General features: G+C 32.5%; 2 protein-coding genes and 1 long non-coding RNA gene across 6 annotated transcripts; 2 read left to right on the top strand and 1 right to left on the bottom strand.

Moving 5' to 3' along the window:
• The first annotated feature begins 7,505 nt into the window (after positions 1-7,505).
• Positions 7,506-36,446, top strand: LOC124372112. 2 transcript variants are annotated; one of them, XR_006923311.1, is made up of 3 exons: positions 7,506-7,885; positions 16,281-16,367; positions 35,210-36,446. It is a non-coding gene; the product is annotated as an uncharacterized LOC124372112 (long non-coding RNA). The 2 variants fall into 2 exon arrangements; XR_006923314.1 differs by lacking the exon at positions 7,506-7,885 and adding an exon at positions 7,993-8,217.
• Positions 13,795-87,614, bottom strand: LOC124372091 (synaptonemal complex protein 2-like). Of its 3 annotated transcripts, none has more exons than XM_046830461.1 (16): positions 87,499-87,614; positions 80,980-81,155; positions 80,563-80,631; positions 74,129-74,251; positions 72,347-72,540; positions 64,278-64,455; positions 60,514-60,627; positions 59,068-59,213; positions 56,622-56,799; positions 47,151-47,208; positions 42,066-42,127; positions 40,085-41,603; positions 35,412-35,503; positions 31,437-31,555; positions 19,535-19,702; positions 13,795-14,791 (listed from the first exon to the last, which is right to left on the bottom strand). In XM_046830461.1, exons 2-16 carry the CDS (start codon positions 81,151-81,153, stop codon positions 14,632-14,634), a joined length of 3,354 nt encoding a protein of 1,117 aa, XP_046686417.1. In that variant the 5' UTR covers positions 81,154-81,155; positions 87,499-87,614; the 3' UTR covers positions 13,795-14,631. The 3 variants fall into 3 exon arrangements, with proteins under 3 accessions (XP_046686417.1, XP_046686423.1, XP_046686429.1); XM_046830467.1 differs by having other exon boundaries at positions 35,412-35,488; XM_046830473.1 differs by lacking the exon at positions 80,563-80,631.
• Positions 87,615-91,443: 3,829 nt separating this feature from the next.
• On the top strand, positions 91,444-105,599 carry LOC124372081 (ADP-ribosylation factor-like protein 16). Its single transcript, XM_046830451.1, has 4 exons — positions 91,444-91,652; positions 95,830-95,993; positions 103,549-103,716; positions 105,122-105,599. Exons 1-4 carry the CDS (start codon positions 91,643-91,645, stop codon positions 105,299-105,301), a joined length of 522 nt encoding a protein of 173 aa, XP_046686407.1. The 5' UTR covers positions 91,444-91,642; the 3' UTR covers positions 105,302-105,599.
• The last annotated feature ends 4,864 nt before the right edge of the window (positions 105,600-110,463 follow it).

Raw genomic sequence — 110,463 nt, 5'->3', positions numbered from 1 at the left:
TTTAATATATCTCTCGATTAAACTAATTATTATTAGTTTTATTATTTTTGCGAGTATGCAGGTAATGCCCACGTAACGTTTAAAACCCTTACTAAACGCTCGATATCACTGAGATCTTAAAAGTGATTTTAAAATGTCTAAATTGTGTTATTCAGTCATTCAGGAGGCATACATTTTGAAAATGAACAACCCTTGTAATTTTGATTTCGGATTTGGTTTTTCAGGTTTGCGCCTATGAACCTGCGTAAAGTGTTAGTGATAGCTTTCATCTAAAAAGAAATTGGGATGTCATGAATATGAATGATCACGTTGTTGATGGCGGCATTCGTCGTAGAGATCACTCATTTTGGTGTGTTCACAAACCAATTTAAATTAAGGAGTTGAGAACATCGCAAATCTGTCGAGTATGGGGGTCGGCGTTGTCCATCACATTAATTGTAATGTCTCCAATTATTACATCGTTATTATAGGTTTTCAAGCAGATAGACAGAATAATTAAGAAAAGAATAATTCAAAATTCGTTAGTTTGAATGTAAAACATATTAGAGTAAAACTGAATGGTTCTTATTATCCAGATAAATTACAAAATTTAAACATATCCGGAGGGTTTTTCAGAATTATATATCAGATGTACCAAGATTTTAAAAAAGTTTACTGCAAAAATATCGAAATTTAATACAATCCCAAAGAATTAATAGAAAATAGGCCAATTTATGTTATTGATACAACAAAAAGTTTAACCAATATTTCTGATCCAAAAATGACATAATTATTAATATGGATTTTCAAAATGCTATTGCAAATGCGATTTGTATGTTGTTGTTTGTGAGAAATGTTTATCATATGATGTAATTAAGAATGATGTTAGAGAATATTTCATATTGTACTCTATATTCTCAAACATCCTGAACCTCTGAAGACATATAGTGACAGACATATGTAAAACACTAGAAATATATCAAATGTGTCCATAGATTTTTATAGACTAAATAAAACTATTAATAGTGACATAGTAATCGCTTTGAAAATCTACAACTTTCTAAGACCACTTATCTCCAAATATGGTTAATTTAAACAAAAGTTTTATTTCTGGCGTTTAGTAAATCCATTTTATTCTTCATAATAGTTTTTGACTGTGAACTGTTAGTTTTTAGACATAACCTACTTAGTTTAGTGATTCTATTTTAAATATTAATGTCAACACACACACACACACACACACACGCGCGCGCACACACACACACACACACACACACACACACACACATATATGTATATATATATATGTATATATATATATATATATATATATATATATATATATATATATATATATATATATATATATATATGTATATACATTATATGTTTAAACGTACAAAATATGTTAATAATTCTGTTAAAGATTTTTAATTTTCCAGACTGTGTTTTAACAACAATAAATGCTGCGGTTATAAACTAAAGAATTATATATATATATATATATATATTATATATATATATATATATATATATATATATATATATATATATATATATATGAATGTTTGTGTGTTTGTCCTTTATAGACTCAGAAACTATTTGACCGATCTTTATGAAAATTTGTATGTATATTATGTATTTTTCCACGTAGAAGGTTTATATGCTATGCCCATTGATGTCCACCAGGAGGCGCTGCAAAATATATAAGTTATCAAAGCGCCTGCACATTGTAAATGTAAACTACAATTACGAGATAGTTGTGTATAATAACCACACACTGTGTGAAGGCGCTAAGTTTTTATGGATATTTGTCTTTCAAATGAATTTCTGTTTGGCCTTATAGCATGAATGTTAGACCACTATTTTTATTATTATTAAGTACATGTACGTGTACAATGGCTATAAACATACACTTTTGGCAGATTTTCTTGATAGTGTCAACAAGATAAACTCTACTTCGGCGTTGACAATATAATTCACTTGAACCAGAAGTGCTCATACACGAGCAAAGCTTACATAAAGCGTGCGAAGCCGCGGGGAACAGCTACTTTGTTATGTACCTCTTTTAATTTGCGGTATTCCTATTATTAAAATAATATTCAACTTGTGGAGTGTTTGCTTTAGCAACTTCATGTTTTGGGTACCAAATTTATCTTAGTCTATCTAGACTTCTCCTAGATTTTATACATGTCTTGTGTAATCTTTTTTACAATAAACATATCCTTACTCTTATTGTAGTTCTCCATGTAGCGATATACTGTGTGTTACATAACTCATCGGCTGCTGAGTCATTGGTGCCGGCAATCAGCACCTGATGTTCAACATCACAACCTCGAGCAGCCGGGCACCGGTTACTCATATGCCGCTGAGTGTTCCGTCCGGTTAGCTTTACAATACCCGTGATATGGCGGGTGTGACGGTCACCTCTAATAATCACAGTTTGTGGAATACAGGTGTTTGAGTTAATAGGTTTTACAGTTATTTTTTATAAATATTGGATCTAATTTTTATTTCTGTATTTGATATTTATTTAGGAGTCTATATTGGAAACTTGTCTTTTATTACTATATGAGTATTTTACTTTTACCCATGGTTGTGCACAACTTACTCAACTCAGCAGATGAGCAAGTCAGCTGAAGCTTCAAACATTGATTTTCGGCCTTAAGAATTTCAATGGTAGTTTTAAGCAACTAATAGTTCAGCATATGGTCCTTCCAGCAAACTGAAGTAGCTATGCTAAATCTAGAGCGTGTTCTCTAATGGGCTAAGAGGATGCTTGCACTGGATACCCACACAGTATACTCTAATTTAAGGCTTTCAATTTTAAGGTGAAAGTTATCCATTGCCATGCCTTTTGAAGTAGCGGGGGTGGTATTGCTTTCAGCAGCATGGAGCAGTCCGAGCACATTATGAAGCAACTAACTAGTGTGGTGGGTGCAGATGATATGAGCAACACAGTCGATATGCCAGGTGCAGATGACAGCGCAAGCTAGGCAGCAGTCGGAGGCTGAGAGGGCGTCAAGAGGAAGTGCATAGCGACTGACACAATATTGTCCAACACTAAATTTTAGATTGCACACAGTTACTGTTGTAATTTTTCAATCGGTTTTTAACTGAAGCTCCACAATTTTTCCCTAATAACGAACATGATATTTCACAGTTTTTAAAACCCTTTGTTACCTGTACTTATCATATTTAAATAGTATGCAGGGTCACTAGTCTTTGTTTTTCAATTGACAAAATTCTTTAATAAATCATTTAGATATCAAAGATGTGTTTAACTATAAAAACTATAAATAATAAATTTAACAACAATAAATATAACAAAATACGGATAGTAAACATAGCAATAAACTAAAGAAGTTAAAATATAGGTATTAGAATATGTTAGATATGTTTTGTCAATGATAAAAAGTAGTCACGTTACTGAGAATTTAACTAATGTACTTGAGATTCACTGCTCGAGGCTACCAAATCTTGAATTAAGCTCAATTGACAAAGTTCACCGCTTCGGAGTTACGCCAAGGGATTTGGTGTGTTTGCAAGGCTGTAGACACCCCAAACACCTTTTTAGTTGGATGGTCAGCTCATACAGTAAATATTTTTCTTATAGAGAAAGTAGCTTTGTCCACATTCACTTCAATTTTGCATAATCTATTTCGAACTTCTTATATAAAAACTGTATTTTATGTTTTAAATACTCTTTTAAAATCAAATTAATTTACAGAGCATCACTTATAACTTCTTAAAAGTAAGTGCCAGGCCTACCAAAGCCAATATTTGAGGAGGTAACATTCAAAACCTCACATGTCCATCAAATTCAAAATTTACACGATAAGAGAAAAACTCTACTCCAGCACCCTTGTTAATTGAAACAAAAAATAAGCTGCCCTAGACACCTTTTCCTTATCCCCAAAACACATTTTCTTAAGCTTTTCGAGCCTAAAATGTGCTAGGTTCACTAAATATTAGGTTAAAATTTTTGGACATGTGAAGGATTTTTGTTTGAATCTTTGGGACATGAGAGCTTTTTGTTCAGAACTGAGGTTCATTTTTGTGTTTTTTGACTGGATCATTTGCAGTAATTAGGAATGATAAATTAAACTTAAGTAAGCACAAATTTATGTCTAGGTAAAGGTTAATAAGAACATTATTACAGATTACAATATTATATTATTTAAAAACACCACAAAGTTAAAATACCCAAAAGATAAATTACTTAAAGAAATATTAAAGAGTTTGAATTTATATCTAGTGAATTAAAAAATCATGTATAAAGTGAAATGAAAATCTTCTCATGTGTTTTAATAAGTCTTTACACTATGTGAAGCGCACAATCGTTACTTCTAAGGGCAGTCACACTTGAGGGCACCTCATTCTCGGGGGGGGGGGGCGGTTGGGGGGGGGGGGGGGGGGGGGGGGGGGGGGGGGGGGGGGGGGGGGGGGGGGGGGGGGGGGGGGGGGGGGGGGGGGGGGGTGGGGTGGGGGGGGGGGGGGGGGGGGGGGGGGGGCGGCGCACTCAAGTGGGGGGGGGGGGTTGGGGGTGGTTTTGGACACAGGATCGGGGGGGGGGGGGGGGGGGGGGGGGGGGGGGGCGGGGTGGGGGGGGGGGGGGGGGGGGGGGGTGATGTGGGGGGGGGGTGATGTTTGGGTTTGGTGGTGGGGGGGTTGGGTGGGGGTTTTTATGGGGTTGTATGTTAATCAGGGTCAGATTTTAATTTAGGCTGTGGGATGGAATTATTGAAAATCCTGTTGGTGACCACATTGGGGTTAGGGGATGAAAGCGCGCTCTATCAGCGCTCTGGTATCAATCAATTGATATTATCCACACGGTAGAAACATACAACCAACCATTGGAGAAGAAGTATCGAAGGTGCCCCAGTGATGACTGAGCCTAAAGACCGATCAGTCGCTTCAAATAGGTATCGTGATAGACTTATTGATAAACTACATATTATGGCAAGTCTTGTATGCATTTGCACTTACAACAGGATTTTTTAATTCCTAAATATAAATTCAACTCTTTAATATTTCTTTAAGTACATCTCTATCATCTCTTTTGTATGATATTTTAACCTTTAGTCGAGTATGTTAAAGAGCGCGTATAGATATGTAATCATGGTTATTAATGAGTATCCTTATCTTAACTTACCTAGACATAAAATTGGTGTGCACTTCTCCTACGATTAAGTCTTATGCGATATGCAATTACCGCAACATGAATCCAGTCAATTCAACACACACAATATGAAGCCTCATATTCATGACACAAAGATCACATGTCCACAAAGTATTCAAGTCATGTACAAACACATCATCATGTCGTCTAATAATGATTTAAACAGCGGGTTAATATAATTAGTGAACTGACCTATTGACATGTCTGTATGGGACCACCCTACATTTTACTTTATGGCTGCGCGAAAGCACTTATAAACCTTACTATCCGTAGAGATATATCTGTATGGGTTAGTCTATATATAACCCACGGGGGGGCCGGATCGATTGTTTGCCCTTTAGAGGATACTTTCGTTGTCATAAATATATCTCTTTTTTTCAATGAACAAAGCTAATGGGGTTTGGTAGAAAACCTTCTTTCCCTCCCCAAAACACTTCAAATCCTTTAGTATTCCCAGTCAGTGCCTAAAACTTGTGACAGGACCCCTTTCCTAATACTCTTCCAAATATTCCTCTTTATTTATTATTGTTGGGTTTTTTCTTCAATAATACTTTCTACATCAGCCAAACACTCTGGTCTGCGGGTAAAAAAGAATTGACGACGCGTGACAGGTAAAATATAATTGAAAAAGTCTCCAAGTAGTCCCTTACCTTTTTAGCCAAAAAGTACAGTCAACAAGGCAAAATATGGTTATTCTTATTTTGGCCCGTGTCACCCATCACAGAAAATAAAGTCCAAAGGAATGGGTGATAGATTCAATCGAATATTGTAGGAGCACAAAAAATATATTCAGAGCAGACCCAACTACTATTAGATCCACGTCCCGCCTGCTCTTCAGACCACATAAAAAAATTCAGGCTTCTTTGTTAATCACATACCGTAATACGAACACATTGTATAAGGCTCAAGCTGCCATGCCATAGAATGCTTGATGTACAGTGTTTCGTGGAAGACACAGAACCTGTAGCATGACAAAACATAATGTTACTTCATTGCCTTTAACTTCTTTCAAGGGGCGAGTTCATAAAATGCTTTTAGCGCGTTTTTTTGTGAAATAGTCTTTTGGACAAAAAGTCCTTGCTTCTCATGAGGTGTTGCGCTTTTTATTTTATTATATCCATCATTGCACCAAAAACTGCAGATTGTCGCGATGCTGGGATTTGAATCCGATATTTGGAACTCATTGCAGAATATACGTCTAAACAATAGATTTTGTGACTTAAGATCATTTGGAAATTGTAGAGCTAACAAAATAGTCACGAACTTTTTAAATGACAGGTCACTACTAAGGTAGACTCTTTTGGTTTTTTTCCTGCTTGTAATGGCTCTCTGAACTTTTAAATTAACCTTATAAATTCTCTAACAAGAATTTTTTCTTTTAGAATACTCTTACAACCTTACTCGATCCCCACCTCGGTTTTTCACAAAGTCCTTGCCAAGACGAAATTTTCTTCAAAATTTGCCTAAACCAGTCTGATAATCCAAACTGAACCGATCAGCCCCCCATGCAATATCCGCCAGTATCAAAAACCAACCCACCCGACCGTCCCCTCCGACCTTCTGTCCGTCCCCTCATAAGCGCAAACACAAAATAACTGTATGTCCAAGGCCCAATTCAATTAGAATTATCTGGAACACATACGCTATACACCCTCGAGATCAATACCTTACACATCCAAAAATAGTATCCTTAGAAAGTTGTTTGATAGAAAGAACCTACAACAGGTAATTTTCGACTATGTTCAAAGGCATCCATAGGGCGCACTTTACAGCACTGAAATACCTTAGTAAATATGTTAACACGGTGTAAAAAACATTTGCAACCAGATGGAGCATAATGTCCTTAAATTCTTAGCAATTTCACCTTTTGTAGGTTCTTAAACTCTTGCCTTGAGACGTATTTTAAACTAATACACCACTTTCAACAATGTAATATATTTCATATTTTCCACATGAAAAACACTATTACTACTATTGAAAATGCAAAAATCTACAGTGCCTAACCTCAAACTGATGGGACATCTATAAAAAACAGCTACGACGTCTTTGACAAGGTCACGTGACCTGCAAGGCGTTGCCTCCTATTGGCTCTTGTAACATGTGAGTTTTTGCTTGGAACTGTCCAATAAAATAAGGTGAGGTTTTGCTTGGAAAGTGATATTTATATATTGATTTAAAATAGATTGTGTGAGCTTTTGACTGGTAAAAGATGGGGTATTGGTAGTCATAAAAGACATTCACAAACAGTTTATAATCCAGTGCTCAGCTCGATTTTATTACAATTTTGGACATGTGAGCTTTTGAATGTTACCTCCTCATTTAAGTTTAAAATATACTTTAATAATTATATATAGTAATGCATGTAGGAATACTACATTATTTTACACTATCAGCCTAGCTGACATGAATATCTCACTTACATTACTAAATTCAATCGGCTTACATTAATTTTTGGTAATTGGACATGGGTTGGTTATTGCAATCCTCTCACTATGTTGGAAACAACTGCTCTGTAACATCGACAATATTATCTCCAAACTTTGGATTTAACGTATTCTACTGCTTATTGGTGGACAGACTGCCTTGTTTTAGAAAGCCTTTTAACTTATTTATATATAGGCATGTTTTTCAAGACATCTCAAAGATGAATTAATATTGAAAGAAAGAAGTGTACACATTTTCAATAGTTCCAAAACGTAACACAAGAAACACATATCCAAAATGGTATACATCTCATAGATATTTAAATAAAAGTCTACACAAGAAAAAGCTTTAGTTTAGCATTATTGATTAATTTTATTCCCAGTGTGAATCCTTGCCATAACTGAAAAAGTGTTGTCTTATTTATGGCTTCTAAACAATTTCATGTCAAGCTGATCAAAATGTTCCTGGGAATAGTGGTAGTGATGTTCTGGTGATTTTCTACAGCTAAGTAATGTCAATGTAATACAACCCACTTCTGTTATGTCAAGTTTTTTTAACAGTAAGTCAGAATCCCCCATTAAACCTAAATAAAAAAAGCTCTATACAATACAATACTGCTCAGTCACATGAAGGTACGTTCTTACACTGTGATAAAGTAAATGATCATCTTGAGCTAAGGAATAATTTCTCTAGTCTGAGTAAATCAATAAAAATTCTTCAGGCCGGTATGCAAAGCATTAGAAATAAGCTTCTTGAATTACAGCATTTTGCGAAATTCCAAAAGTTGATGTAATTTGTGTTTCAGAGCACTGGTTTCACAGAGATGAAGTTACCTGCAAGTTGTTTTGGAGGAAAATAAAAAATTGTGGGTTAGGTATTTTTAACAAACTAAACATTAACTTTGAGTTAATTGATTTAGAGGATTTTAGTTCTGAGAATTGAATTGTGAAATATGTTGTATTTAGTTAGTTGAACTAAATATTATAGTAGCAAGTCTTTATAACAAGATCTCTTCATAACAACACTAACCTGTTTTTCGAGTATTTTGAAATTTTGAATTGTTAATTAACACTGTTTTGAGGGGGATCCCTTGTTGATGTTTGTGCCGATTTCAACATTGAAATGTTAATAATTGAGTCTCATAATTCAATATACTTTTCAAATTTGCTAAGATCTCTTAACCTAATATGAGGTATTAAGGTCCCATCTCGTGCTAATTCCTGTATAGATAATATTCTGGTAAACTTTTCTAATAATCTGGTAATATAAGACAAACACAGTTGAAGGCCAATTTGCAGACCACCAATCCAATCTTAATATACTTACAAATGCAAATAAGCTTAGTAGTTCCAACAGTAGTAGGATTGACTTCCACAAGTGGCTAAACTCTAAATTCCCTCATCTTGATAAGAACATGATAAATGACTCTTGTCATACTGTGCACTCGTTCATAATTAACTTAACAAATCATCTGAAAAGAGAAGGCAGGTACAATAGAGTAATTATTTATGAACGGGTGCAAAATCCTACTTACCTGTTCCATTGATGGAGCATCAGAGGCACTTCTGGTTGGAGACCACTTTTGTTTCTGGTAGTAATCAATGACTTACCTTTCCTAGTAAATTTCAAAACAAAACAATATTATATGCAGACGAAACAACAATTTTAAATAGTAGCAATGACCTGAATGAATTGAAACAAATTTCAATGGAATCCATTCAACAATTTTTAGCCTGAGACAAATAAATTACAATATTTATACTGATATTGAATTGTTAGGTAATGTGAAGTTGTTGGGTGTTTGTATTGATGATCATTTGACATGGAAACCCCACATTGATCACCTATCAGCTAAGCTCTCTAGGATTGTTTATCTCCAAAGACACCTCACATGTTGTGTGCACACTGATTATCTCAGAATGGCCTATTTTGCTTTCTTTCAATCAGTGCTCAGATACGGCCTAATTCTATGGGTAAACTGCAGCAGGATATCAGAAATCTTTATTATACAAAAGAAAGCAATTAGAACTATATCACGTTGTGAACCATTAAGCTCACTGTAAACCAATTTTTATTGCCAATAAAATTCAAACTATATTTAATTTTATTTATATATAAAATTAATTATATATATATATTTCATACTGTACTCTATATTCTCGAACATCATGAACCTCTGAAGACATACAGTGACAGACCTATGTATAACACTAGAAATAAGGAAATGTATCCATAGATTTTTATAGACTAAATAAAACTATTAATACTGGCTTTGAAAGTCTACAACTTTTTAAGGCCGCTTATCTTTAAATATATATAATGAATCTTTAAAGTATAATTAATTTAAACAAATATTTCATTCCTGGCTTTAGTCAATTTATTTTATTCTTTAAAACATTTTTTTTGACTGTTAGTTTTTAGATACAACCTATTTAGTTTAATTATTATATTTTAAATGTTAATGTTTTTTTTCTATTTATACAGACTATATCGGATAGTTTTTATATTTTATACATAACTTGTGTCGATGTTTGTGTACGCTTTATGGAAATAAACGTATTCTTATTCTAGACAAGCTCAACAAATACTTTATATCAACAGAATAACGTACAACGTGGTACATCATGACATCCTTAAACCAACAGGAACTGCTCAAGTTTTGACATCACACAGATGCACGGCAAGTGTCGTAAGTCTGCCCTCAAACTTCATGACCAAAGGATGATGACTTCAAGTGTGTTAAAAAGAAATAAATATTCCTAGATGGCATATAAATAGATATAATCTATATATATACAAGGTGTTTGAAAAGTCTGGGTACGGCTTAATATTTTACAAACCATAGCAGATAACATCTATAAACTTTGCACAGTGTCATATGGCTATGTAAATTATTTTTCCTTGCTACTACCATGACATGCCAACCATGGGGGGACGGCCCACAGAGGAAAACATGGAAATCTTAAATTAAAGCATGGGTCGAGTGATACCTCATTTAAAAGAGCTCACTTAGCATCTCAAAAGGTTTATCCAGTCAGAAATGGCGGGTTGTTTTAGGTGCTCATTGTGAAGTACATTATGCGCTGCCATTTCTGACTGGATCGTCGTATTCTGATGCGGTAGGTGGCGTTTCACTCTACTAACCAATGGTTTCACTAATTATTATTTATAAAAAATAACAAAAAAATGTAATTCAAAAATTAAGTGGTAAGTTAACTATTTCACAAAGAAAGAACAATTGTAGAACTTAAGTATTGATATTATCCACTTTAACATTTTTAAATGTTTAAACTAATTTATTTAAGAGGAACTTGGATGTTTACTATTGTAAAAGTTTCCATTCATGGATGCTGTCACTTTCTAATGTTAGACAAAATGACCTGGGTTTTCCCTCCTTATCATTTCAGGTTGTTATTAACAACAGACAAAGTCGTACATCTATTAATTCCTGTTACGGGAAATTACATTGTCAGTTCTCAGTTCTTTCAGATTTTTTGTGAGTGCACGGACAGTGTTAGTGGTTTCTAGTTTAAAATTGTTGAATTTCAAGTTAGGACCGAAAGAGAAAGGGAATTATCAGACATTGACAGAATTAAGAATTAATATACTCATTATGAGGGGATATGGTGACCTCAAGCGCTCTTACCAAACCGTAGCAGATTTATTTCATGAAAGATTTCCGAACAGACCACCTATTTCAAAAAATGGTGTTGTCACCACCGTCTGCCGTTTCAAAGAAAATGTCATATATAAATAATTTTACAATTTTATGAACAAAATTTGGAGTTTTAACCACAATGTTTGTAATCAGGGCCAGCACAGTAAATAGTACTACTAATTCAATTTTTCTGCTTGTACCATTCTGAATCCATTCATCAAAATCCATTGAACAAGATACTGTTCTTGTCCATTTATTTTCTTTTGATTTTACTTTTTGATACTCATATTTATATAAAAACGCAGGGTGTTCATAATTCACTATGTAAACATAACTACGTGGTTATCAAAAGGACTTTCTGGCAGTCAAAGACTACCAGTAGGAGTGATTACTTCACTACTGCTGTCATAGCGCAGTTCACCTGTCATTCGAGCAAAGGCATGTGATTTGGCAAGAAACCGGTTCAGCGCCACTTGTAAGTCATCCCCTACATTTGTAATCATACTTCCTGTGCTTTACTTGTTTTCAAAGCAGATATGTACGAAATACATTTAGTTTAGATTTCTGTGCTCAAAATTATTCTACAATAAGGTCAAAAGGTCAAGCTCTTGACTTGGTGGTTTGTCGTGCTTTTGTATAATTATAACAATTTAGTTACCCAAAGCCTCGTGTTTCATGATTAATATAAATATTGTGGAATATACTTGATGCAACGTATATTAAATGAGATAAAATTACGAGACTTGAAAGTTCACGCCCAGAAATAATCTGGCGAGTTTCCCAAGTAGTTTGCGTAGGCAATATGAAAAACTATATTTATTCAACATCTAACAAGAATAACAAATTCGAATTTATCTATAGGCACTCCAATTGAAAAAATTAGTACTAATTGTCAATATGTTATGTTACCTACTACATTTCATTAGTTGATATTATTAGTCTAATGTTCTGAGAGGTTTGTCAGCAATCCCTAACATTGTGCCCAATAACTGTGTTAATTTATTATTACAATACATACTATTAATAACTAATTATAAAGGTTATAACTGTTTACAACTAATTATCTTCAGTTATAACCAGGGAAATGTAAGAAAGTGACCAGGAAAATTAATCTTTTATAGACATCTAAATTGAAAATTGGCATTATAGCGACAATAAAATAATATTGTAATTAGTTATTAATTGTAATTGTAATTTGTAATTAATGTTTGTAGTTTCACTAAAATAAGATAAATATAATATAAAAAACTTGTCTGAACTGCTGATAATATAGATCAGTTTGGATTTGAAGTAAAACTAAGCAGATGTCATATTAATTCCAACTGGTCTCAGAAACACAATATGACAGTTTCCGAGCCTATTTAGCAAAAAATGGGAAGATAGTGAAGAGACCAATGGTTATGATTAAATATGAAATAAGGAGGAAACAGCTGTTAATATCAACGAATTATACTAATGGAACGCGCTCTAGGCCGGAGAAACCGAGCCGAAATCCTGGGCTGCGTTCCGAGTCTGCAGGCACTGAAAATGGGCAAGAACTCACTCCGTCCATATGGCAGGCATTATAGTAATGATATAACATCACTTTAAAACGCCTTCTAGACTTAATAATATTGTTAGATACCACAATTTATTTATCATTACAAATGTTAATAACTGCTTTTTACCGTGGATTTTTATTTTTAGTTAAAAAAAACAGATTTTTGTACATTATTAAAATAACTGAGATTTTGTCCTGGTATTTTACTTATAAAGTCGGAAACTAAGATGTCTGTAACATTAAAATATTTCCCAGGTGAAAAAAAACTACTTTTTTATTGACAGTATTTTATTTCAAAGTGAACTATGTAAAATGTACAAACATATACTTAATCTACGTGTTAGAAAATAAAATTATTTTTAAAAATTTTGGCCTTATCCCTTAGTTGGATTTTTTAAATGTCAAAAGTTCCTGTTTTGCGATGTGATGAGATATTATTAAAAAAAAATAGTTTAATCACAGTTTTAATTTAAAATACCTCGTGGCTTCTATTGAATTCGTCATTAGTTAAATGCCCCTTAAAAACACTACCAGTAAACTGGTTACAAACTCTCAATGTTAATTTAGAGTTGGTCACATTTGTTTGAGATAACTAGAGCAAATAACAATATTTTACAATTTTCAATACATCATCACTTGATCTACTTAGTTTACCCTTAGATTTAAAATCAATAAAAAGTTTGTGTTCTAAGATCAGAATCATTGGCATGGAGTAGAGAACTACAATCGTTACATTTAATACATTTTTCAATACGTCTTACAATGACGCCACAAATACAGTATGAAAGGCATGAAAAGGCGTGATGCCGTATCGCCCCGTTGATCGTCGCACAACTCGGTGAGTTCTTGCCCACTTTAAGCGCCTGAAAAGTCCATGGATACACCCGCAATGCACAGCTGTGTGCGACCGGAAAACACAACATGGGCTTATGGGCAGTGCGTGTTCCAGGAGTATAGTTCGTTGGTTAATATACATGCTGGTTTTTTGAGATCTGAAGTGTAAAAATATAATTTTTTCATTGGTAAAAATAACATTTTATTTAATAAATAACAAATACAACTTAAATGTTATCCTACACTCAATATCACATAATTAGCTTGTGTTTACAATATTCCAAGTACTTGTTGGACAAATCAATTCAATCTAATAATTTCTAGTTTTTTACTCAAGAGAAAAATAATCTACATTCATTATAATGTCACTTATTTTAATACTGTAAAAAATGTAATTAAGTACAAAATATCACAGCTAATTACATTTATAATGTCACATTACTTATCAAACTGAGATAATATATAGGATATGGATTCTAACAGATCTTATATTACAGATAAAAATTAACAGGCCATTACTAAATTTTGTATTTGATACTAAATTGTACACAACTAGAATTACTTTATTACTGATGAGAAAAAACAGTGAAAAGATACAAGAATTAAATAATTTAATAATGTTACATAATTTATTTTGCTTTTATAGCTCATTTACCTTTAACATTGGTATGAAAAGCTAATAACTTATCATGAACATAAAACTTCAGTCTTAAGAATCACAAACAAGGTGTATTAAGTTATACTTATAAATACTAATTAAATTATAACTTAATTTCTACATCCTAACTAAAAGGTACAGTTTCCACATAATTGAAACACATGATTATATTATTATTTGTTGTAACAGTATTATTATTTGTGGTAACATTATTATTATTTGTGGTAACAGTATAAAAATAAACTAACACAATAAATAAACAATTTGAGTAACAATATTCTTAAATTAATCTTAAATACCTAAAAACTTTCTAACTTTCTTAAAACATTTCACTAAGATATAGGTTTGACCATCACCTAGTTTTGTGCAGATCTGTTAGGAATGTATGACAGAATCCAGTTCTTCATGAATTCTCCCATCTTCTTAAATTCTGAATTTATTTGGTTGGACTCTGACTCCTTCATATCTGCCAGGTTTTTCATTACTTCCTGTTTTGTTATCTCCAGCTGAGTTGCCCTGTATACAACAAAGATTCACATATATGATTTGAGTAGAAGATTAGATTATGTGTGAGTTCTAGAATGTATACGCACACAGTGACGAACAACCCTAAGGCTTTACATCTGCGGAAAGCATGTTATATGCACTGTAGAAACAGCTCAGGTCTGCACTGAGGATCAGTCCTTCCTTTTTCATGACTTAAGTCTAGCAATAGCCTTATTTCTCTTAGTAGAGGAGTGTACCAGTTCAACTTTAAGCTTTTTGACTTATATCTAGGCTGTAATGACTTATTTCATACACCCATCTCACATTCATTTCAATATTTAATTTAATTTAGAAATTTATTAGTATTAATAAATAAATAATTAAGGAATAATTAATTATAAATTGTATCAAATTTTAATACAAACAATAATAAATACAAAATTAAATATATCAAAATTAATCAAAATTCACCTTATTACATATAAAACTCAAAAGTTATAAAGTAAACTAAAGTCAGTGATACAGTGTGCAGGGATGATTGTTGAGTGAAGAAAGCAGAGTTTTAAAAGTTTAGAGGAGAGAGGGATATAGAAGAAGTGAAGCAAGATTATTATTTTAAATAAAGAAACTGGTTACATTTTATTGAGCAATATTTGGTTCAAAAGAAAGGTTACTTTATTAAATTCATATTATCACTGAAGTACAGAGAAGCAGAAGACAGACATTGGGTGAGAAAATTCCTTTTGAATTTAACAGTGATCCATTGGAAGAATATAAAACCCAGGAACATTTGATTTGGCTAACAATTCAAAATTAATATAATTAAAATTTAACAAAGTTATTTTTTAAATTACAATATCTTTTATTAAAAACAATACCTAATATTTCTATTTCATTAAGCCAGCACAACCACCCTACCCTAAAATTTAAGAACTGTATTAAAAAAAATTTACCATTATTGTTCCTCCATCTTGTTTCAAAATTCAAACCTGTATGTCAATTTATCATCATTAAAGTTCACATTTATATCATACTGAGTTATTTATTATTTCTAGCTTTAATCATCAGAATACAAATTAAGTTTAACCATTTATTTAAAGTGTATAATAGTAGTATATTACAAGGCCTACTATGATTGACAAGACTTTTCTTTTTTAGAGGGCATGATTCATTCAAACAATCAGATAAAACTTGCAGAAAGGTTTGAAAAGCTAACTCAACATTAGTTATTGTTAAAAAAATGCTATCCCAGGTTACAGATCTTAACCTATGCTTAATCTATCTAGACAAGGTTTGCTCAAAAGCCTATGTGTTTCAGATGTACAGTGAATATTTTGAAAAGGTTCAGAAGATGAGGTTATTAATTATTTAAATGGGATTAGTGGTGTTACAGTTGTTCAAATTAAGCTGGTTATCTATCAGATTTCCCAGAAATTTAATTGAATATACACAATTATCAATTGATGTAGTATTAATGTTGGATTTTAAGCTGAATAATGTATTTTTTTCTTTTTTTCAGGTTTGGAAGAAACCCATTGGTACTAAACCAGGAGGATTCAGTCAAAACTGTATCATTAGTACATTTCTGAAGTTCGGATAAGCTGCTGTTAGTATTCAAAAAAGTTGTATCATGTGCGTTAAAAAATAGATTTTGCTTTGATTATACAGTATATAGTAAATCATTTATACATAGAAGGAAAAGGAGTGGTCCAAAAACTTATCCTTGTGGGCCACCCCATTTTACCACAACTTTATTTGACCATGTATTTTCTAGATTTTTTTGCTTCCAGTTATTTAAATATGATTCAATAAATTTAAGTGGTACTGAAAATCCGTAAAAATTTATTTTGTATTAACATATTTTTAACTTACACAATCAAAGGCCTTGATCAGTTCACAAAAAGTATCCCCGTAATTGAATATCCCGTCTTCAAAATATATTTTAAGTGAAGAATGCAATTTTATTACCGATTTGGTTTTTTTTGAAGTAGACATTCACTGTTGAGGGGGAGGGAGACTGAAACCAGTGGTCAAATGTCAGTTAATGGTTTTGGCCCCATATGAAGATAATAGTTATATATTCTTAGATATTTGATACTATGTGAGGAGTCCTTAAGGTTGGTTGCAGTTGGGACTCATGCTATTAAAAATGGTTATGTGTTATCTACTGGTTGGTAATAGTTCCATTTGGTTGTAAATTGATGTGTCTTTTTAGTTTGTTTATTTTGTGTATGGAGTATTTGTGAATTTGAAAATTCAAACTAGAATAAAATAACTAATTTATAAAAATAAAGTATAACAATTTTCTTAACATATTGAATGCAGTGTGCAGAATATCCTGTGCTCTGTGCTGTTGTGTCGGTGCTGTGCAAAGGTTTTTCTGTGCTTTTGCCCTCCTACCATTATTACATTGGTTGCCAACTAGCATTGATCGAGGAACGATGTGTTGATGTAGCATTGTGTACCAAGTATAACTTTACTCTTATGCACGATCAGTTTCTGGCTCATGTCTTTCAATGTAATGTGCTTGCGTGATGTGTTGATGCCTTCAGTGTGTGTGTGTGTGTGTGTGTGTGTGTGTGTGTGTTTATTTTAAAATTAATTATATTAAGTTTTAGTATGTACGAGTATGGCTGTTTCAATGTCTGAACAAATATCTATTTACTAAACTTAGTGGCAGTGATTCTGGATTAAGTGACAATAGTGATTACGAACTGAATGGGGAAGAAAGTGACAATTTGGAAGATGATGTTGATCATTATAGTCCTTTGTGGGCCTCTTCTCCACAGGGCTTCTTCCATCACTCACAGTGAAAATAGGTTAAAAGTACCAATACCATATAAAATCAAGCCAGTCAATTTGTTTAACCCTTTTAACCCCAGCCATTTTTCCATGGACTTGCCAGAAAGCCCATGGCGATAAGGGACCGTAGTGCAGAATTGAGGGAAAATACATATAGTTTTCTTATTTTTGAAGATAATTTTTAGGTTTTTATTTTAAATTGTTCACAAATAAGTGTACTCTTAGATGTAATAGTTAAAAAGTACTTTTACAGAATTATTTGTTTTTTTTTAGCGTATTTATACATAAAAAAATTTTATTTTTTTTATTTTTTATAGTTTGGACATACATAAAGGGTAGAACAAAAAATTGTAGCCCCTGAAAAATGAAGCAATTTTGTTGTACACATATTTCTTACTACACAGACAAAATTTGAAGAACTTTCCTTGATAAATGCAGGAGATATATCCAATTAATTGTATTGCTGCATAAGCACTTCTACATATATTTCCAAATACACATCAGTAGAAGTATACAGATATGTATACTTGTTTTTGTACTTTTGAAATAATAACAATTGTAAAATAACACAAAATAATTGTAATGGTTTGTAAGACTAAAACTTGTTTAATTTTTCAAAAAAGTAAAAGAAATAATATTTACAATATATACATTTTATATAAACAACTCAATTCATTGTCTTCAAAAATAGCACATTCACCACTAATAATAGGGCACTTTGGGATTATACCGACCACACCAGTATGAAGAACACAAAAATATAAATTTATAGAAACAAACATGATAGAACGAAAAAACAACTCTTTAATTACAAACTTACAAGCATTTCCAGGCATTGTTATCGGTATTGTTGTCGCTGTTATCTTATCTTTCTCGAGAATCCCGATTACGACAGGCCACGCGGCATCACATGATTTGCACGGTACATAATTGCCTTTCCATTACAATTCAATTTATATTTCTGGTCAGATCCTCTAGAATTTGATATTTTACTGATGGCTACTATCTCGAGGGATGTTTTTCTTTCGTTGACATCAGCGCGAAGGCATGGCACTCGCATTTTGGGTGGCGGAGTGTGATCAAGAATAAAAACAAGTTTTGAGTGTTTTTTCAATAAAGAGTTTAGTTTTAGTTTGATCATGTTTGTTTTTATTGAATTTTTGTGTTTGGAGAAATGTAGAGGTAAAACACGGAAGTACAACAAAGCGACGCACCAGCTGAACGGGCGGCGAGACTCTGCAATCACGTTATCTACTAGGCGCTCGACTTTGACCTCTGTCTAAGGATGGGTAGGGGTTTGCGATAAGACAATTCCTGTTTTATATTGACGAAATATCGTTCTACGCTAATCTAGTAATCAGTAGAAGCAAAATGTCAAATAACGATTCATGTCTGGGTGTTGTCGGTATAATCCCAAAGTACCAATAATAGTGTTTATCAAAGTGTTTTCACTCACTGGTAACTTTTCTCTACGACGTTTATTCATGTTTTTTTACTAATAATACAATAAATCACACGAAAAACAACCGCTTTCAATCACGCAAACTAATTGAGGTTATAAGTCAGCATACAACAACAATGCAACTGAAGTCGTCTGACAGCTGACATCGACAAATAAACTACGCTCAACGACGACGAAATACGATGCCAATTGGAAGGTTTATTGTTTTTGCATGTAGCCTGTTTCTTCACCGACTACTGTACCGAAACTGATGGCATTTGGACATATTATTAGCCAGCTACATTAAATTCTCGAGACGTCCGGTATATCGGACGTTGGGCATTTTAGCTAGACCACGTCTGTCCGATATATCGGACGCCGGGGCTAAAAGGGTTAAGATACTTCTTGATGAAGTTTTTTGGAAAATATTGTTCAAGAAACAAACATATACACTTTTGAAGAAACAATAAGAGATTTAACTCCTAGTCCTATCGAAAACTCAAATTGTAAGCTAGATCAGGCAGACTTACTCAGATTTGATCTGGGTGATGACATCTTTCTGCAATTCATAAGTACTATCCAGGAGAACTCTGATTTGGGATAAATTGTTGTTGATAGTCTCCAGCCGCTGACACTGTGTTTGTACAGCCATATAGGAGCTCTGCACCTTGAAGTCAAAGGCTGCCATGTTCATCTCTCTGTAACAACAATTTCTGGTGGTAGTGATGATAATGTAGTTTGATTATCATTTGAGAATATCATGGATTATTGCAATAGCATGATGGTACAAGTTTTTATAACAATATTTTACAGAAATTTACGAGATGTAAATACACTATAAAATGGATATTCATTTTAAATACAAATAAATACAATTCTTGTTGTAATTTATAGATATTTTGCTGGGGATCGCGTTGCTGTGCCAGTTTGCTCCGTATCGGTATTCAATGTTGTTGAGGCCCCACGTTGTTGTGTGCCATTTTGCTGCGAATCGCGTTGGTCGCCATCTTGCTGCGAGATCTGCCCAAAGCTAACTGTGTCCTTTTGCTACGGTCCCCTCGTTTGTTTGAAACTCTGCCACGTTCCAGACCCACGTTTGTTGTCCCAATTTTCTCCCAATCGGTATTCAAAATGTGCTCCCTCTCATTGGCCATGCAAATCACCTCGTGTTGGCCAACTCACATTATTCCAAGTTGATACCAAATAACTATCAAAATTTAATGTCTGTGGTGTTGTTGATATCACCAACAACAAGTCTATATCTATGTCAGGTTTTTAAATAGATTGAATAATGGTTAAAAAACAATATCACTCCATTAAAGTTCCTATCACACTTCTTTATAGATGGGACACTCAAATAAAACTCAAAGCAAATGACCTTGATGTCAATTTATTTATATTACACTGTCCGTACATATATAATTCCACTCATCTTGCTTTGATAACTTGAGAATCTAACATAACATCCCATCCCTTATAAAAACTTCAATACACCATAATACAGTTTCCTATTAATTTTATCACTACTGCACAACCTCCTTGCTTCAAGTCTAGAAAGAGAAGAAGGATTCTCCGTATAAAACTACGCATACCGACTCAAAACAATACTCATCCCCTCTCCCGCTCAAATCAGCGTCTTCACGATTAAATATAATTTGATTCTTTTCTTATAATTGTCAAAATTTATCACGTTCACTTTAATTAATCAATTTAAGTCTTTCTATTTTCTTTTATTATTTTTCCAAAGCTTTTTATTTAAATTTTTAGCAAAATGTGCTTTATGACGTCATCAATATACAAGTCATTTTATCCCACAATTGGCTTTTCTGCGTAATTTTATTTAGTACTTTTGTAAAACACGAATTTTGGTTATGTTTAATTCATTTTAATTAATAAAATTTGTTCCCGTATAAAGTTTTAATATATTTCTCCGTTATTAATTAAATAAATCTCAATTCCGACAACATGTGATTCACTGACGTCACAGTCTGCTGATTCACTGACGTCACAGTCTGCCAATTCCCCGCGAATATTCAAATGTCGTAATTTGACCTGTTACACAACCCCCAAATATAAATTGATCACATATTTGTTGTCAATTTATATTTCTCCTCCAAGTAATTAAATCTTTTAAATTTTTGTTCAATTAAACTATTATTTAAATTTCTTGATAATTTGTTAACACCTGTAAGAGTATTCATTTAAAAGAAAGTAAAATACGAGGGCTGTTTTTTTTTCAAGTTCCGTTTGTTTCTCCAAATAACCAGCGTAGTGGCGGGAGGCGGGGCTGCGTGTGGTGCAATTGCGCCGCTCCCCCACTACAACCAACGCCGTTGCCGGCTCCAATCCATCAGTCGTAGCCGAGCTACGGGCGAGTAAAGATGGCCGCTACGATCAATTCTCCCGCCAGTTGTGAGTTGCGAAGTGTGATTCGTTTCCTTCAAGCTGAAGGATGTAGTGCTGCTGAAATCCATCGCAGAATGAGTGTTGTGTATGGTGAACACTGTATGAGTGATAGCGCGATAAGAAAATGGTGTAGGCTATTTGCTGAAGGTCGAACAGACGTCCATGACGAAGGCGGTCAAGGACGCAAGTCGGTCGCTACTGCAAGTTTGGTTGAACGAGTTGACCAAGCGATCCGGGAGAAACGGAGGTTTACAATTGATGAACTTTCTACCGAATTTCCAGCCATTTCAAGGTCTTCCTTGTACAAGATTGTGACCACCGAGCTAGGGTACCGAAAATTGTGTGCCCGTTGGGTACCCAAAATGTTGAGTGAGGATCACAAAACGAAGCGAATGGCGTCAGCCCTAACTTTTCTGACGCGATATGACAACGAGAAAGACAGTTTTTTAAAGTCTATTGTTACTGGGGATGAAACTTGGGTCCTGTATGAAAATCCAGAAACCAAGGAACAATCAAAGCAATGGATGCACACTCACTCCCCTAGCAAGCCCAAAAAATTCAAGCAGACTTTGACCAAAAGGAAAACAATGGCTACAGTGTTTTGGGACCAAAAAGGTGTGCTTCTGGTTGAGTTCATGCAACAGGGAACAACGATAACAAAGGAATCATACTGTGAGACTCTACATCGCCTCCGGAGAGCAATACAAAACAAACGGAGAGGAATGCTGTCATCCGGCGTGGTCCTGATCCACGATAATGCACGACCGCATAGTGCCAATGTCACAAAACAACTTCTGCAAAAGTTCAAATGGGAAGTTTTCGACCATCCGCCGTATAGTCCTGACTTGGCGCCCAGTGACTATCACCTCTTTCGAGAAATGAAGGCGTGGTTAGGTGGACGACGCTTCGCTGACAACGAAGAGCTTCAAGCAACTGTAAGGGTCTACCTGAGCTCACTGGCGGCAGACTTCTTCGAGGAGGGTATAGGAAAGCTTGTCTCTCGCTACGACAAGTGCCTCAACATTTTTGGTGACTACGTAGAAAAATAAGTAAGAAATTACGAATCTTTTGGTAATAAAATCATCTTTTTATCTCAATGTGTTTATTATTTATGGCCTATCGGAACTTGAAAAAAAAACAGCCCTCAAAGCAAAGCAAAATGCTTACAATTATATAACACAAATTAACTACACAAATTACAATGTATATTAAAAAATTACACAAATTACAGTGTACATATAAATCAATTACACAAATTACAATGAATATAATTAACTATACAAATATCAATGAATATATAAATCAGCTACACAAATTACAATTTATATTAAATAGTTACATAAATTACAGTGTACATATAAATCAATTACACAAATTACAATTAATATTAAACAGTTACATAAATTACAGTGTACATATAAATCAATTACACAAATTACAATTAATATTAAACTATTACACAAATTACAATTAATATAATTAACTATACAAATATCAATGAATATATATATATATATATATATATATATATATATATATATATATATATATATATATAAGAACAGTACTAAAAAACTGAATACATGTAACTTCTACACGTTTTGAATATAATGTTTAACGTGTCCTTTTGACATAACATAATGTTCAATACAAGTTAACACTACTAGATTTTACACACGCAAGTTATGATAATACACAAATACCTTGTAAAAATCCTAAACATATTCTTACTGATAAACAATATTGTAATATCCTTATATTGTCATCTCCTACTGGAAACATATTACACACGCTGTACACTACATTACATTATTCTTGTTACATCTTATTTTAAATATTTTTACAACCTTATACTAATCTGACTATTATTGTCAGTTATTTGGCTTCAAATGAATTTGATATTCTTTATTGTTTTATCTGACCATTATGGTCAGATATTTTTATGTCAGCCCGTTTTTAGAAAAAGTTTATTTGTCATTATTATGACGGGGCATAGGCTGACTACATGGGAGCCTACAATATTTGAAAAGAAAAACTGGCTTATTCCCCTCAAGGTTAAATTTTGACCTCCATATGGTCCTTCATAAAGTAAGAAATATTTTTTAATCTTCTTATCTAATGCATTTGATAAAATATGGTTTTTTACTAATTCTTTGTCACCTATTCTATACTTAATTGGATTTAATTTCTCATCATGTCTTTTATTCCTTTTTTCTGCCTTACTTATTAAGTTTTCCCTTACCATTCTAATTTTGTTCAAATGATCAAATTTATATTCAATTGGAAACTTAATTATTTTACTTAGAAAATTATCAGATCTTCTTTCAAACATTACTTCATATGGTATCGCTTCAATGGTGTCCTGTACTGAATTGTTTAACACATGTTCAGCAAATAACAGAATGTCAGGCCATTGAGTGTGTTTTTTGTGACAATATATCCTACAAATTTTATTTACTTCTTTATTTGTCCTTTCCACTATTGAACTTTGTGGGTGATAAGGTGTGCTGTGATAAACTTTGATATTTAAGTTATTAAGAGTTGTGTTCCACAAATTTGAATTAAAACATGGACCATTGTCGCTGACTATTGCTTTCATTTTTCCTACTTGAGGTATAAACTCTTTAGTTACTTTACTTAATACACTTCTACTGTTTGGTTTCTTTATGGCAAATAATTTCACAAATTTTGAAAAAACATCTATCATTGTTAATATGTATTGTACATTTCCTCTTCCCTTTGGTAATGGACGTATCAAATCTATTGACACCAAGTCTAGCACATTCTGAGATATTATATTCATTTGTCTACCTTCTTGTCTTACATTTCCATGTTTACTCTTTTGACACAATATACACTTTTTTTAACTGTTCCTTTACACTTCTTTCCATATTCTTGAAAATACAATTCTCTTTAAGTATATTGAATATTTTATGACCTCCTAAATGTCCATATTTTAAATGAGTAAAATTAACTAAATCCTTTTTAATACCTTCTGGAATACATACTTTCCATACATCACTATTTTCATCCTTTCTCTTAAAAATTATTCCTCTATACTCCATAAATATTTTATTTATTTTTCCATAATGAACTCCTTCGCTGTCATTTAAGATATTTTTTATATCTCTCAAATACTCATCCTGTTCTTGTTTTTTATCTAGATTCTTTAATATTTCCTTTATCTCACTATCTTTAAAACCTAAATCAATTTTGTTGTACAAAACCTTGATACTGTCTTTTTCTACTGAATTCTGACTATCCTTTTGTGTAGTCCTTGACAGTATGTCTGCCGGAATATTCTCTTTCCCTTTAACAAATTCTATTTCAAGATTAAACTCTTGTAATGCTAAAGCCCATCTCAACAATCTACCATTTGTTAATTTGCAACTTTTTAAGAATGTCAATGCTTTATGATCTGTTCTCACTATCACTCTGGGATGTCCTATTAAATATGATCTAAATTTTTTGCAAGTTAATACTACATCTAACAGTTCCTTTTCCGTGATCGTGTAAAATTTTTGCGCTTGTGTTAAAGCCTTGCTATAAAATGATATCACCTGTTCCTCATTGATTTCATCTAACTGATATAATATTCCACTAATGTTAAGGTCACTCGCATCTGTATTTAAATAAAATGGTTTGTTAAAATCTGGATGTTTTAAAATGACTGCATTTAAAAATTCTGTTTTAATTTGTCCAAATGCCTTTTCCTCTTTTTCTGTCCACTTCCATTCTATTTTATTACTCAATAAATGATTTAACTGTCCTATTAAATAACCATAATGTCTTTGAAACTTTGCATAATACAAACATAATCCATTAAACATTTGTAGTTCTTTTATGTTTGTAGGTTGTTTGAAATTCACTATCTGTTCAATTTTATTTTTATCCATTTTAATTCCTTCAGCTGAAATAATGTATCCTAAATAATTTATCTCTTTCCTTAAAAATTGTGATTTCTTTAATTTGACTGTTATTCTTCCTTCTTTTAATCTACTTAAGACCTGGTCTACATGTTTTAAATGTTCTTCATATGTGTTTGAAGTGATTAATATATCATCCACATATGTAGTTACAAATTCTGTCAAGTCATGACCTAATACTTTGTTTAACCCTTTAATGAACAACGCAGTACTAACATTCAAACCATATGGTTGTCTTTTATATTGTAAATTCCTTCCTTCGAAGACAAACGCTACATATTTTCTGGACTCTTTACTTAATTGTGTTTGTAGAAATCCCTGTGATAAATCTAATGATGTCATATATTTAACTCCTATAAACTTTTTTAATACATCATCTATGTTTATTGGTGATTCCCTATCTGGTATTATGTGTTGATTCAAATTCCTACTATCTAGACATATTCTCAATGACAGATCCTTTTCTACTACACACACCAATGGGTTAGAATATGGACTATCAGACTCCTCTATTATGTCTCCTTTCAACATATTTTCTATTTCCTTTCTTACACCTTCCCTCTTAGAATAAGGTATTGGATAGGATATTCCTACAAATGGCTTTTCATTTGTTATATTTAATTTGGCCTCATAATTCTTTATACAACCTGGTTCATCTGAAAAAATATCTTCATTTTTCATCAGTATACTTTTTAATTTATTTAAATCTTCATTTTCCTTTACTTCACAATGTTCTAATATTTCTAAAACCTGTTTATCCTTCTCATCATTAACTTTGTCCTTCATATTTTCTGTATGTGTTTTACATAGAAATTCTATGTTGTTCCAAGAATTCTTCAGCTCATCTTCACTTACTAATGTATTTATGTAATTGCACCTAATTAACTTTATACCATTGACTATATCCTCTGATTCACAGTTTGATTCAGTAAATTCAACATTTAATATTTCCTTATCTACCTCCAACTTTATCCTACCATGTTCAAAGTCAATTTTTGCATTGTGTTCTCTTAAGAAGTCACATTCTAGTATTATTCCCAAGTTCACTGCTTTAACTACTAGAAAATTTATTTGAAATAATTTATTCTCTATTTCCACCTCTATCATGACCTGTTTATCTATCCTTTTACTTCTAATACCTGTTACTCCTATTATGCTCAAATTTGTTACCGGCAGCTCTAAAATTTCAAGTACACTTCTTTCTTTTATCTCATTATAATACTTTTCTGACATTATTGTCGCCTGGCTTCCTGAATCTATTATCATGTGATACTCCTCTTTATTTATTTTTCCAACTATCTCAGGTAGTGCTTCTGCTACTGGTTTTATGGGAATTTTATTATAATTATCTTCATTGGTCAATTCTTCAAACATGTCATTCTCTGGTATAAAAGCTGTATTCACCCCTAGTCTTAGTCCGGATTTTTTCTTATCTGATCTTATCAGATTTCTAAGCTCATTTGCTAGAATTGTTAGACCCTCTTTATTCAGATGTATTAAATCTTCACACCATTTTCCTGTATAAAGTATTTCTTTTTCATATAATTTCACATTACAGTCTGTACTGTCATAGTTATCATAATACTTCTCTGCCACTTCTAAAACTGTAATTTTTTCACTATTTTCTTTACTTTTTATATGTTCATTTATTCTCTCAAGTTTATTTAAATGATTCCTGTCATTGTCACCTAACTTTGGTATGGGTGGAATTGTTACCAAGATTATTTTTTCAGCTTTCTCCAGTAAAACCTCTACTAGTTTGTCATAATCATTACAAATGCTTTTTACATCTTTATCCCTTAATAAATCATTTGTACCTATCATTACTATTAGCTGTCTTTCTAAATTATTTGCATGTTTTAGTTCTCTGGTCAACTGTTCAATTGTCTGACCTCCTATGCATAAGTTAATTCTCTTTCCTCCTTTCTCTCTATATTCACCTCTTAAATTCATTATTTTCTCCCCAAATCTCCTAAGTTGAGAGTCTCCTATCATTTGGTATCCCTCAAAATTAGGTTCTTTTTTCTCAATTGTTTCCTTCATTCTAGCCTGTCCTACCCATTTGTTTTCCATCCTGTTTTCCTCTAGTCATCTATTACCTCTCATACTTCCTCTTCCCCTTGTATAATCATATTGATCTCTCTGATGCCTCGTTTCGTTGTTTTCATACCTTTCTTTTTCCTTTCCATAATCATTTGTACCTCCACCCCTATTATCATTTTGTCTTCTCCTATCATTCTCAAACTCTACTCTCTCCCTATTATATGTGTCCCTATTGTAGTATGAGCCTACTCTAGTCAAATTATTTCCTCTTACTTGTGTCCCTCTATATGGTGTATCTCTAGGTCCTAAATTCTTGTATTGATTTACATTCCTATTAAGTGTTGTCTCATTTCTCATATCAAATGATCTGTCATAACTTCTATATGTGTCACTATTCAGTATATTAAGTTGATTCAACAGGTTTTCTAGATCTTCTGATCTTTCAACATTTTGGGCTGCAGCAATTGCACTACTTATGGTTCTAGGAACATGTTTGCTTATATATGCTAGGAATGTTCCCATGTCAATTCTAGTTTCCAAATACTGGCTTTTATTATAAAATTCCAATACATAGGTTACTAGATTATCAAATCCAACCCTGTATGTACCGTTACCCATTAGTTCTTTTTCAAATTTTTTCTGTTCTCCTATGGACCAATATTTCCCTTTAAAACTCCTATAAAACTGTTCAAAGTTTTTCCAATTATTTATATGCTGTCGTCCCCACTTTCCTGCTTAATTTTTCATATATTTTAAAATTATCAATACCTGGAAGTCCCATCCTTCTCCATTTTTCTCTATATATTTTTTACAAGCTTCCAAAAATTCCATAGGATGTACATTATTTTTTATTGGATCAAATTCCAATAAGAATATTTCTGTGTTTGCTGGTTGGCTTATTCTCATGCCCACCATGCTTTGATTTATCATCATATTCTCTAGTTGTTTGTTTGTTTTCTAATTTCCCTAAAGTTTCATCCAATCTCTTATTCAGGGATTTTTCTACTCTATTTCCCATGTCCTCTATTTCTTGTAAACTACTGCCCGTTATTGACTTGTTCTCTACATCCTTACTCGCCTTACCATTTTCTCCATCCTGGTCAAGTTCTAAGTTAGTTCTGTCCCTATCTACCCTACCATTTAATTCATCTAATCTTGTTTTAAATCTCTTATTTAACTTTTCTAATCTTTGATCTATTTTCTTTTTATCATCCTCAATGTGTACAAACCTTTTCTCAATTTCCCTCATATCTTCTTCTCTTTTATCTTTTAATTTCTTTATCTCCGTAGTAACCTCTCCTCTAACCTGACTTTTAAGTTTACTCCTCTCACCTTTGTTTTTCTCAGCTTGTTCGCTTATTTCAAGTCTGACCCCCTCCTCCAAGTTCTTTAATTCTTTATTTAAAGTATTTAAGTCTTTATTTATCTCTACTCTCATAACCTCCGTAATCTCTACGATTTTATTGTTTAACTCACCTCTCATCTGTTCCATGTCTCGTTTTAACTGCTCATTACTTCTTTGAATTTCCGTTTTTAGTTCCTCATTATTCTGATCTATTTTATAATTCAGATTCCTTAATTCCTCATTATTTTTCTTTAACTCCTCATTATTTTTATCCATCTTTTCATTCAGACTATTCATCATAGTCCTCATGAATGCAATAAGACCTTCATCCCTATCAACTCCTACTGGACTACTGACTCTGCTAACCTCATTCTCTAATGAATTTCTGTCATCTGTAGTCGACGCCTCATGTTCTACTATATTAGGGGATGACCAACCTAAAAACCCTGTATCTCCTGGGCTATGAAGATCTACTTCTACTGGTCCAAATATTGGTGCGGGCCCTTCATTATTTTGTTCGCCTTCCATTTTATAGCCTATGTTTAATTTGAAAATTTCTATTATTAATTTAGGCCTAATATTTGTTTTACTAGCCTACCAGGAAAATTTTACAAATTTATATTATAACAAGGCTGTGTTCAAAGTTATCAAACTTATAGGCTAACAATAATTTATCATACTTATTCTAGACACACACCTGAAAATACAATTATATAAAAAACAGTGATTTTCACTTAGTCTAAAATAGGCTACCACTAACCTACTTAAATTTAGTTGTGGAAGTTGGAGCCCTCCAGTTGGTGCGCCAATTTGCTGGGGATCGCGTTGCTGTGCCAATTTGCTGCGTATCGGTATTCAATGTTGTTGAGGCCCCACGTTGTTGTGTGCCATTTTGCTGCGGATTGCATTGGTAGCCATCTTGCTGCGAGATTTGCCCAAAGCTAGCTGTATCCTTTTGCTACGGTCCCCTCGTTTGTTTGAAACTCTGCCACGTTCCAGACCCACGTTTGTTGTCCCAATTTTCTCCCAATCGGTATTCAAAATGTGCTCCCTCTCATTGGCCATGCAAATCACCTCGTGTTGGCCAACTCACATTATTCCAAGTTGATACCAAATAACTATCAAAATTTAATGTCTGTGGTGTTGTTGATATCACCAACAACAAGTCTATATCTATGTCAGGTTTTTAAATAGATTGAATAATGGTTAAAAAACAATATCACTCCATTAAAGTTCCTATCACACTTCTTTATAGATGGGACACTCAAATAAAACTCAAAGCAAATGACCTTGATGTCAATTTATTTATATTACACTGTCCTTACATATATAATTCCACTCACCTTGCTTTGATAACTTGAGAATCTAACATAACATCCCATCCCTTATAAAAATTTCAATACACCATAATACAGTTTCCTATTAATTTTATCACTACTGCACAACCTCCTTGCTTCAAGTCTAGAAAGAGAAGAAGGATTCTCCGTATAAAACTACGCATACCGACTCAAAACAATACTCATCCCCTCTCCCATTCAAATCAGCGTCTTCACGATTAAATATAATTTGATTCTTTTCTTATAATTGTCAAAATTTATCACGTTCACTATAATTAATCAATTTAAGTCTTTCTATTTTCTTTTATTATTTTTCCAAAGCTTTTTATTTAAATTTTTAGCAAAATGTGCTTTATGACGTCATCAATATACAAGTCATTTTATCCCACAATTGGCTTTTCTGCGTAATTTTATTTAGTACTTTTGTAAAACACGAATTTTGGTTATGTTTAATTCATTTTAATTAATAAAATTTGTTCCCGTATAAAGTTTTAATATACTTCTCCGTTATTAATTAAATAAATCTCAATTCCGACAACATGTGATTCACTGACGTCACAGTCTGCCAATTCCCAGCGAATATTCAAATGTCGTAATTTGACCTGTTACAATTTATACATATTAATAAGAAAAAAAACAATAACCAGGATAACAAAAAGAAAGCACAGAACATGAAACTTAAAAAGCTTAGACAAAAAAAACTTCTGCTGAAAATATACCCATTCAAACAACAAGTCAATAGCTCTTTGGAATATTATTAATAAAAATATAAATAAAATCTAAACTAAAAATAATAAACCTGTAAACTAAAACTAATAAAACTATCTGGAAACTCTCTCCCAAGTTTAGAAATAGATAGCAAGATAGAATTTGTGTCTTATTGACAATTCATATCTTATTGCTGAAAGTCTAAACAATATTTTCTCACAGATTTCAGATACTATACTTAAAAACTAACAATTTCATGAGTAAGTCTACTCATTTTGTTTCAAATCAATAAAATATTTTGTACTTGACATAACATACTATTATTATAATAAACAGACAGGAATGTAAGTAACAAAAACTTTCACACTATGATACATGAGGTCTTTACTCCACCCATCCCATTTTTCATCAGTAATACCAGTCTACATAACAGAATAATAAACCTACTATTTAGCTTCTAACAAAAATTACATTACAGGTTGGGCTAGCATGTTCAAATTTGAGAAATCGAAAGAAATCAATCAATATAACAAAGAAACTATATGTTTTGATAACTTATTGTAATGAAAAATATAATCAGTATAGAAATGACAGTTTTATGAATAATTATTACTTGTATAAATATAATTACAGTAAAAAATTAACATACATCCTTTATTCAACTCACCGTTCTTTATGCAGTAATTCTTGCACTTTATGAATTTCATTCTTTACTTTCAAAGTACAACAGGTCCCAAATTTGATCATGTCATTAATTTTAAATGAACCCTGAGAACAAACAATGTCCTGCAAACAAAATAAATTAATTATAGTAACAGAAGTCACTGATCACGTAATGATACAATTGTATTTTATGTTTAAGGGTTTGTTGTTGCCTGAGGAAGAGGGTATAAATTTTAATGTTCAAAATGTATTGCTCTGTTTTTATAACATAATAATGAAGGTAAATATCCAAAATCCTACTATCCTTTTGAATCATCCATCGTCAATAAAAAACTTTAAACATAGATTTTTTATTACATTCTTCAGCGATTATGATGTGTTATACATATTTCTTTTTCAAGGAATTATGGAGAATAATATTCTGGATATATAATTTGAATATGTATTATCTTAAAGAAAGTTATACCTATACTTGAATAAAGTTAGAAAACATCTGCAGTCGTTGGGTGGCCCATGGTTAGGAAACGTTTTTATTCCTAAAATATTGAAAATCTAAGATAGCCAAAAAAATGCGGATGTGGATACACCTTTCACTTAAAAGCATCCAGGACTTCTCGAGTCTAACTTGCCATGTTTTGTCAGGCGTTGTCGTGCAAAAACCAAAATTTTTAAAGTTCCCTCTGTGCTTGTTTTGCATTGCTCTTCTTAAGGTATCACAATACCTCGCAGAATTTATGGTTGTGCCACATTCTAAAAATCAACAAGTAAACGTCCAAAAATGTCAATGAAGCAACCATATGCTAATTTTCATAGGTTTTTGTTAAGATTTTCAATACTCATCTTGCACAAAATGTATGGTAATCTAACTTCTGCATTACAAATTTGTGTAACAAACTCCTTCAAATTTGAGGAAAACTAAGTGAGAGTTCTATTATTTTCCAAAGTCTTTAATCTTCTCATTCACTTTAGAGACGCACTCCATCTTCAGTAATCACATCGTTCCTATTAAATTCACAGAGTTAGCGATAAATCTCAAATTAGTTTATTGTGTTTAGCTAACAAAAATCGTCACATATTGTAAACTGCTATTGTAAAACATCAAGGAGTGGCAGTAACCCCTCACTAGCACAGCTGGGAAGCCACTAAACAGAGAAACGCCCTGACATCAAAATGACCGCAATAGTCCCGTCTCTAGCGACTACAGAGTGAAACGTACTTTACTTTCTGGATAGCCATCATATAAAAGTATACGGAAACTAAGAATTAATATTTTTAAATGCACACAAAATCCCCCAAAAAAACCTAATTTCATTACAAATTTAGTGACTTCAAGCAGTAATTATTTGTACTGCCTGGTGATGTAACTTTCACAGATTCAAAACACAACCCAAAATAGGAATAAACAAAAAATTAACTTTTGTTTCACGGACCAAAAATAATGTCAGTAGACAAAGCAGAAACTAATGTTTCAAATGGTATATGAATCACATCAATACATTTTTTGCACTATAACAAATGAAATAGTGGTGGCATATTGAACTGACATTTGGATGTTAATAATAAACCATAATTGGTATGTGACCAACAACTAAATGTTGATTACAACAATTAGGGTTGATAACTATAAAACTTAACATATACTGCTGTGTTCTTTGTAATCTAAAGATGTCCCAAAATCCTAATCATTACTTTTGTTCCTTAACCCTGGAACTAGCAATCGACATTATAATGTCGATCTGACATGCACCCGTTTTGACAGTTCATATAGTACGTAAGTGAAACAATACCATCACTATTTACATTCTTTGTTTGAAGGTTATTTTTGACGATGGAAGGATTGTGAAGGAAACAGGATTATTCCGGACTTTTCTGTCAAAAACACGAGAAAGGGTCTCACAGAAAAGTCAAAAATTGCACACCACTGTTGGTCTGAAGACCATCATATGAATCGGGATGAAGCCAACATAATACATCGGGAACCACATTTCTTCAAAAGAAAATTAATTGAGGCAACATACATTAAATTGGCAGACCAACCAATCAGTCAACCATCAGTCGAGATTAGGCCGCTTTGGTTGCCAATTCTAAAAAATGAACTAAAGAGAAAACCAAAAGTATCAAACGGATCAGATATTTGTAATAAACTAATGCGGAGTCACAATATGGTTTTAAGAAGTTCATCTCGCATGAACCAATAGTAACGAAAGGGCCCATTCCTGTCCCCCTTCCTTTTTATTTCCGCCATCTTGTTTTAGCCAGCCGTGACGATTACCATTGGCTAGTCCCTCTGGTCAGTCGTAGGTGGTTAGTAGACAAATGAAGACGTATTGTGACCTGTATTCCGTAGTTTAGTTTTAATGGTTAGTGTTTTGTATAGATTTTTACTAAGTGCATGTTTATACAGTTAGTGAAGTTGACAAACAACATGTAGGTTGTGATTCCTGACTTAGGCGTGCCACAACGCTTTGGTATGATTTGTTTATTTTAACCTAGTTTGTAATTATGTATTAGGTTAGTTCTTTACCTGAAGAAGAGATCAGATTGCAGATCTCGAAACGTAGTGTTACTGATTTTTTGTTTCACTGAACGATGGCAAATGTCCGGAAAAATCCTGTTTCCTTCACTATTTACATACCATTTCAAACAGAAAGACGTTTCAATGGTGAAATTCGTTTTGCTGTTTTAGATACAGTGATGTCAGAAATACGTCATAAAATTGTCAGAACAATAGTCGCCATCCCGCCATTTTGAAGCAAGTGTATGTCTGTTTTGGTCTTTAGATTTAATTCAAAAGATATTTATTTTGTGACAGAGTGAATTACTTATAAACAAGTTTATTATGGATGTTTAAAATCAAAATGTAGTGTTTTTATTAGTAATTTCATGATTTTATATGTGATATGTTGTAAATAGTCAATTTAGACTATTGTGCAGTGTAGTGAGTATTTGGGAGCTACGATATTAATGATATATCATGGATAATATGGTTTATTATGTCAGGTTATAGCTTTGTTTTAGGCTCTAATTTCAATAATGCCCCAAAATGTTGCTGATTTTGACATTAAAGAACTTGTTAACCTGTCAACAAGACTCAACAACCAAGGCCTTGACAGTGACACCTAGGTTTAATTTTATGTTTTCTGAAACCCCAAACTAAGCCAATATTTCAGCAACAGTCCAAAATTTGAATTTATTTATTGTAAAATTATTATAATCAGTGAAATATTTCTATATAAAATTTGACTTTTTTAATTTAAATTTTTGAAAATGATCGTACCCATAGTAACAAATTCAGGTATATCCCACCACTTTTCAAATATTAACAAAATTAAGAAATTGGTTATTAATTTCTAATTGATTTGTAATTACTTTAATTCTCTAAATTTTTGTATATTTTGGAAACATTTAATGTAAGAATTATATTTTTTTTAATAATCGTAACTATAGTAAAAAATTTAGCTTTTTGTGTATTGTTTGTGGTTTTAATAATATGTTTAATTTTTCTTCAAGAGAACCTGGATACCATTATATATTTTCTGAAACGATAAAATAAAGAATAAATTGGTTATCTCAGATTCTAATACTTATTATATTATGACACTATACCAGATACAGTCCTATCATTAAAAAAGGTTTTGTTTAGTTATATTGTTTTAATGGTCTATGCTTAGTATTTTTACATAATAATTATTTCTACTTTCTCCTAAAAAAATTATTACACATATATGTTTACATGTGTCACATATATTGTATTTTTACAAAGTTTTTAAATTACAGGTGCAAAACACTCAAAAATGGCCTACCATATAGGACAAAAAGACTGCCAGTTCCTGGATTAATGAAATTATATAAACTGATATTTTATAACTGTAGTTATTCCTGTATGCACTTGACACATAAACTTGTATGCCTAAAATTAGGTAAACTCATAACAAAATCTTAGTATAAGATATTACACAATTTACGAAAATTTAAGTACCTGAGATGCTGTACAGTTGAACATTTCCAATGCAATGTCATTAAAACCCAATATTTCATTTGCATTGGCAGGTAAATCTGAAACAAAATCATCTAAAGCTACATAGTGACAAATAATTATACGCCATAAGTTAAGTAAATCAGATTAAAATTAGGGAAATAGTAGGAGTAGTAATCAATCAATTAATCAATTTCTTTATTTGTCATTTCATAGAGAAATACAAAGGGGTCAAAACAGTTAATAGAATGTAAAATTACAATGTTGTTAGCTTCAGAAAGTTATATGGTAAAATAAAATAGGTTATCTTAATATACAGTGAAATCAATTGTCATTGTATAACTCAGCTAGGCTGTGGTAGGGTCATTCTGTCAACCATTTGCTGACCTCTCTCTTCAGGACCTGTCCTGTCATTCTTCTCAGTTGTCCTGGGAGATTATTATGTAGTCTGCAGCCAATGTAGAGTGGTTGTCTTTCATATAGAGTGAGGTGAAATTGAGGTATAGCAAAGGATGAAGCATGTCTGGTGTGATAGCTGTGGATGTTGTTACGTGGTGGATTTTTATGGTCAGCATAAGTGATTATCTCTTGAATGTAGAGGTTGATCACTGTCATCACTCCCAGTACATTAAAAAATGCAAGGAAAGTTTCTAGAGATTATAAATCTGCAAGTACCCTTATAGCTCGTTTCTGCAGAATCAATACCCCTTCCATGATGCTGGGCGAAGTTCCACTCCAAATAACAAGGCCATACCTAATAAATGTGATTCACACAGTCCGAAATAAGCTGTTTTGGTAGTATTAATATCAGCTACTTGTTTAAGTCTTTTCACAGAAAAAAGACCAGAAGAAACTATTTTGTAAAAGTTATCAATGTGAGGTGTTCAAGTGAGGTTTGCATCAATTGTCATTCCTAGCAGTTTGAGCTTGTCTTCTTGCACTACATTGTACACACCTAGTGTGTCTTTTATACTTTTGAAATATATCTGCTTTGTATATATATAATTATAAACCTTTTAACACTTTTTAAACTTTTATTTTCATCCTATGTACATTTCGAATTCTGGGAATTCATCTTCAGGTACTAAGTTAAGTTAAATTATGAAAATAAATAATTAAAATCAAATTGTCATGCATTTTTTCACTACCTTGGTGGCTAAATTTGTTGTATTTAATTTTATGTGTAATCAATGTATATTGTTTAAAAGTCTATCGAATAATACATTTTTTGTTAGAAAATCTTTATCATTTAATAATATATTATGGTTAATTTTGGCACTTTTATAAATTTCAAAATGTTCTAAAGTAGACAATAGGTGACTTTTTTTGCTTGTGTGTAAAATTTCAAGATTGTTTTCGATGTTAGTGTATGTATGGCCGGTGTTATTTAAATGGTCTGCATATTTTGAATTTGATGATGTTTTCAATGCTTTTATATGTGTTCGTTAAATCTAATTTTGAAGGATCGGCCGGTTTGTCCAATATAGTGGGATTGACAATCGTTGCAATTTAATTTGTGTACTCCACTATTGTTGAATTTTGATTTTGGTTTATTGAATTGCTTTTGTTTTTGATTAAAAGTCTGAGGTTGTTCGAGGTTTTGAAAGCCAATTGATATCCTTGTTTATAAAATGATTTGTTAATTTTGTGACAATGTTTACCAAGGTAGTTAATTATCTGCTTTGTTTTTTCAATGTTTGCAACCAAATCATTTTCCTTGCAGTACTGATATGCCTTATTCAAGCTTTGGGAAGAGTGTTCTTTTAGCCTAACAGCTGTTTCATCACTTACTACAAGAGTAGTATCGTCAGCATAATTATATTAAAAAAGTGTTCAGATCACCAGAGTATTGTGGCATATTATTGGTAAATAAAATAAAAGAACTGGTCCCAGAACCGAACCCTGAGGCACCCATCTTGTTATTGTTTTGGGATTGGATTTCACATACTGTACTATGTTGTTGGATGTAGATTTAACTTTAACTATTGGGCTTTGTCCACCTAAGTACGAATGATACATAGATTTTGCTGCTCCATCTATGCTTAATGACTCAAGTTTCAGGATGATGAGATCAAACCTTAGGGAATCGAACGCCTTGCTGAAATCAAGTAGTATTTCTATAACTAGTTTTTGTTTTCAAGCTGATCAATTACATTTGCCATGTGGCTAATTAATGCTATTAAGGTTATTTCTCTTTTACAAATATATGCTGCTTTTCTATTAACAGGCTGTTATCCTCCAGATATTTCATTAATCTTGCAAGCACTACTTGTTTGATTACCTTAGGGAGGGTGGAAACTAAAGATATGGGTCTATAATTTGTTAGATCTGTTAGTGAGCCTTTTTTGTGGTCTGACTTTTCAACATTTTAGACCACTTGAGAATAATCCTTCTTCAAATGATTTATTAATAAAGCTTGTTAATGGAGTTATGAGTTCTTTGGAGCAGATTTTTGCAAGCTGTGGGGGAACCTTATCCAGTTCTGCAAACCAATTTAGTTTATATGACTAAATTATTTTTGATATTTCTTCTGGATTGATGAATGATAGTTCTGAGAGATATTGATTGCATCTGAATCTGACTAGGTTGCTGTGGCAGCTCATGTTACATTGCCTTTAACTAGTGCTTCATCAGCAACGCATATGAAGTAGTTATTTAGTTGTTCTGCTACTTTATTTTAGATCATACTTTTTCTTTGCATCAGTGCAGATTGTAGTAAAGTAAACAGTGAGTACTCCACCCATGGCATTCTGCCAGACTATAAAAAAATCAAGCAGAATAGGAATGCTCGTTACAATAAATATAGGTCCTCTTAACCTAAATCAGAAGCAAGGTAAAAAAAAAAATACTAAATACATACACACTGATACATTTTTTACAATATAGATGATTTGTTTTACACAATAATTGTTACTGTAATGTAAAGTAATAATATCATATACTTCAAATAAGTTTGCTTTATTGAAACATTTGTGTTTTAGTACTTCTACTGATGCATGACTCATTGTAAAAAGTCATTCAATACTATTATGTTTAATCATATATAACATGTTTATTAACATTTATTTGTTTTCACTGTGACAAAACTTTAGATAATTTGATAAGTGAACAAAATAATTCTACAGTAATGGCTCTGGAAAGGTTTAGATCAAATGGATTGATGGTAAATAATAGTAAAACTGAAAAAATCATTTCCCCTCTGAATGGGAAATAGTTGAAAATAGTAAGCCTGTTAAATTACTTGGCATTCACATAGACAGCAGGTTAAGTTGGGAATAACATATTAATAGTCTGTGCAAAAATTATCTAGGGATACCTATTTGTTAAGGAAACCAAAAAATTGTATCAACTTATCAGTGTTGATTACAGCCTACTATACCTTTTTTAATTCTCGTCTCCTGTACAGAATTACACTTTGGGGCAATAGCAGTCATGCAGATAGAATTTTTATTTGTCAAAAGAAAGCTTTAAGGACAGTTAAATCTATACTAGAAAGAGAGTCGTGTTTGCCCTTTATTAAAATACTTCAAATAATGATATTTCTTAGTATGTATATTTATTGTTGTCTAGTTAGTGTTAAAGAAAATTTGTACAATTTTACATGTAGGTAAGATATTTATACCCTTAATACAAGGAATAGTTATTTACTTAATCAAGTTTCAGTAAGGTTGGAAAAATCAAAAAGTAGCTACATCTTCATGAAGATTAAATTATTTAATAAACTACCTCAGAGAGCCATTAGTGTAGAAATTAATAGATTTAAGATGGTATTAAGTAAATGGTCGAAAACTAATGCTTTCTACCCTGTTGGTGAATATTTAACATGTAATATTAATACCCTGATATTTTAATTTGTTATTTAATATTTGTACTTAGTTTATATGTATCATGTTTATTTATTAAGTTTTAGTTATGAATTTTAATTAATTATTTATTTATGCTTTTAAATATACTATTGTTTTAGGGTAAACTGTTAAATACTGCTGCTTTGGCTTTGTCTATTGCATGTAAATTGCTTAAAGACAATAACATATCTTGAATCTGTACAATATTATTGATAACTACAGTAAAATGTTTTAAATATGTAAATACAATCATCATATTTGCTCTCTAAACTAAGTAATGGACTGTATGTAACTGGATAATGCAATAGCTTATGTAATATTATTATTTCAGTGCATTTATTCTTGATTTTTAATGAACTGTAGTTTTGATTTTAAATACTTCTGATAGCTATCTCCCAAAATTAACTTAAAACATAATAGTTATACACAAATAATTATGTTATATTGTATATACATAATATACCTTTTTATACTATAATAGAAAATAACTGTAATCCGTTTTGTACGTTTTATTATGTTGAAAGTGTTTCCAAATTTATTGCTTTTACTTCTTATGCACTCAAAATTTCACATGAGATATAGTGTTTGCAAAATCACATTTTTAGGTCTTAGCAGTTTTGGCGCACCTGCACCTCAAAGGGTTAGTAGTAACATGGTGGTTATGTAAAAAAATAACAATTAGGTTTAGTTTTAAATGTGGGAGCATAATTTCATGAATATAATTATTCATTCACTATTTTTACCATACCAAAATATTCTCTGACTTTTTGGGTAACCCTCATAAATGGCTAAATCAATGGAACAAAATATATTATAGGTAGTTCTACTTACAATTCACACAATCCAATACTGGAGGAACTGCAGTTACTACATCATCCATCTTCTCTTCTAGGCATGTTTCATCTTTTTGTGAACATGCTTTTTTAATCTGACCCCTTGCACCTTTTTTACATTTTTCAGTATTTTTTTTGGACTCTACCTTTTTATTTTTAGTTTTTCTTTGATTCTTTTTCTGTTTTGGCTCCTTTTTAATAGCAGTACTAGTATTATTCTTTAAATGTTTTCCAACACTTAACTCTGCTAATAAAAAGGCAGGCTCTTCTAAATTCATTGGTTCTATTTCCATTTCGTCCGCACAAACCATATCCCGAATGGGATCTACCCTTCTCTTGGTAGACCTCATCACATATTCTCTTACATGGTTTGGATGTAAAGCCACTTCCTTTTCTAATGGCATTTTTATATGTGGTTCAGAATCAGATTCTGAATCAGAGGACAACATAACTTTAATCCTTTTCATACCTTTCTTGGCCTTTTTTCTGGCATATGTCCTCTTCACAACCAAATCTTTCCCAGAAGAGGAAAAATCTGAATAAACAGATTTTGCTGGAAATAGTCCACTTGTCTTTGCATTTTCTGGTGTTTTATTTAATGCTCGTAATTTTTTGTCATTATATGAAGTGAAGTGTGGAATTCTCTCTTTCAATGAAGGTTTTTCAGGTTCTTCCATTCTTTCATCGTTACATGTATCATCTTTGTCAAGCTCATTTAAGTCTGTAAAAATATTGCTGTTACGAATACTGCCCGATTTTGTATGTTTTTCTGTAAAATTAATGTAAGAAAAACTGATGTTATCTTTGTTTGCACCTCGTTGTCGAACCACAGTGTGTTCAGGTTTCTTGAGTTTGTATGTTGGTACTTCAAGAGAGAAGTCTTCTTGAGAAGACATGATAAAATCTTTAGTGTTCATGTTTTCCACTGAATATAAATGCCTCCTCTTACAGTTATTATTTTGAACAGTTGGAACATGTCTCCGACTAGTTTCTTGTGTATTCATTTGATTAGGGCCTTGCAAAGATGATAATGCGTTTGAAACTAATTGCTGCCCTTTAAGGGATACAGTTTTACAAGATGAAATGTTTTCTTCATTTTGAGATTCTGATACAAAAGCTATTGTATTATTTTCCTTTTTCGGAGAAACAATCTCAGGAATTTCAAAGTTTTCATTTCCAGCATCAGAATTTGTATGTTCTGGTACAACATTATTATTTTCAGTTTTATTCACATGTTCCAGTTTATTTTTATGTGGATTAACTGTTGCATTCAGGCTTGATGTTTCATTTCCTTCTAATGTAGAGTCATTAATTACAATGCTAGTTTGGTTTTGTTTGTTTAATCCCTTGACATAATGAGTGAAAGTATCCGAACACTGTGAACTTTGACTTAAATCACTATCATTTGCCTGTTGAGTTGCTTGATTTTCTTGATTCCTCTTTCTGGAGGTTTTAGTTTCCAGGATTTGAGAAGGGCCAATTATATCTGATTGATCAGAATCAGATTCTTCTGGAAACTGCAAAAAAGAAATAAAAAAAATTAAATAAAGGTTTTATTTAACCTTGTTAGAAAACATGATAAAATAAAAAATTAATATTGTAGTCTATTTATATTATTATTACTCCTTATGGCAAAAAGTAATGTTTATTCAATGTTACAACTATAAAATCACATATATATTAGAGTTTTAATTTACTGTGAGTTTTAAAATAAAAAAGGTAATTTTTCTTTGTGAAATATAATATTTTTTATGCTATAAAAGGATTTTACTTCAAAGCACAATTACATCTCTTAGTATTAATTTTAGAATGTCTGATTCATTGCATTATTGGACTTGTGTTGACACTGTTACCATATAAGCTGATTCCAGCACACAAGGGATTCCTGCACTGAAACTGATTCCAAGCAGGCTTTTTCAGTCTACTCAGCCAATAACTTCCAAGATAACTTTTTAATATTAATTTAATAAAGTTAATACCTGATGGGCAGAAGTGTACTTTGTGGCAACACTCTTCTCCATAGCAGTAGGATTCTCCTTCACTGAAAGACAAAAATACTTCCATAAACTTCTTTAATCAAAGTCAAATGTTTACATTTAAGGAAAGTATAAAGACTGAACCAAATTGTAGTGTGACAGTAAAACTAAGACTTCTCAACTCTGTAAGTGTAAATCATTGGAATCTTGATTGATTTTTATTTGAAAGACGTTGTTCATAGCATTCTCGCAGTAGAAAGAAATTTATCTATCTCTATCCTTAAAATAATCAATGCTACAGAAGGATTCATTATCAATATCGATTCTTGATTAAACCAATTTAGAATCAATGGCCTAATACTAATTATTCATACTGATCCACATCTGTTACCTCAGCATGATATAGAATATAAGAATGATACAAACACAGCACAGCATGACACGAGAGACATGAAAGTAGCTCAAACACATACATAACTAGCTTGATAAAGCATTAACAACCATAGTACACAAAACACACCTTTGGTAAAGCACAAATCATAATTAAACAAAGTAGGAGTATGCCAGACCAGTGTCATTTAACAAGCTTAGCAAGGATAGAATAATAACACCCCATGTACAGATTGGGACAATCATCAAACTCGATCTTGCTTGTGTAGAAATGAAGTTACATGTAAAATTTCATGTTTATAACTCATTTTGTTCTTGAGATATCTTATGGACAGACAGAAAGGATCTTTTGTCAACTCCTGAGTGATAGACTTCACTAATGCTAAGCCAAAAACATAATAAATCTTCATAATTTCATTAGTTGTTGAAAAAATTTAGGTAATATGTTTGGGATTTATTTCCCCCTTTATGATATAACTATCAGTAGAATAAATGTGATTTATTAAATACTTTAATGAAAAAAGTGTAATTACATAGGTTACAGCATACAAAATTACACTATTGCCTTTTTATATGTTCAGTATATCAAGACAGTCATTGTAATATGATAATGTGTCAAATTTATTTTTAGAAGGTTTCTGAGAACAATTTTTTTATTTTGAGTATTCAGCAACATAACTGGAAACTAACAGAAAGAGATATAATGATAGAAAAGGAAATAAATTATAGGAAGGGCACTAGCTTGCACACATAATACTGACCAACTTGATTAACTCAAATTTCACAGTGTGAAGAGACTATTGGACACATCACAATTCCTGAACTCTGGGTGGTATCTAGAAATATTCATATAGCTCCTCAGAATATTCTCTTGTGGTAATTATCTTTAAAAGTTTAGATGTGAGATCAAATTTAGAACTTTGTGCTCAGAGTAGGCCAAATTATAGAGCACAGTGAAAAGAAAATAGTATCCTATTGGTCTTAGCATTGTATTTCTAACAAAGCCACCCTTAACGATTGGTTATTTCTACACTTTGTCACTTATCGCAACAACAAAAAAATATCCATTTACCATCTGTGTCAATGATACACTAGACATGACCTTTTTTATAAACTATATCAGGCTTACAATGTTATTCTTCAGGGATGAACAACTATGTCTAGGTTACAGTCCAACCAGCACCACATAAAATTCCTCATAAAATCCTTGAAATTTGTTTCACTATTAATTTGGATGTATTTGGTTAACAAAGTTATCCAAAATAATTTAAAAAAATGAAGTTTTATGCTATATGTTTTATAAAAATCAGTTGAAAATGAAGTTGTATAGTGTCAACATATATTGATTTAGATAGAACCCCTCAAAAAGTGTTCTAGAGTTTAGGATCGGTACACATTTCTCTATCCAAGAATTAAGTGATATTACTAGGGCAACCGACCATTTTCGCAATGAAAATTAAAACATTTCTTGCTAATAACGAAGGAAACAGGGTTTTTTTTTTGACATTTGCCATCGTTCAGTGATACAAAAAATCAGCAACATTATGTTGCGAGATCTGCAATCTGATCTCTTTTTCAGGTAAATAACTAACCTAACACATAATTACAAACTACTGTAGGTTAAAATAAACAAATCATACCAGAGTGTTGTGACACGCCTAAGTCAGGAATCACAACCACCATGTTGTGTGTCAATTTCACTACCTCTAAAACAAACACTTAACAAAAAACTAAATACAGTACTAATTATTAAAACTGAACTACAGAATACAGGTCACAATAGGTCTGGCCAATAGCAAATGTCAATTGTCACGGCAGAAACAAGATGGCGGCAAAATGGAAGGGAATAGGAGTGGGCCTTTTTTATTATTGGTTTACTTCTTCTCAAACTTCTTAAAACCATACTGTGACTCTGCATTGATTTATTACAAATATCTAATCTGTTTGATACTTAATTTTTCAGAACTGGCAACCAAAGCAGCCTAATCTCGACTGATGGTTAACTGATTGGTTGGTCTGTCAATTTAATGTATATAGTCTCAATTAATTTATTTTTAAAGAAATGAGGTTCCCGATTTATTATGTTGGCTTCATCCTAATTCATATGATGGTCTTCAGGCCAACAATGGTGTGCAATTTTTTACTTTTCTGTTAGATCCTTTCTTGTGTTCTTTTATCCTTACGTTTAATGGTCTTTTTGTCTCACCTATGTATTTCCTATTGCAACTACATTTTATAACCACATTTTACATTTTATAAACACAGTTTTTGGAATCCAGTGAGCTATTTTTTTGTTTTGTTTTCACGAGACTTTGTCTAAGAATATTGTGTGTTTTAAACGTGGTTCTAATGTACTTTCTACCTACTCTTCTAGTTTTATCTGATAATCCCAGCATATAAGGGATTGACATAAACACAAATTTATCACTATTCTCTTTTTCTGACTCATGAATGATTGTTTGTTTGCACTTATTTATTAATAAAATTGAGGATATCCATTGCGTCTAAGATCCGATTCAAATTTCTTAAATTCCTCTTTTTAATCCATCTTTATCTGAGCATAATCTCTTTGCTCTATCAAATAACGAGTAGGCCACTCCTTTTTTGACAGATTATTGATGGTTTTATTGATAATTTGAATATTTTCCTGTGTGTGTCTTCTTCCAAAAAAACAGTAGTCTTAAGGACGTCCGACTCTCTTAATACACACACATCCAAAAAAGAAAGCTTGTTTTGAACTTCCACTTCCATTGTGAGGCGAATGGGAGGAGAAATACTATTAATGTGATTCAAAAACTCATTCAATTCAGTGTCTCCATGAGGAAAAAGAACAAAGGTATCATCCACATACCTCCACCAAATCTTCGGTTTGAACTGAGCCGAAGCCAGGGCTTTTTGCTCAAATTCCTCCATAAAGATATTGGCGAAAATAGGAGACAGTGGAGAACCCATTACCATCCCCTTGTCTTAATAAATAAATTTGACCCTCTATCTCAAAATAATTGCATTGAGTGAATTGTTACGTTTTTTGCAACAAAATAACTGTTAAGTTTTAACAGTTAACCTAGTTTGCAATTATGTGTTAGTTAGTTATTTACCTGAAGAAGAGATCAGATTGCTGATATCGAAACATAGTGTTACAGATTTTTCTGTATCACTGAACAATAGCAAATGTCCGAAAAAACCCTGTTTCCTTCACAATCCTTCCATTGTCAAAAACAAACAAAGAATTGCTAATAATATTTCAAAATTTTCTTGATCTTATATAGGTTTCACTCAAGCACAGACATACCTAAGACAGAACCCTACTTTCCTATTACATCATCCATCTTCAATAAAACACTTTAAACAAAGAAAAAGTGAAAAAGTACATTTTTGTAAACAATTTATAAAATAAATCCAACAATACTTGAAATGTTTAAATCAGATATCAAATAACTTATTTATTGCAAATAGTAGTGTGACCATGCATGTCAAGTTTCTTCACAATAAGGTAAGGGTTCAACAATGAAACAGTGTAAATAAATTAACACATTCAAAAGAATCTGTTACTTGTTCCATTAGTTTGTGTAGAACACTTTGTTACACCCTGTATATGACAATGAATAACTATCACCAATATCAGATGGTCCAAGTTCACAATCTACTGTGATATGCAATATTTTTCCTATATATGATAAAACACTAACTACTTATGGTATAGAGATTATATAAAGTCACAACCTTTTTCAAACAAACAATAAAGCAATGTATGGCACTACAATAATAAAGGTATTTCTTAATAAAGAAACAGTGATGAGCTGAACATCCAGTCAGAAAAACAAGTGAACAAGAACAAAAGTAGAAGACACCCAGTTGTTCCTATATCTTAGCAAAGATTAAACACAAGTTATATTGTATGAGAAATGACTGCAAGGAATGAAATCAAACATTATATAATATTTTACAAAAACTAACTACAAAACACATACCAGTCAGATTAAGGAAAAATATTAAGTACTAGAAAAGCATGCGATAAACCAACCACTCATTCTTTCTTCCCTAAATGAGTCCAGATGTTAAATCACCCACTTTATTATTCTATCATAGAAGTTTGCACTTGATAGATCATCTGCTGGTTCTCAAAAAGCTTTAACCATGAACAAGTGAACAAATCTTGCCAATTTTATTTTATGATTAAATATTTTCATAAAGGCACCAATTTTATTCTGCCATTTACTAATAAATAGTTTAAAAAATCTCAGATTCAAACATAATGGTTTTAATAAAAAAAAAAGATCAGCAACATTTTGTTAACTGACTACTGAATGTTTGTAAAACCCTGCGCATCTCCAAGGAATGTGAATAAAATATTATTTTTTAGACAAAACTTATCTTACTTAACAGGGTTGAAGTAAATATACACAGAATTCTTTTAAAGCTTTGGGTATTTAAAACATTATTTTCATTTATTTATAGACTACAGTTCTGTTACATAGACAATATTTTTAAAACTTTTTTGACTATTGCGTTTAGCAATGATGATTGTATTTTTTAACATTTCCAATAGAATGCATTTAGATAGTTTATAATAATATTATAAGCAATACACACCCAACAATAAATTGCATAATTCGTTATCATTGACTACTTATTTACATACAGAAGGACAGCAAGTTATAACACCACCACTTATATGTTTTATAGAAAAATACTTACATTTAGGGGATCGAGTGTCTCCTCCATCTAATGGTAAATCAGTGTAGGTAACTTCACTCTAGAAAACGACAAAAGAACTTTTAAAACAAAGACTTGTACTATTTGCAAATTTATGCAACTTATACAAGTAATAAGTTCTATAATTTTGTCCATTATACAAAATACAGAAATTTACTTTAGTATCTAAATGTTCCTGATTGCATTGTCAATTTATTTAAACCATTCGACAAATGGTAAATCTGTAAATCACAGAGTCTGTCACAACTTTTAACCCATTGCAGGCAAAAGTACAGCACATGTGTCTTACCTCCAAGTGGACTGTAGACCGAAAGGCGCAGTTAATGTTTCCTCTGTTCTGCGTTTTGCAATAATGATTGTATTTTTAACATTTCCAATAGAATGCATTTAGATGCTCTCGGTTAGGTTAGGAATTTTGTTGTTATCACAGTAATACAATAAACATCTAATAGAATTAGCCTCAAATGTTCTGTTACATTATTTTCTGTTGCACAGGCCAGTGGTCCATGGAAACAGACAGAATAAGGCTTGAAGTGGATCGTCCTCTTCTTTTTTTTTTAAAAGAAAAAGTTTTGTTTGTAACTGGTGGTCAGCCATGTATTTTGTTTACTTCAGAGCTTCAAATAAATGTGAGCAAATTATTTAGGTCTTCTATTTATTAGTTTGGATTTATTTATCAAAGAAATGTATACACAATATATTCAAATTCAAATATCCTTTATTCAATAAAATGTACATTGTACAATGAATAGCGTCAACCTACAATAAGTATAATTACTAGTAATTAATAATATTGAATAATAGTTAAATTATAACAAAAATTTGCATAATATAATAATTAAATTAATACAAGCAACAGCTGACATATAACTTAAACCAAACTAATATAATAATTAGCAAAAATTTAAAAACAAATAAAAATTTAACATTTAACAGGTCACCAAACAGAAAAAAAATATTTTCCAAGACGTAGTTAGTTTCTAACATAAATTCTTATACAGAAAAAGGATCTTAACACAAAATTTTCTTAAGTTTATGACACCACATGTATACATAAACTACAACTTAAATAATAGCTTATAAGTAAATAAATACACAAAGTGTATACACAAATTTTAATTATACAGTGGAACCTGGCTAATTCGAACTTCTATAATTCGAAATCTTCTTTAATTCGAATATTTATATTGGTCCCTAGCATTTTCTATCTAAGTAATGCTAAAATATCGTGGTTAATTCGAAGTTTATTTTGGATAATTCGAACTTTTTATTTGAACCCGATGCTGATTTTAAAGTGGAAATATTCGCGAAAGGCCGTTGCACTCTCTCTAATCGCAAGGCACTTGCTTCAAGGCCATTGGACACAGATCTAGCTACCCTCCCGCCCTGTAGACGTGACTCATCGCGACTGGCACAAGCTGCGCTGCCTGCAAGATCACTCCACTCCTCACCAGCTCTTTGATTTGTAAATTGACTCAACCGTTAGTGTCACGTGGTTAGTCTATCTTGACAACTGTGCGGGTGTGTGAACTTTCTTGCATATCGTTTGTTTACGTACAGTACTGTATGTCTTCCGTAATTTTACGTATAATTTGTTAGTGTTTGACTCTTTGTTTGTTGAGCAGAATGTCGTCGCGTTGTAATCCTCGAACATACAAAACTTTGTCTTTGGCTCAAAAAATAGCGCCAATCAAAGAAGTAGAGAAGGGGGTTAAGAAAAAATCTGACATTGCCAAGGACTTTGGAATTCCTCCTAACACATTGTTCCACCTACTTAAAGAATAAAGAAAAAAACTCTCTGGAGTGAAAGTGAGAACATTAAAGACCGGAAAAGGTTAAGGGAGCCAGAAAATCCAGATTTGGACAATTGTGTTTTAAAGTGGTTCAAACAAACTAAGGATAAGAAGATTCCAGTGAGTGGTCCTCTCATAAGAAGCAAAGCTGAACAATTTGCTACTGAATTGGGGGAAAAAGATTTTAAGGCTAGTACAGGGTGGCTTGACGGCTTCAACAAAATTTCGTTGAAATCCATTTGTGGTAATAGTGGAAGCGTTAATCAACATGAAGCCAACTGATGGAAAACAGATTTGGAGGAGAAGATTCAGGATCGGGAGGAAAGGGACATCTTCAATGTTGATGAAACTGGACCTTTTTTAATGCACCCCTGACAAAACACTCGCATTTTAAGAGTAAAAATGCCACGGAGGAAAACTGAGTAAAGAGCGAATTACTCTCCTGGTTGGTGCAAAAATGGACGGATCACTGCCTTTACTAATGATTGGCAAGTTGGCTAGTCCCCGTTGTTTCAAGAACGTCAAATCAAAGCCAGTGGAGTATGTGAACAGCGCAAGAGCTTGGATGACCAGTCACCTTATTGAGAAATGGTTTTTGAACTTAGACAAAAAGTTCATAAAAGAAAAACGAAAAGTTATCTTGTTTATAGACAACTGTACTGCGCATAAAAAAGTAATAGAAAATGTTAAAGTAATTTTTTCCCTGCCAATATGACTTCGGTTGTCCAGCCTATAGACCAGGGGACCATAACAAATCTAAAACAGTTTTACAGACGTTTATTAGTTGATTACATACTGACTAAAGATTGTGACGCCCTAAAAATCAAGTTAGACATTCTTCAAGCCTCTCGCATGTGCAAGAAAGCTTGGGACATAGTAACGCCGGAACGATCAAAAATTGCTTTAAAAAAGCTGGTTTTTTAAAAAAGGAGGACGACGCCGAAAAAGCCAACGACATTATAGCGGAAGCGGTACCTTCAGTTGACGGCTAGGAGGACGTCATTACTGACCCTGCCATCTCGTTTGAAGATTTTGTCAACGTGGATGAAGATGTTGCAGTATGTGGTGAGATAACAGACGCGGAGATCATCGCTGCAGTGCTCAACAATAAACAAGATGGTGACATGGCATCGGGTGATGAAGACGGCGAGTCATCAGTTGGGGCGGAAATAAACGTTCCGAGTGCGGCCGAAGCAGCACATCACATCATGGAACTTAGACGTTTTTTTTAAAGTAAAAAATGACGTGAGTCTATTTTCAATTCATTGAATATGGCAAAATCTTTTGTCACTTCTGAAAGACTTAACTTTAGAAAACAAGTGAAGATTTCCGACTTCTTTCAAAAATATTAAATAATATTGTACTGCATAATATCCCTTATCACCATTCAACTTATTTTCTTTTATTCATAAACATATACTGTAATTGTGTATTTTTTTAGATAATTCATGATTCAATTTTGCACTGTTTTACCATACTCTGTTTAGTAGAAATGCTCAGAAAAACATACATTTACAACCATTCATGTTATTGTCAATACAGGTTTTCAGCAAAGATGTGAAGGGTCATTATTTTATGCCTTTAATTCTTAACTCTTTTAATTCGAATTTTTGGATAATTCAAATTTTTTTATTGGCCCCTTGAGATTCGAATTATCCAAGTTCCACTGTAGTTTCTTTCCCAAAACTCCTCAATGGAATATGGTGCTATTTTAATCAAAAATTCTTTTAGTTCTTTTTTAAATTTAATCAAAGTTTGTTCCCCCAAAAACTTCCAGGGAAGGTGATAGAGCATTTTAGTGCCTACAAATTTTGTTTTTTTTTAGTATAAAATGTCAAATTATGAGGTTCTACTTGCCTGTTTGTACGAGTGTTATAATTATGCCTATTTGTTTCTTGGACAAAATTTATATTTACTTTAGCATATGCTACAGTTTCCAGAATGCATAATCCAAAAACAGTTGGAATGCCTAATTCTACAAAAATATGTTTCACTGATTGGTCTCTTTTTAAGTTAAACATTATTCTAAGTGCCCTTTTTTGTTGAAGCAGTATTCTATCAAGATTTTTTTTGTCGTAGCGCCATACACACTAATCCCGTAGGCTAGGTCAGAATGGACCATAGCATAATAAATTTGTGTTTGAGTTTTTAAATTACTTATTTTAGACATTTGTCTTAGGGCATACAATCCAGATGACATTTTACTAACAACACAGTCGATATGTTTATCCCATGAAAGATTTTTATCTATCATTAGGCCAAGAAATTTGGTATGATCAACTTGTTCTAATAAAGTGTTGTCCAAAAAAATATTTGGTTGATCATTTTCTCTATTTTGTTTTGTATTAAAAGATATAAAATTAGTTTTACTTGAATTTATGAGAAGATTTTTACTGTCAAAAAAGTCTTTAATGATTGAAAGGCAAATAAAAGATGATTCCTCAATACATTCCATGGTCTTCCCAGAGATTGTTACATTAGAGTCATCGGCATACAAGCAAATATTATTGCCCCTAGGGATCAGTCCAGGCAAACCTTTTATGTAGCAAAGAAACAATAATGGACCTAAAATAGATCCTTGTGGTACTCCGTGTGGTATTTCTAACCTATGAGAATTAAACTTTCTCAAATATATGTATTTATCATTAACTTCTGACTCAAGATGTTCAATTTCAACATATTGTTTACGATTAGCTAAATAGGACTTAAACCATTTTAATTCTTTACCAGAAATACCCAAAATAGTTAACGATTTTAACAACTCTTTGTGAGAAACGCTATCAAAAGCTCTACTGAGATCTAAGAAAATACCTACTACCTTTTCTCCTCTATCAATTGATTCAATTATTGAACTAATAAAGTCTATTCCAGCTGTTATTGTAGATTTTCCTGATTGAAATCCATGTTGCTCCTCATCTAATAATCTATTCTTATCTAGATAGCTAACTAATTGTGTGTAAACTGTCTTTTCATAGATTTTTGAGAAAATTGGGAGCAATGAGACAGAGCGGTAACATGAGGGATCATTTACCTGCCCCTTTTTAAATATTGGTATTACTTTTGTAATTTTAAGTTCATCGGAAAATAACCAGTAATTAAAGATGAATTAATTAGATGAGTTAAGGGTTTTATAATAGATGGTTGGACCTTTTTAATTATATTTATTGAAATATCATCGTACCCAGTGGACAGTTTATTTTTAAAAGAATTAACTATTTTTCCTAGATCTTGCTCTGTTATTGAGCTGAATTTAAAATTTGTATTTATAGTATTGATATTACTCTCATTATAATCTTTACTTTTAACAATCTTGGGTAGTACTGATTGGTCAACTACTGAGACAAAGAATTTGCTAAACACATTGCTAACTTCAATAGGACCACTTGTTTCCTCCCCATTACTGTCAATACTTATATTTGAAATTGCATTTGAGGTCTTTTTAACTTGTGATTTTATTATACTCCATGTGACTTTTGAAAAATTTCCAGAGTTTTTAATCTTATTGTCAAAGAATATTTTTTTATCCCTATCCATACAAGTTTTTAGATCCTTCTTCAGATTATTTATAATTGTCTTTAAATTTTGGTCTTTACTTTGCCTAAAACAAATTTCTAATTCATGAATTTCATTTTTCCTAAACCTTATTTCTTCAGTCTTCCAACTATGATCATCACCTTCCCGTAGTGAGGTAAAGAGTTTGGGAAAACAAATATTGAAGTGATAAGAAAAAATCCCTAAAAATATATTATACTTTAGATTTACTGGGGCTTGATATACATCCAACCAAGATTCTTTAAACAGGTTTTGTAGAAACATGCATTTGTTATTTTGTGTAAATTTCCTAGAATATTTTTTTAGTTATTTTCTTACTGTTATTTTTTATACCAAGTATTTCCAAAAGTTGTGCATCATGATCAGAAATGTGTGTTATTAAACCTGTTACTTTACATTCTTTATCTTCAATATTACTCATAATGTTATCAATAGCACTCTCCGACCCTAATTGAACTCTAGTTGGGAAATTTACTCTGTAAGTTAAATTGTATAGTTTCAAAATGCTAATAAATTTATGATAATGTCTGTTTTTTTTAACATTAATATTAAAATCTCCAGTTAAAATAATATGCTTATGTTTGTTACTTTAAACACTACATAAATCTTCAAATTTTAATAAGAAACCATCCATAAAACTTGGCATTGGTGACCTGTAAATTCAACCTAAAACAAAAGTGAACTTAAATACTGAAATTTCGGACAGACAGCACTCAAATTCTTTTTCAACTAATAGATTTTGTATAGCCGGCATTAGGATTCTTTTACTTGTGATGCTATCTCGTGTGAGGATCATGACACCACCGCCTATAAAAGTAGATCTAGTGTAATATGAGCTTAAATGACACCCTGGGATGTGCAACAATGTAAGCTCAGATTCTAACATTTTATGCTCTGACAACTCAAAATATCTGAATCAATTTCCATTAAGTTAAGTTTTAAAATTTCTAGCTTTGAGCTTAAATGTTGAACATTTTGGTGAAAAATTGAACATTTATTATTTTGAGTGCTATCTGGTTTATGATTAATTTTATTTACAGTGGTGGGAACAGGCTTAGGTTCTCTAAAAAAGATTGGTTAGTGTCAACTTCAGGTGTCTGGTTAGTTTGTGTAGACTGTTGAGGATGAGGAGAGGGTAAGACAGTTGGAGTTAATATATGGGTGAGAGGAGTTGCTGGATGCAAGTGGTAATATGGGTATATAAAAATATTTTTTAGAATAGCAATTATTGCAATAAAGAACTGTGACAAGTAGACTGGGTACGCGCCATTGACTATCTGCTGCTGCCGCATCAACTTCTACTCCTGCCATCCAAGTGTCAACAAGTACTGAGGTTTTTTACCACCCGAAATGGTTCATGGACATACGTTTTACATCTATCTCCTGCATGTGACCAATTGCACTTGCACTTGCTAGTTGGACATACCTTTGAAGAAGGTATGTCCACTATATAACACAGCAATTACCTAATTGGCTCAAACTTGTTGAAGTTTGTAGAGACAATGCCAGTTGTCAGTACATTATTATAGTTTGCAATCGAGTAAATATAACCTAGAAAAATTATAAAGCTTTCAAAAAAGTGTAATTTAATGTACTTGGTAGCAGAATATACAATAATCTAATTTTATATTCATACACTTAAATGTGATATACCAAATCTAATGACTAAAGACTGTACCCACAAAATCTTGATACACATTTGTCCATATTGTGTTGAGTGTCTCCGTGCATATGTGTTTGATAATCAAATCAAAATATTCTTTATTCATCAGTATAAAAAGAATACATTAGATACATGGTGTCTAGTCTTAAAATAATTATGTTTCGCAATAATTTAAATTTTGACTATATTTATTAAGTTTTTAACAGAGTTGGCAGTATAATTTGACAATGGGAGAGCGTTCCTGAAACTAAGTCATTCCAGTTCAAAAAGTTAGATTGGCAACATTAACCCTCCCAGTGGCAACTACTTTTTCTCCAAGTGGCGGGACTTTTTCTCACATTTTGTATTGTATCAATATATACATATTTTTAGCTCTAAAAATTATATAATTATGACATGTTATATATCAAATTAAACTGCACAAAACACACAATGTATCAATGTTAAAATAGTTTACTTACCTTAGTTTAGTTGAAAAGTAGATGAGTTGAAAAAACCAAAATATTTTTTTGAAAATTTTTATTTTTATTTTTGGCTTCAATTATGAAATAAAAAAATAGCAAAATAAAACTATTCATGATAGCAGTTTTGTTCTAAATTTAATTTAAATTTGAAAAACACACAGTTTGAATGAACTAAAAAAAAAAAAACACTAACACTAATTACATAAAAACAACTATGCACACCAGTTTTTTTGACATTTTAGTCTGTATCTGAGGCATCTTCTTTCCTCCTCTTTCTTCCAGGCCTTAGAGGCCTCCAATAATGTTCCAAGTAAGGAAAGCACTCTCTGTGAACTCCACAATTGCAGGCTGGACACCAAAAGTGGCTTTTACCTCTTTTTTTGTGGGTCCACATAAAGCACATAGTCTTTTTTTCTTTTTTGTTCTTTTTTTTAAGCCTCAGCTTTAAGCTATGACGGCTTCATTGAACACTGGCTATTTTATGTTTATTCCTGATGGGCCCTCCCCGGGATTTGAACCCGTAATCTCTCAGTTAGAGAGCCGAGACTATATCCATTAGTCTACCGAGGAGGACAACACATAGTCTTTCTTTGCATCCAGCCGCGACTGTTCTATTACCGCGACTGGCCAAGGGCGTTTAAAATCGGCATACAGTAAACAAAACGTATAGCCAGTACAATAAAATACTATATGAAATTAAACATTGGAATCTGTTCTTTCTATCCATACCACTTCAGCGCGGATACGTCGCAGAATGTTTTTATAAACCGCTTAACAAAAAAGGCTTACGTAAATAGACGCTGCAGCGTCTTTGCCACTGGTAATAGAAAATAAATAGACGCTGCAGCGTCTTTCACCACTCGGAGGGTTAAAGGTGTTCTTGTTTATTTAGTGAAGCATCAATCTAAGAAATAAAACTTGTAATATAACGATTGTAAAACTTTCTACAAATATTTCAACACCCTATTCTATTCAAATTATTCATATCGAATAGTTATAGTAAAATGTTAAAGACTTCCATTAGTATATCACAATTAAAACAAGACAAGAGTATGTCACACTAAGTGTATGCAAAATTTTAAGTCTATAGCTCATTTCATTCTTGAGAAGTCCTGCGAGCAGACAGCCAGATAATCATACAGAAAATAAATGTTTACATCCCCCTGGCAGATTACAGAGAAATGTGAGTCTACTGAGTGATTGGCTTCAATGATGCACCGTCATAGAACATTAATTTTTATTTAAGTAGACATGAAGTTGTATGCAAAATTTAGTCTACAGGTAATATCTTTCTCGAGATATCTTGTGGATAATTAGGCTACATATGTTACTACATCATATGATTGAACTCAGTTTGTTTACAAATTTATTTATTCAGCGATTTTATCATTGACATCGTTGTTACCCTTAAGACCAATGTAAAACTGTTCACTTAGGCTATGCACAATCATAAAACTCGATATTGCTTATATAGAAATAAAGCTTCATACAAAACTTAAGTCTGTAGGCCTGTCTGTTCTCTAGATATCGTGCAGGCAGACAGTAATGAAATAACAATTTTTCCTGCCCTCTAAGTAATAGGTATCACTAACGTTCAGTCAATAATTAATAGTTGTCCATCACATCAAAAGGTTTACCTTGTAAATAAAATTTTGTGATTCTTGTTTTCACCGAAAGAAATTATTATTGGCGCTTACTTAATGACAGACTTTGTAATAACAACATTATGATCAACCATAGCATGTATTGAAACCATTTTCACAGAAAGAGAAATGTTTGTTTAACATAGGAAATGTCCAAATTTATGACATTAGCGCTAAAGTAGTTATTTAAAATTAATCCATTTGATCATTTTGACTAGTTTTGAGCATTTGGGTTTCAATGAAAAGTCTGAAAATTTTCGCAGATTGTATTTATTTAATCTTAATCACAAAAGCCCTACAAAATATATGTGTAAACATTAAACCAATAAATAAATTACCTTGTATTTGTCTCCAAAGATTTTACTGCTTAAATTCTTCTCAATCTCAGCAAAGTCATGGGTTTTTCGAGGATAGATCCTCAATACCTGAGGTAGATTAGGCTTTGCAGGGTCAAACTTCAGTGTAACATCTATCTTTACTGCAGGGATAACTTTTCCTTCTCTGGATTTACAACCACTATAAAAAATAAGTTAAATTAAATTATTTAGCAACTGTTATTGAAGGGAATGCTTATATTTTACTGTGTTGTTACTTTAATGTATAATATTAATAGCTTTTAATAACTGATGTAGCAGTAAAAGGTTTATAAAAACTTAACTTATACATCAATTTTATTTAGTTATAAAAAGTTGTGCAGTTATAATTTGTACTTGAAGAAAGAAATAATTTATCACAAAATAGCTTCCAAGGCACTCATTATTTACATGTTATCTTTATCATGATCAACTGTTGTTAATTGTCTTAAGCTAAATATACACTTCTCATTTATCTTGAAATTAATTCTTGTAATAGACCTGCTGGTATGTCTGGTAAAGGTGAGTTATTGCAAACAATTGGAGCTAAAAATAAGAAATAAGCATTTTTCATTTTTATAATTTTTAAGTCATTAAGAGGCTAATTGTCACTAAAATTAGCAATGGACTGTTCATTTTTTGGAAATTAGCAGCCTTTAAAAGTTTTTCTGCCAGTATTACTATGTTTATATATACCTTCATATATCTTACTCTGAGATAATTTTGGAAGCTCATCTAATTTAGAAATAATAAATAAAAATTTGATTATTTTGAGAATAAATTCTATAAACATTAATTTTAAAAACAGAACCAGACATGTGTAATGTAATCGGATGTGGTTAAATCTAAAAACATGACGCAGTAGGTTAAAGTACATAAAATGTCAGTACTCTGAGTATTAGAATGGAAAGACCAAAATAAACAAGAAATGGTGTCATATTGCCATGGCATCATATCAAAGAAATACTGCATGGCAAGCTGTGAGAATTGACACCACAGGCCTTTCTCACTGGAAGGAACAAAAACAATCTCTGTCTACGTTGCACTCATTGTGATTTTATATCCAAATAATGCAGAGATGTCCTTTATGGATGGAAATTCACTTATAAAAGCTGACGTTTTAAAAACTGGTTTACATGTCACACAACAAAGGTGCTCTTTGTGCAGGCAGCCAATTACTGCCCTGGCACTCTTGACAAAAACAGATAATAACAAGCACGTTCTCTACCCATATTTTAATAGTGAAGCATATTGTTAATGTTTCATGTATTATCTTAGGGACCATCCCTAAATTATGTGATGTAGAGGAGGGAGGAATGTATTTTCGACAGCATTATGTACTGTTACGGAGGAAGGTTCGACGTAGTGTTATGTAACTATTAATTGCTTGAACATCCACAAAATTTGCCTGATTTTTAACGTTTGAGCAAACACACGTTGACAGTGCTTGATAAAAACTTTGGAGAAACTACCTCCCTCACTCATGCGTTTGGTTGTAAGGGCAATACTATAAAGAAATGGAAAACTGCAAACGAAAGTAAACAGAAGATAAGCTTCTTAATCAGAGCCTCCGTTACCTTATGGTTCATGCTATACAAATAGAAATTTTCATGCTAAAAGACACTGTAACAAACGGAGAGGAGGAATGTTCACCAAGCGATACGTAAATTCACCGAGCTGAATTTCCAATGTATCTGATGGTATGAAGCAAATTCTAGCAGAATAACGGTATTCTACACAGTGTTGGATTGAAGATTATTGTTGTTTTTTTGGTTGTATTGTAGTTTATGTCTAACATATTACGTCCGATAAACATAAGTTTATTGTAGAAATGGAGCAATTCCAGCTCTGTTACAATATCAAGTGTAAGTACAAATAAAAAGACAGATCTTGAGCAGAAGTTATGCTTAAACTTATTAGTTAGCGCAAAAACTGAAAGTAATACAAGAAGCGTGGGTTTCGTGATCAAAAACACATAAAATTGTAAAAATTAGTAATATTTTGTTATAAAACTATAAAACACTTCCAAAAACAAAAAAATGGGTGAAATTATTTATTCTACAAAGACGAAAATAGCAACGTTGTTCTAAAACTACACTGCTGTCATAGAACAATAAAATTACCAGTGCTGTGTTCGGCAACTCTACACCTTTACAATGGTATATAAATCACATCGATATTTGATTGTTTACATATTATAACAAATGAGATTAAGCAGGTGGGTGGGCTTGTGGGCCAAATTAACGGATATCCGTTGATTGGTGTTAAAGGAATGAAAATAAATAACGAATATCCGTTGAATGAGAGTCGGAGGATTAATGTTGTTATATTATCAACTCAGAGTATTCTTATATTAACTAAAGAAACAAATCAAAAATTTGGAAATTTCTACAAACATCATAAATTACCAAATAGTATACAACCAACTCACCTACTATTCCTAGCCATGACACATTGAATATTTTCCATCTCAATGTTCAGCAACTCCCAATTTTCCTCTGGGTTTGGCATGTAATAAAATGAGATACTTCTTGTGCTAGTATTGAAATCCACCCAGAACTCTTTATACAGTGGGTCCTGCAATCAAAACAGTTTTTTTATATATATCAAATGAGAAAAACACTCGGTACAATTTTAAAATTAGGCTAATTTTAGTCATCATTGTCAGACAGTGAAAATTATATATACAAACATTGTAGTTAGATATTTCTTTAAAAACTTCCAAAATTTTGGAAATTCCTAATTTATGACCAGCCTTCCGAACTAATTTCTTTGAGCTACATATCATAGACTCTCACTCTCTTAACACTTTCCTCACTAACTCTTGGTCACTCCTTTTTTTCCCCTTTGGAAAGACAGCTCATCTTCAAATTGATGATTCCATCTACAGATATATCACTTGAAGGATCATAACTGAACTTAATATGGTATGCATGTTTCATACAATTGGACATCCAGACTACAAATTGCAGAACACAACAAGCTGTTTGTTCGAGTAGCAATGTTTGCTAATAGCGCTTCTTAATGGATGGCAGAGTAAACGTTGCATGCACATGTGCGTGCCTACAAACAAAACTGTTTCAGCTGCTTTTTTATTTAATAATAGATTAATTATAATTTTAAGGATAATTCATAATAAATACTAAAAACCGTTAAAACCCCCATATTCATTTAGAAACAAATGGTATGTTGACTGAGTGTCAGTTAAATCCCAGGACAGCTTAATATTATTTTAACCATTACAAATACAGCTACAAAACTTAACATATTAATGAACATAAAAAACTTTTTAAAATCGTATTAAGTGGACGACTACGTTCCCTGCAGCATAACCCGCAAGGGGTCAGGGGAGAAGTTTTAATGGGAGTGCTAAGAACAACACAAACTTTGCAATCCCCCGATACATCACACGTCCCTCTATGAGAAGAAACCATGTTACGCAGGAGCCAGGTAGTTCACTTTAACAAGTATCTCACGGAGTGGTTACAGGAGCACACCTACACCTTGTAAGAATTTGTCAACTTGAGGAACAACCAGACTAACCTCACTTGGTTTTAACTTCATATACATTTTAATTAATCAAGACTCAAATCATATTTGAACTTTTTTATCATTTATGTAAAACTGTTGACGCAATTACTGTTCTCAAAGAATATACAAATAAAGAAGTTTGTTTATTGTATATTGTCTAAGTACAATTTGAAGAATTCCAAGAAAGGATGTAGTGTATTAAGAGAGAAAATGATTTTTATTAATTTTACCATCATTATTGTACATATTACTAACAAATTTCAATAAGAAATGTAATATAGAGACACAACAAATAAAATTGAACTTTAGTTAATGATTTATAAGATTGTATGAACAAAACACTTACCAAAGGTCTTTTCAAAGTAACTCCATCTGCAACCACTACCAGGCAAGGTACAGAATACACCAACTGTTCGTTTCCTAGGCTGTTGTTCATCTCATTGAGAAACAATCTACACTCCTGCAAACATTTGAATAATGCAAACAACAAATTTTTAAAAATTGGGTGGGCACAGTGACATGTTTGGTTGTTTGTTTGATTGAGCCAAACAAGTAAGAAGATATATTTTATCATCTGTTGGTAGCACTTAGTACACACTAATAGCAAACTTTTGAATATTTGGTGCAAAATTTATAGCTGGAAATACTGGAGCAATTGAGAGAGTAATAATTAGAAATGTATGAGTCCTCAATTAGTCTTTCTTGCATGCAATTGTAATCGATAGAGGGGATGTCCTGCTCCATCTCTTCTCATCAGGTGATCATTGCGGAGAAGTGCGCCAGCAGTTATATTTTATAGGCATTTTCAAATATTTCGCTGAGATTGGAATGACTCATGCAGTGTTGTGAGTTCAATCTGACGTTAATTCTACTTGTAACCAAACAGAATTTTTACAGCTTGGCAAAAACATGTTCTTGTATGTATTAGGTTAACTAGTGTTGTGGAATGAGCGTGTTCAACATCCATCTTTCTTGGCGGTTGATACCTACACAACATCATGTAACCTATATTTAAGATAAGTGGAATGAATCTGAAATTAATTAACTCCATAAAAATTTATTTTATTTAACTTACTCCAACCAAAAGTGTATACTTTTATTTTATATTTTGATTACTTTTAATAAATTAACTGTGAAAATAGCCAAAAACTTTGAATAACTGTATATTGATAAAGCTCTTACAGTTTTTCTTAAATTATTTACATAAAAACAGTAAAATTGCTATTTTGCATTTTTATAAGTCAGAATTACATATCACAATGGTTGAAAAAGTGTTAATACTCATAGTTTGGAAAACAAATTTTTATCTTAAAGCCTTAATAGTGGATGAGGAAACAAGGTGTCATGCAAAGAGCAACATCACAGTAGCCACACTAATACCATAACTCTCGTCACACATTGTGCTTGCAGCAGACAACACATCTCTATGTGAAGGAAACAGGATTTTTCCGGACATTTGCCATCGTTCAGTGAAACAAGTAATCAGTAACACCACGTTTCGAGATCTGCAATCTCATCTCTTCTTCAGGTAAGAACTAACCTAATACATAATTAAAAACTAGGTTAAAATAAACAAATCTTACCAAAGCGTTGTGGCACGCCTAGGTCAGGAATCACAACCACCATGTTGTTTGCCAACTTCACTAACTCTATAACCACGCACTTAATAAAAAACTACACAAAACACTAATCATTTAAAACGTATCAGGACAGTTTGAGTTTTTAACGTTTTAAAAAGAGGATTTACAATGTTTTAAACTATGTGAATTGATAATTACTTTTATAGCCCTTTTTTGGAGAACAAGTATATTGTTAATTTTTTATGGTTTCCCACTTGATAAGCTCATACCTAAGAATGGATTAAAACAGGCAAAATAAGCAGTTATGAACATATTGAGTAAGTGACCTAAGGAGAAATACTACTCGTGATACGAGTAATTTAGCAGATGTACATAAAGTGTGTATAATTAATGTGCGTGTCTAAATTTAGATTTTGATCAATAAATATTCTTAAGAATTTTGCATTACTAGATCAAATACTGTTAAAGTCATAATTATCATCAGTCAACCTTGAAATAAATATAAGATTTTGAGTTTTTATTTTCATAAAAAGAAACATTGCTTTACACAATGTCAACGGTTTCTATTTAACACGTTCGCTGCGGGCGGTCGCTTCTACGCTTTGCTAGGAGCATGCGGTAACTGTGGTTATCACAGAGCCTTTGTTCTGAAATGAGGTCAACACTCGAGCTATCAAAACGATGTATTTCTCGCTCCTCGGGAGGTACTTTTCCCACATTTTTATGCACTTTGTTTTCACATAAGACTTTTTCGTTATTTTTAATGATTTTTAAAGTTTTAATAGTAGTAAGTGGTTATGCAACACAATGCATCTTCCCCCGGGACCAAGTGGTGTACAATAACCAAGTTCAAAGCGTACAACAGAGCCCAGTATTGAGTTCAAACAACGAGGATGACAACATGGACGATGTGGAGTACCAGATGGACTCGGAAGTTGAGGATTCTGATTATGAGACCAACCCACGCCAATGGAGCACTCACAACTGGATTGGAATATATTTTTATAAACTTGTGTACTACAATATTTTTTTGTATCATTTCAAGTAAACATTTAAATATATTTTGTTATAATTACTCACCACATTTTTGTAAACAATAACTAAATTTGAGTGAGTTAGCGGAGATTTATATAAACTTTTTATAAACTTTTACATTCATTTTGGCTTTCACATTTACGTATAAATATTGTTTATATGTGTCTAAAACAAATAAAATACAATTTACTTAGCTACAATGTATTCATTTGGAATATTCCCACTACCACAAAAGGGCATTCCCCAGTGCGAGCGGTAACTAAAGTTACCAGCTGACAAGGAAGACTGTCCTCAGGAGCTAACGGTAACCACAGTTACCGCATTCCAAAAATGGTAGAGAGTGATAACTTTTGTGATTTATGAGTAATTTTCATATATTTCTATCATATTTAATCCAAAAAAAGTAAAAATATATTTAAAAAATTTCAGCATATAGGGAATTCTATATGTAGGAATCTTTAGCAGTGAAAGTGTTAATTTTACTATGGAAATTAAAACAAATACTCTTGCATTTTTTTACATTGTTAATTTAAAAATAAAATATTTAATATATAAAAAAACACATTATTTAAATTGCTGAAAAAAGAACATGTTCGCCAATACAGTACAATAAATAATACATCTTTTTATATTAACTATTTATAAACTTCATTTGTTAATAAATATCATTTAATTCATTTATAAATGTGCATTTCAGAATATTATTTTGATTAACAATCAATTACTCTTCATTTCCATTTATCCTTCTTTCTCTCCCATCCCCGCCAATCCAAATCAACCTCCACCCCCATCTCATCATGACTAAAGAATGCTACTATCATGTGTAAGGAATTAAAAGTGTATAGAAAATATTTTTTTACTAAGTGCTGGTTCCTACCAAAATCACTCATCCAGTCAAAATCTGTAAAACTCCCAAACTTTCAATTCAATTTATATAAAATTATAAAATAAAACCTCATGTTGATGTAAATTTAATTCTCTACAACTCCCCTTTTGACAAATTTTCTGTGGAATGAAAACACTAGAGACAGAAGTTTGGGAAATACCAATTTAAGAGAGGTTATGTAATTTGGTAACACATATAAAAACCCTATATGTACAAAAAATCAGCTTTAATTTTTTATACATTTACATTTCTCTATGACTAACCCTTACTGAGATATAGGCAAAAGACAAACCAAAAAGGATCTTTGAACTTTCCTACCCCCCCTCTTCTGCCACTCCTAGGATTAAGGACTTTTACTTTGTTCTATTGTTAGGTACCCCAAGCAACATCAAATAGTTAGTTTTTCAGCTAAGTGACTCTATCTAGAATCATTCATTGACTGAGCTATAGGGTAAAAAATGCAACGAATATAATTGTTTCTGTCAATTCTTGGATCCCATACAACAACTAACAAAGACATAAATACAGCATACAGAAACTAGCTGATTCACTTTCATCAGGTTGTTACAAAAGCATAGAACATTGAAATTTGTGTATAAAAATACTTACCGGATCAAAATTTAGAAACTTATATGAGTTAAAGTACAACAATATTGAGGGACGGTTGGTGAATAGTGATGCTGAATGTTCCTCCTTGATATAGGACCAGCAACGAGCCAAGACCTCCACCACAGAAACCTGGGTCTCGTAGTCCCCACAGAGTAGCAGATAGTTAGATAGGTTTGTCCTGGAGAATAAAATCCTTCATTAATGAGTGAATCACATAAGAATAAGAATAATTTATTTTCACTTATTTTGTACATAATTTTTTTAACAAAAATAAATACTTGTACAGTAAAAAGATTCTTAGAAAAAAAAAAAAATTACAAAATGAAAACAATAAAAGAGAGCACTAGCTAGCACTAAGAATAGAGCATCATGCCAGGAATGACTACAAAAAAATCTTAGTCACATTTACATTTAATGTAGGAACTAAACAACAACAAAAAATATTAATAAGTACCAGAGAAATTATTGCATATTACATACAAGTATTTATATTAAATCAAAAGTGAAAATTTAGGACCTCTAAGGTAAAAAACCTGTTTAGAGGCTCCATTGCTGAAATATAAATAACAAAGATAAATATCAGCTCTCAGAGACATTAGACATATAATAAAAAGTAATCTTCTAGTGCTAAAACAAAAGATTTCATGAGTCTAAAAAGTTTATAAATTAAAGATAGCTTATACAACTTATATACAGCAATATATAAAAGAATCTAATTAACAGTTAATTAAAAAAAAATTAACTTATTCAGAAAAAAACCTAAATACTACGTTTGTATATTTAAAAGAAAGTTTACATCTTCAAATTCCATAAGCCACTGTTTCAGACGTTTTAAGAAGGTATTCTTACCTTTTGATTGCTTTAAGAATGGGGAGATTTTATGATAAATTCTTGGAGCTATAAAGTTGAAAGTTTTTGTAAAAAAAGTGGTATTTGGTTTCAGTAACAATGCTTGATTTGGATTTCTTAATATGCATTTGTAATTATTGTATTGTTGTGTGTGTCCACTTCTGTTACCATTCTGTGTCCATTAACGATTAATTGTGTTGCTCCATGATGAAGCTCCAGCAATGAGCTAGGATCTCGATCACAGACACTTGAGTTTCATATTTCCCACATTGCAGCAGACTGTATTGAGTGGAAATCTCAATCTCTTGCTTAATATAGATTAGATAACTAAGAGCCTTGATTATAGAACCATCTGAGAAGATAAACTTTCCTATGCTATAAATTGTTTCTGTTTGAAATCCCTGCGCCATCCTGAGGCTAATGCTAGATTGTTCGTATATATAAATATACTGTATACTATATATACTCATTAAATTTGTACAAGTGGCAATAGCCTAATTTAATTTAAATAAACATTGAATCACAAAAAGTACTTGTTCCGCCGCGACTCGAACCTGGATCTCTCACTTGCCGGGTGAATGTGCTACCACTACATCACAGAGCCATTATATTATATTACACATAAATCACATTGAATTAATAGGTGATTCAATGTTTATTGAAATTAAATTAGGCTATTGCCACTTATAAAAATTTAATGAGTAAATAAAAGTCATTTGACAGGTATTTGGTCTTCCGATCATATGTTAGTTTGGTTATTTAAACACATGTAAAAGAAATATGTATGTAAAAGAAATGGCCAAATACAAAATAATTGAATCGTAAAAAGTGAGTGGCTCTGTGGTGTAATGGTAGCACATTCACCCGGCAAGTGAGAGATCCGGGGTTCGAGTCCCGGCGGAGCAAGTACTTTTTGTGATTCAATGTTTATTGAAATTATATATATATATATATATGTGTGTGTGTGTATGTATAATATATATATATATATATATATATATATGTGTGTATAATATAATATAGTATATGTATATATATATATATATATATATTATATATATATATATATACTTTTTATTTTTAATTTCAGAAACCAATAAACATAAAAAACTCAAATTTGGTACAGTTATTTTGATTGCAGTCTTAAATCTGGAACAATCTGTAAAAACCAACATCAGTATGAGAATATTTAAAGATTAATACAAGTTACTAATTCCAATTACAATCATTTTTACACCTTAGACCATTAAAATTGGTCAACAAATAAGGTAAATGTAAGCTTTTAAATGTAGTAACGTATAGCAAAATTGTCATTGTTTACATATTTACGGCATCACTAATCATGCATTACATTGTATATAGCATATACAGAGTAAAATAAATTATAATTAGGTTTTTTCATACATACTGTTTACATACTCATTAATTCTTTATAAGTTCTCATGAAAAATCACTATATCAGGAATATTAATCATGACACAGACTACAGTCATTGGGTAACCAAAGTTCTCAGCACTAAAAGTATTTAGATTACCTACATTGAATAAAGATGTATTCGGAATAACTATTGTTAGTTGATATAATGGTAGTTATATAATTGCTAGATCAAACCAAGGAAATAGGATGAAATAGTGAAAAGGGTTTGTGAAATGATAGCATATATTGTACTGTACCAGGATTACAGACATTTATTCCTTCAAAAAACCAATACTGAGGGTACAAACAATGGCCACAAGCATACATTTACTTTTAGGGAATTAAACTAATTGTAAATATTATTAGTAAATCAGGATGGTTTTTAATGTTAGTGTTTGTGTGTTTACCCTTGTAGGTTTATTCACACAATAACTCGAAAACCATTTGGCGTACAGTTAAAGAGATTTAGCACAAATCTAAGACTTTTGAAGAGTAAGGCAGAGCCAGAAATTAGGATTTTTCACTCATCCCCTGAGTGTAAATATTATATCCAAAGTGTAATACAAGGGAGGAAGTAGACGCTTTTCTCACTTTAGTAGGATTCTCAGTCCAACTTATGTACCAGGTGTCCCATGAAGAGGTTTAAACGTTTGATTTTATATTACTTGCCCATTTATGCACTGAACATTTTCAAACTCTACACTATTCATTAAATAGGTTTAAAAAATATTCTGTGAAAATTTCAGCTGCCACAAATAGTGGAATTTTGAAAAAACTATACTTTAAAAACAGTAAAAAAAAACAGTATTTTTGGTTTTGTAAAATTATTTATTGTCATCTTCTAGGGAAATAAAGCATTTCAATCAGAAAATTAGAACATAGCCTATTAAAAAACCTACAAATACAGTCCACAATTATTCAAACTGTAATCCATCCGCAGCGACACACTGATAACAGCACTTAACAAATGAATCGTAAGCTCTTACAAAGAAATTCTGCTGTATCTGGAGAAGTTCCTCTTCAATTGATTGTTTTAATTTCTCATCATTATTGAAGCTACGAGTATAAACTTGTTCCTTTAAGTAACCCCATAGAAAGAAATCACATTCAGTTAAATCTGGGGATCGGAGTGGCCAATCTAAAAAAGTCACTTCCACGACTATTCCAATGGCCATGAAGGTTATCATTTAGTAATTGCTTGACAGGATTTGCGAAATGAGGAGGAGCACCATATTGTTGGAAGATTGCTTGATCCATTTCTGGAACCATAAAATGAGGCAAGACTTGTTCATTTAACACCTGTTCATACCTATTCCCAGTCATTGTATTGTCTGAAATGTCGTAAGATAACACCCCATTACAACTAACAGCTGCCCAAATAGTAATTCCTTTTGATTTGAGTAGAGTCTGTTCAATAATGTATGGATTACTAGTGTTGTAATAATTACAATTATGCCTATTTACAGCATCATTGCAGTAGAAAGTGGACTCGTTTGAAAAAACAACGCCAATTATAATCCAGCTCAATGATACGAGAACGAAATTTCACTCTCCTGTCTGGATCATCTTCAAGAAGAGATTATAAACTAGGTGACTTTTATTAGCTCGTTAGCTTTGTTTTTCTTAATTACTCTCTGTACTGAAGACTTTGGAACACCAGTTTCAAGTTCAACCTTCCTTAGTGATTTCGGTTTACCTGGAGAGCGAAGCATTGATGCGCATACTAGTACTTCTCTTTCCTCATTTGGTCCTCTAGAGTACTTTTTTGGGACACTTCCAGTTTCTAATAAAAGATTTTTTCACTTAGTTATTTTTGGATTTTTTAGTAGGAGAGTAAATGGCAAGGTAAGAATTTAGACAATCATTAAAAATGTTAAATTGCTGCTCTACATTATCAGAAAACTTCATAAAAGTTCAATTTTCTTTTGAGATAAATCTGTTGAGGGGCCTCGTGTCTCTTATTGCTTTTGTAATTTTGGCCTCCCTTTCAAGCTTTTCTCCACTTATTACGGCTTCTTGGCCACAGTGGTCTGATATTGCCGTATTATCCACTGACACTGTGACATTTGGAAGATTTGTGATAGTGTTGTCAATTGCCAATGTTGTAGTAGGCATCACTTGTGTGGGTGATTTCACCAGCAGCTTAAGATAGAATGATCTTAATAGATCGGCAAGTCGAACAGTGAAAGGATGAAAGCTGTACAAAGCGTCAAAGTTGAAATCACCATGAAGATGAAATCTTGATTGCGATTGGTCATGTCTGTTAATAAAAGTTCTAATTTTGAGACACAAAAGTCTTCATTACCACTGGGATAGCTGTATATTCCAACAACCTTACTGCTAATTTTGATTCCGATTGATTCAAATCTTTTTCGGATATTTCTTTGATTTGAAAAATTGAGGCTTTGAGATTTTTGTTTCAAAAATATTGCCACACCAGCTCCTTTCGATTGATGCTGGCAGTATGCGTTTGCCAGGTTGAAATTTGAAATTGTACAAAAATCTATGTTTTGTCTGTTGAAACCGTTCTCAGTTATGACAAGCAAATCAGATCTCATATCTTCGCATAAAAGGTGAATTTCATCCAGTTTGTTAGTAGTGAATTGATGAAGCAAAATTTTTATTTCTTTATTAAAAAGTTCGTCAATTTCGTCTGTCGCTGAAGAGTGCATTCCCTAAAAAAACTGTTTTATTGTTTGTTAATGAATGGTCGGGCAGTTTTCACGCTTTACCATCGCTCTTGATAGCCTCTGTGAAGCTGTCATGTGAGAGTGTTCTTGGCTGCGCCAGAGACTGGGGCGATGTTCGCTGCATTGTGCAGGACACAGACGGGGAGGAAGGATGCTCACAAGCAGAAGCAACTGGAACAGTCTGGTGCAGAGAGGGGGGCCGTACAGCACTCGACCGAGCCCAACGACTGAGGCCTCCCACCACAAGATCGGCCAGCAGCCTCTTGTCGGGTAATCGCAGACGTATGCCGTGATTGGTAAACCAGCGTTTTCCAATCGAATTGAATTCTAATAGTTCGATTCCCTCATATTGAATGCAAAGCTCTTCTATGCCCTCACAGCAATTTGCTGGTTCATGGCATGTTCTAAGAGAGATCGTGAGATTGTGACGACGTGGCAGGGTCAACACGATAACGCCCGAAGACCTGAGGCGAGCAGTTATCTGTCGCTCTAGATGTTCGAGTATACTGCAAGTCTCGCCAGCGGCAACATCATTTGTGCCAGCGAACAGTACAGAGCAGCCCCCGGGCAGTGGTGGACTCCCTGCAGAAACAGTTGGTAGCTTGGCCCCCGGCCTGCAGGTGTCACTCACTCTGGTCAAAAAGTCCACACGTTGTTGTACAAGGCCGGCCAGGTGACAGGTGTAACTGTCTCCTTCCATACAGACAGTTGAGAATCACAAGTTTTCATACGTGTATATGTGTTTTGATCGGGTGCAATAAAGCAAAGTCAACAGTGGCACCGTATGTGATTTTATACCGTTAGAAATAGGTACCTTTTAGCCGAACTAATCTTTTCAGTCCTATGTATGTACATATTTTTTCTATGTCAGAACAACAATCCAAACTCTACTATAGTACTGGAAATATCTTTGACCATAAAAAGATACATGTATATCACAGAGTTTGAAGTAAAGGCTTTGTGACCGAAGTAGGTTTCCGAGACCTATGTATTTGTATTTTTGATAGAGGCAACAAGGCAGACTCAGCTGTGGTGTTGGAAATATAATTAATTCAAACCATAAATAATCCTAAGCGTGCAGAGCATGATATTAGAGTCCGATTAAACTCTGACAGTTTTATGCACAAACATTGAAATAATATTTACCTGATGTATACCTACTTCCATTTGAAAAATTTCATAGGACTTCATAATATTACATTACGGTTTGAATTAAAAGGCCTGAAAGCCAGGGATTGTTACTAGTTAGTTGATAGCAAACCAAGAAGCTTACCTTGAAAACTATCTTTTAGGGTCCACTGATTGAAAAAACAAGTAAGAATACACATTTTTCACATACTTAGAAATTTTTGATTGCACTGAAATCTTTTTCAACCAGTAGAGAGGATTCTAGTAGTCTGTTCACTTTGGGTTGAACTCACTCTACAAAAGTTACATCCTAACTTTTAACTGTGGATTGTGCCAGCGACGAATTTAAAACATCTAATTCATTGGAAGTACTATTTAAACACTGTTATAAAAGCTACCTGAATTAACAAAGCAGTGATTGTTTGCACTCAAAACACTCGAAACTGGTTAAAATCCTTGATATTCACTCGTATGTATTATATATTCTTGTAGAAGACAAGGTAAACTCAAATGCCATTGGAAATATCACTGAAAGTAGATTATAAGAGCTGGGAGTATTTGAACTAAAGTAGGTATCGTAACCTTACATATGTTTATATTTTCTTAAACAGGGTTAAGGCAAACTCAAATTTGACACTGTAAATACATTAGCTAAAAAAAATTAAAATCGCCTTGTGTAGTCTTTTTATACCAAAGTAAGCTTTTTTTAGTCCTATATTTTTACATATGTTTTGTCCACTGGAACAGCAAGAATTTACAATGGTACTAGTAATATTTCAAACCGGATGTCAATGCTTTTAGACAGGTAGGTTTCAAACAAGTAGCCTAATTGAACTGTGGCACCATAAATTAATACATTAGATTGGAAGTAAATTTCAGTGGCCAGAAGTAGACACTTTTTGAAGGTTTCTATAATAACAAGGATAACTAAACTATGGAATAGGAATTACCTTGAACTGAAAATATATTACAAGGGCTAAAATTGCATTCTTTTTGAGTGAATTAGGTTTCTGAGACTTAGGTATAAATTTTCTTGATCGAGACAAGAAGGCAAACTAAGCTGCAGCATCGGAAATATAATTCATTTGAACCAGACATGCTCTTAGAAGCACAAAACCTGATATTCGCAATCACCCTTAATCTTTGATCCTCTTAACCATAGACACTGAAGTAATATTTACTTAAAGTATGCCTACTTATGTTTGAAAAATATCAAAGGACTACATAATATTACATCAAAAGTGTTTTATTAAACAAGCTACTTACTTTTGAAAATTGCATATTAAGCAATGTGTAACAACTAGTATTTCATACAATACATCTCTTTTATCTTAAGTACCTAAATAATTTTAACAAAATAATTAAAAGTAATTGAGAAATATACGCTAACAAACTGAGTGCTGTCTGCTAGTCCAATATTTAAAAATATATCTAAATGTATTTAGTTGGCCTTAGTGATTATTTTCTTTTCCTATATATAATCATAATGTTAGCCAAATCCATATTATGGATCCAACTTATGGATAGCAACTTGGTGAGCTATTCTATTCATAAGAATTTTGCACGAGTCTCTCAGTGTGTGGTTCCAGATACCTGATCAAAGGGCTTGTGTTGAAAGAACAGGTAGACAGGACCAAACAGTTCCGACTACCATTGACAAACCCCGAACAATTGCTAGCCATTCTTACAGAGTTGAAAATTATGTGGGTAGGGGAGGGGGCAGATAATAATATAATAATATATACAGGACTAAGTCTCTTTTTATGTTGTAAAGTTTACAAAATAACATTAATTTACTCGTCAAAACATAAGATTTAATTAGTTATATTATATAATAGAATAAGTTTAAGTAGTCAAATTTTATTCTAAAAATGGGTTTTAAACATTTAGATACAATGTAAGAAAGTAATCAATGGAGGTGGATGTGTGGTGTTTGAATAGAGATCCAAACAGGACAGAAATGTTACACTGACAGAGGATACTTACAAACAGCCACTGACAGATGGCAATACCTCCCAGCGAGTTTCCCGAGATGAATTCTGCAGCATGCAGCTGATGTGGCTCAGGATCTGCAGCTGAATAGTGTTAGAGGCCAGCACACTAGTTACAATCTTCAACAGTGGCTCCAACGATTTTGTAAGCATACTATTAGCTACAATCTGACTGATTTTTACTATTTCCTACAACAAACAATAATAAAATCCAGGACATGTTTGAATGGTCAACAATTCTTAATTCATTGCTATTGATAATCATTAATGATCAAAGGGCTATAGACTAAAATTTTCAAGTTAAAAAGGCTTGCGATTTCAAGTATACAAAACAAAATATTAAATTTGCATACTATATTTTATTGGATTAGATTACTTCAGTATCGCCAAAAACTTATAGTTTTGATGATATGTGGGATATTTCTTCATATGACTTTGTATGAAAAGTGTGGTTTGTATACAAAATATAGTTTTTATACTTACCTTATCATGTTGCATTCTATATGTTTTATTCATAAGGAAATGTAAAGGAAACAGGATTTTTTCACACATTTCCAACATTCAGTGATACAAGAAATCAGTAGCACTACATTTGGAGATCTGCAATCTGATCTCTTCTGTAGGTGGATAACTAACTTAACACGTAACTAAACTCTAGGTTAAAATAAACAAGTTGTATTAAATAACTGTGATGTGCATAAATCAGGAATCACAACAACCATATTGTGTGTCAACTCCATGCACTCCATCCCTAAAACATCAACTTAATATAAACTAAACTTTAATTATCAAAATCATAAAACAGAATACAGGTTACAATAGTTCTACACTAAACAACCAACCACTTTTCTTTTACCACTGAATAAAAGCAAATGTCCAGAAATCCTGTTTCCTTCCATTGTCAAAAACACAATTTAAACAAAGTACAAGGAAATGCTCATTTATAATATATTAGTCATAATTTTTGTAACTCTTTCGGTAGACTTCTTATGTGAATAATGAAAAGTTCCAAGTTTTAAACTTTAAACGTATAGTAAAAAATTTTGTTTACAAAATTGATTGAATAAGTGTTAGAGAAGACTATCACTCAAGGGGCTGAAAAATTGTATTTCTCTGCATGTCTATCTGTCCACATGATATCTTGAAAATGAACTGGCCTATAGACTTGACATTTTTAGTGAAGCTATTTTTCTATATATATATATATATATAAAAACACTGAGTTTGATAATGACGTATGGCACTCCATGGGATTTAGCTGAGTGTAGGTGAATACCTTTACACTGGTCTTATGAGTAACCATAAAAAAGTAGCAGAATAAATCAATTCTAAACAATCATATGAGTCCATCTACATATATCTATTTAGATTTACCTCTGTAGTGGGGCTCAGGAAATTGAAATTTAATTAGTTTACTGGTCTCAAAATGATGGTTATAAGAGCATCTACTGTAGTTTTATAATGATAGCATTCTTCTTCTTCTTTTTCTTCTAAGGCATGGCCTATTTCCATGCACTTTAACCTCTGATAATAGCCTGCATTACTCATTAAATTCAAAGTTTAATTGTTTAAAACTTTTTTAATAAAAAGTAGATGTATTTTATTTTGTATAGGCTAAAATTGGGCATAATTGATTAATATTATTCCTGTATTTGTGAGGTTTATTGTAAATAGTAAACTGGTTAGTGTTAGCTGACCAATTATGAGGTAACTAAACTATGAAATGTTCAAAGCAGGATTACTTGTCTGAATTAGATTACTTAAATTTTAAACTTACCAACGATGTAATTGTGCATTTTTCAATGATGTTATCATCTTTTATGAATGTAGCAGAGATCACAAACAAAAGTCCACTTATTAAACTGACTTTTTCTACAAGCTGTTCCCAAACCAATGGGTCCTGGAATATTTACACCATTAGTTTTATCTATTAATTGTACAGAGTGTAAAAAACATTGTTTGTATATCTAAATCTTTCTCTCAGAAATTTTATTTACCACCACTAATAAATCTTGTACATAAATTTCAAATGTATTTACAATTAATTTTATTCATCTATTTTACAGACAACATATAAATCATGCAGGCAGTAAATGACAATAATCACATCTTGGGTGAACAACAAGCGGTTAGCACCGATATGGCAAACACTACTTCAAATGCCATTAGACTATTTTTGTGTGAATTACATTAGTGCAAGATTAACAGTTAAGTCATTGTTTAAAAATGTTGATATTTAACTTATCTTATCATGATGGCTCAAATAAGGTGTCTTTAAATGTTTTTGCTTTATATATTTAATATTACATTTTTATTTATATATTTTATTACATTTGTAATATTTTGCACATGGTTAGGTTCTTCTTTAACACGTTCGCTGCTGCAAAACGGACAACCATACACGACGAGTGCTGAGAGCACACTGACTGGGTTTCTAAACAATGGCGCTGTGCAGTAGATCTACGTCATGCGCGCCTGGCGCGAGGCAGCCGTGCAGTAGATCTACCGCAACCGCATTGAACGTGTTAAATAAAAAATCCAACCATTTTGAAATATTACAATTTGAAAAATTTTAACAGCTTAACCCGTTAAGGAGGCAATTAACATAACCTGACTAGGACTAAATATTGGAAGTGATTTTGGCAAAAATGCATGTGTGTACTAATATAAAAATATTAATAGGATGAGTTTGGATACAAATAAATTAGTCAATTTTTCAGGACATTTTAGTCTATTCTGTTGATCTACAATCACCAACCATGTGAACATTACAATTTTATGACATTGTTGCTTTCTCCAAATATTTTTTATTTAATTTTTTTAGTATATATTTACACTTGTTTTAGTAAGAAAAACACAAAATCAAAAGCAACTTTCAATATTTTATTACTTTTTTGTTTATCTGTTTTATAAGTTTTTTTTATTAAAACAGCACAATGATTTTTTTTTCATGGATAACAAAACAATCAAAATTCACTTACATTTTTTTTACTTTTTTATGATTTTATAACAAGCTCCTGAATTAGTTGTCTGGGAGATGAAATAAAGCTGTTTGTTACATTACATTTTTATTATTGAAATAATAATAAAAATAAACTATTTACATTACAATGGCCATTCATTTACTTTTTATAATTCACTTTTGTGTCAGTCTTTGAGTATCATTGATATCTCAATATCATTGTCCAAGCATCTGTCTATTTCTGAAATACGTAAATTGTCTTATTCCATGAGACAGAAGAACTAAAAACTCATTCAAAAACTATAAACAGTTAAACACTAAACATTGAGAACACGATACAAAGACTGTAAGCAGAACATTGACAAAAATGTAGCATATGGCAAAATGTAAACAATAACAACACAAGCTATTAGTTGTGGTTCCAGTGTGCAAACATAACGAAACAAAACGGAATAATTGCTTATAATAAGGATGCACAAGGCCACAAAAACTGAAATCTAGCGTAAAAACAAACAAATACGTGATTGTTAGCATCTAGAAAAAGCACAATGAGTGCCACTCAGGCAAGTTCCCCAATGGGTTCATTATAACAAACATTTCTTTTTAATTTTTTGCACACAGCTTCTTACTAGGCAATCAGTCATGCAACATTACAATGCTTTAAGATTAACCATTTAAGAGCCACAAATTTCTAAGGGAAAAAGGATAGGTGCAAAAACAAGCACATGAAGCCCGTGACCATAACGTAAAATATATGTCTCAAATATACCTTGTATCTTATATGTTATCCCAGGAAAAGTACCAAGAAGCTTATCCATAGAGTTCAGGGACTTCATGTATATAAGGCGGATGTTTAGAGGGTTAAAAATATTTTATTTCAAAGTTTACAAAAATGGTTTTCAACCAAAAATTTCAAACCCAAATAAATATTACACCTATAAATTTGGTGTATGCTATAATTGGATTTTTACAAGATCGAGAATAGACTTATTCCATTTTTTTTATTTATTACAATAATTATAAAGGGTATTTAAAAACTCTCTGGTAACCACTCAGGCATTTGTACTTCGAATTAAAAGAACAAAAACTAACTTATGTCATATAAGCTTGGTTTACATTTTTCTATATGTTACTTCAAGTCAATATTTACAAATAATTGATTTACAGTGTTGTAAGTATATATGACTTTCTCTTGTTAAAACTGAACTGAGAACATACAAAAATAAATTTTCTCCAGTTTAAAAATGGATGTTGATTTAAAATAATAATGTAGTTTTTTTTAAATGACATAAAAAATCAAATATCAAATATTACAAGAACTATCTAAGATATCAAAGTATAGTTTGTAGACATCAGAATAAAAATAACAAAGAGAAAATTCAAGTATACGAGGGGGTACCCAAAACAAACCGGAATTATTTTATAAAAATTATATATTATCAAATTTTTTACAATACGACCTTATCTCCTTCAAAATAATCTCCATTACAACTAATACACTTAGTTCGAGCTGCAAGCTCGAGCTTCGTTTTTTTATTAACCTCTTCAACGCTGTCAAATCGTTGACCTTACAAGCCTCTTTTCATGTGTGGAAATAAAAAAAAGTCGCATGGAGCGAGGTCAGGCGAGTAAGGTGCATGGGGCAGCGGAACCATGCCGTTTTTGGCTAAAAACTGCCTAACTGAGATGGCTGTGTGTGCCGGTGCGTTGTCGTGGTGGAAGAACCAGTCTGCCACAAATCGGGTCTTTTCTGGCGAACACTGTTGCGCAATCTTCTTAAAATCTCCAAATAAAATGTTTGGTTGACAGTCTGACCTGGAGGAACAAACTCAGAATGAACAATGCCTTTAGCATCAAAAAAGCAAATCAACATGGTTTTGATGTTTGATTTGACTTGCCGACATTTTTTTGGACGAGGTGAAGATGGCGACTTCCATTGGCTTGACTGTTGCTTCGTTTCTGGGTCATAACCATAGCACCATGACTCATCACCAGTAATTACCTATTCCAGAAAATCGGGATCATTTTCGAGATGTTCTTTCAGAAGGCGGCAAGTTTCAACTCGATGTGCCTTTTGATGGTCAGTCAGAAGTCGAGGAACAAATTTGGCAGCAACCCTTTTCAGTCCTAAATCTCCTGTTAAAATTCGCTGAACCGAGCTCCAAGTTAACCCACTACTCTCTGATAGTTCCTCAATTGTCTGTCGACGGTCGGTGAGCACAAGTTCACGAATTTTCTCAACATTTTCGTCCGTTCGAGAGGTTGATGGACGTCCAGAACGAGGTTTGTCTTCAATCGACATGTCGCCATCTTTAAATCGAGCGAACCACTCGTAGACCTGAGTTTTCCCCATAGCATCATCTTTGTAAGCTGTATTCAACATTAAAATAGTTTCTGCAGCATTTTTACCAAGTAAAAAACAAAATTTCACAGCTGCACGTTGTTCACTTAAACTTGCCATGACAAAAAACGAAACAAGAACAAAACAGGGTTAGCGAAAACAGTCACTACGAACGAACAGAATGCACTAGGACAACGGAACTGGGGTCACTGAGCTCGCAATGGGTTCCTAGCTGCAGGAATGTGTACTACACGCTGCCGGCTGCCAGCAATACAATTCCGGTTTTTTTTGGGTACCCCCTCGTACAAAGGCTATCCAGAAAATAAGACATTTTTGAATGATGCAGCAGTTGGCGGGGCTACAGCCGCTATCTTGGTATCAAAACACTCTGGCATTCAGTATGCATCGAGCTGTAGTTGAGCGCTGTCTGTATCTCTTTTACTTTTCTCACTTAATTAAAATGTGCGCTGCAATTGAATATTCCGCCACTCAAAAGGCCTTACAAAAAAATGTTATTAGTATGAGGTTTGTGAGTTTTCAATGGAGAAAATAAATAGCATAAATACTTTATTAAACAACAACTTTGTATTTTATGAAATATTATTTTCAAATCAATACTAAACCTAAAGAAATGGTATGTCCAACAAGTTTTGGGATTGGTTCCAAAAATTAAAATTTACTGCAAGTACCATTAAAATTGAATTGATACACTTGGTTTGCGCATCTGCCACTTCTCAAAAGCCCACTGGAAGTTAAATCCGGAATATTGTTGAGAAAATTTGTCGTTGCCTCTACAACCACCTCGATGGAGTCGAACAGATGTCCTTTGAACTCCGTTTTCATTTGCGGAAGCAATAAAAAGTCTGGTGGAGGCAGGTCCGGTCTGTAAGGGGGGGGGAGGGTGAGGCAACGTTGCTACGCCGAATTTCGCCAGCATATGCCGCACAACAATCGCATTGTAACAAGGCGCATTGTCATAGTGAAGTTTGCAATTCTTTGCAATGGCTAGTCACACGTGTATTACATGATTTTGCTGGCGTGTCAGTACTTGCACGTAAAATGCAGCGTTTTTGGTAAAAAAAAACAACCATCCTGGTTTTGATTTTGAAATCCAAAATTTTGGGTCGCAGGAATCCCTATGTGTGCCATTCAGATTGTTGACGTTTTGTTTCCAGGTGTACTGGAACACCCATGATTCATCACCAGTAATAAATAACGTTATCGAGAAAATCCTCATCTACCTGAACGTAGTCCAAAATTTCTTGTAAAATTTCCACCTGGGACAGTTTTTGTTCCTTGCTCGTCTTTCAGCACCAGCTTTGAACATACTTATCCTCATCACACAATCCTCTGTTACAATGGTGTGGATGGTTCCGATTGAAACCATCTTAAGTCTCTTCATTAATAAGGGCAATGGTTAAACGCCTTTTAGAGTTCAAAACTGTTTTCACTTTGGCCACCTGAGCATGGGCTCGAGCGGCTGCCAGACGTACGATGTGGTGATCCGTCTTCGACGAGCTCCCAGCCTTCCTTTAACATTTTGTGTCACTCAAAACTCTTGTGCAGCATAAGGCATCATCCCCATAAGCCTATTTAATGTCTCGGATGCAGACTTCCCGAGTTTAAAGCAAAACTTTAAAGTGTAGCATTGCTCATTGGTCCGCTCCATGCTGGCACGATGACAAAAAAAATACACATCACAAAAATTCACGTCCTGTTTCAACACATGCCTACATGTGACTGATTTAGAATGCGCCTGAAGGGTGGGGAACTCCCCTACCGAAGCCGCCCGGTTGGATCCCCACCGCTCCCTTGAGGATACGGACCCTGTAATTTCAAAGAAAAAAATTAATTTTTTCACAATATCAGTATTAATGTCAGATTTGCTAAATGGACCTTTCACTGCCAACACCCTATTCTACGAAATTTTGAAAAAAAAATAGAGTATGCAACATCTCTTTTAATCAAAAGAGCCAGTTTTTCTTATATCCAGTAACACTGGGCGTCTTAAAAAAATATCAATATTTGTGCAATTTCATTTTTGTCTTACTTTGTTTATTTGAAACACACAAAAAAGTATAGTGCAAAGATTAAATTTGTACCAAATCATCTTTAATCGTGTTGGCTATGCACTCTTCAAGGACCAAGTCTTGAGTCCGCTGTTTTGGACTTATACTCCATGAAGTTATGTTCAAGTGATTTGCTATAAATATTTAGACATTTGTACTTTGTCTTATTATATAGAATACAATAAAGTTGTTTTGAAAATACAGTAAATAAAAATTATCTTGATGATGGTGAAGTCATGAATGAAGTTTCCATTATTGACAGTAATGATGATGCTGACAATTTGCTGATTGTTTTGTATAATCAAAATAATTTAGGTGTTTCCATGTGGTTTATTCAGTGATTTAAAGTATTTTTTGTTTACAATGTAGACCTGTAACATGATTAACTTAAAGGTTTTGTTGAAAATATGAAAATTTGTTTAAAAAATGTATTATATATAAAGGAAATGAGTATTTATGATATTTGAATGTTATCAAATAAAAAAACATTAAATGAGCTTTACAATAACATGTAGGTTTGAACTGAAATATGTTTTCTTATATAAAAAAACTTTAAACATAAAATAAACTAATTAAAAAAGTAAGCTTTAATTTGTAATTCTTTGTGGAGTTATATTTAGAATTTCTTTGTAGTGGATTGTATTCCCTAATATGCACAAATATTTTATAATAATCTATGTGTTCCCTACTTCTTTGTACAGTATTAGCTAGCACAATAACTGGTTAACTCTTTACATAGAATGTAACATTTACGTACATCATCATGACTGTGTTTACTTTCATTAGCATAACTCACTATATACAAGTAGAGTAATTAAATTAGAGGAAACATTACTTACTATATTAGAATCTAGAAAGTGCTGGAGGCAACTCAAAACGCAAGATACATGCAAACATTTCACATCATGCTGAAACATGCACATAATTTATCTAGACAAAGGATTTGACAAATACACAAGTATTAATATACAGATAAGTATGTTATAGTCTTGATATTTTGACTTTCAAGTAGCACAGTGGTGTGTATTGAAGCTTGTATAAGTTCTAAGAGCAAATCTCTATATATATATAAAAGACAAAGCTCTCACTCATTACTAATTCTCCAACTTCTTGATATCTTCTTGAAGTTGAAATTTAGCACACATATACATCATGACTTAAGTAGAAAGGCATAAACATGTTCATTGAGATCAAAGATCCTTATAGATTGAAATAGGGTTTCAACACCTAATTTAATAATCAGATTTATTACAAACCTGTGCATCTTTTTTCAACAATCTGTACAAGTACAACAATGTTTTTAAATTGAAGGCTTCAACCACATCTGAAGTTGATGATAGAAATAAATTCAACTGTTCTATATTCTTTTCTTCGATAGATACTTGGATAACATCACTGAGTTTTTTTGTTGCGTCCATCGTTTTATTCATATCTGTAAAATATAATTAATGTTAACATGTTATAACAGCTCTCTGTTATAGTAATATCTGTTAATTACATCTACATACATTTGTAAAGAGTTCAAATACACCTTTCATAATTTCATTTTAGTTTTGATTATTCTAACAACTCGTATAGTAAGTGGCATGAGTGGTTGCATTTGAACGATTGATAAAAACACTATATTGTACTAAAAACAATGCTCTACTTGGCGACTAGAATAATTGTACCTATATGAAGAAGTGCAACATTTGTGTGCTGTCATCAGTTGTTAATCACTCATTGAAAGGATACGCAGAGTAATGCAAAAAGGCTGTATTTGTTTAAAGAATTACAATTACTTGCTGATTTATATTTCTGTGCATTTTATTTATTGTGACTATATTTTATACTAAAAAAATAATGTGTGATTTGACGCCGGAAAAGTTGTATGATCTGGAACGTGATCTGAGCACAGAAAATACCAACTGGAAATATCCCTGGCCATTAGTGGGCACCACCCCACACTTCTGGCAAAAAAAAAAAAAAAAAAAAAAAAAAAAAAAAAAAAAAAAAAAAAAACTAGTAACATATTTATGATAATCTAATCTAAATCTACTTATATCGTGTAATAATAAGAAGTATGTAGAGGGTCAGAGTGGCCTTCTCGCCGACACAGCTTCCTTTTAGGGAACATAAAACAAGAACCGATTGTCATAATACCATGTAATTTTCAAAATAAGTCAAACAGTCTGTTCTTTCTAATAATGTAGTTTTTATGTTCTTGGTAAGAAAAATTGGTCCAAAAATAGTGGTCTCCTGATTAAACCACAGTACCGCATTTTCCATGTACTTCATTGTTGACGGGAGTGATGATTGTGGTGGCAATTTTGAACACTTGTTTAGATTACCTAGAATGGCAGAGCAATCTTCACTATGACAGTACCAGACTCATACTTAATATAGCAACACAACACCACTCAGATTTTGTTACTACAACCCTCTGTTCAGCATAAGGATATCTCAGCAACTTACACTCGAAAAGACTCTCATATTAAATTAAGGAAAGTTATGGTTATGTTTATTTACATTACCATATTTAACCCTTGCAGATCTATGCAACTTGGCATACAATGACCACCAAGTGCTGTCATCTAAACATTATCAACCCAACAGTTTAGAAAATGACATAACTATAACTCTAAAAAAATCATTTTTAATTTAACAAGTTCAGGAAGACTTTAATAAGTGGCCTACACTCGTTATTCGGTTGTTTTTAATGAACAATTCGATATCTTATCCAACTTCGATACATAATAATCATACACAATAAGATTTTTAATAAATTACTGTATCAAGAAGAATCTTGTACATTACAATAAAATTTTAAAAAACATAAATTTAACACTAACACAACAAAACCAACCAAGGCCTAGACTTAGATATCAAAGAAACCTTACAATATTTATAACTTGCCCAACTTGATATAAATAAGTAACCGCTTTCGTGAAATGGAGGAAAAAGGGTACTTTGGGATTATACCGACCACACCAGTATGAAGAACACAAAAATATAAATTTATAGAAACAAACATAATGGAACGAAAAAATAACTCTTGAATTAAAAAATTACAAACTTACAACGATTATCAATTGTTAATGGGGTCAGATTCCGTTATATGCCCCCAACGCTTAAACTTTTTCAATGAACTTAGAACGTTATAAAACAATGTAGTTGAGTAACAGAACAAACATTCCATCAATCAACAAGCATTTCCAGGTATTGTGATCTGTATTTTTGTCGCTGTTATCTTATCTTTATCGAGAATCCCGATTACGGCAGGCCGCACGGCATCACATGATTAAGTTTTTTGCACGGTACATAATATTGCCTTTTCATTACAATTCAATTTATATTTCTGATCAGCCCCTCTAGAATTTGATATTTTACTGATAGGTACTATGTCGAGGGATGTTTTTCTTTCGTCGACATCAGCGCGGGCTTCGGCAGGACCTTGGTGCTACTGAAGCCCGTGCTGATGGCCGGAGGCACTCGCATTTTGAGTGGCGGAGTGTGAACAAGAATAAAAACAAGTTTTGTGTGTTTTTTTCAATAAAGAGTTTAGTTTTTGTTTGGTAATGTTTGTTTTTGTTGAATCTTTATGTTTGGAGATATGTACGGGTAAAACACGGAAGTACAACAAAGCGACGCACCAGCTGAACGGGCGGCGAGACTCTGCAATCACGTTATCTACAGGACCCGCTCGACTTTGACCTATGTCTGTGGACGGGGAGGGGTTTGCGATAAGACAATTCCTGTTTTATATTGACGAAATATTGTTCTACGCTAATCTAGTAATCAGTAGAAGCCAAATGTCAAATAACGATTCATGTCTGGGTGTGGTCGGTATAATCTCAAAGTACCGGAAAGAGCCATGAAGCAAGAGCCAAACCCACATGTTGAAGCCACTTAAACAAATCTCATCACTTGTAAGAAATATCTTACATATATTTCTCACATTTATCGCCATTTTCAAAAACTGTAGATATTAGTTACTTCTTACTGTTTATTGTTTACATTAAAATTACTATAACTAATAAGTTGAAATCATATGCTGAGTTAAACCAATTGTAATACTGATTTATTCCTTCAGATAAGACATCGAACCATTCGATAAAACAACTGAATAACGAGTGTAGGCCGCTTATTATAGTCTACTCCACGTTCATGACGACGGCTAATTTCCCCACTTTTTATTTGCCATTGAATTTTTAATGATAATTTGAAAAGAACCGTAATCGTTTATTTTATATTAAACAACTAAGTGTAATGGAAAAAGTATGTAGGCTTTACAATTTTACAAAAAAAAAAACTTCAATAGGACCTACGTTTTTTTAAATGTATCTTCATGTACCCCAAAGGGTACCTCAAATATTAAGCATTTGTGCGGCTGATGGGGTATACTCATACTTGACAAACCACCAGGACAAGAAAAAAATTAAAACGCAATAAGGAAATGTATCAAAACCAGATGCACAACGCGCTTTACGAAAGTCCGATGTGTACCTGATGGAGTACATACGACGCCAATTGTGTGTACCCAATGGGATACCATCATCGCAAACGTGTTCAAATTTTGAAACTATAGCGTAACTCTATTATTATTGCTAACGCAATAATCCAAAATGTATAGAAAATCTAGTATGCCTATACAATGTCAAAACAATAAAGAATTTTTTTTAATTAGTTATAGATTCTACTAAATACATACTTATAAATTATGTTAGTCCGCTGACATACATGGCTAGCTCGGCACTACCTACTTGATATCTTTCATTGGTCTATCACTCTTAGGTAATATTAATTTTGTAATTTTATATGAAGCTAGTATTTAGAATTGATCTTTACCTATATTTTGGTGTAAATTTAATGTTTATCAGTAAAACACGATTACGTAGTATAAAGTATAAAAAATACACAATGCTGATCTATGTGGCTCGTGATATTTCTCGATCTTATGGGTGAGCCGAGTTTTTTTAATGTTATTGTAAAATTTATGTATTTAAAATTGTAATGTATGAGATTCGTCTTGTTACAGTAAATGTGTATAACTCTTATTGTGTACAATTTTTACATTCATCGAAGTTGGATAATATATTGGGGTAGAGTACACTAAGCGGACCCAGTTTCTTATATCGAAAATGACAAACGGTTTTACTTAATCATAACCATCGATATAATCAATCGATACTAATTAATTATTTTGAACAATTGAATTAAATAATCTATATCAAAAGCTGTAAACACTTTCAAATAATATGGGTAAGGTAATATTTCAATTTTACATTTAAGTAAAATTTGATTATTAAAAATGGTAGTCAAATTAGAAAACTACACGACATTGCTTTGAAAGATAAAAAGACGTGTTTTTCTTGGCTTCAACATGTTGGACTTGTACCGAAAAACCCATTATGTGAAATTTGTGGGAAAGAAACAACTGTAACTGTGAGAGGAGTAAATATGGTCGGCTTCAGTTTTCCTAATTTTTGTTAGGCTATAATAATTTGTTTGATCCCTGTAAATATTAAATTCATATTTTAATTTAAAACATATGATTGTTATTGAGGACTACAGATATTTTTATATCGATTGATAGTCTACGATTTGAGATGCAAATATTAGGTATCGATAGTTACATTCTTTGATATAAAAAATCGGATCCGCTTATTGTACCCTACCCATATATTGAATTGTTCGATAATAGCAATCGAATAACGAGTGTAGGCCGCTTAAGTCTCCCCTCAGCCTGAGGCAGTACTTGTGACTAACTGGAAAACTGATTAAATTGGCTCTTGTCGGTATAAAAATATACAATTCCTAGAAAGTTTAAAGACTAAGATAGCAATGTTTACAAATTTACATTTTTCCCCAGCACAAGCTCAATAAAACCAATAGGGGGTACGGTCCAATAAGCGGACCCGGTTTTTTATATCGAAATTGGCAAACGATATTACTTAATCATAACCATCGATATAATCAATCGATACTGATGAATTATTTTTAACTTAAATAATCTATATGAACAGCTGTAAACACTTTCAAATAATACAATTAAGGTAATATTTTAAATTTCACGTAACATTGTGTATTAAAATGGCCGTCAATCTTAGGAAGCTTCACGAAATTGCTTTAAAAGACGATAAAATATGTTTTTTATGGCTTCAGGATGTTGGGTTAGTACCTAAGAATCCATTATGTGATATTTGTGGAAAGGTAACAAATGTAACTGTCAGAGGAGCTAACATGGTCGTCTTCAGATGCAAAAAAAGAAGGTAATGGTGGACACAACTTTAGTAAAAACGTTTTCGTTCTGTTTCATTTAGTTAAAGTTATGAGTTTCCCTGATTTTGGTTATGTTCATTTATTATTTGTTATTAAATTCACATTTTAATTTAAACATATGATTGTTATTACTTTTATATCGATTGATAGTCTATGATTCGATATGCGAATATTAGGTATCGATGATTATATTCTTCGATATAAAAAACCGGGTCCGCTTATTGGACCGTACCCCCAATAGGCTACATTTGATTTGTACACATAGTCTATATCTGAACTAAATAACTATTTTTATATTTAAATGTACGCATACTTAGTATTTACACAAATTACAAGGCCTAAATTACATAAAGTAATTGTTATTGAATGATTATTTACTGTGTAATGATTAAGCCCAACACTTATTTAGGCAGCTTAAATAAAAAAAGGTGTAATTTGAATAGTCATCAAGCTTCACGAATTAATCAAATAAATACTATAAGGCTTTGGAAGACTTTAATAAGCGGCCTACACTTGTTATTCGATTACTATTATCGAACAATTCGATATATTATCCAACTTCGGTGTAGTTAAAAGTCGTACACAATAAGAGTTAAAATAAATTACCGTTACAAGAAGAATCTTGTACATTACAATTTTAAATACATAAATATTGCAATAATATTACAAAACAACAAAAACAACTATGGCCTAGACTTAGATATCAAAGAAACCTTACAATGTTTATAACTTGCCCAGCTTGATATCAATAAGTACCTGCTTTTGTGAAATAGAGGAAAGAATTCGCCCCAAGTGTTACCAGGAGCCAAACCCACATGTAGAAGCTACTTAAACAAGTCTCGTCATTTGTGAGAAATATCTTGCATATTTTCCTCATATTCATTGCCATTTTCTAAGTCTCAAAATATTAGTTACTTCTTGTTGTTTATTACTATAACTAATAAGTTGAAATCATATGCTAAGTTAAATCAATTGTAATATTGAATTATCCTTTGGATAAAAACAATCGAACCATTCGATAATAGCAATCGAATAACGAATGTAGGCTGTTTATTAAAGTCTACCCTAAGGCTTTCCTAAGTATTGTAAATTCAATTGATTTTTAGTTTTGTAGACCTCTGAGGTGGCCTTGACACCCAAGTGGAGAATAGGGTTAACATTTTAATTTAATATCATTCAAACATAATATAAACTTATGCAATTGTGAATTATAATGCCCTACTAAAACTAATCAGTAAATAAAGCAACTTCGAAATAATTGCCCTGCAAGACAAAATCCCACAACCACAGTATGTAAACAGAACATTTTAAATACTGTCAACATTCTTATGCAGTAGGTCTAAAACACTGAAGGTAGAATAGCAATTTGTTTAAACCATTAGGACTAACTACTTCTATTGCAGCATCTATGAAAACAAACATTCAAGAGTAATAAAAAATATAAAATATTACAACTGATAATTTTCAGTTAACTAAACTACATAATATTTACCATCAAATAACTCATTACTTACTTTTCACCGTTATCCGTGACTACATACACCAACTAACGAGTTATTTTCAAAACGTAATTTTATATCGAATCAACTCTATTCTATTTGTTTTATCATCTGTGTTAGTGCGTTGTTTTGACAAGCTTTAGAAGCAACTAGATTATTAAACTAAAGTCGGAAAACGGAAGCCACTGCTTCATGTATTTCCCTTACACATTCACACACAGTCACGTTATAACAAATACTATTAGCGTTTCTGAGCTGTAAATACACTTTTACACTCCTAAGTTAAATTATACTCATTTCAAGATATTTCAATCTGTTATAAATTTTAGAACAATGAATTTGACTTAAAATTGAAAGAACGATGTTTCGGAACCCTTAATCAGAGAGTAAAACAGTTTTTATAGGCACTAAAGATGTACCGCACGTCAAATGTTTTTGCAACATCTCATGATATTTTATTGAAGAGAGTCAACTATTTCAGAAACAACTATTTTACGCTAATATGAAGAAGTACTAAAGCATTCTTAGAGAAAGTACTTATGATTTAATGTGGCAGAACCTATTGGTAGTTTTGAAATGAATGTATGCACATTTGAAATACAAATATTTTTTATTGTAATACAAATGTTCAACACAAATACATTGTAGCTTTATAGTCCAATCAATTTAGATACTGATCCTTGCAAAAATTTCCAGAAAGCTGAAAATTTGCATAGATGTTAAAGAAACCATTGTTATGAAATTGTGAAAAGTCCCCATCGATCCCATGTCTGCAAAAATGTTTGTTCAAGGTCAAATTTCGTAAAATCTTTTTTTAATTTTTCAGTGAAACTGTTAGTTTTATGATAAAATATGTCAGACAAAAATTGTAGATCATGCAATTATCTACAAAAAATGTCCTTACACTTTTTTCATAACACTAACCATTTTTGAGAAAAAGCGATTACAAAATTGTCTTACGCTGTATTGTTCATAACTAATTTGAGAGGAGTTATAATTTACTTATTTATTCAAGTTAAGGGTAAATCCATGTTAAAATACAACGTAGAAGGGCAATACAAACAAAGAATCTATAATGAGATATCAGTACAAGCACCATCAACTAATAACAATGACTAAGAAATATCCAGCAACTAAAAATAGCCAATAGAGTAAGAAGGTAAACCACGGGAAAACCTAAAACAACAGCAATATACAAAAAAAAACTATCTGTAAATAAAATGAAACAAAACAACGTAACAATGCAATAGATGACGATAACAATATTCTAGAACAATAACAATTCAGCAACAGTATCAATAATATTCATTGACAATGTAAAATATAACAATAAGAACACACCAATAATGTAAGATAATACTAAGACAAGATAACTATATTTGTGAGCATGTGTCTGACGTGTGCATGTGTGTAAGTGTGTGCGTGCATGTACGTGTGAATGTGCTAGTAAAAGAGAGTGATTTAAGATAATAGTTGTTGGCACACACTGTAGGCCAGGCCGTCATCAAGACCGCAACTTCACTGACCTCCTTCTCACAATGCTACGCTGTCGTGGAAGAAATCAACACCACCATAAACAAAGTTAACGAGACGGGGAAGCCTCGCCATAGGACAGTGGAAGTCATAGGCAGTCCTTGATTGGCGACCAAACAACTCCTTAGAACGTGTACAAGATGAGACCATGAGGTCAACTTCAGATAAGAGTTCAGGATAGTGAATATGACCGTTGAAAATCTTGAAAAATAGTACTGTCCACCACGTCACGCCTTAAGCGTAGACGAGGGAGTTTTAGGCCGACCGCAACAGCATTGGTGGGGGAAAATCGGAAACCCATCCTTACGCCGATCAGTCACCGAAACCTTCTCTGGGCAGCTTTAAGCCTATTAATGTTGTCTGTCGTGTGTGGAGACCAGACATGGAAGGCATACATTAAACCTTATCTACCAGTACATGGCACGCAGCACAATGGGATTGTGATTCCTTTAGTAGATAAAACCCAGACCATGTGCATGTGTCAACAAAATGCAGGCAATAACAGTTACCTCAAAGATAAGCTCTCTACATAAATCACTTACATCTGTTCTAAATTCAAAATTTACATGTATAAAATTGCAGAACTTCCGTGAATGTGATTCTTCCTGCAAATGCACTTTCCAACTGTTAGCCACTAGGTACATGTAGTATCAGTTCCTCAAAGATGTACCAGTGCTCGGAAATACAAATTAAGTCGAAATATGACTTACCAGAGACTTTTTTTAATCACAAGTGTTATATTTCATAGCCCCTGGGTATTGAGAAATAAACATTCAATATTAAAAGAACCAACACATTCATCAGCGAGGCTAGTTGTAGAGAAATTAACTATCTTCTCCTCTAGCCTAAAAAACGTTTTGCTCTGTATCCCCGTGGTGGCACGTACTCCTTCACAAGAACTCCGTCATCCCAAAACCCCAGATTCGAAACAGTTTCAAAAACTTCTTCAGAAACATATATCTTGTAGGACTTTTAGGTGTTATACTTCGGTTTGGTTTGTTCAAAAACAACATTGGTGATGTTATCACTAGATAGATAGGATTCGATTTCAGATTTGTTAACTTTGAGACAAAAATCCACGACTTGTAGCAGTTTTAAGCCTAATTTCACCTTCAGTTTTTGTACCAAATATAGGTTTTCCTCGAGATTGATGCTTGCTAGTGTCAAAGTTTGTTGTCTGCTTAGAGTTCGGAGACATAGAGATAGGAAAACTTTTCACTTCTCGAGCGACAGTCCTTGCTATCATTCAGCAAATTATTTAAAAGGTAGGAGTACGTCAGATGTCGCATGGCAGGCTTCGACTAGAGTTGCATATAAAATATCTTAGCCAAATCCCATGAAGGTGAATTTACCCCCATCAAACGTGATGTTGCTTTTAAAATATTGAAGGTTCATGCATAATTTCAAGACTATAAATCAATTGATTTTGACATGTTATATAGAGAAACAGAACACAATTTCTTCAGTCTCTCCCATGGGTGACTTTGCAGACGCTAGCCAGTCTGCTCCAGAAATACTCCATTATTGGATTAATTCTCTAGCGACATTTCCAAGCTTAACATATGCAAGTTACATAAACCAATCAGGTAATGAATAATGATATATTGACATTTATTTCTAATTTTAGATTTAGAGAATTGGTAAACATAATTAAAATTAGGTTCTAGTACAATAAGTGAATGTATGGTACATAACTGCCCAGGTTTAACTTCCAAATCCAAATTAGGCCGCAATGCCACGCCAGCGGACCCACTGATCCGCCCGGAGTTTGGTTCGGACTTCAGTGATACCTCACATTTCCAAATCGGTGTCAAGATATTTAAGATTTAAAAACTAAAACTTCATACAATGTTACTTTTTATTTCGTGCCAAAGAAATAAGTAGAGTTATTTCCTTTTCAGAGGATTGTATTGGGACCCTCAGGGTTTTCTTAAGTTCGTTGCGTTGTCCGTCCATCTGTGTGTATATCCGTGTGTGTATTAACATGATATAAAGCTCCTAGAGACCTGAAACATGATATATATGTTTCTCTTGGTTGAAGAAAGAATTCAGTTGATTTTGAAGTCAATCGGTAAAAGGGCAGACCCTCTGTCTGTGTTATAACTCTTTCATTACGTCCGGTCTGGTCTGTTTTCCCAAACAAATTGGGGATGAAGACTTCCGGACCCCCCTGAGTACCTATGTCATTGCAAAAATATGAACGGTTAGTTTGATTTTACTTGTGGATTAATGCAGGAGCTTTCCGCAATTCATTAGATTAGTGATACTATAGAATTATACCATTTCTTGTAATTTTAGTCATTATTTAAAGGATACAGATACGTCGAGATTTATTGCAAATTTCCATTGTTTTGTCCCGTTTGGAAGTCATTACACGAAGTCCTCTATGGTACTACAGTCATGCTATGGATGCCAATATACCATTGCTTAGCAACTGAGGTAAACAGCTGAATGCGAAACAACAAGAACTTCACACCTCTTCCCTATTATGTTTATGTGAAATATCGCGTGAATATATGCTTTTATAGAAACATTTATTTCTTGTAGAACATCGTGCTTGAACGTAGGATGGGTTCCGTTATTAGTTATTGTTAAAACAATCTGATATTGGAATAAATCAAGTCATATGACACAAGGTACTGTGTAATATCATACTAATTGACTGAATTATTTTAAATTAGAACAGCCTTTAATTTTAGTACCGTTTAGATTAGAATATAAATCCTTATAACCTTTATAGGGTAGGGTACGATAAGCGGACCTGGTTTGGTTTTTTATATCGAAATTGGCAAATGATATTACTTAATCATAACCACGGATATAATCAATCGATACTGATTAATTGAACTATTAACAAATAATCTATATCGACAGCTGTAAACACTCTAAACTAATACATTTAGGATAATATTTCAATTTTACATTAGTAATTCTGATTATTAAAAATGGCAGTCAATCTTAGAAAACTAGACGTTGCTTTTTCGTGGCTTCACCATGTTGGACTCGTACCGAAAAACCCATTATGTGAAATTTGTGGGAAAGAAACAACTGTAACTGTGAGAGGAGTAAATATGGTCGGCTTCAGTTTTCCTAATTTTGGTCATAATAATTTGTTTGATCACTGTAAATATTAAATTCATATTTTAATTAAAAACATATGATTGTTATTTAGGACTATAGGTACTTTTATATCGATTGATAGTCTAGGATTTGAGATACGAATATTAGGTATCTATGACTATATTCTTCGATATAAAAAACTGGGCCCGCTTATTGTACCCTACCCCTTTTATAATCAATGTTGTATATAAAAGTAAGAATATAATATATAACAATATAATAGAGTCTTTTATTGTGATAAAACTTATATTTAACCCACAAAGCTATTATATTATTATTATTACCACTGATATACCAGTAAACTGAACTGTAATTAGAATTATTTTCTTTATTACAAATATTAACTACTTCAACTAGTAAAATAGAAATAGTTGTGAAATACATTTATTTGTAGTAATTTTTACCTTATTTAATAGAAGATATATACAAGTACAAAGCAGAAATATCACCTGTTTAAATTTAGAGTCTTGCTGATTTTTATTCAGTTTCTTGTACGCATTGTCTGTTGGTTGTTTATTTTTCTATGTCTGTTTGACCATTCACCAGTTCTGTACTTGCCATCATCTGTATTTTCAGATACCAGACATTGCTGAGATAATATATTCATTCCTAACATAACTATATGTGGCCTATATAATTAAACAACAAATGAATATTGTATTTTCTTTTTAGAAAGTATATGATGTATATTTTACAATATACATCATATTATGTTATTATTTAACATACATTATATGTTTTCATTACGATTGTGGCCATATATATTATATATTTGTAATTTTTGTCTGATATAAAAATGATATGAATATCTTAATAATCCAGTGTACTCTCATTTTGACATCTGTACTGAGACATTTTGTATAAAAATGAGAAAAATAAATTAAGAGAAATTAAAATTATTTTATGAAAGCAAGAATACAAATAATAAGCTGACATGAGTGCCTCTGGCAACAAATGACAAAATAACCCTCTAGATGGTACTTATCACTAAAGGATCGAATTTTACAAGGTCTGGTCAGTGGTCATGACCAGCCATTATTACGGTTAGTAAACACAACTTGATAGAACAAATTAATAAATATTATGCATTCATGTTTTAACTACAATTACCTACTATCATGCAAAATAAGAACATATAGTTTAACTTTTAATGTTCTACAACTTTGTTATTTTGTAATTTTCACTGCCTTAAACCTTATATTAAACTTCATTTTTTGTCATTTTCACCACCTCACCAAACCTTATACTGAACCTTATATTAAGCAACAGTTCAAGAATACTATTGCTTAATAGATTAATTTGAACCAAACAGTTTTGGATATAAGCAAATTAAAAAAAAAATGCAAACATTTTAAATCTCAATTTTCTACAAACATATTAAATAATTTAAGAAACAAAACCATAACTTTCATGAATTGAATAATTTAAATTATTCTAAATAGAAAAAAAACTACATAACCTTTCTAATTTCGTATGCATGTACAACTTACCTACACACCATCTGGGAATTTCCAAACACTCTAAATATAAGTTTCCTGATTTAAAAACATCAAAAGACAAAATCACACTCACACTCTTAGAAAATATGATGATCAGTATAAAAAATTCTAAAATTTTAAGTTTAGACTCAAATACAATTTTTAGGGAAGAGCCTATACTTGGTCCTAAAATGACTAACGCCTTCCTTGGATTTATCCCTGCAATCTGAGGCATCTACAAAAACAAATAAGATTGGTGGGCTCCATTTTCTAGTTTCTTAATATCACTCAGATACATACATAATTTTCCAAATTAAATAACAAGGGTTGAAGACACAGTAGTTGAATAATGGACTCCATTATCCAAAAGGCACTAGTACATGAGGATGTTGTTTGTGCTGTTCGGACCACAGAATGCTCAAATAAGCTGTAGGGTGCGTAAAACGTTGAGAACATAGATACAAAGATGCACATTACACAAATATAACTAAAATTACATTTCCATTTCCAATATTAAAATACATAGTTATTTATGATTCCCACCCTACAAGCATGTTCAGTTTTGTTCCGGACAAGCAAAATACGTTAATAATGTTGAAATTATGGATGTTAACACTTGCCATTAATCTCATTAATACCACATTTTTATTTCTTACGAAAATGTAATACTACGTTTCAAGGATTGAAATCTATCCTCCAAGGATTGAAATTGAGCATCCACAAAAATTTTAAATTAACTAATGTGTGGTAATTATTTCATTACTGTGCAACATAAGAAGTTTTATGTAAAAAAAAAAACTAAGCATATACCTTTGAGTCCAGGCTCTGAGACTGAATCCAAGTAATGTCACTGCACAGAGTCACTGCACTTCACAATCACATTTCAAATCATGTGGTGTCACGACGCATCATCTGAAACAAAAAGAACCGAAAGGTATCGGTCAAATGGTGTAAACTACAAACACCTTATGATTTTGTTCCGGATCTCAAAGTAATAGTGTGTGTTGAAGTTTTGTTGATCAGGGTTTGTGCGATTGTTGACAAACACCTATAATTTTCCACAAATTATACTTATTAATGTAACACAAGAAATATTGGTACTTTGGGATTATACCGACCACACCAGTATGAAGAACACAAAAATAGAAATTTATAGAAACAAACATGATAGAACGAAAACACAACTCTTCAATTACAAAATTACAAACTTACAAGCATTTCCAGGTATTGTGATCGGTATTGTTGTCGCTGTTATCTTATCTTTCTCGAGAATCCTGATTACGGCAGGCCGCGCGGCATCACGTGATTTGCACGGTACATAATTACCTTTCCATTACAATTCAATTTATATTTCTGATTAGCCCCTCTAGAATTTGATATTTTACTGATAGGTACTATCTCGAGGGATGTTTTTCTTAATCAGCCCGCGCTGATGGCCGGAGGCACTCGCATTTTGGGTGGCGGAATGTGATCAAGAATAAAAACAAGTTTTGAGTGTTTTTTAAATAAAGAGTTTAGTTTGGTAAATGTTTGTTTTTGTTGAATTTTTGTGTTTGGAGAAATGTAGAGGTAAAACACGGAAGTACAACAAAGCGATGCACCAGCTGAACGGGCGGCGAGACTCTGCAATCACGTTATCTACTAGACGCTCGACTTTGACCTCTGTCTGAGGATGGGGAGGGGTTTGCGATAAGACAATTCCTGTTTTATATTGACGAAATATTGTTCTACGCTAATCTAGTAATCAGTAGAAACGAAATGTGAAATAACAATTCATGTCTGGGTGTGGTCGGTATAATCCCAAAGTACCGAAATATTTTTGAATCTTTATTTCCATGTCACACGATTATTCTATTTTAAAATGTGAATTTTTACCAGTTCTTTTATATCCAACCATATTCCAATAATTATCAAAAACTAACAATGTCAAAAATTATTTAAAATGTACCTAGGAGGCCCTCTCTGTAGATTCTGCAGCTCCAATTAATAGTTTAGTTATTTAATGTTAAACGGTAGTATTAATATTGTAATCCAAACTACATGTAATAGCCCGTAGGAATCATTGAGCTACTATTGTTTAAAATACTTTAAATAGTGATTTTTATATGTTACCTTTCAGTTTGATGTAGATTATTAGTATTTCAATCACTTTCCTCTTATTTGTCTTACTTACACTATTTCTTTATACATAAAATTTATAATGGTATTTATACAGGTTGTGCTCCTAAAGCTACCTGCTTATGTCTGGGGCCTACAGGGTCGGGCAAGAGCCTATTGTTAAGGAGACTCCAGGATCGCCATGTGGTGGATCACACAACTGCTACTGTGCCCACTGTTGGCACCAACCTGGTTACTGTACCTCTTCCTGACCATACACAGGTCAAGTAGTATAATCTTATTATCAGTGGTCTTTCTAATAATTTAATTAGTTATTCTTTTATTATTATACAACCAAATAAACATATGGAATCAGGCCGTCATCCAAACCACTGTGTTTTGCAGCATGATATTGGCAGAAATCTGTTCAACAAGTTTGAGAGTTACTTTTGTATGGCATGTAAGATAGAATGGGTCAGGTAGCTACCTCTAGAAAATTTCTAAAATGGTAAACTTTTTCTACTTATTTTAAAGAACAAGAAGGTATCTTCTGGAGCGTACCCATATAGTTATTTAAGAATTCTGAAGAGCAGGAGTGATAATAGATTGGGGTAAGAGGATCTGCTTTTTCTCCTCTCCATGTAGGAAGGAAAACTCTGGCATTCTGAGGAGAAGAGCAATGCAATTGGGTGACCTCTTTCAAACAAAGTAACTGCCATTCAAGTTTCTTAACAGACGTTAAATCCACAAGTCATTGACAATGAGGAGAGAAACACTTGAATGTTTTTATAGAAAAGTTACTAACTAGAAGAGATGAAATTTCCTGATACAATGTTACTCAGTTACTGACTGTGAGATAAGATTCAGATTCAGATTCAGATCTTTATTGTCATTAGGCAACAATGGTGTAATAGACATGGTCAAAGTTTTACAATTATTGTCAATTATTACAACTTAAAAATCTTTCATACTCTTACAACAACTCTCTATCTTATAACATGGACTCATAAAAAACTGTCAACAAGCAGATATACAGTACAACAATTATTTAACAAAGATAAATCAACAACATCAACATAACAAGATGAAAACAAAAGATCAACAAATACACACAAATAACAAGGTAATAAATAGAATAATAAATACTTAATATTAATTAAAAATCAACAACTAAACACAAATAACAAAATAATAAATAGAATAATAAATAATTAATATTAATTAAAATCTTAAGTCACTAATATCACAGACCAGGTACTCATCAATGCTGTAAAAACACTTTTCTTTTAGCCATTTTGCTTAGAATAATTTTAAACCTATTAATACTAACTTCCCATGCACTTTCAGGTAACTTATTAAATAATTTAATTTTTATGTATATATGGCTCATTTTTGTTTTCTGTAGCCTTATAGAGAATTGGTAAAACATATGTCTCTGCCTTGTACTATAATTATGTACATCTTGACGGTTTTGATAATTACTTAAATTTTCTTTAACATTCAGTACACAGTTATAAATTTACATACATGGTAAGGTCATAATTTTAAGTTCTTTAAAAAATGGTAAGCACGAATTCCTATTACTTACATTTTTTATAACTCTTACAGCTTTCTTTTGCCATATAAAAGCTCTTTGTGATTCATTACTGCCTCCCCAAAGTGTTATTCCATAGTTTAAGTTACTATGAAAGAATGCATAGTAAGCTATTATGAGACTCTCTAAACTTACACAATTTCTCAATTTACGGAGCAAAAAACCACTCTTGATAATTTTGTGCAAAGCTGGTTGACATGACTTGACCAGCTAAGGGTACTATCCAAATATAGCCCAAGCAACTTTACCGGCCTAAAATTACGATATATGTCACTATTTAGAGAGAATTCAAAATTCTCTCTAAATAGTGGATTTCTCTCAGAAAAAAACAAATTCTCAAAGAACACGCAACAAATTTGGCACCACTAAATCCAAGGAAAAAACATGCTTGGTGGAATCATGACTGTGACGAAGTGCATGAAAGAAGGCATCGGGCTTGGTTGAAATTTCAATCTCATAAAACCGAAGAAAATGCCAATAACCTCAAGAACACAAGGAAACTATTCTCCAAAATTATTAGAAAATGTAAGAGACAATATGAAACACAGTTAATTAACTCTATAGAGAAGAATTACTATAAAACCAACTCTAGAGACTATTACAAAGCCTTTCATACACAATTACAAAAGTACAGCCCTCCGACATTATTGTTGAAAAACAAAAATGGAAAAACTGCACATAACAATAAGGAGAATGCTGAAATAATGGCAGAAGCATTTAAGGAACTCCTGAATTGTGAGGAACCGGAGGAAATTTTGGAAATCAACACTAATACTCCAATAAAAACCAAACCTGTAAATATTAACCCCCCTACAGTAAAAGAAGTTGAAACTGTACTTAAAGAATTGAAGAACTACAAAGCAGGTGGTGAAGACCAAATGTTTGCAGAGGTGTGGAAGTATGCTGGAGTATCTAGTCATACCTCTCTTCATATGATACTACAGAAAATTTGGATTACTGAGAAAATCAATGGACTATAGCTATAATTCATCCTTTGCACAAGAAAGGTCACAGATGTAATCCGGATAACTATAGAGGTATATCACTCCTCGATTGTACTTATAAGATTTTTTCAAAGATTCTCTACAACAGGATTAAGGACCAACTATATCAAGAACTTGGAGAATACCAAGGAGGATTCAGGCCTTGGAGAAGTTGTACAAAGCAAATAATTACACTAAAGTTAATTATGGCATATTATAAAAAACGAAATAAACAACTCTCGATAACATTTGTTGATTTCAAGAAAGCCTATGATTCCATTCATAGAATATCACTATTAAAAATAATGAGACATTTTGGACTTCACCCCAAATTAATTAAATTAATAGAACTAACATTAACTAGTACAAAGTCTAAAATAAAGTTTAGAGGAGAACTTTCAGAACCATTTCAGATAAAGACTGGCTTAAGACAAGGTGATGGATTATCACCGCTTCTTTTTAACTGTGCATTAGAGTACGTCATGAGGGAATGGGAAAGAAATAACCAAAAAAACATAAAGATTGGATATCAAAGGGACAACATTAATCTGAACTGTTTGGGGTTTGCTGATGACTTAGCTCTTTTGGCCAATGACATTCAGGAAACAAAACAGCAAATTAAATCTTTACAAGATATAGCTCAGAAAATTGGTTTAAAGATATCGTTTGAAAAAACAGAAGTTTTATTAACGCAGCCTCCACTTGCAAATAAAATAAGGTTGGACAACCACAATATAAAAATTGTGCAGAAATTTAAATACTTAGGAGAAGTAATCACTTATATATAACCTGAATGAAAAACCATCTTGGCAAAGTAAAATAGCCAAACTAACTAAGATTAAACATGCTACTAAGAATACGTATAATAAAAGATGTCTTTCAATAAATACAAAATTAAGACAATACAAAACAGTTGCTCTGCCACAAATTACATACGCAAGTGAAACAATATTTAAAACAACAAATACTATTGCAATAGATAAGGTTCTTAAGATGGAGAGAAGAATAGTCAGAACTTGCTTAAACAAAAACTATCAAGTAGACGGAGTTTGGAGACTAGCTTCCAATGAAACAGTCTACAAAAATATAGAACCTATTACAAGTATAATTAAAAAGAAACGAATATCATTCCTGGGGCATTTGTTGAGAACACCTGAAAATAGAATTAGCAGGAAAATAGTAGAAAAACTGTGATATAGTAAAAGTGACATTAAATGGATCACAGAATTAAGGGAAGATATGAGAGAGTTACAAATTACAGTAGAGGATTTAAAACACAAGACAAACACATTAAAGATATTAAATGACAAACACTCTACACTACAGCTGAAAAGAAACAAACAACGAAAAGGAAGAGTGGTTCCGGAGGAGGAAAGGAAATTACACTCGGAAAGGATGAAGAAATATTGGGTGGTTAAAAGAAGAAAGACTAGAAAATATAAAGTGACTAAAGTGGTCCAATGTAGGCCATAAAATTATAAATAAAATAAATAAATAAATTTAGAGAGAATACAATTTGTTCAGTTTTGTTCTTGTTTACTGATAAATAGTTTGCCTGAAACCACTCAAGTGCTATCCCCATAGAGTGTTCTTGCTCCGTTATGAGGTTTTTAAGATTATGTTGTTTATTAATGAATGTTGTGTCGTCAGCATATAAAACAGAAAAACATGGCATACTATAAGCAAAATCATTAATTGCAACTATAAATAAAAAAAGGCCCAAGTACAGAACCTTGAGGGACCCCAATTTTTACATTTTTAAATTCAGATTTATCATTACCTTGAACAACCATTTGTTTCCTATCACTAAGGTATGACTTAAACAACTCTAATTCCTTATTTCTTATTCCGTACACATGTAACTTTTTTATTAACAGTTCATGAGAAAGACAATCAAAAGCCTTTGACAAATCAATTAGTGTGGCACATGTAATACTTTTTTCTTCAAAATTAAACAATATATTTTCAACAACTTTTTCTACAGCCTTGATTGTATTTAGTCCTGGCAAGAAACCAAATTGCTCTTTACAAAGGAGTTTGTTATGGTGGAAAAAAATGTATAATTGCTCTTTGATACAATACTCAAATATTTTACTAAATATAGGTACAAGAGATATTGGCCTATAATTTTCTGGAGATTTTTTATCACCTTTTTTAAAGATAGGTATTGTTTTTGTAACTTTAAGAGCTAATGGAAATACACCTTGTTCCAACATTAAATTATAAAGTATAGTTAAAGGCTCTACTATTATGTGTATAATATTCTTAACAAGAGTATTAGAAAAACCATGTAAGTCTTGACTATTTGAGGAGCTGAGTTTGTTGACACAATATAAAACATCCTTTACAAGAATATATTTCCACTTAAAATGAGGTATTACACTTCCATGTCCTATAACATAATCGTTAACCATTTCAATAGCGTGACTGTAATTTAAAGAGGTTAAATCTGTATTACTAATTTGGGAGGCAACTTTGATAAAATAATTATTGAAATCATTAGATGGAATTTGCACGTCATGCATTTTTACTTCATTATTACTCTCAGATCTTATTACCCTCCATGCTGCCTTACATTTATTTGTTGAACTATTAATATAGTGTTCATTTGCTGATATCTTAGCTTGTTTTATTTGTTTTTTGTACTCATGTTTAGCTTTCATATGCTCTCTTATGATCCCTTTCATTGACAGTACCTTTACTACTCTTAAAAACATCATATAAGTACATAGTATAGTCCCTATTTTTTTTTAATTCAGGTGTAAACCACTTAACTAATGGTTTGCCTTTAACTGAGTTAGAATTAAAATTTTTTACAACGCAGCATTCTTCATAAGAAGTTGTCAACAGTTTAATAAAATAAGCAAAAGCATCGTCAACATTATCATACCTGGCCAAAATTTGCCAATTTATCTCCAGCAGCTTTTCTTTATATTTCTCTAAAGCAGTAGAATTCAAAACTTTAACCTTGTGTACTGTATTTGGAGCTTTAATTTGATACAAAGATGTACTATCATAAAATAGAGCAAAAACACCATCATGATCGGCCAAGTCAGGTTGTAGTACATGATATTTTACACTATTTTTTGGCTTGTCCGTTATAATATTGTCCAGGCAAGCATTGTAACGTGTACACTGTGTATTAAGACAATATAAATTATAAGATCTTAACAAGTTAAGGAATGATACAGTTTGAAGATTTTCTTTTATTATGTCAATGTTAAAGTCTCCTGTTAGAATTAAGTTATTTTTATATTTATCAAATAAAAATTTAAGAAACTTTCCAAGTAAAAAAAGAAAAAGATGAATATTTGAATCAGGAGTGCGATAAATTGTTGCAACAACCGTATTTACTGAAGGTATAAATATAGTTGAGACTTCAAAAACATTATTGGAACAAAAAGTATCTACATTAATAACTTTAAAATCTATACCTTGTTTAACAAAAATACTGCATCCTCCTCGAATATAAGGAAGTTGCCTACAAAAACAGCTGGCTAAATTATAACCCTTTGGTACATACAAAGAGGTTTCATCTCCATTTAACCAGTGTTCATTTAGTGTTAAAATGTCACAACTTAATTTATCGAGCCATAGTTCTAACATTCCTAACTTATTCCTAATTGACTGAATGTTTTGGTGGTATACACTAAATGCTAGTCCAGTCACATCGGAGACTGAGGTGCTTCTTGATTTTCGTTTCCCGAACAGGTTGCTCCAACATTATTTTGAAGCTGAGGTTCCGGTGTTGATGTAAAAGATCTGGTTTCCTTCAATGCATAATTTATTCTCTCTGCTAACCATTGTTTTCCTTTAAAATTTAAATGTAAGCCATGACGAGTATGTAGATGTCTGGCTGATTTACTTGCTTCCACTAGAGTAGTATTAACATACTTATCACTAAGTTCTTTCAGAAGTTTATTAGTCTTTTTAATTTCTTCATTGACACAAGACCACTCTTCTAGATCATACCTAAGAGGCAAGTCAACCAAGACTATTTTGGCATCATTAGTTTTGTCGAGAGTCTCTTTAATGCATTCAACTGCAGCCTGAGCCTCATTTACAGCAACATCATTGGTTCCTGATATTATCACAAGCACATCGTCCTGGGTTAACTTTTCTCCTTCTATATTATGATAGGCTAATACTTGTCTAGTTCGTCCACCTGGTTTTACAAAGCCTACTGCCTCATACTCATCTTGACAGTTGTTTATGTTCCATGTCAAACCTTTTCCATGACTGTCTGCACACAGAAGAATTTTTTTCTTCTTGTTTACTGATTTGGCTACATCATGTTGTTTTTCCAAGGTTTCATCTTCCTCTTCCGATAGTACACTATAACGATTTTCTAGTAAAACATTTTGTTCAATATTATTATAATTTTTGCGAGTAAGTATAGAAAGTGATAGAAAAATGCAGAAGTGTGAAGCAATGATGTAAAAACGAGCTGAAGTTTGAAACAGCTAATGCACACCACGGCTGAAGCGATATTTACTTCCCTCAGCTGTAAGTTCAGACCATAAACATTCTAAACACATTTCCATCCAGTGTCTCAAACTGTAGTACAGGGCTTACAGACAACAAAGTTGGAATTGTCACCATCGAAAAAAAACTTATCATGAAATAAGTCTGCTCAAGGAAAAAGTAATGTATTATAACAGTGAGTTTTAAGAGTGAGTTTAAAAGCGTTGTTTTACCTGCTTTCACCAACTATTACATCACCCTTTACACAGATGTTTTGAGTTAATCCTTATTCAAATAAAACATATACACAACTAATAAATTTCCGATTGTTTGAAAATAATACCATGTTAGATTCCTAAAATAATGACTATATGGTACTTCATTATAACACATTTAATTTATTGTTGAAATACAGTACACATTGCATTAATTAACACATTTACTGCTACACTTATCATGTACTGACTTTGGTATGTTACATTCAACGTAATCAGTATGTTAAACCATGATACATCACTGTAGCTACAGAATACGTTATTAACTCCTTCACTGTGATAATAGTCATATACCAACTTTAGGGCAGCCAGAATAGTAGTAGGTTACATTAACCACAGTCAATGAGTTAATGAAGTATGAATACATAGTACAACAAGATTTGAAGATATAGTTGTAAAAATAATGTACATCACAATAATAACCACTTATTAATAATTAATAGTGTTAGTAGTTAATATTTCATAGACAATAAGCAGCTGCTTGTGCAGAACGTTAATTGTTGACAGTTCACTTACATCAGGTAACTATCCGAGAGCTGGGGGGCTCCATGGCTCCAATCTGGCACCATTACTTCCAAAATATTACCAGAGTGATGTTTGTGGTTGACGCAAGCAACCTTTGCCAGATAGCGGCCGCAGGAGTTCTCCTTTACACCATACTGTCAGAGCCTCAGTTACAGAATGTTAAGGTATTAATATTGTCTTACATATCTGATTCTAGAAGCTTTGCATAGTATTGATAAATCAAAACTTGTAGAGTATTAATAGCCCAATGCTGCCTCTTGACTCCTTAGTCGTGGATGAGAGCTCATTGTGAACAATTTTAGGTTTCATTACTCTACAGTGCAAACAGGGATTTTTTGTTACTGTAATAATGGATTTCATGGATATATTTTCAGCTACATTATAATATTGAGCTGTTTAGGAATGTATAAATTCTAACAGCCACAGCTGCTAGTAAAGAACCATCTAGACAAGACCAAGTATGAATATAAAACTTTGAAAACAGATTAAGTAATCCTTGCATGAGTTGTACTGCTGCGCTTAGCATAGCTCACCACTCTGTGTCATATGTTATACCTGGAATGATGAATAAATAGAAGAAACATGGTATAGTACAGCATGGTGGTATTAGTATTTTCCATTTAGTTGATGTACCTTTGTATCCACACACTCTGTGACATGTGCAATCTCTTCTAGTGACACTAGAGAAGCTGATAACTTCATGAGTGTGTGATGGTATAATAGTTAACAGTTATAGGTAGAAATAATCCCTTTCAGCATTGTCTGTGAGTTGAAGTAGATTTCAATCTGTTGCTGACATGCTATTTATTTTTGGTTTTTTGTTGTCTATGACAATTAGTGCATATATTATATATGCTTGTATTATAAAATATTTTTAATACCTTCTGAAGTATTAGTTTTATAGCAACAGTGTAGGAAATACTCCACTTGAAATATCTATTCTGGATTATTTTTAGTATGAATTTCTTAGGAATTAAGTTAATTATTTGGGTAATGTTTTGTTATTTGGGCCAACCATTGGTTGACCTATCACTCCTCTGAATACTTTGACCCAAGTGTCATTCCTAGAAGGTTGTTATGTGGGCATGGTTTAAAAAGCCATGAAATGTTGTAAAGATATGAAAAAAATTTCCGAAATCACGTAATGCTTCTGATTGCAAAAAGGAGAATTTTCATTAAAATGTAGCCAAAATTTTGTCCACTTGTGTAAAATTAATACATATATGGAAAATGAACATAGTATGTAATATTGTACGCTTTTTACAACAAATAAGTGTAACCTGAAGTACTAACTTGTAATTATATAAATGAATAGTAACTGTACTTTCAAAAACTTCTTTGTCAGACCTAGATTAGAAAAGAATTAATTACTGGATATTCCAGAAAAGTGAAATTTTTTAAGTTTTTCAAAGTGCTATGACGGTTTGATAATATGGAAAGAGGCATCAAGAACTGTACCGTTAAAGTGAGGTTGAGGATTAACACAGTTAGGAAAATGTAATTTTTTAAAACTATTTAAACAAGTATTTATTTAATAATAGTAATCTAATTTCAATGCATGTTTTACAGGTTTTAATGGTTTTGGCAAAAATGGATGCATCCTACAGACAGATGCGCAATGAGGCTTTACTGATGCTGCAGTACAGAAGACTGAAGCAAGAGGTTCCTCAACACATCACTACTGCAGAAGTCAGTGCCACCACTGGTGAAGGGTTGAACATGATTATCGCTTGGCTTGGTGAAAAATAATTACATTTCAGAGCTTTATACAATTTAATAGTTTTCTTTCTTTTGCTTATAGATTATTATATAATTTTGTTGAAGTATAAAAGTGGCATCGGGGAAACTGTTGAGGAAATTTATTTTATGAGAATGAAATATTGAGCTTTGAACTACATTCAATCAGTTTTGGTTTACCCAATTTTGCTATTTATTCCAAAAGAATTATACAATAACATTCAATTGTATAAAGGAACTTCAGACATTTCAACAGGTTTGTCTGTAGTCAATAATTATATTATTAAATTGTTTTTATTTGTGTGGTTAATCTTTTTTTCCTGTTGTAACAATTAATTGTTAACCAAAACAAAAAATGTATATCATATATAGTCATACCTTCTCCAACTTACAGACATCAAGAAAATAACTGTAGATAAACCACTCGCAAAGAAACTTGTGCAGAAGCAAAGATTTGAGCAACACCACGCAGGAGAGCCCCCTCGGGCGTGGGAGGGTGGAGGGATGTGTGGTGGGGAGTGGGACCAGCATCTTCTTGTCATGGTTTATTATAGGTCAACTGCTATTAAAGAAACCTGCGCAGAAGCAAATTTCTGAGCAGTACCGCGCAGGAGGGGCCCCCTCGGGCGTGGGAGGGTGGAGGGATGTGTGGTGGGGAGTGGGACCAGCATCTTCTTGTCATGGTTTATTATAGGTCAACTGCTATTAAAGAAACCTGCGCAGAAGCAAATTTCTGAGCAGTACCGCGCAGGAGGGGCCCCCTCCATTGGGAAGTTGGGGTGGGGAGTGGGACCAGCACCTTCTTGAATCTGTTTATCAGCTGTGTGGAACGTGTTTCGCTCTCACAGTTTTGTTTACACTGTAGCTACTTTACCTGTTCTATAACTATATATTTTTGTGTGTGTAGGCATATACAAGTGTCGCAGTCTAAGTGTAAAATATTAATTGAACAGATTAATGTAGTCATAGATGTATGCAAGAAGCTGCTTTGTATTTTGTTTTGAGGTTAGCCGTGCAGTGGCAGTGGCCATTAGAAATCTGTCGTTCAATTCGAACGGGTCAGTTAAGTGAACAACTGATCCGGATCAGAGTGTTTCAAAAGACCCATTCACTTTGAAAGTGTTGTTCAATTTTGCCTGGCAACTGAATAAATTTGATACTTTTTTCCAAATCAGGTATATGAAGTAAAATGAAAATGGTTTATTTTCTCAAAAATAGTACACTAAATATTGGAACTCAAAACTAATAATAGAACAAATGATATTATAAGTAAAAAAAATAGTAGTTTTGTAATTTTTGAGATAATTAACCCTTAAAGCGCTAATTTAAATTACTGTCAAACGCTAAGACATAAAAAAATATTTTTTTTAAAATTTCCCAATGCTAATTTTTGTTTCATATTCCTTGGTATTACCTTTATAAGAAAAAATAATAAACATGTAATATTACATATTTTTGAGAATTTTATACACACGAAAACATTTGAAATTTTGAATAAACTGCATTGCAGGATAATGTACATAGGAACAATATTTGACAGATTACATTACATTTATACAGGTTATTTATAATAAGTAAATTGTAACTGAAGTTTCTGTATAATTAGTACATAAAAATAAATAAGTTCAGTATAAAATTTTGAAATGTAATAATACGAAATTCAACACAAACTTATTTATACGATAGCCTACAAGGGAAATGAAACAAATATTGTAGTTATAAACCTTATTTATTTAGAATAAATAAATTGGACATGTATGGTGAAACTGGTATAAAATACAAAACAAATAATAGGGAAAAAATATTACACATAATATACCAAAAATGCGCTCAAACTACGTTGTTCGTAGTAACATGATAAAAGTTGGATTAGCCATTATAACAAAAAATTATACTAAATGTTAGTAAAACAAACTAAAACACTATTAGAATAACAACGGACTGATTCAAAACACTTATAACCAACATACGACCAACACACACGTAGTTAAACAGCTGAATGAAACGAACGCGTCTGTAGGCGTATGCCGCGTCACAGGCCTTACAAAAAATGGCGGCGATTGCTTTCAACCCGAGTAGATAGCGTTACAATGTCCACCAACGGTGACAAAGCGTTTTGTCTAGTCCCGACAGTCGAAAGGAATATCGATCTGTTCTCTTACGGAAGTTTTAACATCTAATTCTTCTCCATTTCAAAAGTAAAGCTTTTGCCTTTGTAGACGTTATCCGCGTTTAAAGCATCGGCAGTTCCGCGTCTATAGGCGTTAGCCGCGTTGGAAGGGTTAAATGGTTATAGAATTTATTTTTAATCCGGCTGGGTGGCAGTGACAACAGTGACTACGCAGGCAATTGATGAGTCACATTGATAATGATACGTAACTGAGTATAAATCTAGTTTTGCTGCACTGTCGTATGAAGTATTAGTTATGGTAATTATAGTGAAGGACAAACCAAATAACAATAAATAGTGAGGAAGGGTTACAAGTTCAGCGATAACAAGGGACAATAAGTCTATATACTTCTTCGCCATCTAACGATAGTAACAAATCCTTCACACGTTTTTAAACCAGTAAAGATTAGGTAATTGAAACACATTAGCGAAGTTGTAACTCAAACCCACGTTACGGTACAAAACATGAGAAATATAATAAAAATTTATTACGCGGAATGTTTTTTTAAAATATAGAAATTGTAAAGCTGACTTGTTGAATCAAAGTTGGGATTGAACAAAAGCAAAATAGGCCACTTTAATTTCCTTATCTGTGAGTACTTCTCGTAACTATCTGAAGGCAAAAATGTACTTGCGGATTTTATTTTTCAAAAAATGAATGTGTTTTGACACACTCACATTATGATGTGAATGTTTTTAAATATACTTGCAGGTATTAAATCGTGTCCAGGAGCAGAATTTACTCTCAAACTGTGCAGGGTCAATCTAAGAGGAGGCGTTCTGTGTAGTAGTGTGCGTATTATTATTTTAATGAATCGTTAAAACTTATAGTCAACCTGGGTATTATGAAAAGTGGTGGGAACTTAATCGGTTGAATGTATAAAATGTGTTATTTATAAAAATAAATTATTTTCAAACGAGAAATGTATCTGTTCGATGTTTAGTAATTTACTGAAACATTTGTAGTGAAATAACCTTATGATAAATCAAAGGCATATCAATCAACCAAGTCCATTGTTCATAAGTATTAACATTTAAAATATTTAGTATTGTATAAAGTAACATACAATTAATTATTTTTTAATCAGTTGTAATAATAATATTTATATTTACATTTACTAGATTCCTGAATACATACTGTTGTGAATACAATACATTTACAGTTATACAGGGTGATTCATGAAGTTCTCCCCCCACTTCTACAGCACATTGTACTAGTAAAAATAATGAAAAAATGTTATATAAACATAGGTCCGAAAAAGCTTCGTTAGCGAGTTACAGCTAGCGAAAGATTTCGCCTGAATTCCTGGGTAAAGAGGAAAATAAAGCCATACTGAACTTTTGGAAAGGTTAATTAAGTAAGAAATATCGTGGATTCTTATGTATTTTTACCTGATAAAGCTACTAAAATACGTTTCAGAACTGTACCTGTAGTAGTTTTTGAGGGATTCAGGGTTAAATGCAAAAAATTGGGGCACGAAACAATGTTTTTTTAAGTTTGATGTACAATAACTTTGTTAAATTGGTAATAAATACATAAAATCAACAAACATTAATTGTAGAGAAGTTAATTATGAGAAAATTGATATAATCAAAGTCTAAAATAAAACAGAAATAAGTACCAAAAAATCGATTTTATTCAGTATAATACATTACTAGTTTTAAGCAAAATTAATCAGGTTGGGCCAACCGTACGCATCTTTTTATAATAGATGTTCGAAAATGAGGCCATCATTATCAATACATTTTGCAGCACATTTGTGTATTGCTTTTGTTGCATTTCTTAATTTTTCAGGACTTCCCTGTATCTGCACAGCCGAATCCATAATACGGGCAATTCATTCATCACGAGAATTCACTTTTGTTTTGTATACAATGTCTTTCATCCATCCCCAGATGCAATAATCCAATGGAGATAGATCTGATGATCTTGGTGGCCAAGGGTGAGGCCCTCCACGACCAATCCAGTGTCCAGGAAATTGATGATTTAAGTAAGCAGAAACGGCACGTGAAAAGTGGGGAGGTGCTCCGTCATGCTGGAAGTACAAATTTTGTCTGAGATGTAAAGGAACATTCTCTAACAGCTGCGGCAACTCTTCTTGAAGGAAATGCAAATAGAACTCAGCATTTAGGCGTCCAGGTAATATGAAAGGTCCAATCAGCCGATTGTGCAAAAGGCCACACCAGACATTGACGCTAAATCGGTGTTGAAAGTTCTGTTCCACTACCTCATGTGGATTTTCTTCTGCCCATGAGTGTTCATTGTGCAAGTTATTGACACCATCCCGAATGAATTGTGCCTCATCCGTAAACAAAATACGCTTGTAGAGTTGATTATTAATATTCAAAAAGTTGCAAAACTCCAAGCGAAGCGGACCATCCCCTAGCTGTAGATGTTGAACCTTTTGTTTATGAAACGGATAAAATTTGTTTCGATTAAGTGACCTCCACACCGTTGACTGCGAAACTCCTATCCGCCTAGAAATACGTCGTGTACTTACACCTGGACTGCGATGAACAGCATTAATAACAATATCATCATCAAGTTGGACAGCTCGTTCATAATTGGTTCTAGTACTTGGTAGTGATCCTGTTTCCCGAAGAGTACGAAAAGTTCCTGAAATTGTTTTGGTATCTGGAATCCTCCTATTAGGGTAACGTAGTTCATATTCTTCTACAGCAGCTCTAGCAGTAACCCAAAATAAAAACCATATCAGCGTATTCCTCTGATGTAAATAAGTAAGGCATTTTTTCGCTGAATAAACAATCGAATTATAACTCACAGAAAAATTGCATTTAATAACACGATTTACAGAACCCGATCTCCTGCTGTAGCTTGAAAAACACCACTAATACACAGTTCTAACGTAACAGTACAGAATATCATTGTTGATCAGCTGTTATTCGTGCGTTACCAACTTAGAAATTATTAATAAAACAAAAAACTGCATTTCAATGATTAGTAAACAATAATGGGAAAATGTTTGCTTCATTTATTTTCGAA

Source organism: Homalodisca vitripennis, chromosome 1, assembly GCF_021130785.1.
Source record: "Homalodisca vitripennis isolate AUS2020 chromosome 1, UT_GWSS_2.1, whole genome shotgun sequence".
Taxonomy (NCBI): domain Eukaryota; kingdom Metazoa; phylum Arthropoda; class Insecta; order Hemiptera; family Cicadellidae; genus Homalodisca; species Homalodisca vitripennis.
Note: the sequence above shows the minus strand (reverse complement) of the source record. Positions and strands in the feature narration are given on the sequence as shown.

Bases quoted from the DNA above. Each gene is read 5' to 3' on its own strand.
- LOC124372091 (XM_046830461.1), bottom strand. From the start codon at position 81,153: ATGAATAAAACGATGGACGCAACAAAAAAACTCAGTGATGTTATCCAA. The intron at 80,632-80,979 runs GTTTGTAATAAA...TGCATGTTTCAG, and splicing joins TGTTGAAAAAAGATGCACAG to CATGATGTGAAATGTTTGCA. The intron at 14,792-19,534 runs GTAAGTCTGCCT...TGTTGTATACAG, and splicing joins ATCACCCAGATCAAATCTGA to GGCAACTCAGCTGGAGATAA.
- LOC124372081 (XM_046830451.1), top strand. The intron at 95,994-103,548 runs GTCAAGTAGTAT...CACTTACATCAG, and splicing joins CTCTTCCTGACCATACACAG to GTAACTATCCGAGAGCTGGG. The intron at 103,717-105,121 runs GTATTAATATTG...CATGTTTTACAG, and splicing joins CTCAGTTACAGAATGTTAAG to GTTTTAATGGTTTTGGCAAA.